The 144,179-nt window shown below is 48.1% G+C and overlaps 2 protein-coding genes and 1 pseudogene across 3 annotated transcripts in view; all 3 read right to left on the bottom strand.

Moving 5' to 3' along the window:
• Positions 1-43,595: 43,595 nt before the first annotated feature.
• AACS (acetoacetyl-CoA synthetase) lies at positions 43,596-95,678 on the bottom strand. 2 transcript variants are annotated; one of them, XM_040250588.1, is made up of 18 exons: positions 95,363-95,678; positions 87,521-87,624; positions 86,061-86,181; positions 84,425-84,538; positions 79,401-79,498; positions 71,088-71,202; positions 70,800-70,881; positions 66,825-66,972; positions 62,431-62,511; positions 61,319-61,443; positions 56,729-56,793; positions 56,484-56,606; positions 54,451-54,564; positions 53,641-53,766; positions 50,862-50,931; positions 50,272-50,330; positions 49,273-49,475; positions 43,596-44,812 (listed from the first exon to the last, which is right to left on the bottom strand). In XM_040250588.1, the coding sequence occupies exons 1-18, from the start codon at positions 95,493-95,495 to the stop codon at positions 44,675-44,677; spliced, it is 2,019 nt and encodes a 672-aa protein (XP_040106522.1). In that variant the 5' UTR covers positions 95,496-95,678; the 3' UTR covers positions 43,596-44,674. The 2 variants fall into 2 exon arrangements, with proteins under 2 accessions (XP_040106522.1, XP_040106523.1); XM_040250589.1 differs by lacking the exon at positions 95,363-95,678 and adding an exon at positions 94,033-94,374.
• A 33,354-nt stretch (positions 95,679-129,032) lies between these two features.
• Positions 129,033-144,179, bottom strand: part of LOC120871007 (BRI3 binding protein) — a 25,666-nt gene continuing 10,519 nt past the window's right edge. The window contains exons 2-3 of the mRNA XM_040250591.1: positions 142,821-142,923; positions 129,033-134,771 (exon numbers count right to left, since the gene is read on the bottom strand). Of these exons, the coding sequence (XP_040106525.1) occupies positions 134,350-134,771; positions 142,821-142,923 (525 nt within the window). The 3' untranslated portion in view covers positions 129,033-134,349. The remainder of the gene's footprint in view (positions 134,772-142,820; positions 142,924-144,179) is intronic.
• Positions 130,177-130,357, bottom strand: LOC120871654 (annotated as a pseudogene).

Below are 144,179 nucleotides of genomic sequence, written 5' to 3' on the forward strand. Positions count from 1 at the left end.
ATGTGTCCATTTGCTCCCATGCATTAAGAGCCCTGGTGGGAGGCACTCCAAGCACAAGCAGACATTAGAGACGCAGTATTTTCTGAGTCACCCTTCCTAGGCACTGAATCCTGGGCTCCGAAGTGCAGCCATGATGAGTGAGGTCCCCCAACAGATTAATTTAGGTTAACACCGCAAAATAGCCGGGACTCAGAAGCGCTGGGCAATTCTAGAGTCTCCATCACCTTCAGTAATAAAATACAGCAAATCCAATTGGACTCTATTGATTTTTTTTTAATGTAACTATTTTGGGGCCAAAACATAAGGAGAGGGTATTGATCACTTCAGGAGTCAGGTGTCAGGGAGGGGAGTTCTGTGCACCCCAACTGCAGCCCCAAGGCAGGCTGAGCAAGAGAAGATGACAGAATTCAACTCCAAAGAACCTGGGCTTCTTTCCCACCTTCCCTTGGCAGAGTGAGCATCAGGGGTCCCTCCTGCCCTGAGTTGCCGGGAAGATGCCAAACAAACACCTGGATGGAGAATAAAAGTGATGAGTGGCCCTGCTTTATTTCTCCCAGTGGGGCTATCACCACCTGACATTAAATTATGTTTCTGTCCATTGTTTTATTATTGTCTTACTCTGCCTGATGGTGGCTCCTCAGAGTGGGGGGCGGGGGGTGTCTTTTCTGCTCCCTGCTGTGTCCCCAGTGCTGAGCACCGATTAATGTCTGTTGAATGAATGACTGAGCTCAAGTGGTCAATGACCTTCTTGATCACTTGATGCAGGCCAGGCTCCGCACAAAGAACCTTTCAGAGAGTCAAATTCCTCCTGCCTCTGTCACCGTTCTCCGGGTTGGCTCATTCCAATCTGTTACGTCTCAGATAAGAAAAATGCCACCTTCTCTAAGAAGTCTTCCTGGACCACCTATACTCTCCACATTGCATTGCTTTGTACTGAGTACAAGGAGCATAAATTACTGTCCAAGATGCTCCTGGTTATGGATTTGCTGGCTTCTTGTCCCTTGCTCAGTCACACCACACCTGCCCTAGAATGTAAGCCTCCGAGGTCACAGGCACCTAAGCCTGAAGATGGGGAAAATGAGGCAAAACTCCAAGCCACGGAGGTACCTTAGGGAGAGGGGAGACGGGAGCCAGGCACTTTGGGGAGGAGACCCCACCCTGCCACTCATGGGCTGTGTGGTCCTCAGTGAGTCCCTGAGTTTCTCTGAGTCTCAGTGCCCCTTCCCCATCTGGGAATACATCTGAACCCTGGCGGGAGGACCAAGAATCCAGCAAAATCATGGAGTGAGAAACCACGTGGTAGGCAGCCTTATCCTTCTCTTCACAGGTTTGACTATTGCAGCAAAGAGTTCACCAGTCCCTCCCTTCCTGCCTCTCCTCCCTGCACCCCTGAAGGACACCCCTCCATCAGTCTCCCTGTTAGTGTCTCCCAGCCTTGTGCCAAGATCAGCTGGGGAGTTCAAGGCCGGCTGTAGTCTGAATGGTTGTGTCCCTCCAGACTTCACATGTGGAAACGTAACCCGCAATGTGATGACGGTGGGAGGGGAGCCTTTGGTGAATGAGGTCATGAGGATGAAGCCTCATGATGGGATTAGTGCCTTTATAAGAGACCCCAGGGACTTCCCTAGTGGTCCAAGGGTTAAGAATCCACCTTCCAATGCAGGGGGTAGGGGTTCGATCCCTGGTTGGGGAACTAAGATCCCATATGCCATGGGGCAACCAAGTCTTAGCGCCACAATTAGAAAGCCGGCATGCCACGACTACTGAGTTGGTGGGCTCATGCTCCACAACAGGAGAACCCTGCACACTGCAATGAAGAGCCCAAATATTGCAACTAAGACCCAATACAGCAAAAGAAAAAAAACAACATATATTTTTAAAAGAGAGAGACCTCGGAGAGCTCCCTCGCCCCTTCTACCAAGTGAAGATACAGCGAGAAGACGGGTATCTATGAAACAGGAAGAGGGTTCTCATCAGACTGTAACTATCCTGGTGCCATGACCTTGGACTTCCCAACCTCCAGAACTGTCAAGAATAAATAAATGTCTGTTGGTTATAACCCACCCAGGGAGTGGTACTTTGTTATCACAGCCAAGAGGGACTAAAACAGGGCTTATTCTACAGATGGGGAAACTGAGTCTTGGAGAGGTCAGGGGGCTAGAAGGGGCTAGATTCATATCTCCCAATTTCTTGAAAGAAGCCAGAAACCTGGATGGAGATACTGACATCTCCCATTTCTTATGTTGGCAACTAAGAAGAGATGCCTGCAGGCCAGACATGGCCCAAAGGCAGCCTGAAGCCTTCCACATGGGCTCAATTTACCAAAACACCAAGTCCTGGATGGACCTAGAGATGGTCATACTAAGTGGAGTAAGCCAGATAGAGAAACACAGAAATCACATAATATAGCTTACTTGTGGAATCTAAAAAGATGACAGAAATGAACTAATTTACAAAACAGAAATAGACCTATAGACTTAGAAAACAAACTTTATGGTTACCAAAGGTGAAGGGATGAAGGATAAATTAAGAGTATGAAATTAACATATGCATACTACTATATATAAAATAGAGAACCAACAAGGACATACAAGTTCTTGTATAGCACAGGGAACAATACTTAGTATTTTTTTAATAACCTCTAAGGGGAAGAATCTGAAAAAGTATATATATGTATAACTAAATCACTGTGCTGTACACCTAAACCCAACACAACACTGTAAATCAACTATACTTCAGTAAATTTTTTTTCATTTTAATAAAATATATACTGCTAAATTATAAGATGCAAAACTACTTTAAAAAGGAGTTTAAATGGAGAAAGGAATGACAGAGGATGAGATGTGTGGATGGCATCACCGACTCAATGGACATGAGTTTGGGCAAGCTCTGGGAGATGGTGAAGGACAGGGAAACCCAGAGGGCTGCAGTTCACGGGGTCACAAAGAGTTGGACACAACTGAGCAACTGAACAACAACAACAACAGTTTACAAATAAACATTCTAGAAATGCTAGAAAATATCAAGTATTTTCAAAACAGTATTTGGGACTAAAAAAATGTGCCACACCCTGCCTTGCCGATGTACCCCCTCGGCTCCTAAGCAAGGGAGCTGTCTTTAAAGGCACCAGAATTCCCAAAAATGGGTTTCTCAAAAGAGACTGAGCTCTGTTTCCAACTCAAAATACATCCCTGAATCCCCTGGGCCTAAATTAGTCTCAAAATCCAATAAATTGCCCACAAAACTCAGTGTTTGCAAACACAGAGAAGGTAGTGGCTAAGAGCACTGACTCTGAGACAGATACACTGTGCTTTCACATCCATGGCCCACCCTTTTGTGGCTGTGTGACCTTGGCAGGTCAAGGCACCTCTCTGGGCCTCAGTTTCCTCATCCGTAAAGTGGGGCAAGCACAAGTCCTGAGCCCATGGGGGCCATTGAGGACTCGATGAAGTAAAATCAGCAGAGGTCTTAGGATGCACAGTAAGTATAGATCGGGGCTAGGTGCAGTGTTTCTGATTCTCAGCTACACTGAACTAGAAGAACCAGGGCAGGAGACAAAATGGAAAGGTGGAGGGGTGTCTGTCTGCCAAAGTCTCACCCTTTAATGTAACTGTCTAATCCCTTGAAGGCACAGAACTCAAAGGATTCCTAGCTGCCTGCAGAGTTGATGCCAATCTGTTTGATTTCTATGGCTGGAAACCTTAGCTTGAATTAATAGGTGTATTTGTTGCAGAGAGAGAGCACAAAAAAAGTGAAATAACCACCCACCACCTTGGAATGTGGGTCTAGTTTGTCCACACAGTTCTGTGCAAGGTTGTGGAGGCAAATCTGGCTGTGTGAGGAGGTGGATAAAGCACAAACCAGTGCCTGGGCTGGAATCCTGACCCTGTGTGACCTCAGGCAAGTTACTTAGCATCTCTGGACCTCAATATATCCTCATCTGTAAACTATGAATAATGAGGGTGTTCATTTAGCTTGCATTACAGTATTTGATCCTGTTTAGATGAGGAAAAGTCTGAGATGGTCCCTGAAACACAGGGAGCAACTTCAGAAGCATGTGAATCCATCATCACCCCATCATTCCATCACCACCATCATCACCATCGCCATCACCATCGCCATCACCATCATCATTACCATTATCATCATCACCATCACCATCATCATTACCATCATTATCATCCCATCACCATCATCACCAACATCATCACCATCACCACCATCATCACCATCATTATCATCGCATCACCATTACCACCATCACTGTCATCATCACCATCACCACCAATGTCATCATCACCAACGTCATCATCACCATCACCACCATCACCAACATCATCACCATCACCACCACCATCACCATCATTATCATCCCATCACCATCACCACCATCACTGTCATCATCACCATCACCACCAACGTCATCATCACCATCACCACCCTCATCATCACCCACCACCATTACCATCATCACCAACATCATCACCATCACCATCATCATTACCATTATTATCATCCCATCACCATCATCACCAACGTCATCATCACCATCACCATCATCACCAACATCATCACCATCACCGTCATCATTACCATCATTGTCATCCCATCACCATCATCACCATCACTGTCATCATCACCGTCAACACCAATGTCATCACCATCACCATCATCACCATCACCATCACCACTATCACCATCATCACCAACATCATCACCATCATCATCATCATTACCATCATTGTCATCCCATCACCATCATCACCATCACTGTCATCATCACCGTCAACACCAACGTCATCACCATCACCATCATCACCATCACCACTATCACCATCATCACCAACATCATCACCATCATCATCATCACCATCATTGTCATCCCATCACCATCATCACCATCATCCCACCACCATTACCATCATCATCACCAACATCATCACCATCACTGTCATCATCACCATCAACACCAACATCATCACCATCACCATCATTACCATCACCATCATCATTACCATTACCATCATCACCAATCACCATCACCACTATCACCATCATCACCAATATCATCACCATCACCATCATCATCACCATCATTACCATCCCATCACCATCATCACCATCACTGTCATCATCATCCCATCACCATCATTAACATCACCGTCATCATCACCATTATCACCAACATCATCACCATCACCATCATCACCATCATCCCATCATCCCACCACCATTACCAACATCATCACCACCACCACCATCATCATTGTCCTTGTGATGATTTGCTGCCCGCCTTTTGAGTTGACATTTGCTATTTTGGTCACCCCCAGCAGCTGTCATTCTCATGACCTTGGGCTCCTTAAATGGAGTCACAATCCTCTGAAGGACCAGAAAGTAGAACTACGTGACCAGAAAGGCTCCTCTGTGTACAGTGGAAAAGTCCTGGGCAAGGAGTTTAAAAAAAAGAGAGAGAGAGAGAGAGAAATTACAGGAACCATGAGCCCTGATCTGTCACCAATTCACTGTGTGACCCTGAGCAAGTCACTTTCCATGCCTGAGTCTCCTTTGCCATTTGCAGAGAGGGTTGTTGGAGGAGATGCTCCAGAAGTCCAACTTCTTGCTCTCCAAGTCCAACCATTCACTCTGGAAAGACTTGGTGGGCCCACTACCACCCCATGTTGCTGCCTCAGGTGCCAGGGTGCCCCCATCTCCCTATGGTGATGGAAGGTGATTCATCGGCTTCAAAGGGAAATGCACTCTCTCCATCCCCATTCAATGTTAGAGCCAGGAGAAAAAATAAACAGGAGGTGCCCAGCCACATACAATGGGGGGTGGGGGAGAGTCCAAGTACATCCAGGCACAAGGCCCCTGCCCTGCAAGAGCTCTGCTGGCCCAGAGACCACCCTCTCAGATTTCACGTCAACAAATGAGGGGTTTCTTGTGCTCCTTTGGACCGTGGCAACCACTTCCCTCATTGTTGGCTTCAAGCATCGCAGCTCATGCAGAAGCCTCATGCCTCCCAAGTTCCCTGCATCCGGTGGCAGGCGGGGGTAAGGAAGGCAGAATGAAATGATTTACTCTGGGAACCTCCACAGTACAGCCATTAAATCACTGGAGTCGGGTGGGGGGGGGGGGCGACAGCACTGGTATACCACTCGCCATCATCCCCAAGGCCACCTCTCCAAAGAGCAACACCACACACAGGCAACTCCCCCCAAAATCACTATTGTAATGAGAAAGAAATATACCACATGCCACGCCAAGGTGCCAGGCACGGCTAAGAGCATCTCTGCCTTAAAGCCAAAGTCTCCCCCGCCCACCCTCCCATCAGACTAGCAGGCTCTGCCACTCACAAGGACCCTCTGTCGGGGGTTCCCCACCCACCCTGATTTTATTAGACCCCGAGCACAATGGGTCAATGGAGCAAGGCACGTCCATTTTCCCCAGCAGGCACTGGAACAGCGCCGCTAATTTGCAAAGCCACAGCGTGCACAAAAGTGGCTTGAATAATGGGGGCCCCCTAGTCGCTAAGCCGGGGGATTTGTGCTGACTCTTACCAAGTACAGTTCCATATGTTTAAGCGTTTGCAAGGCTCAAAGAAGTACACCCACCACACTCTTACCATGGCAGCGACCCACGCAAGCGGGGGGAGGGGGGCACAAAGCAGACAGCCCCTGTGTGTGATGGGGGAAGACAGTGTGTCCTTCCTCACCTCTGAACTCTTCCAGCCCCTCTCCTGGAGCCTCAGTCAGATGTGGTCAGGAAATCACGCCATAAATTAACCAGAAAATCCAACCAGCTCTGAAGGAGACTCTAGCTAATTCCTCCAAACCTTTCAACCAAAGGTAGGCAGCTAAGCATCTTTCAGGAATTGCAACCTTGTTTCATTTTTTTTTTCCTCTCAGCACTCCTAACTGGTACTAAATATAGAGTTATCAACTGTTGTCTCTTTATGTCCCTGGTGGGGATCAGAGAAAGGCTTATATGTGCTTGCAAGGACCTGGTGGCAGCAGTGGGGTTTCCGCCGAAGCAGCACCTGTCAGAATGAGCTGCCCAGCTGAGACCTGGGGGCAGACTCGGAACTGGGCCAGCACCAGGTTTCAGGGATGGTATACCTTCCCAGCCAGGACGGGGCCCCCCAGAGACAGGCACCAGCTCTTCTGTTGCTAGCGGAGAGGGAAGCCGGGGTTCACCATGTTCCCTTCCAAAGCATTAGGCAGGCAGCCTCTCTGGGAGATTTATCTTCACTTAGCAGCACATCCAGGCAAACTCTGACCAACCCCCACCCCCAAAACAAAATCGAGACAAAAACTGCAATCTTCAAGTCCGAGGGGACTGTGCACTTTGGAGAACAGGCTCCAGGGCTTCGGCTAAAAGGAAACTCTCAGCCCCAGCAAACAGCCCCTCTTTGGTGCCACAGAAGACCGCGGAGAGCTGAACAGCGATCAGAGCTGCTTATTAGCCAAGTAGATTGAAGATTCATCCACAGTTAAGCCCAACACCGCTCTCTAAATCGAGCCAAAGCTGAACGCCGATGGATATCTCTGACAGAAGGCTTTCTCCGAGTGGAAGGTTTTATTTAATATTTTCGGTCACTTAAGGGCATCTCGAAGCAAGACAATATTTACTTTTTCCATGCAAATACATCACACATTAAGTTGGCAAACAACGTTGGCTCCTGACTGCAACCCTCCAAGACAGTTGAAGCTGAAAAGTTACACTTGTATTTTTCTACTGCGTTCTGGGTGGCTGTGTGGTTTGTTTATCAACAAGATGAGAAGAAATTGTCTCAAGCAAAAGCTACCTGCTCCCAAATCACGGATCCTGATGTTAAAACGTTTGGAGAACGAAGCTCTCCAAATGTATATGAATGCTGTTGGTGACTGTTCCCCATTCCTCTAAGCCTTTACGATATTCTTCGCTGCCTGGGGTGGGAGGAGGGGAGGAACTGGCATTTTAGGATAAAACGTCCTCGGGAACCAACGTGTAACCACACCAAGGTGGTAGAAAGCTTTTCAAACTCCAGCGATGACCCAAAATACCTGACTATCCTGCCTTTCCCCACTCGCTAGGTTTTGGCAACAGCTGAGCCGAAGCCAGCGGGGAGCCCAGCTCCATGGTACCCAAGCAATGGCTCTAGGCATCACCACGTTCCCGGCGCCTCTGCGCGCCCGGAACTGCCTGTCCGCCTTGAGGTCAGGGCGCTGGGGCAGCCCCCGTTTGCAGGAGGCTAACAGTGGGCTGCGCCGTAGCCAAGGGAAGGCCACCTGGGGAAGGGGCACCTTCGGCGGGGATGTAAAAGCAGGAGGGTGCCGCGGGGCTTAGGGAGGGACTGCGCACCAGCCAGACAGCTCCGACCGAGGCGACCTCAAGGTGGGGCCCCGCAGGTGTCCTGGGGGAGCCGGCGGTGCGTCCGCGGGCATCAGGAAATGGAGAGAAGGGGCCCACCGACTCTGCCACAGCAAAACCGTTGCGGGAACCAGGTCCTGGAGGGGATGTTGCCCCAAGGCAAGGCAAAGAGGCGATTCGATTCCTGGAGGCGCGCCCCCACCCGCCTTGTGAGGCTGAGCGCACCCAGTCTGTTGCCTCTTGCGCGCTGAAAGGCTACGCAGGAAAGCTGGGGGTTTGGGGAGGAAGGCGGGCAAGCTCTCGCGCTAGGCAAAGGGGTACGTGCTGGGGACCCCTGGGTTCCCAGAGTATCCTTAGATCTGTCCAAGTTCTGGAGACGCAACCTGCCGGGGACTTGAGAAGGAGGTGGCTGCCCCGTGCGGGAGCCAACTTTGTGCGCTGCGGCCGAGGTCGGGGATGGGGACTGGGAACGCGTTACCTGGGCACCGGAGGGCCATCAACGCCAGCAGAAGCCCGAGCGGCGGCGCCCGGACCGGGGGCGGCATGGTCCTCGGCGCGCGGTGGGCCCGGCCCCGCGGCTCCCGGGAGCGGCCCCCGCGGCTACGCTGGGGCGCCGGGCATGGCTAGCTCCCAAGGCGCCGCTCTTCCCCAGACGCAGGCGGCCGACGCTGGCGGTGCTTCCCCGGCTGCGCCTCAGTGCGCTCTCCGGGCTCGGCTGTGCGCGGCCGGGGAGCAGGGGGCCGCGGGGGCTCAGCGCCCGGCGCCCTGGCCCGCCGCCCCGCACTTGGCCCGAGTTGCGCAGCCCCCGCCGCCGCCGCGACTCCCGCGCCCCGGCGCCCGTCCCATTCCGGTCGCGCCGCCGCCGCTGCCACCACCGCCGCCTCTGCCCGCGCCAGCTGCCGGCCGCCCCTCGAGCCAGCGAGAGAGTGAGCGAGCGCGCGAGAGCCAGGGAGGAGGGAGGCGAGGCGGGAGGAGGGAGGGGCCGGGGAGGCCGGGGGAGGGGCCCGCCGCCGCGAGACAGGGCACCAGGCGGCCGCCCGGCGATAGGCGGCGGGACGTGCCACTCCCCGGCGTCCCGGGGGGGAGGGCGCCCGGCCGCAGAAGGCCTGGGAAGCCCCGCGGGGGTGGTCAGGGCGTTGGCGGGGACCGGGACCGCCGGAGGGATGACCTACTGGGCAAAGTGCGGACAGATCCGGGCGCATTCGGGGCGTAGTGGCGAGAGTTCCCAAGGTCGCGGGACGAGGCAGATGGGGAGGGTCCTAGGAACCGGGCCGCGAGTCTGGAGGGAGGTGTCTGCGGAGGACAGGGACTGCGGGACTGCGCAGACCAGAGGTCCTGGGATAGGTCTGGCACAGCTTGGAGGCGGGGGGTGCCTGTGGAGGAGGGGAAGGCAGGGAAGGCCTCCGGGAGTCGGGGGCTACCTGAGGAGTTTCTTTAGCGCACTAGGATCGGGGCGTGGACGCGCTGGCTGGGCGCGGTCGGGGGTCCTGAGAGATCGAAGGCGCCTTAGGGATGGCTGCCCACGCTGTTAGAAGCGCAGACCCTTGGGGGACCCTTCTTTACCCGAGCTAGAGGACTCGCCTGCCCATTTCTCGCAGGCCCTAAGAGCGCGCGGAGGGAGGGGGCGCGGGCCAGAGAGGTCCCCGGAAAGAGTTCCCCGCGCAGGGTCAGACAGCGACCGCGCGGGGGTGTAGCGGAGGCAGGGATGAGGACCGAGTGGTCGGATTCTTCCAGCCTCTGGGCAGGGCCTCCGCGGCGGTCACAGTACCCATTTTCCGGAAGTCCTAGATTTCTGCCCCCTCCCTGGGCGCCGCAACCAGGCTAGGCAGGGACGTGAGGGTTGGTGGGGTGGTGGTGGGGGGGCGAAACAAAATGGATGAATCATGCTGGGTGCACGTGGGGGCACCGCCCGCGGTCCTCAGATGCCCTGAAAGTTGCTTCAGAGCCGGAAGTGTAAAGGGTGAGGCGGGGAGGGGTCATCCACCTGCGTTGGAATCTTTGCCCCAGCCCCCATCACACCAGCCCCTGGCTCCAGTATCTCGGTCTTCCATGAAAAAGTGGGTCAAACTCCTAGGCAACAGTCAATAAGGCGGCGGTGGGGTGATGCAAAGACAAATTTGGGGGAAACTTAAGAGGCCTGGAGACCAAGCAGAGAATCCTGGCTCTGCCACTCTAGCTGTGCGGCCCTGGAGGGAGTCATTCAACCTCCGCAGCCTCCCTCTCTCCCATCTGAGAAATGGAAACCACTTCCGCGTCCTCCTGGTGTCCCAGACAACGTGTATAAAGCCCCCGACCTATGAAGTAAGAGCTCATTTAAAGGGATCCGCTATGCACATTATCATTCCCATCATGATGGTCATTATCATTATATATCTGATTTGCCTCTGTGGGCCCAGAGCGCACATCAGCAGAACAATCCTCCGCCCCTCCCAGCTGGCGAGGAGGGATGTCGGGGGACAGGGCACCTGCTTCATTAGTACAGACAAGCTCATTAGCAGCGGCAGCACTCAGCTCTTCCTAGATAAAAGAAGGAAAGAGCCAGGGGCAGGTGGCCAGTCTCAGGCCCAGGTTGACTGCGAGACATAAAGGGATCTTCCGATGCAGCTAATAGACTCCTTTTGCAGGGAACTCCTGCCCCTGCTGAGATCTCCTTGGGCTGGAAGCCTGGGATGCACGGAGAGCCATATGACAGGCTGGACGATGGACAGTCACTGTGGGTCTGGGATGGCCTTGCACAGGGCCCATCAGTCCTCTCTCTGTGACTGTCTCCCCAGAGCAGAAGGATGATCCCCGAGAAGCTGCCAGGGCTTTATTGGGATCCTCTGTGCCGGGCTGTGCACAGCTATCGCTTCTGTTTCCCCAGCATATTCAGAAGTATTTGCTGAGCTGAGCACCTACTGTGTGCCAGACCTGTGTGGGTTGATGGCAGTGGGGAGTTCTCCAGCTCAGAAGAGGGAACAACTCAAACTCAAGGGACTCAGAGGGAAGTTCCCGCAGGGAGTGCAAAGCAGGAGTGACCCAGGCTGTCTATGCTAAAATGCCCCAGGCATCTTGACCAGGCAGCAGAGCTGGAGGGCTGTGACCAAAGATAAGAGGTCATTTTCTGGCAGAGGTGCAAGGGAAGGGGGTGAACCGGTCCAGCGAGTCCCCAGGCCAAGGGTCTGTATGCTATCAGACCCAGAGCTCGGTGATGGCAGACAGCGATTGCCTGCCTCCCCCAGCTCTGAACCATCCCTGCGGATCCCGCTTCTCCAGGGCGGAGCCTAGGCTGGGGGCACAGACACCTCCCTTTGCCCACCTCTACGACCCCAGTCCCACCCCAGCCCCACTCCCACCCCAGCCCATCCTAGCCGCGCAGGCCTCCCGGTGTCCCTGGGCACGCCCTTGTTCCAACCTCTGCGCTTTTACTCTAGCGAACTCCTCCTGTGGGCACTTCTTTCCCCAGTCTTCCCGCAGCGGGAAGGTCTCTTCCTTAAGATTTCAGCTCAAATGCCACCTCCTCAGACAGGCCTTCCCAGACCACACCATCTAAAACAGACCCCCACACAGCCCACTCCCTCTGTAGCCCCCCCTCCTCTCACGTATTGTTCTGAGTGCTGCTATTCAGGAGCTAAAGTAGACACGGTTCCCGCAAGCCGTGATCGATGCTGCTGCTGGTGGAACCAGAGGCTGTGAAGAAGGCTCTGGCTCTGAAGGTGGCTTCTGTGTGATTTTGGACCAGCACCTAACCCTCTCTGAGCTCTTACGTAAGCAAAGATGCAGCTGGATAAGAACTTCTTCATATTAACCAGGCCCCTGAGTCTCTACCTCATGGGGTGGTTTCAAGGGTTTATTCTGAGCAGGAAAAAAGGTCTACCTGAATTCTGAAGATCCTCAGGGAAGGCGGGAAGGACTGGCAACAATGCTCTAGGAGACCGCAGGTCTCCCACCTCATCCCCCCTGCCATCCAGCAAATCCCAGAATCGCACGCCCAGCCTGCTGGCCTCAGAGCTTGGGGCAGGATCAAAAGAATGACAGTCCAGACTCTGTGTGTGCAGATGGGGAAACTGAGGCCAGGAACACCCCTTCCCCACGTTCTGCAAGTGTGGGACCACCAGTCGGAAGCCCTCTCCTTCGGGTTAGGCTCCCCCAGGCCCCGCCAGCCCTCACCCACCTGGCAGCCACCCCCTACGCGGGTCCCCTGGCGCCTTTCCCCGCCCCTAGTTCTGCTCCAACCCACGCGCCCGTCCGGCTACAAGCGTAGAGCGACACTGCCATCTCGTGGCTGTCCTTGGCGCTGCGGGTCTGGCCTGAGCAGCAGGAGAAAGACCGCGGAGAGGACATGACGGGGGCAGGGGGAAAGGGGGGGGCACCAGGCAGAGGGATTTCCCCACCTCCCCCAACTCACAGAGGCTTGAAGAGACCGCTGTGTCCTCTGCACAGCCAACGCTTCCGGCACTCTGGCGGCGACCCCCACCGCGTTTTCCAATGCAAATAAATGCTCAAGGTTTCCTGAACCATCGCTGGCATTCTCTCCAGGGAACAGAATCGACTCAATCAGGTCTCCGCCGCCCAGTTAATGGTGGGGAAGGGGAGTCTCTCAAAAAAAGCGGTGGAACTCACTTATATAGGAAAACAAGAATAATACCGTTCCTGGATATATGGACCAGTGATGGAAGGAAGGGGGCCCGTTTCTGACAACCTTTCTGGGGACCTAGGACCTCAAGTACCCCGTCTCTCTCTCTCTGTCCTCTTTCTCCACTTCATTTTTCTGTATAACAGTTACTGGCAGCATCATATGTTCCTTCAAGGAAGAAACTTCTTGACTTCTGGTCTCTTCCACTGTACCTGTCTTGTTCACCAAATAGCTGGTGTCAAGAACAGTGATGAAGGCAAGAGAAATTTCTAATAAATAGTGGTCAAATGAATGAGGGAATGAAAAGACAATAGCTTAAGGATTGAGCCGGGAACCTGGCGGGCTACAGTCCATGGGGTCATAAAGAGTCGGATATGACTGAGGGACTAAACAACAACAACCAGCAAGGCAGCAGAGGCCCTGATGAGCTTGTGAAGATGGAGGATAGAAAGGAACTTGAGTCGCTTTCAGGTAGCGCCCCAGAGGGTGGGGAGACCCCAGGGAAGCATGGCGTCCTAGAGTGTTTAAGCAGAAAGCACACTAAACAGCCCTCCTGAAACTTCCAGCGTGGCCTGGAAGCAATAGAAAGTTCCCTGGATTCCCAGAAGTGGTGGGAGGGGGTGTGAGAAAGCAACCTAGAAGAAAGACACCAGAGGGGTGGGTTTTTTGAGCAAGTTTAAAGGTGTAGAGCTGAACAACGACTCATCTTTGGAAGCAAGGGGATGGTATTTAACACAGGCTGGGGAGGCACTGCTCCAAGTGCTTTCTGTGGTTTGATTTTTTAAATTATGGTGGAGTGCACATAACATACCATTTTAACCATTTTTTTGAATGGGAGAGTTGAGAAGATTTTTTTAAATAATTATTTATTTGGCTATGCCTGGTCCACAGGCACACAAGTCTGCAGCATGCGGGGTCTTTTCTTTTAAATTGCAGTATTGGGGATCTTTCAGTTGCAAGCATGCGAACTCTTAGCTGCAGCATGTGGGATCTAGTTCTGTGGCCAGGGATTGAGCCTGGGCCTCCTTCTTTAGGAGCACGGAGTCAGCCACTGGACCACCAGGGAAGTCCCCGTTTTAACCATTTTTAAAGTGTCCAATTCAGTGGTATTTAGCACATTCATGAACCTGTGCAGTCATCATTTATATCCAGTTCCAGAACTTTCCATCACCCAAAACAAAAACCCTGTACCTAACTTCGGCAGAGCATTCAGAAGCTCGTGACTGAACTACCCTAACTACTCTCCCCAGCACCCCCAGTCTCTTTTGTTATTCAGTCACTCAGTGTGTCTGACTCTTTCCGACCCCATGGACTGCAGCACACCAAGCTTCCCTGTCCTTCACCATCTCCCAGAGTTTGCTCAAACTTATGTCCATCGAGTCAGTGATGCCATCCCACCATCTCATCCTCTGTTGTCCGCTTCACCTCCTGCCCTCAATCTTTCCCAGCAACAGGGGCAACCACCTACTCTGTGTCTCTATGGATTCACCTATTCTAGACATTTCATGTAAGTGGTATAGTACAATATGTGATCTTTTGTGTCTGGCTTCTGGCACTTAATGTTTTCAAGGTCCATTTCATTGTAGTATAGACCAGTACTTCATTCATTTTTTTAGCTGAATAATATTCTGTTGTATGGATATAACACCTTTGTTTATCCGTTCAGTTGTTATTAGATACTTGGGTTGTTTCCACCTTTTGGCAGTTAGGAATAGTGCTGCTATGTCCATTCTTTAGGGCTGATATGTTTTAATTCTCAATCATCTGTTTTCTGACTGAAGAAACAAAGGCACAGTGAGATTAAATGATTTGCCTATGGTCACACTGCCCGGAGAAGGCAATGGCACCCCGCTGCAGTGCTCTAGCCTGGAAAATCCCATGGATAGAGGTGCCTGGTAGGCTGCAGTCCATGGGGTCGCTAAGAGTCGGGCACAACTGAGCGACTTCACTTTCACTTTTCACTTTCATGCACTGGAGAAGAAAATGGCAACCCACTCCAGTGTTCTTGCCTGGAGAATTCCAGGGATGGGGGAACCTGGTGGGCTGCTGTCTATGGGGTCACACTGAGTCGGACACGACTGAAGCAACTTAGTAGCAGTGGCACACTGCCAGCAGAGAGTGACAGAATCAGATTTGACCCCAGGCAGTCTCACTCCAGGATCCATTAGCCACCAAGAAGGATGGATTTTGCTTCCTCCACCTACTGTTGCCTCTGCACAGCCCAGGCCCCCAAAAAACTTGATGCAGCCCTGTCTTTCTTCTCAACACATTCCCAACTGGTTTGAGTGGCAGTGTGTCCTGCCCTGAGAGCAGGGGGATGAATCCTCACACGTCCAAACCAACCAAAAACCTCATACCAGGGATTGTTCTTATTGAGGTGTATGACCCAGTGTTGACCAATAAGATGTAAAGGAGAGTTGTGGGGAGATTGCTCTCCTTGATCAGATGAAAGAGGCAAAGGGCCCTTTTCACTCTCTTCTTCCCTCTTTCTTCTTGGCGTTTTATAGAGTGAAGGTGTGATAGGAGGACTGTGGCAGCCTCTTTTGACCTTGAGGCACCACGATGCCTACAACTACAATGGCAGAGCAGAAAGACAGAGAGCTTCTGACAACCCTTGAGCCATGGTGTCAGCCCCAGAAGTAAGGCCTTCAAACTTCCTGTTCATTGAGATGAAAACAATTGTTTAAGAACTGCCTTTGGACATCCATTACTTGCAGCCAAAAGCAGTCTAATCAATACAGGCAAGAAAAGCTCAAACCACTCACAAAACAACTTAAGTCAAATGGTAGAAAAAATACAGAAAATTGTATTTCCTTTATGCTGAATTTGTGAGGGTTAAATTATTTTCCAAATTATGTATTCCTGGCAGAAACTCAAAGATCCAAATATTGAAAGAACATAACTCCCACCCCCCAGAGATAACCACTCCTAATATCTTAATGCTTTTCCCACTGACTTATTTAAAATGGACTCAGATGGCATGTATTGTTTTAACTTGCTCTTTGCACTTAATTATACTTTAGGAACATCTCTCCACACCATCTAAGCATTTTTCTATATGATAGTTTTAATGTGTGCCATCTTATCATTGGAAATGCCACCTTTTGTTTAACCAGTTTTCATGTGGCTGAACATTTGAAGTCATTTACAATTTTTCAGTGTTCAAAAGCAACAGTCTCATTCCTGCCTACAGGAATTACCTCTACAAGGTGTAATCCTAAAAAACAAATTGTCAAATGAAAACCTGTGCCGTTGAGGATTTTCGCATCAAAGGCCTCTGGGGAAAGTTGCACCCGCTTAAATTTCTGTGAATGCATGGCAGTGTCCTTTTGCTCAAATCTGGATTTGAGGTCTATAAATTCAACCTTGCTTAATTTTTTTTTTTTTTGGCCACACTGGTTCTTCGTTGTGGTGCACAGGGCTCTCTCATCGTGGTATGAGGGCTTAGGTGCCCCCATGGTGTGTGGGATCTTAGTTCCCCAACTAGGGATTGAACTCACATCTCCTGCATTGGAAGGTAGATTCTTAACCACTGGGCCATCAGGGAAGTCCCTATTTAATTCTTTTTAATATACATTCTCTGATTTATGCAATTAATGACAGATTTTCCCTTCAGATTGGATTTTTGTGTATTATGAATTTGTCAATATCCAGGAGATGGTCACTATGAAATTTAGAAATTTAGTGAAATTATCACTCCAAATCGGGAAAGGAGTACGTCAAGGCTGTATATTGTCCCCCTGCTTATTTAACTTATATGCAGAGTACATCATGTGAAATGCCAGGCTGGATGAAGCACAAGCTGGAATCAAGATTGCTGGGAGAAATATCAATAACCTCAGATATGCAGATAACACCACCTTTATGGCAGAAAACGAAGAAGAACTAAAGAGACTCTTGATAAAAATGAGAGTGAAAAAGTTGGCTTAAAACTCCACATTCAGAAAACTAAGATCATGGCATCTGACCCCATCATTTCATGGCAAATAGATGGGAAAACAATGGAAACAGTGACAGACTTTATTTGGGGGGGTTCCAAAATCACTGCAGATGATGACTGCAGCCATGATATTAAAAGACACTTGTTCCTTGGAAGAAAATTTATGACCAATCTAGACAGCATATTAAAAAGTAGAGACATTACTTTGCCAACAAAGATCCATCTAGTCAAAGCTATGGTTTTTCCAGTAGTCATGTATGGATGTGAGAGTTGGACTATAAAGAAAGCTGAGTGCTGAAGAATTGATGCTTTTGAACTGTGGTGTTGGAGAAGACTCTTGAGAGTTCCTTGGACTGCAAGGAGATCCAACCAGTCAATCCTAAAGGAAATCAGTCCTGAATATTCATCGGCAGACTGATGCTGAAGCTGAAACTCCAATACTTTGGCCACCTGATGCAAAGATCTGGCTCACTGGAAAAGACCCTGAAGATTGAAGGGAAAGATTGAAGGTGGGAGGAGAACCGGACAACAGAAGATGAGATGGTTGAATGGCATCACCAGCTCCATGGACATGAGTTTGAGTAAGCTCCAGGAGTTGGTGATGGACAGGGAAACCTGGTGTACTGCAGTCCATGAGGTTGCAAAGAGTTGGACACAACTGACCAACTGAACTGAACTGAACTGAACTGTAATGTTATCATCACTCATTATCATAATTTGTAAAACACTCCCCAAGATAAAATCTGAGTGTTAAGGATGATATAGTGCCGTGACTGGAAAATATCTGGGTTTGTCCCATCTGTGTAGTTCTTTCTCCTGGCCACGTATGCCCGTGTGCATTTTGAAATATTTTTTGTTCCTCTCACAAAGTAATTATATTTATCTTTTAGTCTTTGTTTAGGGGAGCTTCCCGTGGAAAATTAGAGAGCTTTTAACCACACCAGGATTAATGCTAATTACCTTCTCCGCATTTTTCAAAGCATGGAAGCTCCACGGAGGTATAGGAAAAGACTCAACACAGGACAGGATTGTGTCCTTCAACACAGGACAGGATGGGTGCAACTGTGGAAGCGTTGATGGAAAAAAAGGAGACACGTGCTTAATGGATGTAGTCCTACACATTCCTGTCTTGGAGAACTCAAGTTTAAATTTCTTGGCTTGTCAACTCACTACATTTAGGCTGCATAGGGCCAAGAGAGGAGAAGGCAATGGCACCCCACTCCAGTACTCTTGCCAGGAAAGTCATATGGATGGAGGAGCCTGGTGGGCTGCAGTCCATGGGGTCGCTAAGAGTCGGACACGACTGAGCGACTTCACTTGCACTTTTCACTTTCATGCATTGGAGAAGGAAATGGCAACCCACTCCAGTGTTCTTGCCTGGAGAATCCCAGGGACGGGGCAGCCTGGTGGGCTGCCATCTATGGGGTCGCACAGAGTCGGACACAACTGAAGTGACTTAGCAGCAGCAGCAGGGCCAAGAGACTTCTTGTCTGGTACCATAGGATTCAGACAATGTTACATTTTCTAAAGACAAAAACTTAAGTCGAAGTTATTTATTGGCTCACGTAATCAAAGTGTCTGTGAATCCAGGCTTGTCTGGTTCCAGGGGCCCAAGGTTCTCAGGATTCTGTATCAGCAGAATGACAAGGAAGGAATATCATTTGCCACAGTGAGGTCACACGCCTATTGCTGGACCAATCACTGTGCCCAAGGGGATTGGATATGCTAACTGACCAGACCTGAGTCCAATCCAGGAGCTGGGAGGGACATCAGTTCCGCCCAAGCCACGCCCCCTGTGGGTGGGGAGAGGTGTGTTTCCTTGGGAGATCCATGGTGCTATTCTCAGAAGACGGATACGTGACTGATGCGCACTGCAAGTAGCCTCTGTGCGAAAAGGACACTTCTCTGTTAATGAGGGAGCTTCCGTCTCACTCTTACAGTTCCCAAACACCCATTCATTCAGCAGGCAAAAGACAGAGGTGAAGGCAATGCTCGTGCTTTTAACTGTGTAAAAAAAAAAAAAAAGAAGAATTTTAAATATAGCTGCATTTCCTTAAGAATATTTGCGTTGAGTAAGTCCTGTGCTTTGAACCCTAGAGCTGGAGTACCTCAGTTTTTCACAGCAACACCTGCTAGTAGTAAGGCAGGAGGTCTCGGTTAAACATACAAGTAGAGAAAAGCTCAAGTCAGAGCATCATTAATGAATCACCGTGCTCAGTTCCCGTCATTAGGCTTCCCTGCCCCAGAGGAGGAAACCTGCCCTTATTAGCTCAGATGCCCAGATATGGATGCCCCTTAATATCTCAGAAGCTGAATATGATCATTTTTGTCTTGCTGTTTATTGAGACCTTCCAATGTAACAAACCGTTTAACCATCCCAGTAAAGTCGGAGAGGGGTTTTTACTTCCATTTTACAGATAAGGAAATTGAGTCTCCGAAATTTAATCAGTTTGCTCCAAGCGATTCAAGAAGCAGAGCTGTCCCCAAAGCCCTATCTTAGGCTCCACAGTCTCTTACTCCGTCTCCTCAGAAAGCTTTTCCTTGGACTCTGAAGAAGGCTGAGCACTGAAGAACTGATGCTTTTGAACTGTGGTGTTGGAGAAGACTCTTGAGAGTCCCTTGAACTGCAAGGAGATCCAACCAGTCCATCCTAAAGGAGATCAGCCCTGGGTGTTCAATGGAAGGACTGATGCTAAAGCTGAAACTCCAGTACTCTGGCCACCTCATGCAAAGAGTTGACTCATTGGAAAAGACTCTGATGCTGGGAGGGATTGGGGGCAGGAGGAGAAGGGGATGACAGAGGATGAGATGGCTGGATGACATCACGGACTCGATGGACATGAGTTTGAGTGAACTCCAGGAGATGGTGATGGACAGGGAGGCCTGGCGTGCTGCAATTCATGGGGTCGCAAAGAGTCGGATATGACTAAGCAACTAAACTGAACTGAACTGAACATCAAGATGCAGAGCTGGGGGGACTTCCCTGGTGGTCCAGTGGCTAAAAATCCACCTTCCAATGCAGGGGATACAGGTTCATGCTGTGGGGCTACTGAGCCTTCGGGGCTACTGAGCCTGTGTGCTACAACTAGAGAGTCCATGGGCCACAATGAAAGGTTCCACGTGACACAGTCAAGATTCCCTCACACAGCGACTAAGACCAGAGGTAGCCCAGTGAATAAGTTAATCAATTTAAAAAAAAAAAAGATGTAGAGCTGGGGACTTCCCTGGAGGAAACATTTAAGACTCTGCAGTGTGTGTGCGTTCCATCCCTGGTAGGGGAACTAAGATCCCTGCATGCCTAATGGTGGGGCCAAGATGATTAAAAACAAAAAAGCTGCCTCAATAGGATGGTCATACAGTTAACTATTGAGAGCTGCTTAACTTTTCCACCATGTTGAATTTGAACAGGAAATAGCAACCTGAGCTATTAGGACTGATGACAGAACTTTACAAAAACTGATTGGCTGGGAAAATAGGGACCTGGCAAGAAAATTCACGTGCCTTAGAGACGCCACAGAGCTGAGCTCCACAGCGGCCCCTGGGCAGAACCAGCGCCTGTTTGGAGCCAGGGGATGCAATCGAGTTTATTAAATGCAGCAGTGAAACTCCTCACTGGGTACAACATCTTTCGAACCACACCATCTAAATCTCATGGCAATCATCTCCTTGACATTTACAAATTCATAATGCATAATGAGATAACCTGAAGTGGAAATCTTTTATTAATTGCATAAAACAGAGAGTGTATATTAAAAATGAATACATCAGCCGGGTTGAGTTCGTAGCCCTCAAATAAACTGGCCATGGAAGGAACTTTTGTACACAGGACTTCTTGAAATTTTAAGTTTGTAATTTTGAGGAAATCCTATTTTCTTAGCTTTTAAATTAATATCATTTATTTGGCTGCACCAGATCTTAGTTGTGGCACACAGGATCTTTAGTTGTGGCATGTGGGATCTAGTTCCTTGACCAGGGATCAAACCTAGGCCTCCTGCTTTGGGAGCAAGGAGTCTTAGCCACTGGACCACCAGGGTAATCCTAGACTCCTCGGGATTTGAGGACGGGGCCAGTGGCTGAGAGAGCTGTTTGAGAGGCTGATGCTTTCCCATTGTTATTGGACAGGTCCCCAGGCCGGGTGTGGGTGCTCCTGCCAGGACTATGAGTGCTGTTTGGTGTCCTGGCTTTTGCTGATGTCTGCTGCAGGTTTCAGAAACACAACTGAGTTTTGAGTTGAAGATGCTGTGTCTCTTGCCTGAATCCACAGAGTCACTGGGATATTTGGGGGCACTCAAGAACACACAGCTAACAAGTGGCAGAGCTTAGATCTGACCTCCATCAATCTCTTTTCTACTCCCACCCTCAGTCTCTCGTATCTCTGTGATTTACAGGACAGAACTCGCCTTCCATCCCTAGAGGTGGATGCTCTGAGCATGACATCGGCCATGGGCTGATCTTGAGGTCAGGGCTGCTAGTCCACCACCATCCACAAGTGCCCCATCAGCCTCCAGGGCCACCTTGCCTGGTGCCAGAAGTCCTCTCTCCCTGTAGAAGCAAGGCCTAATTTCCAGAGCTCCTCAGGAGAACTCATGCAGCTGAAATGAGAGGCTGGAAACGCTAAGTATAACCGCTTGAAGCAGTGCTGACAGCTTCTTGCTGAACGAAGGTCCTGATTATATAACGAGGCTGCCTGGGGAAGGAAGCCTGGTGCCTGTTCAGATTTTGCAACAAAAAGAAAAGAAAGAAAAAGGAAAAACAAATGAAGAAAGTTAAAACTGCCCTCCTTAATCCTCACTTACTCATTCTTTGGGTAAATATTTATTGAGCCCCTTTGCACTAGGTGCTGTTGTGGGTGCTGGGGATATGACAGAGATTCAGACCAAATTCCCTGCGTGGGGAAAGCTGACATTCTAGTGTGGGGAGAGAGACTATAAACCAAATAGATTGGCAAAATATATAGCAGGTCAGATGAAAATAAGTACAAAGAAGAGAAATAAAACAAGTAGAGAAAATATTTTTAGAGTGGGAGGGAAGGGAGTCAGAAAAAGCTTCCTTGCAAAGATGACATTTGAGCAAATATTTAAAAGAGTAAGAGGCTGAGCCACGTAAGTGCTGAGGGCTGAGCCTTTCAGTCAGTGGGAACTGGAAGTGCAAAGGCCCTGGGGTTGAATGGTGTTGCTATTAAAAAGGCACAAATAGAGACCCATAGTCCAGACTGGGAGCATTACAGACGCAATGGACAGAAGATGGTAACTCCCAGCAACTTGAAAACAAAAGCTGATGTAGTTGGGTTGGCAGGGGCTAGGAAATGACTTCTGAAAGGGAGGAAGAATAAGAGATGGAGTGTGAGGGAAGTTGATTCATTCATGCATTTTGGAGGTAAGCAGAATTCTAAGATTCCAGCCTTGTATAATCCTCAGGACTGTGAATATGATGGATTTGACTCCTGGAGTATTCCTATGATTAGGTTATATTATATGGTACAGTTGATTTTAAGAAAGGGAGCTTGGGACTTCCCTGGTGGTCCAGCGGTTAAGACTCCTCACTCTCAGTGCAGGGGGCCTAGGTTCAACCCCTGGTTGGGGAATTAAGATTCCTTCATGCCAAACAGTGAGACCAAAACCAAAAAAAAAGGGAGATTATCTTAGGTGACCCGTTAAAAGCAACTGCATTCTTTCTGAAGGCAGATGTTTGAAGTGAGAAAGGTTCTCCATGGGCTTTGAAGTCTCCAACCTCATCCCCTGCCATTCTCTTCCTCTCTCTTTGTGTAGTAGCCAACTGGCTTTCCTTCTCATCCTCAAACACACCAAGCTTGTTCACCTCAGGGCCTTTGCACTTGCTGTTTCCTCTGGCCCAAATCACCACATGCCTGGTCTCTTCACATCTTTCCAATTTCTCCAGAAATATCACCTTTCAGAGACCTTTCCCAACCACCCCATCTAAAAAAGCCCTCACCAGGGACTTCCCTGGTGGTCCAGTGGCTAGGACTCCAAGCTCCCATTGCAGAAGGCCTGGGTTCAATCCCTGGTCAGGGCACCAGATTGCCCAAGCTGCAATGAGAAGATCTCGCGTGCCACAATTAAAAAAAAAAGATCCTGTATGCTGCAATGAAGATCAAAAAATCCTGCATCCTGCAACTAGGACCTGCTGCTAGGCCACTTCAATCATGTCCGACTCTGTGCGACCCCATAGATGGCAGCCCACCAGGCTGCCCCGTCCCTGGGATTCTCCAGGCAAGAACACTGGAGTGGGTTGCCATATCCTTCTCCAATGCATGAAAGTGAAAAGTGAAAGTGAAGTCGCTCAGTCGTGTCCAACCCTCAGCGACCCCATGGACTGCAACCTTCCAGGCTCCTCCGTCCATGGGATTTTCCAGGCAAGAGTACTGGAGTAGGGTGCCACTGCCTTCACCAGCAACTAGGACCAGATACAGCCAAATGAAAAGTTTTTAAAAGCCCTCTCCCCCCACAAATCTATTTATCTGCCTTTTTAAAAATCTCTTCAGAGCATGTATTATTCTCATATTTTATTTGATTTATTCATTTACTTGCTGCTTATCCTTTCCACTGGAATATAAGCTCCAATACTGCAGAAACCACATCTTCCTCTATCTCAGAGCTTAGAAAAGCTCTTGGAGCATGGAAGACACTCAATAAATATCCGTTGACTGAATGATTAGAAAATTCCTCTGATTAGTCAGTGGTTGTTTTTATTTCTTCCAAGAGGTGTGGGGAAAGGACTGAAAAAGGAATAATTCATGGAAAAATGAAAATCTTAAGCTATAGCGAGACAGTCATTTGCATAATGACAAGCATCTGATTTTTAATATAATTCCACCTCCAAAGTAAAATGTTAGCTATTCAAATGAAGCCAGGCCCCATGAAAGGAGTCAAACAAACAGGAATCACAAGGATGGAAATCAAAATCCTTCTGTGGCTGACTCCCCCCAATCACAGAACAATTTTAGTTTTTGCCATCTAGAACTTGCCAGCTATTCCAAACACTGTTAGCTATCTAATCCAGCACCCAGCCCCAACTTCTTTCTCCCTGACCTCCTCACTCTCTAAGAGATGGGAAAGTCAAGTAGTCATTTTCCCAGACTGTCTTGAAGACCTACTTCTCTCCAGTGAGGTGAAATGGAAGAAATCTAAAGATAATCAGGGAATGCCTTCACCTCCCAGAAATAGGAACAGAGGTTACTGATCAGGCCGTAGCCCTTCTTCCTGCTTTAAATGTCACCATGATGGCTGGAGTTGTAGCAGCCATCTTGTGACCATGAGGAAAAGGCCCAGAGAATCAGAGATTAGCCCTTACATTAGTGAGCAGCTTTATCATCATCCAAACATGACTACCTGTAGAATTCTTGATAAATGAGAAAAGTAAATCCTCATTAAGCCACAATAGTGAGGTTTTCTGTTAGCTCCAAGCAAAAATCATTTCCTACCATTATACCAGCTGTGTGGTTACAGAGAGATCCATGTGAGTGAACAAAATTGTGTCTTTTGTCTAAGCAGTTTCATATCCAGGCTCTGATTTTATCATCACAATATTCCTTAGAGTTTGGATGAGCAGACTCTAGTTTCCCCATCTGGTAGATAAAAACTCTTGAGATTCAAAGGGGTGAAGTGACTTGCCAAGCATCACACAGCTATGTGCTGAAACTTGAGACTCAGAACTACAACTTGGACTTCCAAATTCCTAGTTTAACTCATGGAAAGACAAGAACCTATAATATAAAATAGGATCCCTTAAAAGAAAACATTCATTGTAAACCTCTGTTTGATGGCTTTAGACCAACAGAAAACTGTCATAAGCCAATTAGAAACCCAGGACTCAAGTGGTCCAATCTCAGAAGAGTACAGTCAGCCCTCTACATCTGCAGGTTTTTCCTCTCCAGATTCAACCAATCATGAATCCACAGGCAAAACCCATGAATTTGAGGGCAGACTGTATTCACTCACTCTACTAGGTCATTTTATATATGAGACTTGAGCATCCAAGGATTTTGGTATCTGCAGCAGCTCCAGGAACCAGTTTCCCTCAGATACTATATTGTGGTCAGAGTAACACTGTCCATCAATTATAAAGAAATTGCTAAATAACTCAAGGTCCTTATTTATTTTTTAATAACAACCTCCTGGTCTCTCTCTCTCTTTTTATGGGGGTGGGGGGAGGGGGTGCTGTGCCATGCGATATGCAGGATCTTAGTTCCACAACTAGAGACTGAAATCATGACCCCTACACTGGAAGTGGGGAGTCTTAACCCTTGAACTAATCAGGGAAGTCCCAAGGTCCTTATTTACTTTTACTATAAAGGATGATTCACAAAAATATTTCTTAAAATTCTCTTTTCCTCCTGATCCACGTTCCTCCCCTTCACACCTCCTCTCCTTCCTTCAGACTCTCCTGAACCCTTTCCCAGACTCCCAGGTCTTTCTCCCTGAGCCAATTGCTACTTTATTATCTCTCAGCCCCAAATCCATCCTTCTTTGCCCTGCTTTAAGATACTAGAGCTGGCCCCAGGAACATTTCTTTTCTTTCTTTCTTTCTTTCTTTTTTCTTTTTTTTTTTTTACTTTTTGGCTGCACCCTGAAGCCCGAGGGATCTTAGTTCCCCCACCAGGGATTGAACCTGCACCCCCTGCATTGGAAGGTGGAGTCTTAACCATTAGACCGTTGGTGAAGTCCCTCCATGAGTATTCTCCTCTGACAGCTGGTAGGATGTTAGGCTCTGTAGATAGAGGGCAGAAAGTTGGCAGTCCTGCTCTTTCATTCAGAACAGAAGCCCAGCTGCTCTCACACCAGCGTCAGCAGTGCTCTGGGTCCTGTCCTCCTTGCCTGGCAGCCTTGAAGGGTGCCCACCCTCAGGCCACACTCTCCCCACCCAGAGGGTTGTTTACAGAGAACAGTTCAAACCCTCCAGCGGCGGGGGGCGGAGAGGGGGCGTTGTACACACGGACCAGCCAGAGCCTTCACCTTCTGACACCTCTTCAGTCCAGCAGACTCTGTTCTTGTGGTCGCCAGACCCTCTTTTAAGAATATCAGCTCCTGGGAGGAGGCAGGAACGGTAATCCCTTCATTATCCCCTTTGCCTCAGCTGTTCCTTTGTACCTGCTACTTCTGGACCCCCTAGAGTCTTCTATTATCAACTCCCTTCCTTTTTTTTTCAATTTGGCCACACCACGAAGCTTGCAGGATCTTAGTTCCCTAACCAGGGATTGAACTTACACCCTCAGTAGTGAAAGCAGAGTCCTAAGCACTGGACTACCAGGGAAGTCCCTTCTTTTATCCCTTTAGTTTGTTAATCCCCTTTTCCTGGTTAATGATTCTTTGTAGTCAGCATTCCCAGTTCAAATGACTGATGACATTTCTGGTTTCTGGTTGGACTTTGGTACAGAACCAGCTGTGGGAATGATTCCAGGACACAGACCCTGAAAGATGGGTTTCTGAGATTATGTTGGTCGTGTCCTTGGGGTTGAGGGCAGTGCAGGACGTGTTGGCAATGTGTTTTATATACACTCATATTGTTATTTAGTCTCTAAGTCAAGTCTGAAACTCCAATACTTTGGCCACCTGATGCGAAGAGCTGACTCCTTTGAAAAGACCCTGATGATGGGAAAGATTGAGGGCAGGAGGAGAAGAGGACGATAGAGGATGAGATGGTTGGATGGCATCAGCGACTCAATGGACATGGGTTTGGGTGGACTCCGGGAGTTGGTGATGGACAGGGAGACCTAGCATGCTGCAGTTCATGGGGTCACAAAGAGTCGGACACGACTGAGCGACTGAACTGAACTGAAGTCAAATCTGACTCTTTTGTGAGCCCATGGACTGTAGCCTGCCAGGCTCCTCTGTCCATGGGATTTCCCAGGCAAGAATACTGGGGTGAGTTGCCATTTCCTCCTCCAGGGGATCTTCCTGACCCGGAGATTGAACCCACATCTCCTGAATTGGCAGGTGGATTCTTTACTGTGGAGCCACCAGGGAAGCCTGTACACACATTTAGGGCTGTGTACTTGTTTTATCCTTTCCCCCTCACAAGCAGATCACAGATCCAGACATTACTTCAGGTAGGGATGTGACTCCCATGAAAGCTGATACAAAAGCCTTTAGGTTTTATCTTTTTGTCTTCCCAAACTCCCAGTTCTTTGGTTCTAGGACCATAAACTCAAACGCCCACATAAACCAAGCTAAGTAAAATAAATGAGTTAGACAGGGCAGGTGCAGGCCAGTAGGGAGTGGTAAGGACTGCGGTAAACTGGAGGAGTCACGATTTGCTTAATGGCATTCAGGTTTCATTGTTTTTTAAATTTTATTATTATATTTATTTTTGGCTTTCTGGGTCTTTGTTGCTGCACATTTTGTTATTCAATCACTAAGTCATGTCTGATTCTTGGTGACTCCCTGTTGCTGCACACAGGCTTTCTCTAGTTGCGGCAAGGAGGGGCTACTCTTCATAGGAATAGCTTAGTTATCCAGCAGCATGTGGGATCTTCCCAGGCCAGGGATTGAACCTGTGTCCCCTGCATTGACAGGTGGATTCATAACCATTGGACTACCGGGGAACTCCCTAGACTTCATTGTTAAGGAGCAATCCTGGGGAACAGGTAGGTGTGTCCCCAGATTGACTGAGACTTCAGAAAAGCATAAGGGAATCAAGGCTCAAAATAGAAATAAATTTGAGCAGTAGAGAAAGGAAAGGGAATTACTGTGGGAGATGCCTGTCAGCTGGATCTTCCTTTCTGCATTTGGGGAATTCCCACAATCTGAGTTTTCATAAAAAACAGCAGCTACCTCACCTTGTCAATGCCAATTGATAATTTTTAAAGAATTAAAACTAAAACTCTGAATGCTTGTTATTTCTTCAACACACTTCACATATATCCTGTCATTTAATTCACACACCTCTAGGGGAGCAGGCACAGTTATCATCCCCATTTTACAGATGAGCAAACTGAGACACACATGGTACCCAGGGGTGCACAGATCATAAGTGACAGAGCCTGGATTTGGACCCACTTAAACTGAGAGCCAAAGAATTGATGCCTTTGAAGTGTGGTGCTGGAGAAAACTCTTGAGAGTCCCTTGGACAGCATGGAGATCAAACCAATCAATCCTAAAGGAAATCAACCCTGAATATTCATTGGAAGGACTGATGCTGAAGCTGAAGCTCCAATACACTGCCCACCTGATGTGAAGAGTGGACTCATTGGAAAAGACCCTGGTGCTGGGAAAGATAGAAGTCAGGAGGAGAAGGAGACGACAGAGGATGAGATGGTTGGATGGCATCACCGACTCAATGGACATGAATTTAAGCAAGCTCTGAGAAATACTGAAGGACAGGGAAGCCTGGTATGCTGCACTCCATGGGGTGGCAAAGAGTTGGACACAACTGAGCGACTGAACAAGTCTGGCTCCAGAGCCTGTGTGCTTAATGCCTTGCCTACCTTCCAGCAAGGGTGTGAGAGTGTGACAGAGCTTGATCAACTAGGCTTTGTGAGGTTTTTTTGTTTTGTTTTTTAACAGGACCATTTTTAAAGTTTGTATTGAATTTGTTACAATATTGCTTCTGTTTTATGTTTTGGCTTTTGGCATGCAAGACATGTGGGACCTTAGCTCCCTAACAAGGGATTGAACCCACAACCCCTGCATTGGAAGGCAAGGTCTTAACCACTGGACCGCCAGGGACCTGGACTAGACTTTGAGTTGAGAACTCCTGACCTGAAGGAGCAGCGACAGGAGGAAGCTCTCCTGGTGGTGGCAGCAGCAGCCAGTGTCCAGAGCATCGAAGTCCAGCAACGCTGGCCTCATCAGGCTGATGTTGCGGCACGCTTCTCTCTGTCTGGACATCCTCACTCATGTGGGGAGTGTATTTTTGCAGCTTCTCAACAACTCTGTGAGCACCATTGGCATTGTTTCAGTAAATTCCTTTTCAGCTTGAAGCAGCTAGACTCTGTCTCCACAGCTCACATCCAGGTACCCTGACTGGTACGGCTTTGTTTGATGCACACCTGTGCTCTGTGGTTGCTGCACTTACAGTAAGCTCCCTCCAGACTTGAGCTTCTTTGAAAGAGATTTCTGGTCTTTGCGACTCACCCATTGCAGATTCAGATGGCCCTGGCTTTCCAAATTCGGAGGCCGTTCCAGGAAGAGACCGAGGCTGCAAGGTAAACTCTGGCTATGGAATAACCACACCTGTTCTGGGGACAGCAGCCAGGACTGCAGAGGATAGTAAGGTTTGGACTCAGTATCTTGAGCTGATCCAGATGAGGGTTGTTTTTTTTTTTTTTTAATCACATTTCATCATTATTAAAAATTAGCTCTGTCATTAGCACACCAAGCTATTGACTCAAATCCATCCCACCATCTGGAAGGGGCTTCTGCAAACAGCATGGGGCCCAGATGGATTTGTTAGGAGAGTTGTGAGCAGAGATCAGCTGAGAGGGAGGGAACGACAGAGTGAGAAAGAGAAGCAAAGTGACAGACAGAGACAGAGAGTGAGGAAGAGAAACAGAGTGGGATCCACTTGCCATTTGCCTATTTTATAGAGGTGGACACTGAGTCCCAGAAGAGGCGATGTGACAAGCTGGCTTAAGGCCAAGCCTTCTGATTTCATAGCCTTCTGAGGTAGACCTGCTGTTTATGCATGATCAGTAATGATGCCCTTTCTCTTTTGAGAGGAGAACCCAGATTTTCCTTTGGGAACTATAGCTCTCTTCTTTGGGTCAAGATATTTAGACATGGATGACCCCGCCCACAAGTGGCCACATGACCCAAGTCTGGCCAATCAGTTTCACAGGGAGGGTTCTAGGATAAGCATGTAACCCAGTTTCAGCCAATGGGAGTCAGGCTTGGGAATTTTGCTGGAACTTTTGGGAACATTATTACATTCCTTGCCCCTGGGAAGTCCAACCTGTTAAAAAAAAAATAACCCTGGTATATTAGGTGGGTAGTTTGGGAAGCAGACGCTCAGATGAGGTTAGGAGAGAAAGAGATTTATTGGCAGTCACCCCTCTGAAAGACAGATATGACGGGAAGCAGGAGTGGAAAGAAGCTTTCAGACCCTCATGGAGATCTGACCACACAGTGCAATAGCATAAGCACTGGGAAGAAATGACTAAGCCCTAACCTTACCACCACTGGCTGGGACCACCTGGGATCAGCAAGGCCTGGTCTCAAACACTCGGGCAGACCTTGAGGGAGCCACATCTGGGGGCTGTCAGCTAACTGCACTTGTGGTGCTGAAGGCAGACTCCTCCTTGAAAGGAGATCTATAGCACGCCTCCTAGTAGGGACACACGAAACTGCAGGTGGACTTCTTGCCCAACAGTGACTCCAGTGCAGAGGACAGCAGACCCTAGGTGAGATGCAGGGAGAGCACTGAGGACATTGTTTGAGTTCCTGGATCCAGCCATGCTTGAAATCCATCCTTGGGCTTTTCAGTTGCATTAAACAATAAAGTCTTCCCTTTTCAGATATGCCGGAGTTCTCTCACTTGTACTCCAAGACTAACATTCTTAGTCAAGGCAGCTTCTTTAAGTTCAACATGAATATCTTAGTTAACAGAATCCCACTGAAACATCTTCACAGATCAAACTGTCTGAGCTGGAGACCATAGCTGTTGGGTCAACATGTTCTATCCCCTCAGCCCTAGTAATTGGGCCAAGGATCGCCACAGAGGCTGTTATGATGGAGCTCTACAAATTTTAGGAAATTGCATTCACATTCCTATCTCTAAAACATTTTCAGAAATTAACAATTAAGTGGTTAAAATGCAATGTCAATTTTTTTTCCTCATTGATGGTCTCTTATTAGGAAGTGGATAATTACATTTTTCAAAGTATACAGTTTTGGGCATCTCTAGTGGCTCAGTTCAGTTCAGTTCAGTTGCTCAGTCATGTCTGACTCTTGGCGACCCCATGAATCACAGCACGCCAGGCCTCCCTGTCCATCACCATCTCCTGGAGTTCACTCAGACTCATGTCCATCGAGTCTGTGATGCCATCCAGCCATCTCATCCTCAGTCGTCCCCTTCTCCTCCTGCCCCCAATCCCTCCCAGCAGCAGAGTCTTTTCCAATGAGTCAACTCTTCGCATGAGGTGGCCAAAGTACTGGAGCTTCAGCTTTAGCATCATTCCTTCCAAAGAAATCCCAGGGCTGATCTCCTTCAGAATGGACTGGTTGGATCTCCTTGCAGTCCAAGGGACTCTCAAGAGTCTTCTCCAACACCACAGTTCAAAAGCATCAATTCTTCGGTGCTCAGCCTTCTTCACAGTCTAACTCTCACATCCATACATGACTACTGGAAAAACTATAGCCTTGACTAGACGGACCTTAGTCGGCAAAGTAATGTCTCTGCTTTTGAATATACTATCTAGGTTGGTCATAACTTTTCTTCCAAGGAGTAAGCGTCTTTTAATTTCATGGCTGCAGTCAGAATATGCAGTGATTTTGGAGCCCAAAAAAATAAAGTCTGACACTGTTTCTACTGTTTCCCCATCTATTTCCCATGAAGTGATGGGACCGGATGCTATGATCTTTGTTTTCTGAATGTTGAGCTTTAAGCCAACTTTTTCACTCTCCTCTTTCACTTTCATCAAGAGACTTTTTAGTTCCTCTTCACTTTCTGCCATAGGGTGGTGTCATCTGCATATCTGAGGTTATTGATATTTCTCCCGGCAATCTCGATTCCAGCTTGTGCTTCTTCCCGTCCAGCGTTTCTCATGATGTACTGTAGTGGCTCAGTGGTGAGGAATCCACCTGCCAATGCAGGAGACATGGGTTCAATCCCTGAATCAGGAAGATCTCACATGCCATGGAGCAGCTATTGAGCCACAACTATTGAGCCTGTGCTCTAGAGCCTGGGAGCCACAAATACTGAAAGCACATGGGCCCTAAAGCCTGTGCTCTACAATGACAGAAGCCACTGCAATGAGAAGCCCTCGCGCCACATGTAGAGAGTAGTCTGCACTCTCTGCAACTAGAGCAAAGCCCACGCAGCAACGAAAACCCAGCACAGCCAACAACAGACTTTTAAATATATATATGTATACATCTTTCTTTGAGATTCAATAAATCAATTGAAAGTAGTGGCCAAGAGCAGGGGCCATAGGCACCACCCCCCTGGGTTTGAGCTCAGCTCCAGCACTTTTTGGCTGCATGACCTTGGGCAAGTCACCTAGACTTTGCACCTGTATTTCTTCATCTGTAAAATGGGGGACACGATAGCATCACCCCAGGGACCTGGCAGGAAGTTAAATGAGTTACTGCCTGTAAACGTGCCTAGGATAATGACTGCCATGTAATGAGTGTTACATATAAACATCATCATCTAAAATGTTTTTAACATCACCCTTAAATGTTTCCGTTTTCCCAGATTAGACCTTGGTACAGAAACAAAGGCTGGTCCCCACCCCCCACGGCTTGGAGGGAGCCGGTGAGCAGACCAAGGGGCCGCCACCACCTTCTGTTTGCCTTCCTGTGAGGAAAAAATATGCAAGCAAAGACGAAGCTCTGTAACCCAATTTGAGCATCTCATTACAATTACATAATGCTATTTGCCAGCTTTGTGTTCTATTTGGCAACTTGTTAAAGTAATTGAACAAAATATAACTAATGAACAATTATAATGAAGTTCATAATTAGGTCCTTGAAACACTTGATATGGAAAATATTTCAGATGCTTAAGAAAAAAAACAGTACTCAAGTGAGGTGAGGCAGATTCAGAAATCGGAGAAAGCTATGGACGCTTTCTCTGGTTTGTAATGAAGAAAGTGCCCCCAAAGCATTGTCTGACATTGAGAGGCTAATTTAAATGAGATAGTGGATATGAGTGCCTAGCCCAAGGCATGACACATAGTAAGTGTACAAGAAATATTAGTTCCTTCTATCCTTCTAGCAGGAAGGTCAGTGAAGGGTAAACAATGTCATCTCTTGCTGTCTCTGGGAGGTTTTTTTCCAATTTTTATTTTATTCTGGAGTATAGTTGATTTACAATGCTGTCTGTTTTAGGTGTACAGCAACATGATTCTGTTACATATAGACATATATCTATTCTTTCTCCAGTTCTTTACCCATATAGGTTATGACAACATGTTAAGTAGAGTACCCTAGGCTTTATAGTAGGTCCTTGTTGATTATTTTATAGATAGTAGTATGTATATGTCAATCCCAACCTCCTAATTTATCCCTCTTCCCCACACCTTTCCCCTTTGGTAATCAGATGTGTGTTTTCTAAGTCTGTGAGTCTGTTTCTGTTTTGTAAATTAGTTCATTTGTATCAAATTCTAGATTCCACATCTAAGTAGTATCATATGATATTTTCGATTCTCTGTCTGACTTACTCTGCTTAGTGTGCTCATCTCTAGGTCCATCCATGTCGCTGCCAATGGCGTGATTTCATTCTTCTTTTTCCTACTGTCTGTGTCTTATGGGCCCTCATGGGGAACTCAATAGTGAAGAACCCTGGCAGACCCTCGCTTCAGCTAAGGGATTGCTCTGTATAACATTTTCATTGTTTATCCATGTTGTAGCAAGTATCAGAATTGTATTCCCTTTTATAGCTAAATAATATTCCACTGCATGGATAGGCCACATTTTGTTTATCCATTCATCTGTGGGGTTTTTTTTTTTTTTTGGCTATAGCATTCCACTTGCAGGATCTCAGTTCCCTAATCAGGGGTTGAACATGGGCCACAGCAGCAAAAGCTGGGAATTCTAACCACTAGGCCACGAGGGGACTCCCTGCATTCATTTGTTGATGGACGTTTGGATCGTTTCTACCTTTTGGCTGTTGGGAGTAACGTTGCTATGAACAGGACTTCCCTGGTGGTCCAGCGGCTAAGACTCTGTGCTCTCAATGAGCAGGCCTGGGTTCAATCCCTGGTCAGGGAACTAGATCCTGCATGCCACAACTAAGACCCAGTGCAACCAAATAAACAAAAATAAATAATTGTTTTAAAAAGGAAAAAGAAATCCTTCCTTAAAAAAAATATTCCTATGAACATTGGTGTACAAATACCCATTTGAGTCTCTGCATTCAGTTCTTTGGGGAACATATCTAGGAGCAGAATTTCTGGGTCATACAGTAACTCTATGGGTTCCCAGGTGGCTCAAACGGTAAAGAATCTACCTGTCATAAAGGAGACCCTGGTTTGATCCCTGGGTCAGGAAGATTCTTTGGAGAAGGGCATGGCAACCCACTCTAGTATTCTTGCCTGGAGAATTCCATGGACAGAGGAGCCTGGCGGGCTACAGTCCATGGGGTGGCAGAGTCAGACATGACTGAGTGACAAATATTTTTACTTTCACATGGTAACTCTATTTAATTTTTTAACGAAATGCCAAACTGTTTTCCAAGGGCCATTTTATATTCCCACAGCAACACATGGGGCTCTGATTTTTCCAAATCCTCACCAAAGCTCAAGTTTTGTACACACATAGATAAACTCAAGTAAAAATCACACAAATCAAGACACAGAACATTTCCTGCACCCCAGAGGCCACCCTTGTGGGCATGCGTATTGGTAAAAAGCTCCGCAGTAGCCAGGGCTGACAACCATACCCGCAAGTCCTCGAAACTCGCTCTCTGGGAAGGCTGGCTGATTCCCAACCTAAAAATAAACCTCAGGTCTGAAGATGGAATATTAAAAATGACATTGTCACCTTGACAGAGTGGCTAATAACACCATGGCGGGCAGAAGCCCATCGATCATGGGCTGCTGCCTTCCGCTGGGGAGCTGAAGACTCTGGGACGCAAAGGGGAATACAGATGGGATTCAGGACACGATGGAATGGATGCCCAGCTGTCCACGCCCCAGCACGGAAATTGCCACCCACACCTCCCCAGACCTCTCTGCTCAAACTGCAAACGTGAAATCTAGCAGCCAGGCATGAGGGCTGACCTCCTCGAATTCAATTTGCAAGGTCAACCATGCAAGAACCCAGGCCTAATAGAATTGTCACATCTGCGTCGCAGTCATTTACAACGTGCTCTTGCCGGGTCTGAACACGAAAGCAATTATGTGATACATACTTTGGCAAGAACCTGAAGTCCCCATCAGAGGGAGAGAGACACTGTGGAGTCGGAGAGTTTTGGGGTTTTTTTGTTTGTTTGTTTGTTTTAAAGAAAGAACTAACAGAAAAAAGCCATAAAAACACATTCATTAAGAAAATTTGAAAATTTCCACTACTCCAGAAATCACATATGAAGACCTAAGAGTCGGAATTCTTTTGAAAGCTCCATTGTCTTAAGAGTATAAATATAGCATCCTCTGAAAAACCCACAATTTCAATCAAGCTGGAATAATGGGAAAGACCATTCACAGAACGCTGTCTTTTAAAATTTCATGACACATGAATTGATTCTCCTCCAAATCTAATTAGAGGCTCAAGCATATGAGGGTTTGTGATGGAGTCAAAGTGACATGGAACTGTACATGGCAATTGATCTTTTTCACTGGAGTGTGATTTTTTTTTTTAATCAATCTAGACAGTCAGGAACCACCTCTCCCAAAAAAAGAACTACCCAAAAAAAGGGCCACATAACAAGGTTTTGAATATCAAAAGAGGGATTCTCCCTATTCTTTGGGGAGTCCTTTCCGAAAGGTTCAGCCAGAAGGTAGGGACCAGCATCAGAAGCCAGTCTGCCTGTGTGACCTTGGGCAAGTTCCTTGAACTTGGTGCCTTATTCCCCATCTGCAAAATGGGGATAATGATGCTATCGACCTTCCAGGCTCGTAGTCAGGATCATGCCCTTGGAACAATGCCCGGCACATTGTAAGAACCATAGCAATGTTGGCTGTTATTAGCATCAGCCAGCCTAAGGCTCAGATAAATGGCTCCAGCCCCTGAAGCTGTGGTCCTGAATCCTGTCCATTGTAGAAGGACAGGGGGACAGATCGCCCAGCAGGAGTCACAGCCCTTGGCCACCAGGACAGCCCAGACTGATGAGAAACAAGCTCATTGCCTTTGGCAACTAGCACCGGGTTCGGCCGTCAGTACACAGACGGGACCCGGGCGGTCATTATCAAAGCTGCAGGCGCACCGTCTGCTTGACGCAGTGTGACATTCATCAGCCCCTTCCAGCCCAGCCTGAGTGGGAACACCAGCCACTTCCTCCTGCATGCCTTTTCTCAGTTCCCCATTACCACCAGTGGTCCATAAGCATCACTACATGCTGAGGACCTACATGGGGACCACTGACTGGGTCCCAGAGGGCATTGTCCCAGCTCTCCTAGGAAATATTGCCAGGAAAGGGGCTCTGGATGCACACTGTTTAGGGAGGCTACAGCCAAGCTGCCTAGAGTCAAACCCCAATTCTATCCCCTATTAGCTTAATGACCTCAGGCAAGTTAACCTTGGTACTTTAGTCTCCATTCTGAGGAAACAGGGGTCATAAAAACATCTTCATCACGGGGTAGTCATGAGGATTGAAGGGGCTGATACTTTGATCACCTAAGCACGCAAAGAAGGTTTGTTGTATGAGTGCTTTATTTGTTTTTTGTGTTTTTTTTTAAGTGTTCAGCGTACACACTGGAGTTTGTAGACATCTAGTTTAGTTCTCAATAAACTAAGTGAATTGCTTTCATGAACCCCCACACCCCTAAGGACATCAAGTTAATCTCAGTCACATGTGGGAGTTCTCCTCTCGTTCCAGGGTCATGCATAACTCTGGGCAGGAGTGTGTCTGGCCCCAGGAAGGGAAGAAGGGAACATTTTCTCATCAGCATCTCCTGCCACCATGGTACATGCTGAAGTGGCTTCCTTGCTCCCTGGATCACCTCTGGTAGAGCCTTGGATGGTGATGCTACAGACCTTGGAGGGTTGCTTGGGATCAAATGAATGGATGTCAAACCCTTAGAATGCTGTCCTGCCCGTGCATGCTAGATGGTCCGTCTGTGTGAGCAGTATGACCAGTTGATTTCCAGAGAAGCTGGGAAATCTCCCAATTTCTAAATTAGATAAAGAATAAAATATGGGGACTTCCCTGGTGATCCAGTGGTTAAGAATACCTGCCAACACAGGTTCGATCCCTGGTCCAGGAAGATCCCACATGCTGTGGGGTGACTAAGCCTATGTACCACAACTGCTGAGCCCATGTGCCCCAGAGCCCATGCTTTGTAACGAGAGAAACCACCGCAGTGAGAAACCCACGCACTGCAACTAGAGAAGGCCCCTTGACGCAACTAGAGAAGCCCGCACACACCAGCGAAGTCTCAGCACAGCCAATTTTTTTTTTTTTAATTAAAAAACCAAACAAAACATGGGAGTTGAACAAGACACATCTGTAGCCTAGATCTGAGCCCTCGGCCATTGGCTGGAGATGTCTGTTCTTTGTTGCCAAGTTTAGAACATGTTAGATAGTCTCATGTTACAGATGGAAGAGCTGAGGCCCAGGATGGTTGAGAAGCTTTCCCAGTATGACCCAGCTGGCCCAGCCAGGACGGAACCCAGACAGTTGGCTTCCAGAGCCAGTCCTTTTATGCCTGTGCTTCCTACTAATGGCTGTCACCATAAGAAGAGCAGGCTCCTGCTGTCCGCAGCTTCCCTCGGGCTACATCCGGCCCTCTTCTTGCCTGCCCATCACCAGCTTTGGCCCTACTTCAAAGGAGCTCTGGGGACTTCTCTGGTGGTCTAGTGGCTGAGACTCTGTGCTCCCAATGCAGGGGGGCCCATGCTCCATCCTGGTCAGGGAACTGGATCTCACATGCCACAACTAAGACTTGGAGTGGCCAAATAAATAAATAAAAATTAAAAAATAATAAATAAACAAGTTCTGATTACTACTGCTATACAATTACCCAAAACAATAGCATAGAACAAAATGAATTTTGCTATGTATCATGGATTCCACGGGTCAGGAATTCAGGCAGGGCTTCACTGGGTGATTCTTCTGTTCCATGCGGTGTCAACTGAGGTCACTTGATGACATTCGTGTGGCAGAGGGCTGGTCCAGAGGTCAAGGCGGGCACCACTCATGTGCCCGGTGCCTTGACAGGGATGGCAGTAACACTGGACTCTGCTGGAATTTTTGGCCAGAGCACCTCCATGTGGCTTCCCTGGAGTGATGACCTTGAGGTCATCAGATTTCTCCACCAGCGTGGGAGAAGTGTCAAAAAATATTCTGCCATTTTTCTTGAACTACCACAACTCCTGAGAGCCCTCTCTTCCTAAAGGAAATGCTAGCTCCAGGAATATTGCAATTTCGTAAGATGGATTTATCCCAGACAGAGTTGCCTCTCCCAAAGGTGACCTGCCTCGCTTTAAATCTGGCTGATGCTCAAAACCCAATTTTGGTGTTTGCCATCTGCACAAATAAGTCTCATTTGTGTTCATTACACACGAACATTCAGAACCAGAGAAACAAAATTTTTTTCATTGAAAGTCTATTTGGGAACTCTTCCAGCCAAGATCCAGGTAGTTCTTTAATCCTCTAGCCTTCCAGGCGTTATTGTAATAACGCCTTCATGTCCACCCACCTTCATCTGTGGAATGATCGCCACCGGCATGGCTAGTTCAGCTGAGAATGAGGCAGGACCTTAAGCCTGAAATCCAGCAACAGCTCTTCTCTCTGACCATGAATCCTGCCATTTCACAGATGCCCCGTAACTGCACTGAGTGGGGGTATTAGCATCATCAGGAACCCATACTCACTGCCCCCTCTACCATCAGCACCGATTCTCCCAGGAGGGACCTCGCCTTCCCCACTCTCATCCCAGGTGGTCCCCATTGGGCTGGCTCCACACTCTGGCTGCAGGGGCGGTCACATGACCCAGCTGAATTATGGGGTCTCTGTAGGATGTGTATACTACAGACGGGGGTCCAGACTGGCACAGCAGGACAGGCTTCCAAGGAGAGGGGGTGTGGGCATTTGGGGAGTGAAGAACTTCAGGGAGGTGAGACAAGATTTGACCTGAGCAGTTCTAGTGCCTTTGTTCACTGGCGCTTTTGTGATTTCTGCCTCCAGCCTCACTCCTGCCTCCCCCAGCCACAGCAGGTGGTTGTTTCTCTTCATCCCCTGTCTTGGGTGAGGAAACTGAGGCACAGAAAAAGGAAGTGACTGGTGTGACGTCAAGTGGTCGGAGGGGGTAAGGGAGGAGGAAGAGGTGAATGGGAAAGAGAGAGAGGACCGGAGAGGAGGGAAGGGGAGCAGGGGCCCAGGTGAGGGCTGGAGGAAGAGTGGCAGTGTGCCAGGCCCCCAGGAGGGCTGAGCCCACCAGCCCACATAGCTGCAGCCTCCCTCAGGCTGCAGAGGGCTCAGAGAGGGGCATTTAAATGTCAATCCAGCATCTCCCAGAACTTTAAGGACAAACATTAGATTTCAGAGCTTTACTTTGCAGAATTTATGTTATAGAAAAAGAGTACATGTCTGCCCACCACACTCCCATTTTCTTAATCTGGAAACCTATGTCACCAGGACCCAACTTGTTTTCTGAGCAACCTGAAATTCTGTGGTGCAGAGGAGGACTCTGGGAACAGGGAGAGAGACACGGGAAGTTAGAGAGACTCTCCTAGAGAAAGAAGGAAGCAGGGAGGAAAGAAGGGAAGGACTGGCCCCTGAGGAAAGATGAAAAGAAACAGAAGGGCTCGTTGCTGCTGCTTCTGCTTCTTAAAGGAAACCCACATGCTCCTTCAGGACCCATCTCCCTCATACTCAGTCCCAGTTACTAGGAGCAGCTAGTTCCAACCCTGCTGGCTAGTCATGTGACCCAGGCTTAGCCAATCAGCATATTTTCTCCTTCTGACCACAGTGATTGGTTCAGGTTTGGGCATGTGATCCAAATAGTCCAATGAGTTTCAAAACAAGAATTCACGTTGGAACTACTATAGAGGGGGAAAAATGTTTCTCCTCTCTCGGCCCTGTGAGGCCATAAGCCTGGAGCTGTAAGTATTCATCTGTCCCTGTAAGAGGAGAAGCCACCTGAGAATGTGGTCAACACAGAGGAAGGTAGGGCTGATATGCAGGCAGAGGACACTGACGACATCATGGAGCCCCTGGATCCAGCCATACCTGAAGCTAGTCCCAGCACTTGAGGTTTCAAAACTGTGAGCCAATAATACCCTTTTTGCACTTCAGCCAGTTTCGATTGGAGTTTCTGTTACTTGTAGCCAGGAAAATCCTGAGTTGTGATTGAAAAAAGCAAGCGGATGCCAAAAAGAATGAGGCCACACTAAGCAGGTAAGTGGTGAGTATGAATGGTGAGACCAGCAAGCTCAAAACCCAGAAAATGAAAAACTGGGTCCAAGCTGTGCCTTTCCCTCTCTCCAAACCCAGCTTGACTTGTGATTTACAGTTCAAGTTAAGGAAAGAGAGAGTAGGAGGAAGCACAGGGAGGGCGTCCTGAGATGAAGAAGCCTGGAAATTGTTCCAGGGCATAATGAATTGACTAACAACTGCTTCTCCCCTGGAAGTCATCTAATGAAATTATGAGACCATCCACTTACCGCTGTGACGGCCAAGAGCGCACTCCAAGATGATCAGCCGTGACAAGGAGCCAGTACTTAGCTCATAATGTGTTTTAAATAACGTCTAAACGGGCTTTTGCTTTTCCGCTTGTGACAGCCCTCAAGGTCTGGGGACAAGATGGCAGCAGGCGTTTAGAACGAGTTTGTGCTGATGTCCATGGCAGTTGTGGCTCAGAAAGAACCTCAGCTCATCAACACAGTTCAGGCTTCCTGGCTAAATCCGACAGGCTCCCCATCACCCTGGCTGTGGGTTCAACATCTGTTTGCTTCATGAACCAAAGCATTCTTGTGATCTGTGCACGAGTGATGCATGGGGTGACAGGGTGGGGAGGAGGGCAGTTCCTTTTGCTCACCTGGCAGGGGTGGTAGGGATAGGTTGCTGGGTGGATGGAAGACTTTTCCAGAAATCAGCTTGCCAATTTTCTCCTTCCCTCCTCTCTTCTGTCACTCTTGGGAGGTGACCAGGGGCACAGAACATGGCAGCCCTGCCAGGCTGCACTGCAGGTCCTAATGCTCCCTTGGAGCTGCTGCCGGGACACGTGTGTTGGGAGCTGGAAGGACAGGAGCCGGGAGGAAGGCTCAGTGCAGCTGGCCGGCAGGAGCTGGGGTTTTGAAGAGTGATGCTCAGGCCAAGGCACTCCACAGGAGAGCCAGCATGGCAGGCAATGGAGTGACTGTTGTTCCAGACCATCTGTCTCTCGTTAATGAAGTTGTCCGGCATGGCTTATTAATAAGGACGTGTGGGCTCAGCCAGCCTGGGACGTCTTGCTAGAACTAAAGGGCATGGCAATTAAGTTTTAACGACTCCTCAGACACAGTCAGTATGAATGGGTTCCAAGCAGTGGGCCATAGGAGAGGGCTGAGGTGTCCCAGGCCTTACCTGAGCCCTGGGAAGGCTGGCAGGCCGGCAGACCGGTCATATGGGGGTGGTCAGCAACCAGGGGTCCCGACTGCTCACTCTCCCAACTCAGGGCTCACAGTTTGCCTTCCTGATGACCACTTGCCCTCCTTCCTCCCCCACAGCACCCTCACTGAGTTTGCAAAACCAGGTAGGCAGAATAACTGCCACCCCCAGCGAAGGGTGCCTACATCCCAATCCCCAGAACCTGTGAAAACATTAAGTTACATGGCCAGCAGGGGTTGAAGGCTTCAGTGGAATTAAGCTTGTTAATCAGCAGATGTTGGGGTTCTCAGATGGCTCAGTAGTAAAGAATCTGCCTGCCAACGCAGGAGAGGCAGGTTCGATCCCTGGGTTGAAAAGATTCCCTGGAGAAGGAAATGAAACCAGCTCCGATTTTCTTGCCTGGGAAATCCCATGGACAGAGGAGCCTGGCAGACTACAGTCCATAGGGTTGAAAGAGTCAGACATGATTTAGCAACTAAACAACAATCAGTAGATGTTAAAATAGGGGGAGTATTATGGATTATTCAAATGAGCCCAGTGTCATCACAGAAGTGGAAGAGGGCGGCAGGGGTGTCCTACACTGCAGGCTTTGAGGATGAGGCGCCCCCGACCCAGGAGGCAGGCATCTCCAGAAGCTGGAAGGCAAGGACGTCTCCTAGTGCCTCCAGAAGGAACAGCGCCTGCTGACACTGATTTCAGCCCAGTGAGACCTGCCTTCTGAGCCCCAGAACTATAAATTCGTGGTAGTTTAAGTGTGTGGTAATTTGTTCCAACAGCGAGAGGAAACTAAAACAGGCATTCTTGGGAGAGATGGCCAGTTCTGTCCAGACTACTGCAATAAAGTGAGTCACATGAAGCTTCTGATTTTCCAGCGTGAATAAAGATGCATGCTCAGTCGTGTCTCTTTGTGATCCCATGGACCGTAGCCCGCCAGGCTCCTCTGTCCATGGGATTCTCCAGGCAAGAATTCTGGAATGGGTTGCTATTTCCTCCTCCAGGGGATCTTCCTGACCCAGGGATCAAACCCATGTCTCCTGTGTCTTCTGCATTGCAGGCAGATTCTTTACTGGCTGAACCATCAGGGAAGCCCTCGAACAAAGGTTGTTTTCACTATACCGTAGTCTATTAAACTGTGTGATAGCATTATGTCTAAAAAATAATCCATGTACCTTAACTAAAAAATACTTATGGCTAAAAAATGCTAACTGTCTGAGCCTTCAGCAAGTTGTCATCTCTTTTGCTGGTGGAGGGTCTGAAGTACTGAAAGAATTACCAAAACGCGACACAGAGACACAAAGTGAGCAAATAGGACCAACAGATTTGCTTAATGCAGGATTGTCACAAACCTTCAATCTGTTAAAAAAAAAAAACAGTATCTTCGAAGCACAATAAAACAGCTTACAATAAAAGGAGGTCTATAGGGATTTCCCTGGTGGTCCAATGGTTGGGACTTCGCCTCCCATGCAGGGGGTGTGGGTTCGATCCCCGGTCGGGGAGCTAAGATCCCACATGCCTTGTGGCCAAAAAAAACAAAACATAAAACAGAAGCAAAATTGTAACAAGTTTAACAGTTTAAAAATGGTCCACCTCAAAAGAAAAAAAAAAAAGCCTTGAAAAATAAGAGGTCTGTACACAAATGTAATAGGCCTCACTTAAAACCTCTCCAGACTCTACCCCACCTCCCCAGTGCAACACCCCCCTCCCCCACAGCAAGCAGTAGCCTGTGACCAGTTCTGGCCCCTGAGGCAGAAGCAGGTGTGCACTGGGCGGGGTTTCCAGAAAAACCACTGTTTTGATGATAAAAGCTGAAAAGGGACATGCTTTTTGCCTCTCACCCAGTCCTCATCTTGCCTGGGACACAGATGGGAGGCTGGAGGTGGGCAGCCCCATGGGAGGACGGTGGAGTCCAGGAGATGGAGGAGCTGGGCCCCTTCAGCCCATACACCCACTCAAGAACAGCCTGCTTTCAACCTCCCATGACGTGAGAAAAATAAGCCCTGCTGGGCCCGGCCTGGATGCTATGACAGAGCCAGACACCATCCAAGGGACACACATGTGGTCTTGCAATGGTGAAGGAGTGCCAACCAGAACCGTGGCGGCTCTGAGCTCCAGGAGAGTCCAGGGTGAGCATGACCTCCCCTCTGGGGTGTGACCTCATGTTGTGAAGGGCTCTGGGGCTATTTGATCACCAGGCAGGTCTGCTACATACCAGGGGCCCAGGACACACTCCCACCATCTGGACCAAACATCTTGCTGGCCCATCAACACCAGCTTGACACCCTCAGATCCAGCACCCGCTGCAGAGAATGCATGAGCATGCCTGCGTGTGAGTATATACATATATGTTTATTGCATTAAATGCCTTGTAGCAATCTGCCCTGTTTTTATAATCCACAAGAGAAAAAAGGGTTCAAGGAAGTTTTCCACTGTGCTCAGTTTTAAAAAATACAAAAATGAACATTATGACGACAAAACCGACAAGTACATTCAAAAGTACATCTGGCTGCTGGTGGGCGGGTCCTGGGCCCTCAGGCGGGGCTGTGCAGCGAAGCCATGTCCCTCAAAGTCCAGCACCTCTGCCTCGGCAGAACCTGGGTGACCCACCACCTGGGGCTTGCCCACATTCCTGAGTGACACCCCTCATGGGGTGGACATTACCCACACCTTCAAACGCCCACATACCACACACTTAATTAACACTAAAAAAATTTTAAACCACTCAAAAATCCACAAAATAAAGAGATCCTATTAAAACATGAAACCCAGTCATTCTCTAAAGGCAACTGGAGCCCGCTCTGTCTGCTGAGGGGTGCCAGGGCTGGGGTAACACACGGCTGCCCCAGGAGCTGCCCGGATTCCATCTGTGACACACAGACGGGACAGCGGTCGGCCCAGGTGCTGACGATCTGCTGTGAGATGCTGTAAAGTCACCCTGGGACGAGTCCCATGATGGGCAACACACCACAGTAGCCAGACGGGCCCTGAAGGACAGCAGCCAGAGCTGGGAGAAGATAAAGGGGAGAAAGAGATCAAAATGGACCACAGCATAAGGCTGCAAGCTGGTTGATCCCCAGAGCTGAACTGACACAGGATGCCCACCGGCCCTGGACAGGGGACCAGGCATCAGCCGTAATGGCGCACACACAGGTGATCCCAGCTCATCCCTGCAAGTATGCAAAAACACACACCCTCCAGATCACTGAAGGCCAGGATACCGCAATGCTGCGTGGAAGACTCGGGAACCCACCAAATGAACCTGCAGGACAGAGAATGGTTCTTCCCTGGGCCTACGGACTTGGCTTGAACCCCTTTCCAAAGAGCCGTAGGTTTCTAAGTAATTTCTTGAATGTACAAAAATGACAGTACAGGCGCGTGTGGCTGAGGGACATGCTGGCCAGCTCGGCTCAAAAGTCCTGCAGCTGAGGGATGTCCCGGTACAAATCCAGGGTCTCGGGATTTGAGAAGGCCCCTCGGTGCTCCACCGTCTTCCCAGCGATGATCTGTTTCACGGCCACTTCCACCTTCTTGCCGTTGAGGGTGTACTGCCAGTTGGGGGTAGGCAGGGGGAGCAAATAGAAAGACTGTTTAGACCCAAAGAGGAGGGACTTCCGTGGCAGTCCAGTGGCTAAGACTCTGCACTTCCAATGCAAGGGACCCAGGTTTGATCCCTGGTCAGGGAACTAGATCCCACATACCGTAACTAAGACCCAACACAGCTGAATAAATCAATCATTAAAAATAAATATAAAAAAATAAAAAGATCCCAGAACATCCTTGGTGGTCCAGTGGTTAAGACTTCACCTTCCAATGCAAGGTGTGTGGGTTCAATCCCTAGTCAGAGATCCCACATGCCTCAGGCCCCCAAAAGAGCAAAACATCAAACAGAAGCAATACTGTAACAAATTCAATAAAGACTTTAAAATGCTCCACATCAAAAAATCTTAAAGGAAAAAAAAAAAAAGAAAACCCAAAAGGGAAAAAAAAATTCCTTAGCTCTGATATCTGGGTACATCCAAGCCCAAAATACCATGACCTGGGACTCTGAGACCAAGTCTTTCTCAGTGGGTGACTGCGGGCAAGTTCCTTAACCCAAGTTTATCTCCTCAAATGTAAAATGGGACCACAGCACCCACCACAAGTCTGTGAGTTAACCCGCACACAGCTCTTGGGTGTGACTCACTATTACACTGCATATTTATATTTACTTTCTTATACTGTTTTATAATAGAAAGGCTAGCTTATTCCAGGACTGGACTGGCTTCCTGTGATTCCATCCCCGATCACTAAAAAGTGAGCATCATCCAAGAGCCTCTCGAAACTTTCACCCCATCTTCCCCCAGAACCGTCATCTGAATGAATGGGACACTGCTTTTCCTATAATCGGATCTCCAAATGTTCAAAGCTCCCTCTGAAATTCATAGCACGTGTGTTTCATCTTTAACTCCAATGGGCATTTGGCAGCCATGCTGGCATGTTTAGGGGCCAGGAAAATTCTCGAACAAATAGAGTTCTTTAATAAAGCTGCCAGTGCTCTGATCTCTCCCTGCACTGGCACTTTTTCTTCTTTTTAACCTGAGATGTAATTAAAATTTATTCACTGAAAACCTCTGTCAACGTGGGAACTAATTACGGATCTGAGTGCAGGCTTACGAGGGACTGTCTGTCACTGGGGTGCCGTCAGTCCCTCTCGCCCAGAAATGCAAACGTCTCATGCGGTTTCTGTGCTTCTAAGCACTAAAGCCCCAATAACGGCTCATGGGAGATAACAACTTACATCTTCCATCGGCTGACAAAATAAACAAAGTGTTGTTTTAGAAGAAATTCTGCTTCTGCTTCCTGGTGAGAAGGGTTGGGGGGAAGCAGAAGTTCCCCCAGCTCCTGCTGGAACCCCTCCTCTCCCCCACCCAGGAGGTAAGTCAGAGCCTCCAGTCAGGATGGGCCAGTACATCAGCCGTGACCAGGGATGAAGACCTGCTGGGGCCAGGGCAGTTGTGGCCACCGGGCCCTCCAGCCAGACAGGTCTTCAGATGCCCACTTACATTCCTCTAGGTGAGACCACATCCCCGGCTGGGACCTTGGCCATGGCCAGCCCCAAGCGCCATGGCCCAGCAAGACGCTCTACACCAGCCCGGCGACACAGGGTGAATCTTCTCAAAAGTGCTTCATTAGTTCGGACTGCAGGGATCTGAGAATGTGGGGGTGCCTGTAAAATCTCCAGGGACCCTAGACATGACCTCATAGGCCAGGAGTCATGACCCCACAGGAAGACAGAGGAGGAGAGAGCTGAGCTAGGTGCCTGAGAGTAAGCGGACAAGAGCCCGGCTGAAGATGGAAGAATAGGCTGGGATCTTCCTCCATTTCAATAAATCGTTCCACTACTCTCATGAGCAGATCACTTCAGTTCAGTTCAATTGCTCAGTTGTGTCCGACTCTTTGTGACCCCATGGACTACAGCATGCCAGGCCTCCCTGTCCATCACCAACTCCTGGAGTTTACTCAAACTCATGTCCATCAAGTCGGTGATGCCATCCAACCATCTGATCCTCGGTCGTCCCCTTCTCCTCCTGCCTTCAATCTTTCCCAGCATCAGAGTCTTTTCAAATGAGTCAGTTCTAAGCATCAGGTGGTCAAAGTATTGGAGTTTCAGCTTCATCATCAGTCCTTCCAATGAATATTCAGGACTGACTTCCTTTAGGATGGATTGGTTGGATCTCCTTGCAGTCCAAGGGACTCTCAAGATCTTCTCCAACACCACAGTTCAAAAGCATAAATTCTTCAGGGCTCAGCTTTCTTTACAGTCCAACTCTCACATCCATACATGACTACTGGAAAAACCGTAGCTTTGACTAGACAGACCTTTGTTGGCAAAGTAATAATGTCTCTGCTTTTTAATATGCTGTCTAGGTTGCTCATAGTTTTTCTTCCAAGGAGCAAGTGTCTTTTAATTTCATGGTTGCAGTCACCATCTGCAGTGATTTTGGAGCCCCCCCAAAATAAAGTCTCTCACTGTTTTAATTGTTTCCCCATCTATTTGCCATGAAGGGATGGGGCCAGATGCCATGATCTTCGTTTTCTGAATGTTGAGTTTTAAGCCAACTTTTCCACTCTCCTCTTTCACTTTCATCAAGAGGCTCTTTAGTTCTTCGCATTCTGCCATAAGGGTGGTGTCATCTGCGTATCTGAGGTTATTAATATTTCTCCCTACCATCTTGATTCCAGCTTGTGCTTCATCCAGCCTGGCATTTCACATGATGTAATCTGCATATAAATAAGCAGGGTGACAATATACAGCCTTGACGTACTCCTTTCCCAATTTGGAACCAGTCTGTTGTTCCATGTTCAGTTCTAACTGTTGCTTCTTGAGCTGCATACAGATTTCTCAGGAGGCAGGTCGGGTGGTCTGGTATTCCCATCTCTTTAAGAATTTTCCACAGTTTGTTGTGATCCACACAGTTAAAGGCTGCATGAGCAGATACAGACTGGGAATTCACCATTCTGACAGCAAAGGAGACAGATTCGTTCTCAACAAAATAAAGGCCAAGGGGACGATCATAGTCTAGTTCCCCAAAGTGTTTTGGATGCAGACACAACCTGATCCACTGAAGGGATACCTGAGACCCTCACCAGGGAAAGTCAGTGACACTGACTCAAGAAGTCCCTTCTCATTTCCTGGCCGGGCCAGTGGTTAGGACTCTGTGCTTCCAATGCAAGGTTGCAGTGGGTGGGGATCTGATCCCTAGCTGGAGAACTAAGATCCCACATGATGTAAGGTGCAACCAAAAAAAGGAAAAAAGAAGTCTCTCTGTCCCTGAGAACCACTGTCCCCACTGTGTCACCAAGAGTCACCCACTGAAGGACTTTCCTGGTGGTCCAGTGGCTAAGGCTCCATGTTTCCAATGCAGGGGGCCTGGGTTTGATCTCTGGTCAAGGAAATAGATCCTACATGCTGCAACTAAGACGTGGTGCAGCCAAATAAGTAAATAATAAAAATAAATATCAAGGAGAGAAAAGAGTCACCCACTGAGAAAAACAGAGAACTTCCAGGTCACAGGGCCCTTCCTACACATAACCAAAGTGGAGAATAAATGTGTGGATGGTATAAAAAGCCCTGGTTCTAACTGTACCTCACATCCCCACTGGATGGTTCAGTGGGTAAACCATTCAGCTACAATGCAGGAGACGCGGGAAGACCCCCTAGAGGAGGAAATGGCAACCCACTCCAGTATTCTTGCCAGGACAATCCCATGGACAGAGGAACCTGGCGGGCTACAATCCATGTGGTCTCACAAGGTTGGACACAACTGAGCACCCACAAGCAAACGAGCACATCCCCACTCCTAACATGAAGACTCTCCATCCCCTGGGGACCCAGGTAACCTGCTCCCATCCCCACACCCATGAACACCATGAACAGTACAAGCTTGGCTCACCTGTACACTTGATGCACTATCTGTGCACCCATGCATACAGGTGTGTGCACACACACAGGGCAGTCTCCTCTCTATGCTGACAGAGGCACTGGTTTTGTAAGCAAGGCAAGTTAAAGCAGTGATCTGATCTCCTCCCCCACTGAGAGCCTAAACAGAGTACAAGGCACGGGAGGAGGGCCGCTTTCTGGAGATGTGCCTCTAAATAGATTCAAATCTTCTTTCTGCAGGCCAGAACTAAAAATTAAAAGGCAGGAGCAACAGCTCCCTAGCGGCTCTTTAAAAAGTTAAAATTAATTTTCGCATTAATAATTTGAGAACACACTAAAACCACACTGGAGAAAAACCAGTTGGTCAGGCTGGGCTGGGCCTGCTTACCCTCTGAAAACCAGTGTTTAGCAGAAGTTGCCTTACATGCAATTTACGAGGGGTTAAAAAAAAGAGAAAGAGGGATGGCAGAAAAGAAAAAAGGATGGGGACAGGGTTGCCAGGCAACATGAAACAACTATATATAAAACATGAGCAAGTGTCTAGCTGACTGCTCCAGAAGCAGGGGGGCACTTGGGGGGCCCTACCGGGATGCCCTGTGTCTCCAGAATGAGGCTGGGCACATGCCGGGCAGACAGGCCGAGGCGGATGGCCTCACGGATCCGCTTCACCAGGTCAGGCCGGAAGGTGTGACCAGAAGCCATCTTCAGGAAGAGGATCACTCTCTCCTCCCCATCCTTGTTGTACTGGGGGACACACAGGCTGTCCAGCACCTCCTCGAAGGCTTCCACTGAGGAGACAGGGCGAGGGACAGGGCTTTGCTCTCACACCATCCCACTTTGACGGGGACTGCCGTTGCTTCCTCCAGCCCCTACCCTGGGGAAAAGCTTCTGGGGAACAGGTGGAAGGACACCCATCACCAGCAGAGAGCCACAGCTCATGCTGGAAGGGCTGACGTCTTACAGGGAGTCATGCACGCTTACTTCCTCAATTACAAATTTAAAAAGAAAAGGAAGCAAGCACCTTGGTGGGGACTCCAGCACTGGAAGAAAGGCTGGAATCACAGGAATCAAGATTCCATCCTGGCTGCACAGCCCTGATGTGACCTTGGAGCTCTGACATCCCTATGAGGCCACCTCCCTGGGAGGCTGATTCCGTGGCTTTGGTGGGGGCATTTGAAGGCCCATGGGTAACTCTATTGTGCACTGTCTTTATCTGGTGTTGAATTGTGCTGTGTGACCTTCAACAACCATACAACCTCTCTGTGCATCTTTCTTCAGCCATAAAGAGAAGACACAAATGACCAACCCCACAGAGCTCACCATGAGGCTGAGACGTAATGGAATGGGGCCGGGCCATGGGACCTTAAGAAGCCCGTCTTGTATTACAAGCTACAGGCAGTGTGGGACGAGGCATGTTCTAGGAAGAAGGACAAGCTCATACACGTCTACTCTCACAAGCAGAGGCAAATGGGCCACTTATGCCAAAAGGTGGAATCTTTGGAGAGCAGGCTCCCTGCTAGGACCCTCCTTCCTTCCCTCCTGGATGACCTGAGAATTATTCCAGGAGAAAGGAAAAATGCTCACCAATGTTATAGATTTCCGAGCTGCCAAATCGCACTCCATTGGGGTTGAGCGTGCCGTCACTGCAAAGAAAGACGAGGTCGTAAACACACGGTGGCTCCTGAGTGAGGCCAATTGTGGGGGCTGGAGGACAGTCACACCCTTCCCACAACACCACCACACCCACCCAGTCCTGCCGGCTGCCTCCCCAGCTTCTGATCCTGACCAACCTCTCTCTCTAAATTCAAAGCTAGACATCAAGGGGTCCCCTTGTGTGGGAGCATCTGCCACCTCCTGCCCTTCCCACCTGTACAAGTGCCCCTCTCCCAGGTGTGGACGCCCCAGCACCTCCACACTGCCACTCTGGGAAGGGCCATAGCTACTGTAGACAGATGCAGGCTTTACATCTCCCAAAGCCCTCGCCCCCACCCTGCAAAGCCCCCCAGTCCACCATTTTGGGGCTCAGAAATGCGGATCAGGCCAGACCTGCCCTCGGGGAGCTGACACAGGAAGGGCCCAGACGGGGTACAGTCAGCCCGCTCCAAGACTGAGCCAGTGGAGCCCAGGATGCAGGAAGCACCCCCCACTCCCTAGGTGGTCTGCAGACCCCTCACCTTCGGCCCAGCATGACGATTCCTCCAGTCTTGGGATTTATCCTGCAGTAGTCACCATGTGCCCAGACACCTGCGGGGAGGCAGAGGGGGTGGTCACCTTGAGGGAGGCGTGGACAGACGCCTGAGGTACATATGACAGAAATGTAACTCTTATTAACAGACAGAGCCGAGGCCCAGAAACAGGTGTGATATGGGGCTGGGGGCAGAACTGAACTAACAGTTCTCACCCCCAAAGGCATGCCTCCTAGTGGGGTCCACCCTACACCCAGTTCTGAGATGCAGCGGTGCGTGAGAAACCCCCCTCCTGCAGGCATCAGTGAGAAACTGACGGGCTGAGAGCAACGCCAGCAGTGAAAACGTGAAGGGCACACTAAGCAGGTCAATGAAGCTTCAAGGGGGGCCTCTGAGAAGAGGGTGAGAAACTACAAGCCCCAACGCAGGAAGAGAGGGTAGCCTGGGGCGGCTGACGGAGCAGGTCTGGAGGAGTCAGGGCCCATCTCGGAACAGAATAAAGAGAAGCAGCAGGACTGGGCGGGAGGCTACCATACCAGTCCCAGTAATGGAAGCCTGAACTAAGGCACCAGCCACGTGGACAGAGACTTAACTAGCAGGAAAGCCCAGGGTGCACGGAGGGCAGAAGAGGAATAGGGGGACACTGACACCGTGGGCCCTGAGCCGTCCCCGTGTGGCCTGCAGCGTACACCTGGGCCCTGGGCTGGTGATGTTCAAGGAGAGCCCCTTGTCCTGGGCACAGCAAAAGAACAGACCCAAGGGGGCTGGTCAAAGAGAAGCCAAGCCTCACGTGGGAACGGCCAGGAAGAGGCCTCCCTCCTTGAGCTAACACAGCCAGCCCAGGATCGGCCCCACAAATAAGAGGAGGCACTCCAGGTGTGAATATCTGAAAGCATGGCCCCACTGGCTCTGCACAACTTGCAAACAGCAGCCTGGCCTCCTGAAATAAGCCCCAGAGTTCCTGTTATCCACAGAGAAAACAGCAGATGAAACCGGCTCAGGGCCTTCACGGACACCACCTCGTCCTTCCCAATTCTTAGGACAGTTTCTGACTCTTAAGCACTAACCCAATCAGCCCAAGACTGGATGAAATGACTTAAGTTCAACCTATGTCCGTCCTGACCATGACCAGTAGCTTCAGATCTCATTATCTTATCTGCCCTTGTTTCTTCATATTTATTCATATATCCCGCCTATTTCCAGAAAGTATTTGAGGAAGCTACCTATCAAACCAACTGTATGATGGGATGATTGAAAGAATCGGAAACTCCACAGGGGTGAGAGGACGGCTCCAGCAAATCAGTGATGGCAGCTCTGAGCTTCCTGGCAACCAAGGCAAAAATGGAAATATCACAAGTCACAGAGTCTTCATTTTCTCCAAGATGGAATATCAGCACTTCAAAAATAAAGATTTTTCTGGGACTATCCTGGCTGCCCAGTGGTTAAAACTCTGTGCTTCCACTACAAGGGGAACAGGTTCCATCTCTGATCAGGGAACTAAGATCCCACAAACCATGTGGCATGGCCAAAAGGAAAGAAAAAAAAGGCTTTTTATGAAATTAATCCTGAAAAGACATCTATCACGTAAACCCTTGTATACGTAACAAAAAGTGACAGCAAAGACAGTTTTCAAGGAGCAGTGTACTGAGCAGAAGATGAAGAGATGTCATTTCTTAGATGAGTCTTCAAGCTGAGGTTCTAATCCTTCCCTTAGACAGGAGCCTTTGACTCTTCAGGATCATTTGAGGAACATGTCTCTCCCTCCCCCTCCCTCTCTATTCTGCCTTAGTATGTCACAACAGCTACACCCTGGCAGGATCCGAGGTGGGGCTTAAACGCAGCAGGCATCCAATAAGGACCAGGCCACATGGGCGGGGGGTGTTCCTGCTAACTCACATGGGAGGTGCTATGCTGGGTACAATGGCTTTCAGATGGGACGTTACATGGGGACACACAAGGCTGAGCAGAGAAATAAGAGGGATTGGTGGCACATTCTACCCGACAGTCACCTGCCACTTTTTGATTCTCCACATGTGGTTTATACAAAATCGAATTACCTTTCTAGACACTGAAGAGAGCAACTACTTGGTATAAATAACTCCGGAGCAGAAGGCTTGCTAAATTATGAATTATATAGCAGCAATAACTCAAGGTTGCTTATGAAATAAGGAGGAGGCAGGGATCAGAGCTTTAAATAAAGAGACTTCCCAGCTCAGGGGCAGGGCACCGCTCCAAAGATAAGCGAAGAGGGCAGCCTGAGTGAGTGACAGGCCTGAAATTAATTATCCCACTGCAAAAGCTCTCTTCTCCCATTACCTCTATAAGGACTGGATGACAGGGTATGAGACAGCGGAGACCCCAGCCAGATACCTATTGCACAGGCATCTCTCCCTGAATAGGCACACAAGTCTGGGTAAGCAAGCAGCGACCACTGCCCCATCCCCCTCAGCCCTGTCCCTACACAGGCAAACAAGCGGCTCACGCCAGCTTCCAGGTGCTGGGCTCAGGGCCAAGCAGCTGTAGGCACGGAGGATGTTAAGAGCACACTAAACCCAGATCAGAGTTTTGTATGATAGCTTCAAGATGAAAGTGACAAGATACTGATCAAAAATTCATCATCACCCCTCTGGCGGAAGGAGCCAGGAGCAGCCTCACCAGGTTTCAGCAGGGAGAGGGGGCTGGCAGGGGGAGGTTACATCCAGAATTAGACCCCGAAGGCCCAGCCCAGGCGGGAACCTGGGCGGCTCCGCCTGCATCCTCGACCCACCTGGGAACTTGGAGAAATAGGCCTTCCGGTACTTGCTGCCATTCTCGTCATTCCAGAAGTGCGTGGGCTGGCAGGGGAGCGGCTTGGTGCACACCAGCTCACCACTCTCGCCCCACACAGCCTTTCCTGGTCGAGGAGGGGCAACAGGTACACTGAGCACACACCACAGCCACACCTTGGCGCTCTTTCTCTCCTTTTTTAAAACTACAAGCTATTATGCAGTATTTCAGACACACACAAAGCTACAGAGCTGGTCCCACCCCCCTGCCCATCCCTCTGACATCACCGAAAGCCATGCTAATCCCTCCCCACATAACTCTCCCCAATCTCTCTCTCAACTGGAACACTGTATTATTCCCTTGTGTGTATTAATACTTTTACTACATCCACATGCATCTGAATAACATCATTTTGCGTGTTTCTAAACTCTGCACGGATGGCGGCACACTGCCCCTTGTGCCTGCATCTGACCCCGTGTCCTCATCAAGGATAGGATGTGAGGCCATTGGTGGGACAGCCTCAGCAGTGTTTCCAAAATTCAGATGCCCGCCTTGCGTGCCAAGCACATGGCCCTCCGTCTATGCTCCAAACCAACACCTTTTCCTCTGCTTCAGGCTGAAAGCAGATATGGAGCCGGTGGGGGTTAAACCAGGCTTGGAGGCCAGCAGTCTGCAAGTGTTGGTGGGGAGGGGTAGATCCTCAGAGGGGGCAGTTTTGGAGAACTGTCCCCCAGCAAAGCTATACATCCAAGTGCACCCGGGTGACCACTCATGCCTCGTCACAAAGACAGAAAGGGTTTGGGGCCGTCACCTTGCTCATTCCATGCCTCCACAGCCATGCCCAGGTTCCGAGCCTGAATCTCCCCTTTGTACACAGGAATGGATGGATTCTGGCCCATGAAGCAGGAGACGATGTCGGTGCCACCTGCCAGCGAAAGGAGATTCAGGATTTACAAGACGAAGACCAACTGCTCGTGTTTTTCATTGATGAACCCTCCAGGAGAAAAGACCCTGCAGGACAACCTCTCCAACTCTGTCTCCAGACAGTTGAGCTTCTTTTCAGGGAAAGAACAGGGTGGTTATTCAGAAACTGGCACAAACCTCCTGGGTCTGGGTGATTTATTTATTTATTTATTTTTGACCAGGATTTCCTGCTGGAGGAGAAACCAGTGAACGACCTCCTGTGGTCACACTGAAATCCGAGACAGAGGTTCATGAAAGACTGAAGTGTGGCCTGTTAGATCCGCCCGCAGGCACTGCCGCGGGAGATGGGTCATGTGCAAAGGCTCTTTGCTGTGGTTCACGTTCACTTAATCACCCGAGAAGCAGAAAACCTGTGGTCCCAGCAGGGCGAGTCTCATGTGAGAGACAACGTGCCAGATGGGAAACACTCTGATTTCAGGAAAGAGCTTGAAAGGGAGTCAGACTCCTGGTGCCATCAGGAGGGAATGGCACTAACCCCTAGACCTGGACAACCACCCCCTTGACAACTGTCCCCTAGGGCGGGCACCTGGGGAGGGCAGGGCCCCACGTGATTTCAGGGCGGGATGTCCTGAGGGCAGAGATATGCAAGGGGCCCACCCAGGTGCACGGTGGAGGCAGATGGCAGCCCAGGGAGGAAAGCGGGGAGGGTGTGAGCAGGGGTCACCCAAGGAGCCCCTGACTCTCCCTTTCTAGACTTGACGATCCAGACACTGGCTGATGCTTCTCACAAAAACGGAGAATTGCGTTCACTGCAGTGACCAGCAAGGTTGGACCAGCCCCTGGGGCCCCATGGAAGCACAAGGGCATGAGCAGAAGTGTTGCTTCCTCTGCTTCAGGATCAGAGCTGGGTTCACTGGACAGAGGTGGGGGGACCGACTGAGATCCTAACAGGCGTGCTGCCCCGAGATGGGCTGGGCTGGCCTGGGAAGACAACCCTGTGCCCACATGACCACCACACCCCTGCCCACCAGGCAGGATATGGGGAGGACCAGGGGACGGAATGGGGATGGTTGGGAAAACTCTGGCTCTGGGACAACAGAACCAGGTCTGAATCCCACACTGGGATTTCCCTGGTGATTCAGTGGCTACGACTCTGCGCTCCCAGTGCAGGGGCCCCAGGGTCAATCCCAGGCCAGGGAACTAGATCCTGCATATGCTGCAACTAACACCCAGCACAGCCAAATTAATAAATTTTTGCTTTTTTTAAAATCCTACCCTGTACCCCGGCTAGCAGGTGGTCTTGGGTCAGTCACTCAGCATGCCCGAACATCATTTTCTCTTTTGTAAAGAAAATAGGCTCTACCAGAATCAGATTTTCCACGCCTGGGAAATCCCATGGACGGAGGAGCCTGGTAGGCTGCAGTCCATGAGGTCGCTAAGAGTCGGACACGACTCAGCGACTTCACTTGCACTTTTCACTTTCCTGCATTGGAGAAAGAAATGGCAACCCACTCCAGTGTTCTTGCCTGGAGAATCCCAGGGACAGAGGAGCCTGGTAGGGGGCCGTCTATGGGGTCGCACAGAGTCGGACAGGACTGAGGCGACTTAGCAGCAGCAGCAGCAGAATCAGTCGTTTAGGATCTAAGGTTACAACCAATGTGAGGTGCGTGTGTATGTTTCCCACTCTGGCAAAGGTTCAGGAACTGCTAATTCCATGTCTGCAGCTTCTCCCTGGAACATAACTATCGAGAATCAGCAACATCAACTGAGCACACCCTGCTGACTGTTTATCCCGATAGATTCAAGCTGGTGGGCTTGCTGGGTCAGAGGGTAAGCACACTGAGCGGCCAAGCCTGGGCCCCAAGTCCTCTGATCCTTCCAGAACCCTCTCTATGGCACAGGCGCAAGATGGGGTTGTACCTGAGATGGAGCCCAGCAGGACGCTGCTCTTGATACACCTGTAGACGTAATCGTAGCTCTGGGCTTTCAGCGGGGAGCCGGTGGACAGGATCGTGTGCAGTGTCTGGAGACTGTGGGTTTCCACTAGAGCCAGAAGCATCAGGAGATTAGAGCCAAATCCGATGCCCTGTGCTGGCTTGCAGGAAACGGGTAACACAGCGGATCTGATTTCATTTCCAGGGACGGATGCACAGGGACATGCTTACCTGGCCTCATGTCTTTCTCTTCAAGCACAGACAGCCACTTAGCACCCGTTCCAAGGATGGTGATGCTGATGGAAAGAAAACACCAGAAACCCGTCAAGGCTCTTTCATACTGCAGGTAACCAAAGTTTTCTCCTATTGGTGACCCATTTAGAACAAGGCTGCAAAATCCAAGACACATCATTTTTCTGGGCTAAACTTATACTTAATATTTAGTTGAAAGCAAGTCATAAAACCTGTGTTACTCTGGGGCCAGCAGTGACAGAGCACTCGGGCTCTCATTAACCTTTGGCTCTACTTAAAACAACCGTTTGTACATAAACCCACTATCTTTGGGGACACGTCCCTGGTGGTCTAGTAGTTAAGAATCTGCCTTCCAGTGCAGGGGACAAGAGTTCAATCCCCGGTCAGGAAACAGACCCCACGTGCTGCAGGGCAACTAAGCCTGCACTCCACAACTAGAGAAGCCTTGTGTGCTGCAAGACCCTGAAAAACAAAAATCCCTTTCTTCCTAACTGTAGGATGATCTCTTTCAGAGATCAAAGCAGGTCACAGAATCAAAGCCCCTCAAATTCTGAGCTCACACGACCATCTTCCAGGGAAATAGAGAGGGCTGCAGGAGCTTTTGTTAGAAGAGGTGCCATGTTGGAATTGCTGACCCATCTTCTTTCCTTAAATCAGCTCACATTTGTATGAAACTTACAAAACTGCTCCCCTTCTTTTTGAACTTTTAAATTCTACAGTCCTTTATTCTTCGCTGAGAATGACACATTGTGCGAGTATAAGTATTGTGTTTTCAAGGAGAGACTGCTATTTAATGTTCTGCTTCCTTCCAGCAAGGCAGCCCTCAACATGAAAGCTCTAGCTTCCTAGGTAAAGGATGTTTTTTCCTGGGGGCCAAAGGAGGCCATAAAATCCAGGTCCCAGGACTTCCCTGAGAGTCCATAAGACTCCACGCTTCCAGTACAGGGGGCAAGGGTTCGATCCCTGGTAGGGGAACTAAGATCCTACATGCCATGCAGTGTGGCAAAAAAAAAAAAAATCCAGGTCTCCCCTCTCCTCTCTGGGCAGTAAAACCTATCCCTTTACACCTGGCTGGCAAGATTCATCCCAAGGAGACAGCCATGCTCTGTTTCATGTTCAGAGGTAGAGACACACAGAACGCTGGGTGACTCAGGACTCACTGGGCTGGGAGGTGCAGAATCCATGGGGGCGGGAGGGGGTGAGGAGGGTCTCAAAGCTACTGTCTTTCACGCTTCCTCTCCCTTTTCTCTTCACTTCTCAGGGACACCCTGCCGCCACTGAAACCTCAGATGCCTTCTGGGTTGCTGTGCCCTAATGATGGCTAATTTGGAAGCTGTGAGTTTGTGGGGAGCAAGAAACATACTCAAGTCCCTCCCCAGGCCCCCACCCCAGCTAATTTCATAAACTCAGATAGTGTGACTAATTCCAGATCACCTCTGAGGATTAAGGTCTCATTTATTTCAGGAATATCTGTATTTTAACAGAAGACCAGGGACCACCTCCAGCCACACGTACAGAGATCTCCAACCACCAAACACATAGATTTCAGCTCATCCCCCATCTGCCCCCTGCCCAAAAACCAAGGGCCCTCTGTGGTCCTGAAGGGTGTTTAATTCACAGGAGTCCCTGCAAACCGTGACCCTGGTTATGTGTAGAGACTGAGACAGCGTCCCTGGGGGCCGGCCCACAGGCCTGCTTGTCTGAAGAAGCAGCGAGGCCTCCCCATCTGTCTCCAGGGCTTGCATAAGACGGCTTAAAAAACAGAGTTCACAAAGCGCAGGCACCCTTACGTGGGTGCTCAACACTGTATTTTTAGCTAGTAAAGCTGGGAACCACCCCACAAGAAACAAGGCAGCTCCCAGCTCGCAGGGTCGGGATCCAAACCTCAGAGCCCTGCAAGGAGCCATATGCAGACAAGGTGCCACCAGCCTGAGCCCTGTCTCCTCTCAGGTGCCCTCAACTCCCTGGTTTTTGGGGGGATCATGTAGCTCCCTCAACTCAAGTGCTCCAGTAGTGTCTCGTTTCAATCAGAGAAAACCCACCCTGCAGTTACAGCCCGGGAAGCCCTGGGGGCTCAGACTCCCACCCTCACCTCTCATCACCTCTCATCACCCCTCATCTTGGTGCATCACCTCCTGCCCTGCCTCCCATATCCAGACCACAAGGGCCTCCCTCCGGCCTCCCCAACATCCCCATCTTGGTCCCTTCTTTCTGCCCTTGGGGTCTTAGCACTTGCTGTTCCCTCAGCCTGGAACATGGGTCTCCCAGTCCTAAACATGAACTGCCTGCTCAGTTTAAAAACCTGGACAAAGACTTCAGAATTCTACCCTAACTCCAATCAGAATGTTCCCTGGGCTAGATTCAGGGAGCCTAGAAACACCCCAAAGAGGACAATCCATCCTTTAAAAGAGTCTTGTTCACATCTGCAACATGATTGCTCAGTTATGAAACGTGTTAGTAAGCCTGTGAGCTGCCATGATGATAATCAACAAAGATTTTGTCTCTAAATGTAGGGACATTATTTCCTCCCCTCTCGCCCATGTAGGCAGCTGGAGCACTGGGGTGTCCTTCACGCACCCCTCACAGGTTGCCAGGTGGCACCTGCCTCACTGAACCCAGCAAGTCAGCCCTCCCAGCCAGGAGAAAGGCCAGGTCAGAGGGGCCCGGAGGACCACCAAGACCACAGCCAGCCAGTGTCCAGGGCACAGATCAAACCAGGATGGAAGGCAGAGGCCCGGCACGTGCTTACTAACAGTCCACAGGGCTGTGAACACATGCACACTTGCATGTACACACCTGCACACGATCACATGCCAGCACATATACACTCGCTTACAGACGTGTGTACTCTCCCACGCCCACTTATCTAGGCATATGTGTACACATACATGCATACACACAGGCACGTACATGCATATCTGCACACAATCAGATGCACACATACACTCATTCACGGACATGCATGCTCACACTCACACTGTCACACTCAAGTGCATGTATGTTCACACTTGTGCACATATACACACTTTCACACGCAAGTGCATACAGGGGCACACTTGTGCACATATATACACAGTTTCACACTCAAGCGCATGAGACTCACATTTGTGCACATATACATACTTTTACACTCAAGTGCATATATGCTCACACTTGTACAGATATACACACACTTGCATATACTTAAACACATATATGCTCACACTTCTGCACATATACACATTCCCTCATCCACATGTGCACACAAACATACACTTACTCACACTCAAAGCTGGGTCTCCTGGGGTCCTTCAGCCTTCAACTTCATCAGCTCTAAGCCCTGTGGAGGTAATTTGTCCCTCCAAACTCTTCCTGTAACCCACACACACACTTCAGAAATGCCTCCACCTGCACCTGGCTTATAGGTATTAAGGGCGAAAATCTTCAAGTCGCCTAAGTTCCCAGGGATTTGATTAACCTTTTGCTGGAAACAATCTCATTAGGAAATAACCTTCCTTGCTCATGTCGTGAGCCAAATGTCAGAATTTAAATATTACCCAGGCCAAAGTTATATTTAAAATATTAACGGCCAAGGACTTAAGAACATTTGTGGCTCATTCTGTTTCCCCAGAGTGAGCAGACTCAAACGTAAAGTAATTAGACCATTTCAGAGTGTGGCTGACTTCCGGGCCCCAGGAGCTCTGCCAGCTGCCTTGTTCTCATTCCTGGAAACACGACCATCAGGCCAACAGTGACCACCAACCACAGCCGCGAGAATGCATCAGCCGGTGATGGTTAATTCATCAGCCAACAAAGTGCTAATGAAACAGGGTCTTCTGACAATTTCTAGCAATGATGATGGGGAGGGGGTTGGGGGATAAATGGGGCCACTTTGCCCTTCCCCTGATGTTCCACTTTAGCTGGCTCTGCCCCTGTCGTCAGGATGCCCGCCTGTCACTCTGTTAACAGGACTACAGAGAGGCGGAGATGCCCGCCTGCAGCACTGGCAGCAGGGGATGTGGGCACACTGCTGAGTCCAGGAGACCCACGAGGCACTGGCCAGTCCCGAGGGCGTGCAGCAAGGCGGCTGGGAAGGCCCAACACTGGGAACTCTCCAGGGACAGACCGCCCTTCCCTGGATGAGAGGATCCACACCATCCCCTGACCAGGTTAGTACATTCAGCCTGGATCACTCTCTATCTCACCCCCGTGTAAAATACGGCTCTAGTAAACCCTTCTTCTGCCTCTCTTCTGAGCTGCTCTGTAAGTTTTTAGAGTCCAGAGTTCCAGAAATAAGACTATGTTCCCTTTCCTGGGTCCGAGGCTTCAGAGCTCAGGGGTGGGAGGGGGCAGCCCTCTCCTCACTACACAGATCTGACTGGTCGGTCCCTGTTGGGGTGCCCACCCCTTCCTACCTCTTTGACAACTTCACCTGCCCTCAGCACCTACAAGTCCTCACACAGCCCCCCACCAAGAGGGGAACGTGGAGAGACAGGGGTAGGGTGCGGGGAGGGGGGTTGTGAAGCATTCCAGAGGTGGCAGCAGAGCCTCACAGAGGCCACCCCATATCTGAGCATCCCAGGTACTTACCCGATCCTGTCAACCAGATCCCAGAGCACGCTGGGTGTCGGAACCAGTGGGGAACCGTCGTACAGGACCACAGCAGCCCCCGTGGCAAGAGCAGACACCACCCAGTTCCACATCATCCAGCCAACCTGGGTTGGACAGAAAGGAACACGTCAACCAAGTGCTGGGCGGGCTCCTCTCGGCCCTGTCACTCAGCCTCTCACATCCCTAGAAACCATCCGATGCTGAGCCAAAGTTGCCAAAAACTGCCTGTCCAAATATGAGATGCCCTGAACCAGCAATTGCCCATCAAGAGTTGACGGCATGGATCAACATACACGTGTACACGAAGACATGTTGGAGAACGTCTCCTGCAGCCTCGCTGGTGACAAGAGGGACTGAAGGTCACAGAGATGATAGTGGTCACGTGGTGCACACAAGCCAACAACTGGGTGCTGGAGTGGCCCATCCACATCGGACATGGGGAACAGTGCCTGGCACCTGCAGCACCCTACAACCTCCGATAAATTCCTTTTCAGTTTGAATGAGTCAGAGTCCCTTTGCTGTTCCTCAGGGCTAAGGACTGACCGGCCTCATGGCGTCTCTGATAAGTTCCTGCCCCCCAGCCCCCAGCTGAGCTGCAGATTTCAGTCACGTGACTCTCCTCCCACCTCTACAGGCTCAAGAAACTGAACTACCAGTCAGTCTCCTTTGTTTCTCTGGAATTCCCCAGGGCACCAGGTCTCCCAGTGGCAACCAAGGTCAACACAGGAGGACGGACCAAGGTCAACACAGGAGGACGGGCCAAGGTAAGGAGGGACCCTGGTGCCAATTCAAGGAGGCAGCCACCTGGGGGGAGAAGGCAGTGGCAGAGGGAGAGACGGATATCGACAGGGAAGGATCCCACAGCAAAGGCCACTTGTGCATGCAGCCTGGGGTCCATGCATACAGCCTGGGCTCTCGAGCACACAGCCTGGGGCCTCGAGCACACAGCCTGGGGTCTGGGGCACGCAGCCTGCAGCTTGAGCTGTATTTCTGACTACTGACACATGCAGCAGGGGAGAAGTGAAAAGAATAATAATGATAAACGACCCCCCACCTGAATGAACCAGAGCCCACCCTGGGAGGGCACTCACCGTGGTGTAATACAAGATGATGTCACTGCTGGTCACGTTGCCATGAAGAATGTGTTCCTTCAGGTGCTGGATGAGCGTCCCCTGGAGAGAAGCGAGTGAGCCAAGCAGCTTCCTCCAGGGCACAAAGGCACGCACGGAAGAGACGCTTGGCCCCGGAGCAGGAGAAGTCAAGGAAGAGGCAGAGTTCTGACAGCCTTGCCGTGACGAGCAATCTCCCATCCCTCTGTCACGTGACCCGAGACTCCCAGAGGACACGAGAGGAAACCCTGACCCTCTCCTGCTGACCTGCAGGCTCTGAGCGCCAGGTGACCAGGCACCCAGGGGATCTCGCACAAGACCCTAAAGCTAGACCAGGGACGCAGCCCCTCCAAAACTCCTGAAAAGGCTGGACCACTGCACTCAGTCTGGCCACAGACAGCATCTGCTGGCCGACAACGATAGTCCTGGATGTTTAGGAACCTTTGGGACTCACATATTAAAATGAGCCTTGCAACCCTCATTGGACCCAAGACAAATAAAAAAACAAGCCATTAGGAGATGACCCCTTTGAAGGCACAACAGAAACAATCCTACCCACCAGGGACTTCCCTCGTGGCCCAATGGTAAAGCACCTGCCTCGCAATGCAGGGGACGTGGGTTCAGTTCCTGGTCAGGGATCTAAGATCACACGTGCCTTGGAGCAACTTGCCCACGTGCCGCATCTCCTGAACCTGCATGCCACAGGTAGAGTCTGTGCACCGCATCAAAAAGTTCCCACATGAAGCACGAAGAGCCTGCAGGTGACAACTAAGACCTGATGCAGACAAATTAATTAACTTAAAAAAAAAAAAAAAAAGAAACAATCCTGCCCAGCAAATTCTCTAACTCAAGGCCAGAGCCCCTATTCCAGAGTCTGTCCTGGACAGCACGCTGTCACCAGGCCCACAGTGGGGGCAACCTGCCTAGCAATGGGCCACACGGGGGTTGGGTAGATGGTGGTAGAAAGGTTACTGGGAGGGTTCTCCAAGGCCACCCTCGGTCTGCAAGAGCTGAGATCCCTCAGCTTTACCACACACGCATGGTGGGCTCAGGGGCCCCAACCCAGGACAGTCACAGGCTTCTTCGGAAAGTCCCACAATACACATTGTTCTCACTCAGAGTGGGTGAGTACACATTTTGGGAACTCTTCTGATGAACGCGTTCACACGGCAAATTCTCGGAAAGGACTCAGAGCTCCCAGATCAGACAAACCTGAGGCAAATCCCCTTCCCATTTCCCTCTGTACTTAAATCAGCATCTAAGCTTTATCTCTGCCTGGATGGTCTGCCTTTATAAGCCCAGCCGATCCATAACCTATCACATGTTGTTCATTTGCTCAGTACCCCCATTTTTGTTTGTTCGTTTCTGACCGTGCCATGCAGCTTGTAGTATCTTAGCTTCCTGACCAGGAATTGAACTTGTGCCCCCTTCAATGGAAGTTCCGAGTCTTAACCACTGGCTCTCCAGGGAAGTCCCATACCCTCACCGTGCTGACAGCACTAAACCGCCCTTAGCTTCTCTCTGTATGAAACTTTTGTTGTTGTTGTTTTTCAGGCACTAAGTTGGGTCTGACTCTTTGCAACCCCATGGAATGCAGCACGCCAGTTTTCTTGTCCTTCACTATCTCCCAGAGTTTGCTCAAACTCATGTCCATTGAATCAGTGATGCCATCCAACCATCTCATTCCCTTCTCCTGCCTTCACTCTTTCCCAGCATCACGGTGTTTTCCAATGAATTGGCTCCTTGCCTTAGGTGACCAAAGTATGAATCTTAATGAGTCAAATTAATAGCTCTTCTCTTAATTTTTCAATATTTATGGCAAGTCTGAACACTTTCCCTGAGGGTCAGGAAATACAAGCAACACGGTTTCCTGGAACTCAGGCAAGAAGACTCATTTTAAAAAGGGAAGAGAAGGAAGCTGTTTTCTGGCTCTTTCATGGGCTTAGAAAACACAAACCAGCAAACCAGGGCCACACACCCCTAACAGCCCTAGGGGCAGTCAGTGCTGGCAGTCCCATCTTGCTGTTTTCAAGTTTCTTCTCCAGATCACTCTTGAAAACAGGCAAGGTGCTTAGCCACTTCTCTGGACGTCCAAGAACTCAGCGAAGCCAGAATTAAGATAACTTTTCCTGACTTTTCCACACTCTAAATATACCAGGCACAATGATTTTATGAGCCAACTACATTAGATCTAATATATTTTTATGTTCCACTCTTAAAAAAGTGACATTCACTAGGCAAGTAGCACTAAAAATAAAAGTACAGTTGGACATTTCAGTTTTTCCTAAGATGTGTTGTTTTGCCACATACACCCCGCCCTCGCCTGCAAGGTTTCTAAAAACCCTCATCTCTTTGGCTGGGTATTAGGCTTCTGACCAGGTGGACTGGGGCGCCCCCTCCAGGGGAAGCACGATGCCAGCAGCCACACCTTAGAGTGGGCACTCCAGACTCAGTGATGAAACAGGATGGTTTGAGCAACAGGAAGAACTCGCTCCTAGAGGCCACTCGGCTTGGCCAGTGTTGCTTCCAGAAATCAAGCCTTTGGCCCCTGATATCCCTTCCCTCCTGCCCCAGGGCTTCTGGGAAGTTGCCCACTGTATATGAACAGGCCGTGTGCGTCTGGTGGTTATAATTCATAACCTGCCACCAAACCGTCCGTGGACCCAAATCCAGGTAATAACAAAGCTGTGTTATGTGTTAACTCCTTTCCACGTTCTAATGAAAACCCTGTGTAAAGAGCTGTATAAGGTGTTAATGTGATTCCAGTGTAAATGTTTCCTTCCTAAGGCAGGGATTCAAACAGCTTCTAGATGCAGAGAACATCTGTAAAAACTAAATGAGCTAGGATAAGAGAAATTTTATATTTCATCTTCAAATACCACCATCTGACCAAGCAAAACTAGAAAGCTGTTTGAGAACGTGAGGTCTCTCCACTCGGATGATCCTCGGGCCTCCAGGGGGGGAGGAAGTGAGATCGTTAGTGTGGGCCATCATCCACCGTGACTGATGCTCTTACAGAAAGAGGAAATGCTGACAGCCAAGAGACACTGGGGATGGCAGGGGGAACAACCTCCCCCGTGATCCAGCTGCTATGCTGCTGTTGGCTCAGTGCAGGGGACCCGGCTTCAATCCCACATGCTGTAACTAAAGCTTGTTGCAGCCATATAAATAAACAGTAAATATTTTTTAAAGAGATCCATCAGGGATGTATATGCACAGAGGAAAGACACTGTGAGGACACAGAGAGAAGGCGGCCACCTGTGAGCCAAGGAGAGAGGCTTAGAAGGAAGTCACCCTGCCCACACCCCGATCTTGGACATTCTAGCCTCCAGAACACGGAGGAAGTAAATCTTTGTCATTTAAGCTCCTCAGGTCCATGCTATTGCTAGCACGGACTTTTGACTAATGCAGCTTGGGAAATCCTTCAGTTAGTTGTATTTTGTAATGTAACCTGTTAACAGGGAAGAATAAAATCTGACTCCAGGATGGATCTGTTTCTCTTAAAGTTTGCTCTCCACTGCTTTTGTTACTATAATCACTAAAAAGATGCGGCCTGTAATTGTGAGCATACATAATGGCCTGCCTTGGGGAACCTGCCCCCTCTGCCTGAACGTTAAACTAAAGAGCCTTTGTTCAGCTCACAGGATGACATTCTGACCCAGTCCACCTGGGAATGGCTGCAGGAAAGAAGAAATTAACACATCCCTTCCCCAAGGCTGGTTAAGCCAGGAAATATTTTGCAAGATTTTCAGCCTAATTTTTACTTTACTTCTTCATCTCCTCCCCTTTCTGTTCTGTAAAAGAAACTGGCATCCAGACCCTGATACCATGGTGCTCTAGGGCCCTAGCCTGCTCGGACGCCTGGCTCTCTGAATGAAGTCACTATTCCTTGCTTCACCATCCTGTCTCCTGATTACTGGACTGTTATGCAGTGAGCAGATCGAGCTCGGATTTGATAACAACCCCATGTCTTTCAAACTTTTTGACCCCAACCCACTGTCAGACAGAAGTTTTACGATGCTGCCCTACACCTGCCCATCCATACCTGCACTTACATGACAGTTTGGAGAAACCACACCAACCACTCCTAAGACCTGAGATGTGCTGATATTTCCTGTTCTCATCTATCCTGTTTCCTTCTGTCTAACATGTGGCAAGACCCATCCCTTGGGCTCACGATCCCCTCAGGGATCACTGTGTGCAGAGGGACCAGGGCGGTGCTGCAGAACCCCTGACCCCATGGTGATGGGGTCACAGCAGCAAGGCCAGCATGCCTCCCTTGTCTCGCTTGAAGATGGATCTCCACGTGGCATCCCACCAGGAAAGCGGGGATGAGGTGCCATCTTCACCAGCAGGGAGTCCCTGAGCAGACCTACCCCGGCCGAGTGAACCATGCATTTGGGTGCTCCTGTCGTGCCCGATGAAAACATGATGAAGAGTGGGTGGCTAAAGGGCAGCTGCTCAAACTCCAGCTGGGGGGCTTGGTCGCCTTGCCCGGTGGCCAGGAAATCTTCCAGGAACACGCTGTGGGCAGAAAGGCACAGGAGAACAACGGTGAAGGTTCTAGAACATTGGCGGGTGGGGGACAATCTGCCGAGTCCTCCCATCCGTTCCCCTCCATGTCTACCTGGATAACAGCCTGGACTCCGGGACCCACCTGTCTGAAAGCTTTTGTGAGGGAAGGGAGAGTCAGGGCTCACGGACTACGCGAACTGAAAGAAAACTCAGTGAAATTTTTGCTTTATTAGTGCCACTGACAGAGACTAAGGGCTTTTCTCCCAAGAGTCTAAGCACTTTAATATTAAACACAGCAGAGGGGGATCACTTGCAATTAACATGCCGCTGTTTATGTGCAAATTCTGCAGAAGAGGGGGTCTGAACTGATGCTGGAGTCCTCAGAACCCAGATGCCTCCCATTTGCTACTGCAAATGCCTTCTTCCTCAGGGCCCCCAAGGGGAAGTGAGAGCCAAGTGGGCCTGAATCCTTCCGTCCCCCCAATCCCCATCTCCCCAGCCCCCAGGAGAAGGGAGGGGAGGAGGCAACAGATTTAGAGATCTCTTCTGACACGTGCGGGTCACAGCAAGAAAGGGGGATCAAGGTCCCACACGAGAGTTTCTATGACAGAAATCCTGCCAGACAATGATCCTATTCTCACTGATTCCCTATATTCTGTTTACAATGGCCAGATACAAACATCTGTCCAGAAACAAGTAAGATTCAGCCCAGCTGTCGGCTCTGGCCTAAACAGCCTGCCCTCAACTGTGCCCCCAAAGCTGACTCAAAGCCTCACTGTGTGTGATCAAGGGCCACCAAAGGGGCTGTTTCCTGAGCAGAAACAGGACAGCAGAAGCCGCAAAGCCACGTTGGGAGACAGGTGATTTCTCTCTTTTGAGATCAGTAGGAAAAAATCAATCCCTGAACACCAGCTCTGTTGCTCCACTGGTTTAGAAGAGAGAGAGGAGAGAGAGAAGAAAACAAACAAAGCTACCGTTTTGACAAATGAAACTTGCTTTCAAGGAAAGGGGAGAACTCAGTTCAACTTGGCTGGCTACAAACTGCCAACGATGATTACTCTGAAATATTTACAAACGCATGCACACTAGAGTGAAGAAGTGTGCTGGCTCACATGCGAAGGCATCCTTAAAGACGAGCCTGTCTCCTGGGGAAGGTGCAGCCATTTGAAAAGAGCACCCCAAATAATTCAATTCTGAGCAGTAAATAAGCAGAGTCCTCCTCTCCGGAGTGTCAGGAAAATTATTCACCGTGGAACCCTTCAGCCAATGAAAGCCCCCACCTCCCATCCGAACCCCATTTACATAAAGAGCCCGATCTAATCAGATGCTTCACACAGAGAAAAACCTCTTCTTTCCACCAGTCTATAAATCACAGTAAATAGTGATGACTTTTGTTGTTTCTTCTAAAAATGAAAAGCCAAAAGGGCGGTCCTGTTACAGGTATCTGCACACAGGCACAGACATGCTTTCAGTTTATCTATGGCGCCCAGCAACTGAAAGCTGGACAGCAACAAGGCCCGATTCCCAGGGTGGACCAGCGGGGAGGGAGGACTCTCTATATTGTCTGGAGCTAAATGAAGTGGTGGATGTTAATTCTCCTGGATGCTCTCATTTTACATCAATCACTGATAAACACATACAGAAAAATAAAAGCCGGGTCATTGTGGGGCCAGCAAACCATCCTGTGTTCCTCCTGGCCTCTGTGCGTTATGGCCCCATCGATAAAACCAAGGAGGGGAGGGAGGCAGGAGGGAGGTTCAAGAGGGAGGGGACATATCTATGGCTGATTCCTATTGATGTATAACAGAAACCAACACAATATTGTAAAGCAATTATCTTTCAGTTAAAAATAAATAAATCTTTTAAAAAGGGAGCTAAGGCTGGGTGTAATTTATCAAGGTAGGCAGGGTTCCCACAGTCTCGGGGACAAGCCCATGCCCCGGGGCTGGCCTGTTAAGGACCTATACCTCCTGACCCAGGTGCTCCAGAAGACACAGCTCACTCCTGACTGGGCTGTCACCTGCTCTTAATGACAGACAACATTACTGACAGCTAACTTTGTGCACACTGCTAAACCTGAGAGGAAGGTACTATTATCCCCATTTTACAGATGGGGAAACTCAGGCACAGCAAGGTTGATCGCTGGCCCAGGGCCACACAGCCGACATATGACCCAGAGCAGTCTGGCTGGAGGCCACAGCCTTCAGGGAATAGTCACTTTGCTGCAGCTCCTTTCAGCCTCTAGAATCCTGGTACCTGCAGCTGTCCAGGCCACCTCTCAAGGTCACGTCAGGTGTTGCGTCCCCCTCCCACAAAGAAGCAACTGTGCTCATGCCTCACCTGCTGGGCACTGCCTGTCCCCTGATTCAGCGAGCACGGCTGTGTCTACTGGGATCAGTGGTCACAGCTCACCCTTCCTGCAGGTGTGCCTTTACCCCTGAGCTTGACTGTAAACTTGGGGACAGCACATGAGCTTTATCCTGCTCAGTGCCCGAGGAGGTGCCTGGATAGAACCACTCAGCCATGTCCACCCAAGAGAAAGGCCTCCACACCCCCTCGCTCCCTGCACATAGCACACAGCGGAACCCCACCTGTGGCTCTGAGGCTGCTCAGAGACTCCTGCCCACAGCCCAGAAACAAGACTAAACGGATAGGTTTACCTGTGCAGGTAAACACGTCTGATCTCAGAAGTCTCTCCTTGGGACTTTCCTGGCAATCCAAAGGTTAGGACTCTGTACCTCTACTGCAGGGGGAAGGGTTAGATCCCTGATCTGGCCCTACGATCCCACAAGCCAAGAAGCGTGTCCCAAAAAAACCTACCTCTCTTCAGTGTTCTCTTTAAGAGAGACGAAAGGTGGACAATAAGACCTTCAGGAAGAAACACTACTTGGAGCAAATCATAATCCATTTTAGTGATGCCTATTCAGAATTAAGGTGCTCACCATTTTATTCAGTGCTCAAGGCCTGAAGTCTATTAGTTTATGAATGTTAGAAGAGGAAAGGAAGATTCCATTAACAAGGGGGACAAAAAACAGGTTCTAAAATGGAAAAAAATGTATTAAGCATGTGAATGGCAACCCACTCCAGTATTCTTGCCTGAGAATCCCATGCACAGAGGAGCTTGGTGGGGTCCACGGGGTCCCAAAGAGTCAGACATGACTGAGTGACTAACACCAACACCACCATTCCTTTGTACATATGCATATGCATATATATACACGTGCATACACATTTACATACATAGATACCATATACCTACACACAGAAGTGCACACGTGTGTGTAAACACATACACACACGTATGTACATGTGCGTATGCCTGAGACACTATTCAGAACTGCTGTGGCCAATGGCCTGGCCCCATCCAAGCCAACCACCACTTCCGAGGGACAAGAGACAGGAAGGGTGAGGATGCCTGGGACAGACTCTGCTCTGCCACTAAGTCACCATGTGGCCCCAAGGGACTCCCTCTGGGCCCTCCAGGGCCCATCTACAGAACGATGATTTTTTTTTGGCTGCATCAGGTCTCAGTTGCAGCACTCAGGATCTTTCCTCGTGGTGCACACTCTCTAGTTCTGGCTCGCGGGCTTAGTTGCTTTGCAGCATATAGGATCTTAGTTCCCAGATCAGGGACTGAACCCAAGTCCCCAGCACTGCAGGGTGGATTCTTAACCCCTGGACCACCAGAGAAGTCTCTATGGAATGACATTTAACAAAGATACCCTACACCTCCAAGATGCTCCCACACCAACTGGGAAGAATCACAGAACCTGCTGCCCAGTGGGTCCTCAACTGTGTTCCATATGCAATTAGTGATCAGCGTGTGGCTGGCTCACCTATTTGGAATCTTGGAGATGTCTATCTTCTCTCTGGAGGAGATGTAAGGAATCAATACCACTTTTTTTAGGTCTGGTAGTCCTAAAAGCAGGGGGAGAAGAACACACAAGCTTACAGGCCCCGACAAACTTAGTCACTGATCTTTCTCTTTTTTTTATGAAACGTAAAACAACCTAGGGCTGGGACTGCTCCGTTTTTGTAGCTCACAGCTACCAGGGACTCTTGGGAGCCCTGGGGCAGGACTCTTGCCCCTGCGCCCTGCCCCCACCCCATGCCAGCCCACACACCCTTAACGACCCGCTGCAGCTTGTCCATATGGCTGTGCTCTTTGCCATTGTACACGACGGCCTCCACGGAGAAGATGAGCTTTGGCTGGATCTGAGAAAACCGGTCCAGAACGCCCTGGGGTAAAAGGAGAGAGCCATTGTTGCAGAGATCCAGGGGTTCAGAATCTGCCCTCCAATGCAGGAGAGGCGAATATGGTTCCTGGTTACGAGAAGGGGACGACAGAGGATGAGATGGTTGGATGGCATCACCAACTCAATGGACATGAGTTTGAGTAAACTCTGGGAGTTGCTGATGGACAGGGAGGACTGGCGTGCTGCAGTCCATGGGGTCGCAAAGAGTTGGACATGACTCAGCGACTGAACTAAACCAAACTAATGACCTAAGATCCCACTTGCCTCAGGGCAGCTAAGACCACCTGCTGCAAACTTCTGAGTCTGAGTAGCACAACCCCTATCCCACCCCACCCCTGCAAAAAGAAACATCATTATTGCTCAAGGAAACATCGTTGTTGCTCATCCAAAAGGCAAAATCTCCCAGTAGCCCATGGGACCAGTGTATCTTCAAGGAAAGAAAACGGAGCATGACCACCACGCCAGCCATGTCCCTGCATTCCTGTCACCTGGAGGCCAAGAAAGACAGCCAAGCAAACCAGACACGCACCCGAGATAGGACATCACTTCACAGAAAGCATCAATGCAAAGAAACACCAGATGGACTCACAGAAACACACTGAGTCTATCAAATGGGAAAACAGCAATGTGTTTGCATCACCAAAATGGTTCCCCACTTTACAGAAAGAACCTTCCAACACGGCTCCTCTGGTGTACGTAAGGGAAGGCTCACCTCCCCAAAAGGAAGCTCTGTATGCAAAGCGGTCCCACAGTTTGGTTCTCCTTTGATCTTCAATGACAGAGGTACCTGAATCCTCCAAATGACACTTTTTGCCAAGCAAATGGATAAACCCATTAACATGTACACTCGTAAACCAGCCCATCTGAAAAAGTAGACTCTCCACACCCAGCGGTCTGTTTACACCACATATGGAATCACCATCGCCCTCAAGCACATCCTTCTCACTGAGAAGGCACACCTCTCATGCACACACAAAACTGACAGGTGTAGCCTCGAGACACACTGATACAACCTGCACGCAGCCCTGAGGGTGACAGGTACAAGCTCTCACAGCCTCCTCTCCAGCTCCCCTTCCAGCCTGCCAAATTCAGACTATGGCAGAGCCATAGTCATTCACAAAAACAGCATCTGGGAAGGCATCACTGGACTCCGGACTCCTGGACCAGCATTTCTGGTCCCTCACACATAAGCCCAATGTAGCAGCTCAAGGTCAATGCCTGGGCTACTCCAGGGATGTCAGAACCTCTGTGTGAGGATGTGATGGACAGGGTCTCCACCCTGGCTGCAGGATACAGGCCACCTGTGGCAGGACGATTAATTAAACTCACCAGGTAACTAATTAACTGGCCTGGAGTGGGCCAGGCGCTGCTTCTCAGAGTTTTCCAGGAGTCAGCAAAGCACGTGCTTAAGACAAGGGAAAACCAGGGCCCCAAGGAATGGTCTTGGTAACAACAGTGTGGAGGTGGCCTGGCAATCTGGGCTTTCACAAGCCCCTCAGATGATTCTAACTCATGATAAAATTTGTGACTCTCTGAACTACAGAGTGAATAACTGAGATTCTACTTTCAATGTCATCCATTTTCAAGACACAGTGCCAGGCAAGCAGAGTTCCTTGTCCTTAGAACATACAATCTATCTGGCAGAAGCAATTAAATGTTACTGTTTCTAATTTCCAATTGCTTTCAGTGAACTAAGCTCATCCTTTAGATTGCCAGGAAAACAAAAGAGAGAAGAAAGGAAGGAATAAAGCCATAAGGAAAAATTATTGATGGATTTGATCAATAAAACCAAAATCTTTCTTCCAAGAAGATCAATAAAATAAGCCTCTTGACAAATGTGATCAAGACAGACAATATTTCTAGCTAACACTTACACAGTACTTATCACATATCAGACACTGTCCTGGGCACTTTATACTAATATTCACTCATTCAGTGCCCTGACACAGCATTATTATCCCCACATTACAAATGGATAGACTAAGGCCTACAATCATCCAAAGTCAGAAATCACACTTTACTACAGAAAGATTAATCAATGACAAAGCACAATGTTCAGTGTTGTTAACAAATTGCCAAAGGCCAGATGAAGTGGATGATTCCCCAAGAAGACATAAATTTATCAAAAAATGACCCAAGAAGCAGCAGAAGACCCAAAGAGACAATAACCATGGGAGAGAAAGCAGTCAAAGGTCCACCTCTGAACACGGACACCAGGGAGGGACAGAGCTGCAGGCAGGTGTCGCCTCATCCTTAAGCGCCAGAACATCCCCTTTATACAAACCATTCCAGAAGACAGAAAATGACAGAGAACAAGCAAACAGAAAAAGAGATTACAGACCAATGTAATCTACTACACTAACAGATTAAAAGGAGGGAAGCTTCCTCACAAAAAGCTTTACTAAACTGGACACTTCCTCACTGACAGACAGTGTCTCACCGAAATCTATGGCAGATACATTGCTCTTGATGGAGGAGAGTCCTGGCAGGACATCCCAGGCAGTCCAGTTTAGGACTCCGCACTTCCACTGCAGGGGGCCCAGGGTCAATCCCTGGTTGGGAACTGAGATCCAGAATGCCGCAGCGTGGCCAAAAAAAAAGCATCCTGGCAAAAAGCAGAAACCAGCTTCCGTGCCCAGACTGCCACGGTGTCCTGGAGTTCCAGCCAAGCCAGGAGCTGGCAGAAAGGAGCTGAGAAGCAGGCAATAGAAATGGCTATGCTGAAAAAGGCCAGTGAGAACCACCAGGCGAACCAAGAGAACTGGGTTAGGCAAGGTGGCCATGTACACACTCCACAGAGCGGCAGGCACTTCCCTGGTGGTCCAGTAGACCCTGCACTTCTACTGCAGGGGACTCGATCCCTGGTCGGGTACTAAGATCCCACATGCCAAGCAGGGCATGGAAAAGAATGAGAGAAAACAACAGCAAGCTCCACATAGCAAAATAAACAATATTCCTGGATCCCAGGGTTTTAAGAGGGGCGGAGAGTCCTCACTTAAGCTGGGAAGAAAATTTTTGCCCATGAAAACATCTACATGTACTGAGCATTCAACATCCACCTTTCCAGCTGGTGGCAGGCACTCACGCATCTGACTTCCCGTCCCCAGCAGCGGGCTGGGGCTGTGATCAGCTCCACATCCTTGCTGAGGCAGGACCAGCATCATTGGCCCAAAGCTTCACAACCTGCCAGAGGCAGAGTTGGGGTTGCAGGCTGCTCCATCTGCCACAGGGGCTGGTGCTCTTAACCACGGCACTGCCTCTACTAAGGAAAGACTGACCCTTGGGACAGGAAAGCCACCAGGCAGCAGCAGAGAGCCAGGGCTGGGGTCCCCACAGACTGAATAGGGGGAGGAAGCAAGAACCACAGCCAGAGCATCCCAGGACGCCTCCGGAGAGCACCTCCGCTCAGGGGCATCAGGGGAGCAGGCTTTGCAGTCAGGTGGAAGGGGAGTGGCCGTGCTGAGCTGAGGGTGCCACGAGAAGAGCCCGGGGCAAGGGGAGCCAGCTCAGGGAAAGGAAAGAACTTCTAGAAAGTCTGGGGCCAGGGAGGAGCAGGATGGGGCCAGACAGGAGCCCTGGAAGGAGGCGAAATTTCTCCTAGCATCCTAGCATCCTTCTGGTGGACTAGCCCACACAGGTAGAAGGATCAGAGAGCAGTGACCTGAGGCTCAGACATCACAGAAGTGACCCTTGGTCACAGGGAGAGAGAGCAGACAGCAAAGACAAGTGTTTCAGAACCAGGGGTCAGAACAGGGCACCATGGACAGACTCAGAGACCCCATGACATGGTGGTGAGGTTCCTGGTGGGTCGAGCTGGGATCTCTGAGCATCAGAAACCTGCTGCTGGCCTCCTGCAGTCCAGGAGAGGGCTGCTCAGTCGTGACTGCTGTCATGTCACAATGAAACGAACACACCTGTGATCGTGCAGCTGGCCTGATAGGGCGCTTAGCAACCAACCCAGTGCTGTAACCAACAGCCAGGCCAGTACTGTATCACATGGACAGCCACCCAGAGTGAGAACAGCTCTCCTATTTATGTTCACGCACGTACGTGTGTGCTCAGGTACACACATACACACACTCAGCAACCTGAAAGCGTTCTGTAAGAGGGAGGGCTACAAGCTACTGGCCTGGCTCTTGGATGCGTGGATATCAAAGGTTGGACTACCCCAGCATCTCTGAAAAAGCCACCTATTCAAAGGTAAACAGTGACACAAAGGAAAAACCAAATGTCAACACACACAGGACCTGGAGGTCTTGGTGAGGCTGGAATGTTGTGGACATGAAGAACAAGCACCCCACCCACCTGGAGATGTCCCTGAGCCCACTGTGGGGGGTATCCAAGCAGAGAGGGTGGGAGAAGTGGAAAGGATGGGAGGAAGGGTGAAGTGATGGGCAGGGGGAGGGCAGACCAGAGCTAAGGGGTGTCAAGGGAAGTAAGGAATGGCCCCCAGCATCCTTGAGCAAAAGCAGCATCCCCACCCTGCCCCAGAACAGCCCACGCAGACAGGCACGCAGCTTGGCAACAGAGGGGGTCCTGTCGTCACCAGCCTGGCTAGGCAAGGAGAATTCATCCATGGACAGATAAGTCCACATGTATGCAGACCCTGCCCCCATACCTGTAAACTGCCCAGTAACTATCCCCCATGCGTGTGCCACAGGACTAGAAACTCCTTCATAGTCACTAACAATGTAACCCCGTCACAAAAATAAAAAGTTAAAATCAGCATTTGCAAGAGAGTGACAATTTTCCTTTTATTATATGGATTTTCAGTGATCTGCAACAGAAAATTAATCGAAGTAGGAAAGACATTTGTACTTCACTGCAAATTTCAGAAACAGACCCTTTACTGACACTGGGATGACCATCTAAATATGGAGATGCCAGAAATTGAGAACAGTAGCCTCTTTTTTATTCATTTGGCCACACGGAGTCTTAGTTAAGACATGCAGGATCTTTAGTTACAGCATGTGGGGTCTAGTTCCCTGCTGCTGCTTTTAAGTCACTTCAGTCATGTCCGGCTCTGTGCGACCCCAGAGAAGGCAGCCCACCAGGCTCCCCCATCCCTGGGATTCTCCAGGCAAGAACACTGGAGTGGGTTGCCATTGCCTTCTCCAATGCATGAAAGTGAAAAGTGCAAGTGAAGTCGCTCAGTCGTGTCCGACTCTTAGCGACCCCATGGACTGCAGCCCACCAGGCTCCTCCATCCATGGGATTTTCCAGGCAAGAGTACTGGAGTGGGGTGCCACTGCCCAGGGATCAAACCCGGGCCCTCCGCCCTGGGAGCACAGTCTTAGCCACCAGAGCACCAGGGAAGTCCCCAGGAGGCTCTTTTGTAAGTAGAGATTTGCACACTGCTGAAGAGGGCCGTCACAGGCCCATAGGACTCCCCTTTCCCACCCCAGGCCCCATCTCATCATTAACTCTCAGGGTTTCGTGCAGGTTTTAGCTACTGGAAGAGAACAGAGAAGATACCTGAGGCTCTGGGGTCACTGTTTTCTACCAGGTCCTTGCTGTGTTTAGTTTCTCAGTCCTGTCTGACTCTTTGCAACCCCAGGGACTATAACCCACCAGGCTCCTCTGTCCATGGGGATTCTCCAGGCAAGAATACTGGAGTGGGTTTCCACGCCCTCCTCCAGGGGATCATCCCAACCCAGCCAGGGATCGAACCCAGGTCTCTCGCATTACAGGTAGATTCTTTACCGTCTGAGCCACCAGGGAAGCCCACAGGTATCGAAGCCCACATGAGCAAGTGCTATGGCCCAGGTTACTCAGACCAGGGCATCCCGGACACAGGGCTCACCCTTGGGAGCTAACAGGTGGTACCAGCAGCCGGGGCACCCTGAAGTCACCAGGCTGATACATGAACTGTCAGCTGCTCAACACTCACTCCTGAAGACTGTGCACATGACCATCTGCCTCTGGCTCACCAAAATGAGGATCACCTCCCAGAACTCAGGGCAAAGTGAAGCATCTTAGTAGAAAGATATTTGGCCCTGTCATTTTCTGATGGAACGGAGGGCTCTCCCCAGACTCAGGCCGTTGCATGGCAAAGATTTCCCTGAATCAAATACGCTGAAGGTTGGGGTCAGAGCAGAGCCACGCTGCCATCTAGTGCGCACGTGCGTCCAACGACAGCCGCCACGTCAGAAAACCAAAGCAGCCTCAACCCAGGGAAGGAATGCCTGGGACGCCCTCCAGCGGTACCCATGGGCTGCGTCCTCTACACTACAGGACCTCGGACCAGAGTCGGCCAGAGTGGCCTGTGGTGGTGACGTTCCGCACAGGACAGACTCATGAGAACAGGCACGGGGTCAGGGCCAGCTACTGATGCTACAAACAAGTGGGAGGTGACCTGTCCCCTAATGCCGCCCCGCCCTGCACCTGGAGGCTGAGAGCTGCCACCAGAGGCCAACTCAGGCCCTCTACTCTCTGAAGCTTGTGACGCCCTCAGGCATGAGCTTCAGTCAGGCTCTAGAAGGCCACAGCCACACCCTCCTGCCACACAGAGCTCTGCCAACATCTTTACAACTGCTTATAGGTTCCAATTCACTCAAAAACACCCACCCCTCTGGACTTCCCTGAAGGTCCGGTGCCTAGGACCCTGCACTCACCATGCAGGGGGCCTGGGTTCAATCCCTGATCAAGGAACCAGATCCTACATCAGGAACGTCTGACATTTACTGAGCTCGGGGGCAGGTCAAGCGCTGTCCCAACCCTAGATGAGCTCTGCTGCTGTCCTCACAAGCCTCCTGCGGTGTGCCCCCAGGAATGGGAACCCGGAAGCAGCAGAGCCCGACTCAAACCCAGGCAGCAGCCTGCCTGCCAGTAACCTCCACGCCACATGCCTTCTCCAACCCCGAGGCACCTTCACCACTTCCGGGCAACACAGCTCAAGGGCTGCTAAGGGATCCATGGACAACAGTGCCCAGGGACTGGCACCACAAGGATGGCCCGGTCCCAAGCGCACATGGCCTCACAGAGGGCCTTGGGGATCAAGTCACCCCAGAGCTTCAATCTCAAGTCGGTCCTGGCGGAGGCGATCTGGCAGAGGCCCAGCAAAGCCCCAGGAGGCACAATCACGGCCACCAGCAATGAGGGCCGAGATGACCACCCTCTCCCTGAACTCAGCAGGGCTCAGTCCTCACCCCATGGGGCCAGGACTGGCCTCGGCCAATCACTTCACTGCTCCAGGTCTCCATGTTACAGAGCCACGTCTATCCTTCCTCTGCGTGGTGCAGGGGAAAATAAGAAATACTGTGAAATCTTTTCCAGAAGAGCGAGCCTCAGGACAGACATCGGTGTCAAGCTCACACCCAAAATGCCTGGCCCGTGGACCAGGCACATGGGTCATAGAGCGAGGCTGGAAAAGCTCCATCATTGCATCTACAGTCCAAGTGTATCAACCCTCCCACACCGATCGCAGGCCCACAGGGTCTACACTTGTTTCATGAGACTCTCTCTTTCCACTGCCCCTGCCTCACACATGAGGATAAACAACTCACCCAGGGATGCACAGGCAGCAAAGCCAGGCCAGCCCCTGGCCCCTGGGCTCTGACAGACGCCCAGAGCTGGGACCGTGCCCAGGGCAAAAGAAGAGCAGTCTTGGAAGATGCCCACTGTGTCCTCCAACAGGGGACTGTGCTCATGGCTCCTGAGGGTCCCTCAGCCCCAAGGCTCTGCAGCCAGAAGAGGTCCCTGATCGGGAAGTGGAGAGTTCCCGAAGTCCTGCTCTACTGTTTCTTCCTTCCCCGTGTGGGGCTCAGCTTCCTGCCCCTGCCTGGGTCACTGCACAGCTGGTGCATCTTGGTCCCTGGTACCCTCCAGGTTTAAGGAAATAAAAAGGCTCAACCCGCTCCCACATAGAGTGCAAAGCTCAGACTCAAAGTTAAGAGATGAGGACTTCCCTGGTTGCCCAGTGGTTAAGAATCTGCCTTGTAACGCAGGGGACAGCGATTTGCTCTCTGGTCTGTGAAAATCCCCTGGCTCCTTCTCTCCCATGGATCACAAGTCACTGGCTGGGGAGACGGGAGGTCATAGTAAAGCCGTTTTCCTCCCCATCTTGCTGGTCCCACCCTGCAGCTGCCCACACCCTGACCCAAGATACCAGGCAGAAATCACAGGGAATGATCCCCCTGCAGGGGTAGCACATGCAGGGCACTTGAGGGGACCCCGACTCACATTCACGCCAAAGTCTGGGGACGTGGAACTCCAGATGGCCCCAATGCTCGCAGCCGCCAGCATGGCCTCCACGGCATGCGCGCTGTTGGGTAAGTAGCCTGTGGAGAGGACACAGGGAGAACGCTTGGTCAGGGTGTGAGGATGAAGACTTCCAAAAGCACCTCCCAGAGCCAGGGCGGGAGTGGGGAGAGGGGCTGGCTGTGAACGGCTCACAGAGTAGGGCCAGGCCCACCCCACCCACCTGGACAGCTCCTGCTCAGATGCTGCAATCACCTGCTGCCAGCCTGACCACTTCCTGTCATCACCCCCTCCAACCCACTCCGATCAGTGACCCCTACAAGATCCGGTCTGGTCTCTTCTCCCTCCGCTCTGGCGCTCACTCTGGGCTCAGTCATAATAGCCTGCCTTCAGTTCTTCGGTTGTTTGAAGCTCCTGCTGCCTCAGGGCCTTTGCATAGGTTGCATGAGCTATCTAGACACTCCCACCCACACCAGCCTTCCCTACTGGGCACACACTCATCCTTCAGCGCTGAATGCAAACAAAACTCCCTCAGGTAAGCCTTCTCCAAGGGCACTCCATGAACTCAGGTGCCCTGGCCAGTCACCCATAAAGCATGCCATATTTCTCCCTCACCAGATTTACCATAATAATCACCTAAGGAAAATCCTAACTGGCAACTTATAACTGGTTCTCTTGCGAGGGCTGGGACTTTGACTGCCTTGTTCTCCAGTTTACCAAATGCCTTCGGTCACACCCTGAAGATCAAGGCCCTCTGGCCGGCTGGTGGGTGGATGTTTGGATGGAGGGAGGAGAGGAGAGGCTGTAGGGGAACGAAGACAGAGCAGAGACATATACAAGCCTGAAAGGGGCTCAGGCCTGTCTTCAAGCAGGAGGCTGGGCTTCTACAGTAATAGAAGCAGAGAACCTTTATAGCCAAAGAGACTATGATCGATTAAACAGATTGTCTTAAATGCTCCAGAGGAAAGGATCTATGCACAAGGCAGCCAGGAGCAGAAGGGCCAGGGCCTCCCCCGAGCATGGCTCCCTGGTTATACAAAAACCCTCTCTGCTTCAGCACCCCAGGCGCCCTGGACAGCTCTCCCCCTGCTCCTCCCGCAGCTCTGAACTGCCTATTTGACAACAGTGGTGGGAACTTCCGTTTCTATGCATTCACCACATCTCCCAGGCTGGGTGTCCCAGGGACATGAGCCCTACATCGCTCACTCAGCACCCAGGCTCCACCCAGCCCTGGCACATGGCAGACCGGTTGACAGACATCTGCTGCTGAGGAAAGAGCTGGCTGTGAATGTAACTGACGTGTCTCCATCGTGCTACTGCCTGAGGCAGGGCGAGGCTCACCACCCAGGGAGGTTGTGTGACCCTGCTGGCTCTGACACATGGCCAGGAGATATCCAATCCACAGATGAGGAAGAGTCGTGAGCAGCTCTAACTTCATCCGCAAAGCTCTCCAAGCGTTTCCCCACGCAAGCCTCTCTGCGCTGAGGCTTCCTCATGCTCGCTTCTGGGAAGCACAGTCCCCGGTCCTGGTAACTGTCATCTGGTCAAATCAGTACTCTGGCTGCGACACTCAAGAAGCGGGGTGGCTGGGTTGGGGGGGGTGCCACCCAGGACCAGCCTGATGCTGAGGAGCCAAGAACACGGGAGCAGGCATCCCCCCAAAAAGCATGGCCAAGAGGTGCCCCCAAATACCCTGTTTTCTGTTTCTCCTTCTCAGAAGTGTTTGCTTCAAAGGGAGAATTTTTTTAAAATAAAAATAGGAGGGACGAAAAATCACTGGAGGGTAGAAGAGCCTCTTGAGTTCCTTTTCTAGGCAGATTAAACTAGAGCGAGAAAAACCCAAGATATTGTGGTTTCAACCACAAATTGCCTGCTCTGACCCAGTACTCTCACGCAGTCATCCAATAAAATACTCATTCTACGCTACTGTGTGCCAGGCCCCCCGTGGACTGAGGTGGGGCCATGAACAGAAGACAAAGCCTCGTCCTCTAGTCCCAGAGGACCGACAGACAGACATGTGCACACACACACACACACACACACACATAATCCCGTGATTTCAGGGAGCCAGTAAGGCGACAGATGTGAATGAGATGCAGAGACGGTGGCAGTGGGTTTCTGCACAGGATGGCAGGGCCGGCCTCTGAGTAGAGACCTCAGTGAACCAGGGCGAACCCTGGGATCTACGGGGGAACATTCCATCCAGCCCTTTCACACGGCTTACCCCAAGGCAAGGTCACCCTCTCTGCAAACACACGCCAAGCGCCAACTTTCAGTGAGACCCCCGGGAGAGGGGAGATGGGTAATGGTTATACCAACATGCCCAGTGGCTTCTCCTGCTGACACCCTTGCCTGTGGTCCTGGTCCCATGACCCCTGGGGGCCGGGAGGGCAGCCTCACAGCTGGACCCCCCAGGCCTCGTGGACTTCAGAGCCAAACAGAGGAGACCGATGATCAAATAATCACAAAAACCGAACAGAAAATTACTTGGGTTGGCCAAAAAGTTTGTTCGGGTTTTTCTATAAGCTGTTTGGCCAACCCAATACCAATGACACATTCTCTGAAGACAGAGGATGAGATGCCGATAGAGGATCCAATGGGGGCAACCAGGGGCTTCCCTGAGTGACTCCTGAGGGTCCAACGGGGGCAACCAGGGGGCTTCCCTGAGTGACACTATTTGCAGGTAAAGTTACAGGCCAGTGGGAGGAGGCTGGCTCCCCACAAAGGATCTGCTGGACACTTCGGAGGACAGCAGTCAGGGAAGGACTGAGGAAAGGTGAGGGTGTGAGGAGGCAGGGAAGGAAGCAAGAATGCAAGGCCTGTGCAGACCTGCCCCTGGGGGCAGCAGGAGCTAGTGAGCTTCGGAGCAGGGAACAGACACCCTCAATGCCACGGGGGTTGGTGCCTTGAGCGAAGCCGTGTGGCCAGAGGACAGAGAAGCTCTCTCTTTTGGTTTAAGAATGAGATCTGATGTCTGATCCTGGAAGGAACGACTTAAACGCTGACCCCAGCATCACAGCAAAAAGCACAAAGAACCCCAGCTGGCTGTGGACTGGAAATTGTCCCTGGACGCCTCCTCGTTACTGGCCCCACCCAGGATGCTGGAGGATGGGCAGGACTAAGAAGGCACACCTGACTTCTCCACCCACGAGACACTCTGTACAACCAGTCAGGTCAGCCTCTCTGCCGCCCTGTTTAAAGATGAAGAAACTCGAGTTCCAGGGGAGAAGGAAGTTCTCATTCAAATCCACAGGCCCAAAGGCAGCACCAAGTACAAAAAGAAAACCACCTGACTCCAGGGAGCCTGGTACCCTCGAAGCTGCTAAACAAATTCTCACCAGGAAGGCCTACATGGGAGAAGCCACGCTGAGTGAGAAAACCCTGGTGGGGATCCCCAGGGACAGTGTGGCCACCAGCCTGGTATGAGGAAGCTAGGGCCCAGGGGTCCTGCTCCTATGCTGTAGCACCAAACAGTTACAATAGATTGTTTAACAGATCTGTGATGAGATGTCCTGGCCATGAAATTTCATGCCTCATTATTAAGTAACTCGGGGATTTCCATGGCGGTCTAGCAGTTAGGACTCCACTCTTTTCCTGCTAAGGGCCCAAGTTCAAGCCCTAGTCAGGGATCTAAGAACCCACAAGCAGCATGGCCCAAAAATAAAAAATAAAAGTTCATTTCTTATTTAAAATAATCTCCAGAGGCCAAGTATTTTCACATACTTTATGTTAACAACCTTGTGAACTGAAGCTGTCTGCATGCATGCATGCTAAGTCACTTCAGTTGTGTCCGACTCTTTGCAACCCTAATGGACTATAGCACTCCAGGGCCCTGTGTCCATGGGATTCTCCAGGCAAGAATACTGGAGCAGGTTGCCATTTCCTGCTCCCGGGGATTAAACCCGAGTCTCTTGCGTCTCCTACAATGGCAGATGAGTTCTTTACCACTAGCACCACCTGGGAAGCCCTCTCATTTAAATCAACTACCAGCTTTTTATAATGAAATTCTTTCCACATTAAAAAAAAATGAATTGGTGAATTTTCTCCCCTGGACCTCGGTTGTTCATCTGGGAAACGAGCAGGCTGGCGGCACCACCCGTGGCATCTGTGCGGCGGAGGAAATCTGTCAGGTGAGTCTCCACTGATAAAACTCCCTCTGCTGGGTTTTCAGGATCAGTCTACAGTCATGTCAGTACCAGCAGCGGAAATCACAGCCTGGAAACTACCCTCCGAAATTCCTCCGAAAACCAGTGCGTTGGAGGTGGGCAGACACAGAAAATGCAGCAGCCAGCTTTTCCCAGCCTTGGAAGAGTCAGTGCTAAAGAACCCAAATGCCAATGAAGGACATATGAGAGTCAGGTTCGATCCCTGAGTCATGAAGATCCCCTGGAGAAGGAAATGGCAACCTACTCCAAAACTTTTGCCTGGAGAATCCCATACACAGAGGAGCCTGGCAGGCTACAGTCCATGGGGTTGCAGAGAGTCAGACATGACTGAGCATGCACGCAACTGATGAACTCTCTGGCTTGTGTTTCATTTAAGGACTACGTTTTGGAACCTCCCTGGCACTCCAGTGGCTAAGACTCAGTGCTCCCACAGCAGGGGGCCCAGGTTCAATCCCTGGTTAGGGAACTAGATTTCACATGCCACAAGTAAGAGTTTATACGCCACAACTAAAGATCCTAAGCATCACAACTAAGAGTGGGCACAGTCCCATAAATAAAAATTTTTTTTAAAAAAAGGACCATGTTTCACTAAAAAAAAATACATAGCTGTGAACACTGGCTCCCATTCAGCATGAAGACATGCTCACGCTGGGGCTGAGAGCCAAGGACCCTCACAGCCCAGCTCACTCCCGCCAGGCCATACTTTCAGTGATCATCCTTCCTGGTCTAGTTTGTGCAGCACACGTATACACAAGGCCATGGGCAACCTGACCCAACTCCACCGCATTTCTTCCCAGCCACTCCCCTGTTCCCACAGTGACAGGAGCCAGAAATACCCACCAACGACCCGGTCTCCTCTCCTCACGCCCATCTTCCTCATCGCTGCTGCAAACAAAGCCACCTGTTGCCGCAACTCTTCAAAAGTCACCTTCGCAATCTCCTCCTTGCCTTCCCCTGGGAAGAGCAAAGGGATAGGTCATCCATGGACTGTCCTCTAAAGAGAGGCTCTGATCTTCGAAAAAGACACATGCACCCCAATGTGCTTTGTAGCACCATTTACAATAGCCAGGACATGGAAGCAAGCTAGATGTCCATCGACTCATGAATGCATAAAGAAGATGTGGTATGTATACACAATGAAATATTACTCTGACATAAAAAAGAACAAATTAGAGTCGGTTCCAGTGAGGTGGATGAACCTAGAGCCTGTTATACATTGTGAAATAAGTCAGAAAAACAAATATACTATATTAATACATATATACGGAATCTAGAAAAATGATATTGATGAACTTATTTGCAGGAAAGGAAAGGAGATGCAGATGCAGAGAATGGACTTGTGGACACAGCGGGGAAGCGAGAGCGTGAGGCGAATGGAGAAGGTAGCATCAACATATGTACACTATCGGGTGACAGCTGGTGAGAAGTGACTGTGTAGCACAGGGAGGCCAGTCTGGCACTGTGAGCACCTGGAGGGATGGGATGGGGGAAGGGGAGGGAGGCGAGGAAGGAAGGGGATGTATGTAGAATCATGGCTGATTTGTGTTGTCGTATTTCAGAAACCAACTCGACATGGTAAAAATATATTTGTTTAGTTTAAAAAAACAAAAACAGATTCTAGGGAATTCCACGGTGGTCCACTGGTTAGGGCTCTATGCTTCCACTGCAGGGGGCTTGGGGCTGATCCCTGGATAGGGAACTAAGATCCCACACTGCACACAACCAAAAAACAAAATAAATTTTTCAAAAAAGAGAGAGAGATTCTGAGTCACAGACATGGTTGAAACTCACACCTGTACAAATACAGGTTAGAAAACATGCCTGGGAGACGTTACACAGATGCAGAGAACACAAAACAAGATACAGATTTACCCAACGTTATGGAAAAGAAAAGCTGTGGGAAAGGGCACCTCTGAGACACATACTCAGAATCTGCCATTAAAAAATTTCTTTTTTTACTATTGGCAATGCTTTTATAAAGTGAAGAATTCTCTGATCGGGTTGTGATTTTTTTTAATATATATAACTTTCCAAGGGCTGGGGGAGGAAAAGGGGAAATCAATGTTGAGTGGGTACAGAGTCTCAGTGAGAAAGTTCCAGAGATTTACTGCATGGCAATGTGAATATATTTAACACCACTGAACTGGACACTCAAAAAATGGTTAAGATGGTGAAGTTACTATTTTATGTTCTCATCACACACGTGTACACACACACACACACACACACACACACACACATGAAACCCAAAGGTCCCAAGATATTGTTTGGAAATAAGATATCAGATTCTGAATGCTTCAGAACCGGGACTTCCCTGCCAGTCCAGTGGTTAGAACTCCACGCTTCCAGGGCAGAGGGCCAGGGTTTGACCCCTGGTCCAGGAACTAAGATCTCTAAAGTCACCTGGTGCAGCCAAAAAATTAAAACTAAAAACACACACTAAGAGAGGAAAACCTGAGCAGTTGCTGGGACTCACGTGCAACGTAAAGGGCCACTCGGTCGTTTTCTTTGTGTTGCAGGAGGTTTTCTGCATAGTTGAGGCGACTGCCTTTGAACCACTCAGGCACATCGGCGATCCCTTTGGAAGTGTCCACGACCTAGGGGGACAAGGGCAAACCAAGACACACATGCACGAGAGGGTAACACCAAGGATGCGCACGAGGGACTCTGCATCCCAGGAAGCCAACTAACCAACCAGCCCAAGCGACACTAGACTTTTATGGACGGAATGCTGACCTGGCCCAAAGTCTGGAAACTGAAAATAGAAATAAATCCGGTACAGTGTACCTGACAGCTGCTGAGAGATCTTAAGCATTCTCACCAAGGAAAAAAAAAAAAAAGTACCTTGTGAGGTGATGACTGTGTCAATTATCTTGGTAATCACTCCACAAGATATATATATATATATATATATATTAAGTCATCACATGTGCACTTGAAATACATAATTATACATAGCAATTATTCCTCGCTAATGTAAAAAAAAAATTGCCAACGGAAAACACCATCCCCACTAATTTATTCCATCAACAATTATTAAGCCCCTACTTTATGAAAGATGCTGATGAGAGAAAGTAAATAAGACAGACATGGCAGCCGCCCAGTGTTCCAGGTGTAACCAGGAGCATGGAAACCAGGGGATCAAAGTGCAGGGCCTACCTGACCCTCCCACCACAGTTTTCAGAAAGCAGGATCCTTGCCTCTGTCCTCAGGGGCTGGAACCTTGGTTTTCTTCCCCAAGTGCCTGCAGATGAACCTTTCAGAATGGCTCACCTCACAATGAAACCAACAACACAACAAATGATTATTTGAATAACAGTTCCCAGTCCCTGGATATTTATTGAGCATAAAGAGCTCGGATTTTTCCTCTAAAATCCAGGTTAGGAACATCCCTGGTGGTCCAGTGGTTAAGACTGAGCTTCTATTGCAGCGGGGGATGGGTTTGATCCCTGGTCAGGGAACTAAGATCCCACATGCTGCCCTGACAAAAATAAAATCCAAGTTAACAACAAACCTGATAGTTTAGAAAACAATTATGTGAATGCATGTAGCATCATTGAATGTATACTTTAAAATGGATAAAATGGTAAATTTTGTGTTATGTGTATTTTACCACAACTCTAACAATTTTTATTAAAATAAAAACAAAGTGATGCCCTACTCTTAGGATCACTCAGAGTGGCAAGACAGGGCCTGGGATCCATGCTCACTGTGCGGCTCCAAGTCTGCAGAGTACCCATGAGGTCCTTGACCCCAAAACAATCCCCCAGCAATTTTCTGAGGCAATGACTTTTTCCCACTGTTGTGAGGTTTTAAAATAAGATAGGATTTAGTCTTCCCCCAAATTAACACTTCATCTTGAATCATAACCACGATCCTCCCAAATTAATGATTTTGCAATGTAGAAAAGAATGTGTAAGTGAAATTTCTACTTACCTCATCATACATGCATGAGAAGACAATTCCACTGAATTTCCAGAATTCTGCCCAGAAGTCTGAATACGACTCAACTGACCAATGATACAAGTCATCATAATTTTCTGGGAAAAAAAAAAAAGACATATAGCTCAGATAAATCTTAGGAGGAAACTTAGTTCAATGACAAGACAGAGTTACATGTGTCTGAAGGCTTCAAAGGCATCTGATGAGAAAGGATCTTGGGAGAGCAGGGCACCTTAGTCTTTGCTGAAGCAAACCCACCACTGCTAGTCCCCTAAAAGAACCAAAGCAATGAGGCAGCTGATTTTTCATCTTAACCAGCATGCCTGAGACCATGGACTCTGGACCCAGAAGGCCTGGGTTCAAATCCCGGCTCGGCCATTTGTTAGCTGTGAGGCTTCAGGCAAGCTCTGTAAGTCCTATGTCTCCATTTCCCCATCTGTGAAATGGAAATGATTAATAACAATCTGCTTCACAGGGCAAATATGAGGATTTCAATGAGCCCAGGAATAAAACACTTAGGGGCTTCCCAGATGGTACTAGTGGTAAAGAATCTGCCTGCCAATGCTGGAGATGTACATTCGATCCCTGGGTCGGGAAGATTTCCTGGAGGAGGGCATGGCAACACACTCCAGTATTCCTGCCTGGAGAATCCCATGGAGAGAGGAAGCTGGCAGCCTACAGTCCACAGAGTCACAAAGAATTGGACACGACTAAAGTGACTTAACACATTATTATACCCTACAAACTCAGAAAACCTAAATAGATATGAAAATTCAGTCCAGTACTGGAAGCTTGCCAATGACTCTTCATGCTAAGACAATGCTATGGGGATTTTTTTGTATTATTTACTTATTTTGATTTTTGAGTAAGTGCTACAGTCACAGGATTCAAAATTACAAAGTAAATAAAAGATTACATGATTAAAGAAAAAAAAAAGCCTCCCTCTCTCTTACCCCCACAACCCTCTAACTTTTCTGGTCCAGAGGTAACCAGTGAAAGAGAATTTTTCGTGTGTGACCTTGCAGATTTTATGTGTCAGCAAATACATCCTCTGCCTCCCACTTTTACACAAATGGAGGCACGTTCTTCTCAGCAGGTTCTAATCCTGGAACCATGGGCAAGTTCTGTCCCTTCTTTGGGCCTTTTTAATCTCAGTATGTTTTCAACAAGACTTAAAATTCATCCACCGGTGCCCCCGGGGATGATAACAGTTCAGCAGGAAGCTGACCAACAAGTCAAGTTCTCTCACTGCATCACTCAACTACAGTTTTCATCATCCTCACTGGGGATGTATCCAGAGGATGACACATAGTGATCCCTGCCCTTGGCAGTGTCCCTCCTCCATGTGGCATCCAGTAAATTTTTTTTTTTAAGAGTTCTTTTTTTTTTTTTTTGGCTGCACCAGGTCTTAGTTATGGCATGTGGCATCTAGTACCCTGATCAGGGATCGAACCTGAGGCCCCTGCATTGGAAGCTCAGTCCTAGCCACGGGACCACCAGGGAAGTGCCAGCATCCAGTATTTGTTCTCAGTCATGCTGGACATGGGAGCTGGAGGAAGAGAGCAATCACTGAGAGCCAAGGCGGCAGGGGCAGGGGGCTAAGACCAGGGAGGAAGCCAAGAGCCCAGGACATGGGGCATCTCTGGCAGCAGAGATCAGAACAAAGGGAGAAGAGTCAGCATAGCTGTGATGAGGGGAAGGCGGGGTGCCTTAGAGCTCTGAGTTCAAGAAAGAGAAGCTGGTGTCCCAGCAATAATGCCTGCCCGTCCTCCAGACCCTACAAGAGAACCTCCCCCGAGCCCTGCCCTATATCTACTCAAGCCAGGAGCCACAGTCCAGGTCGATCAAGCTCACAGGGAAAGACGCCAGGGATGGTTGCATCTGGGAGCCTGGAGCCAGCCCTGACTCTTGACACAGTGCTTGGGGACCTCAGACGGGCCACGCTGTCCCTCTGGGACTGTTTCTCCAGAGTGTCATCTGGAAACCGGCTGGAGACAGCCCTGGGTCCTCCCATGACAGTGCAGGGCCAGGCTGGATGACTGGCTTCAAACCTCAGCTCTTGTCACTTACTAGACAGCGACCTTGGGCTGGCTGCTTCACCTCTCTGAGCCTCAGCATCCTCACCTGTGACACAGGGAAAACTGCAGAGAGCATGCTGCTCAGACACTGGCTTCAGGGCCAACCATCCGGGTGCAAGTCCTGCCACTCTCTAAACTGGCTGATGTCACCCAAGTCATTAATCTTCTCTGGGCCTCTGTCTCTTCCAAGTAAGATAATGGTACTTATCGTGGGGTCACTGCAAGGACTGCATGAGTCAAAGCACAGAAAGCACTAAGAACAGTGCTTGTCAGAGAGGAGGGCCCAAGCTTGTCACCCTGAGCATCACTCGTGACACGTGACGAACCTCCTGGCCGCACCGCACGAGCTTAGACAAGGAGACAGGGATGAAAAAGCGCATGTTAGCAGGAGCCTGCTGCCATGTTCCCTGTCAAGGGAGGCAGTGCCAGGCCCAGGGCGCTTCTCCAGCAGCAGAGCATCTGGAAGTCCTGGGGGAAACCGCACTAGACAAACAGGCCCTGCAGGTCCTCCCTCTCCCAGGCTTTTTTTTTTTTTTTAATCATCTTGATCCTCACAAATTGCAAAGAGCTCTGGCACCAAACCAACCACCCCCCTGCCCAGGCTGACACAAGAGATGGAGCCGGAGCTTGAAACGCAGGCCCCCCCTGAAGACCTTGATAGCCCATCACAAACTGCATCCCCAACAGCATCTAGCAGGGTGGAGAAATGTAACCAGCCTGAGAATCCAGGAGCTGGAGGTCACAACGCCATCTCAACTTCACAATGACCCATGGAGAAGTGGGTGGAGTTTGTGCCCAAACTCTCCCACTGTCCACAACTCTCCAGTCAAGCAGGGACTCCGGGGCTTCTGTTCGCACACATACACCCCAACCTGGGCTCAGAGGCTATGATCCAGACAACTGAGTGACCAACCACAGGCATGTCTCATTCAGTCTGCACGATGCTCAGAAAGAAACAGAAGCAGCTGATACTAAATTTGGGTTTCCGAATGAAATTCAGAATTTCTGACTTCTCCCAAGAAGGCGGGCATCTTGATTGTGGGAGCTGGCCAACAGGTGTCCCCTCCCTGACCCCGGCTGAGCCAGGCTGATCCAACAAACCAACCAGCTGTTACGGAAACGACCGAGTGCCTTGTGAGGCTGGGTCAGAAGGTCATAAGGGCACTGCAGTTCTTGCTGTCATGATCACCTGCTCTGCAAGAAGCCAGTGACCACACTGGGAGAACACTCAAGCAGTCCTAGGTGGCAAGTAGCGGAGGCCTCCTGCCGACAACCAGCAATGACTCACTGCCATGCAGGCCAGCCCCTGAATAGTGTGGCTGCCAGCCCCGGTCCAGCCTTCAGATGAGAACAGATAGACACAGCCTTCGGAGACCCAGAGCTAGAACTGTCCAGTTAAGCCCCTGCCAGAAGCCCGGCCCCTGGAAACTGAGAGATACTAAACATCTACTGTCGTTTACTGTCACCAAGTCCTGGGGTGATTTGCAATGAAGCAACAGGCAGCAGTCACACAACACGGTGACAAACAGCTAAATAGGTAACAGCCGCCACACCTGGCCCTTCACACACATGTGAGAGGCAACCTAATACCTCAGGGCACTGACTCCAGCCCTACTGGTCACTGCTCCGAGACCTCAGCCAACACTCTTAAGCCTCCAGCTTCTCAGATGAGAACCCTGATGAAAGCCCCATCTATCTGGCCAGATTACTGAGGAATAAATTAGTTAATCCATGCAAAGTTCCCAAATGAGGCCTGGCGTGTAGGAAGGGCTCACTAAACATTCACTGTTAACTAATATCTCAACACCTGCCTGGTCCCTGCAGGCCTCTGAGTTTGGCTTCTTCATTGGCTTCTTCCTCCCCACCTGTGAGAATTCTGACCCGCCTACACCTTTCACATCTCAGCTCAAGGTCCTGTCAGCCCCCTTTAGCAGCATTCTAATAGCCCCGGAGCTCAGAAGGTGTGCAGCACATGCCCCTACGCCCGCTGCTCAGCGCTGCTACCTTTGTGAGAGCCTTCTCCCAACAAAGACACTTGAGCTGTTTGAGAATGGAGACCAAGCCTTCTTTGTGTTGGCCAGTTTTCCCCCAGATGCTGGCATGCAGAGATGAGTTGCAGTTTGTGATGTAAAGACACTTGGCCCAGTCCTCCAGAAGAGCGTGTACTGGGACTTCGCTGGTGGTCCAGTGGCTAAGGCTCTGGGCTCCCAATGCAAGGGGGCAGGGTTCGACCCCTGGTCAGGGAACTAGATCCCACGTGCTGCAACACAGAACGAAGACCCATGTGCTGCAGCTAAAAGACCTGCTGCTGCTGCTAAGTCGTTTCAGTCGTGCCCAACTCTGTGCGACCCCATAGACGGCAGCCCACCAGGCTCCTCTGTCCCTCAGATTCTCCAGGCAAGAATACCGGAGTGGGTTGCCATTCCCTTCTCCAATGCATGAAAGTGAAGAGTGAAAGTGAAGTCGTGCCCAACTCTTAGTGACCCCATGGACTGCAGCCTACCAGGCTCCTCCGTCCATGGGATTTTCCAGGCAAGAGTACTGGAGTGGGGTGCCATTGCCTTCTCCGAAAAGACCTAGCACAGTCAAATAAATATATATATATATATATTTTTTTTTTAATGGCTCTGTATAAAAAGCAAAAAGTAACACGTACCATAAAGCTGGTGGCCTCCCCTAATGATCGAGAGCTGGTACGTGTAGTATGCCCCCTGGGGCCTTGCAAACAAGGCCAAGTGTCACAAGCACATGTGCTGGGCTGGGGCTGCAGGCTGCCCCCAAGGTCTGCACCCAGAGGACCCCAAGGGCTAGGTGGGCATGCTGTGGATTCCCAGACGAACTCTGCTGGAAGCCATGACAAGAGCCAACCAACCTACGGTTCTGGTCCTGGAAGAGACTGCATAGTTCCAGGGAGGCCCTGCCCCTCCAAAACACAAGGATAGAATTCTCCCACTGACACTGGTCTTGAGGGGCTGGGGAATGCCCCCCAACTCATCCCATCTCAGGGTTGCAGTAGGGCTGAGCCAGCCTGTGAGGACGCATCCCTTGCTCTCTCCCTACATCCAGAAAAGAGCATTGTTCAGTGCTGCCCACCACCCACACACCAGCCACCGCTGATGGCACAGACAACACAAGTTCAAGGATGCTGTGTTTAAGCAAATAAGAAGGCTCACAAATAGGGGATTCCCTGATGGTCCAGTGGGTACGACTCCATGCTTCTACTGCAGGGGGCACAGGTTCAATCCCTGGTCAGGAAACGAAGATCCCACATGCCTCACAGACCAAAAAAAAAAAATGCTCACAATTAAACAAAAAGGCAAGACAGGTTAAAAGTCCAAATTATATGCAATTGGAGAGAGAGAAAAAGAAAGTGGTCAAAGAGAATAATCAGAGAAGACAGCATTTGAGTTGGCTCGTAAAGCAAAGCCCAAAATGTCCAGGGCCAGGCCTGTGGGAAGGAGAGAAGCAGGGTGGGTTAACCATCAGGAGTAGAAGAGGAGGAAGAGAAAAAAAAAAAAAAACAAGGTCTAAAGCACTCCCAGACCAATAGAGGAGCCCCACTCAGCTCAGCTGATGCCGCCTGTGGGGACATGAACCCATCATCACGAGCCAGTGGGTTTGCCAAAGAAGCTGGAAATCTTGCTTTTCCTATGCAGTCTCTCAAGGAGACTGCAACTCAGTGTGAGAAGCCCAAACTAAGTCTGCAGGTTCACCCTGGCCAGCAGACCACCAGTCCCAGCCTTAAGGGCAGACAGGAGTTGGGCAGACAGTCTGGGGGCTACTGGTGCCTGCCAGTGTCTGCTCAGCCACCCCCACCGGCCAGGTGTGGCACAGCACTCAGCCTGATCGCCTTCACGCCCACCCAATGATGTCGGTCCTCTCATTATGCCCATTTTACACATGAGGGAAACCAAGGCTCAGGAGATCCAGTGACTTCCCTCTGACCACACAGCTAGTAAGTGGCAGAGCCGGTTCAGGATCCCGGCAGTGAGGTGACAGCTCAGCCTCAGGCATCTCACAGGACTGCCCTTCTGTGAAATCATTTTTGTAAAGCGTCAGGGAGAACAGCTGGCAGAAGAAAAAGAGGCAAGGAATCAAGGCACGGAAACACAAAAGGAGGATGTGGTTCCACTCCTGGCTCTTGGCGGGAATCAAGTCTGTGCCCCAGGGAGTTTCCTGGCAGTCCAGTGGCTGGAACTCTGTGCTCTCACTGCCGAGGGCCCAGGTTCAATGCCTGGAGGGTGAACTAAGATCCCAGAAGCGGTGCAGTGTAACCAAAAAGCAACAACTCTGTCCCCCAATCCAACACACATTAACTTACCAACTATTACCTGAAAAAAAGGCCTAGAGAGTAATAAGCCACACCTGTCTCCAGGGAGCAGGCAGCCAGGAGAAGGAGGGAGCTGGGTGGGCAAGGGAAGGGGCTACCTGTGGAAGCTATGATGCCCACTGTGCTGTGGAGGACATGGAAGCTGCCAGGTGGCAGGATGTGCAAATCCGTGGTCAACAAGGAGCCATTGTGAGTCTCAGAGCCCAGGTGTGGCTAACCAGACCTTCGCTTCAAGGCTGCTCAGGCAAAGCCCGCAGGCAGCAGGTACTAAAGAAAAGAGAAGCAGGAAGGAGGAAAACCAGCCAGGGTTCAGGGAAGAGGAAACCAGGGCCCCCAAGGAGATGCGGGCACTGGGGTGGAAAGGGGACCATGCTGGAAGGCAGACGACCCAAGTCTCCATTCCTGTGGGGCTCCCTGAGGACAGTGATGCCGCCAACAGAAACACAGGAGTCCCTGTAGCCAGCAGAGGGGCGAGACGAGGGGGAAAGGGTCACAATGAGATGAAAAGTCGCTGAAGGGAGGATGCAGGAAGGAGGTGGACAGCCAAGTAGAGCTGGGGGAAAGCTTCTCACTCAGAAAAAGGCCATCTCACCCAGGTGGCTCCTGAGGACAGGGAGGGAGCTGGAAGGTGGGTACTGGGCTAGGTTCAGCCTGGGGCTAGGCGTGTAAATACATAAAGGGAAGGAGTTCCACTCCAATCCCAGAGACAGCCTCCTGCCTGAGCATCATCCATCTCCTCGATGCCCAGAATCCAGGCTAGCCTCTAGCAGGGTCAGCCTCGGGGGCGGTGGGGGCGGGGGGGGGGGGTGCGCCGTGAGGGGTCAGCACCAGGTAATGTGGCTGCCAAGTGACCCATCCCTCAACAGAAGGGAGGAGCTAAGGGTCAAAGAAGACCTGGGTCAGAGAAACAGAAGCCCCCGGTATGGGAGGGCAAGACTCCAGGGAGCACTCCTCACAGGTAGGAATGCCTAACAAGGGATCTCTCAGTCCACAGGGGTTCCAAGATCAGAGGGGCTACCCTACCAGAGAGATGGATACTGCAGAGAAGAGGAGACTGGCCCCCCGAAAAGAGAGGAAGTGACAGCCCGCACAGACACGCGGGCAAAACCCCACAGTCAGAAGATGCCCACCCCCTAGGGAGGGGTCCCACCCCCTAGGGAGGGCCCCCCCCAGGGAGGGGGGCCCCCCTGTCCAGTGGCTCCTCCAACCCCCAGAGGCGGGAAGATGAAAATCAGGAGACCATTCCAACAACTAAGATGGGCCCTGACCCCAACGTCCAGGAAAAGGGGGGCTCCCGGGACTCCAGGAGCAGTGTGTCTCTGCCAAGTGGTCCCTCGGACGGCCAAGGGAGGAGCCCGATTTCTGAAAGCCCCTGGTCCAGCCAAGAGGTGGTCGGAGAGCCCCCCGGGACGCGCACCCCGCACTCACCCAGTGCCAGGCCGCAGGCGGCGCCCACAGCCGCCCGAAAGCGGTCCATCTGCGTGTTCTTCTTGCTGTCAGGCTCCCACATCACCTGGCACTCCAGGATCTCCTCCCGCCCGGCTCGCGGTTCTTTGGACATGGCTGCGGCGGGGAAGGCCGGCGGGAAGGCCGGGGCTACGCGGGAGACCGGCACTAGGCCGGGGACCGAGCCGGGGTCGGCGGCAGAGGCCGGGGAGCGGGACCCCGGGTGAGCGGCGAGGCGGACGTAGAGCAACTGCACGCGGAGCAGCCGCCCCGCCCGGACTCCCAGCGAGCCCCGCCCCACAAAGCTCCCGGCCTTCGAAGGCCCCGCCTCTCCCGAGTGTAACCCTCCGCGGGCGCGGCGCCTCGAAAAGGAGTGCCGCCCCTGCTCTGGGACCACAACCTGTGCACGCCCACCCGGTGGTGCTGCGCAGGCGCGTTGGGCTCGACTCCCAGCCTCACCTGGAGCGCGAAGGGGTTAAGCCAGGGCCGGAAGGCGAGGTAGAGACCGCAGGCTCGTTCATGTGTTCTTTCGTTCTCTATTGATTTTTTTTTTCTTTTTTTTTGGTCCTACCCGTATTTACCGAGCACCTGCTGGGTACCGGGCACTGTGCAGGCTTTGCAGATACATCACCGAGCGAAGCGTAATTCCTGCCCTCAGTCAACAAGAGATAAGAGGTGGGGGACAGGTGTGGGGAGGAGCGGAGTCAGTCAACAAATACGTTATATAAATGTCATACATAGTATAATACGTACAATAAAAAACTATCCCAATGAGTATCATACATAAAAAAGTAATATTCACGTAATAAAAGGTAATAAGTGCTATGAAAAATCAGGGAAGGGTAGAAAACATGGGAGGAATGTTTCTATTTGAAAAAGATTGTCAGGGAAGGTCCCATTATAAAGGTTATTATATCAATACCTTGAGGTAGGAGTGAGCTACTTAGTAACCTGGGGGAAAGTTTCCGGACAGAAGGAACAGCAGGTGCTAAGGTCCTGAGGCAAGAGAGTGTTGGATGTGGTTAGTGAGCTGGCTGAGAGGCCAGTGTCTTTTCATTTGAGACCTAGAGTAGAAGACGAGGTCAATGAAGGAAGACGGGGAAGCTCAGGTGGGTTCCTGGAGACCAATGAAGATTTTGGCTTTTACCTTGGGTGTCACGAGACCACTGCAAGGTTGTGAGCTGAAGGACATACTCTGCTATAACTGTCATAGGAGCCACTCTGGCTGCAGCATTGAGAACAGTCTTCAGGAAGCAAGGGTATAAGCAGGAGGACTGATTAAGGTGATGTTTCAAGAGATGATGATTGCTATGGAGATGGAGAGGAAACTGCCATAGGATCTTTTTTTTTTTTTTTTTTTTACTGCCCTGAGCCTTCGTTGCTGCCCGTGGGCTCTCTAGCATGCGATCTTCTCATTTCAGTGGTTTCTCTTGTGGAGCACAGGCTCCAGGTCGTGTGGGCTTCAGTAGTTGTGGTGCACAGGCCTAGTTGCCCAGCAATGGGATCCTGCCCTCCCACCACCACCTGCTTTGAAACTCATGTCCCCTGGACTACCAGGGAAACTTGCAATGGGAGTTATTTTGAAGCTTCACTTGCTGTACTCTTACTGCACCTTGGCACTGTTCTGGGGACCTTCCCATATTCCTCATTATTTATTCTGACAGCAACCCAGTCAGCTTCTCCCAAGTAACAGTTTTTTGCAGTGCTGGCATTTTAGGAAGCAACCCCCTCCCTCCACCACTTAATCTTAAATAGCTCCCATCTCCCAGTCACGACAAATAAACATAGGTGCTAGCTTAGAACAGAGTGCTGACTATGTTAACACAACTTCCAGAACTTCCCCTTCCCCTGACCTCCAAGTTCTGGGGCCAATTCTAGCTCTGTCCACAAGTCACCTCCTTTGTGAAAGTGGCTGCATCCGTGCTAAGTCTCTTGAGTCATGTCCAACTCTTTGTGACCCTATAGACTGTAGCCCACCAGCCACCTCTGTCCGTGGGATTTCCCAGGTGAGAATACTAGAGTGGGTTGCCATTCCCCTTTCCAGGGGATCTTCCCAACCCAGGGATCGAACCCAGGTCTCCCATATTGCAGGTGGATTCTTTACCGTCTGAGCCACCAGGGAAGCCCAGAGAAGGGTGGGAGTCCACCTTAACTCAGAAGGCTCATCTTGGAGGGACTCTTGTTTATATGTTTATCCCTTTAACACTGGACTGCAGATCCCAGGGAGCAAACTCCCTGCCTAACTTGTCTCCACAGGGTCCCCAGAGCCTGAGCCATAGTAGGAGCTTAAGAAATGTTCATTCATTCATTCAGAAATGTCCAGCAAGTAACTGGTGTTGGCTAGCAAGGGTGGGGGGTGGGGTTCACTGTGTAAAGCATAGACCTAGCCCTTATGGGCAGAGAAGGCAATGGCAACCCACTCCGGTACTCTTGCCTGGAGTATCCCATGGACAGAGGAGCCTGGTGGGCTACAGTCCATGGGGTCACGAAGAGTCGGACATGACTGAGCGACTTCACTTTCACTTTTCACTTTCATGCATTGGAGAAGGAAATGGCAACCCACTCCAGTATTCTTGCCTGGAGAATCCCAGGGATGGAGGAGCCTGGTGGGCTGCCATCTATGGGGTCACACAGAGTCCGACACAACTGATGTGACTTAGCAGCAGCAGCAGCAGCCCTTATGGGGGTTTCCCAGATGGCGCTAGTGGTAAAGAACCTGCCTGCCAATGAAGGAGACATAAGAGATGCAGGTTCAATCCCTGGGTTGGGAAGATCCCCTAGAGTAGGAGATGGCTACCCACTGAAGTATTCTTGCCTGGAGAATCCCATGGACAGAGGAGCCTGGTGGGCTACAGTCCATAGGATCACAATGAGTCAGACAAGACTGAAGCCATCTAGCATGCACACAGCCCTCTTGGGGAGTGGAATTCCAGAGCTTTACACATAGGTTGAAGCGAAAAGCAAAGGAGAAAAGGAAAGATAGAGGCATCTGAATGTAGAGTTCCAAAGAATAGCAAGGAGAGATAAGAAAGCCTTCTTCAGCAATCAATGCAAAGAAATAGAGGAAAAGAACAGAATGGGGAAGACTAGAGATCTCTTCAAGAAAATTAGAGATACCAAGGGAACATTTCATGCAAAGATGGGCTCAATAAAGGACAGAAATGGTACGGACCTAACAGAAGCAGAAGATATTAAGAAGAGGTGGCAAGAATACATGGAAGAACTGTACAAAAAAGATCTTCACGACCAAGATAATCACGATGGTGTCATCCTAGAGCCAGACTTCCTGGAATGTGAAGTCAAGTGGGTCTTAGAAAGCATCAGTACAAACAAAGCTAGTGGAGGTGATGGAATTCCAGTTGAGCTATTTCAAATCCGGAAAGATGATGCTGTGAAAGTGCTGCACTCAATATGCCAGCAAATTTGGACAACTCAGCAGTGGCTGCAGGACTGGAAAAGGTCAGTTTTCATTCCAATTCCAAAGAAAGGCAATGCCAAAGAATGCTCAAACTACCACACAGTTGCACTCATCTCACACACTAGTAAAGTAATGCTCAAAATTCTCCAAGCCAGGCTTCAGCAATATGTGAACCATGAACTTCCAGATGTTCAAGCTGGTTTTAGAAAGCGCAGAGGAACCAGAGATCAAATTGCCAACATGCGCTGGATCATGGAAAAAGCAAGAGAGTTTCAGAAAAACATCTATTTCTGCTTTATTGACTATGCCAAAGCCTTTGACTGTGTGGATCACAACAAAATGTGGAAAATTCTGAGAGAGATGGGAATACCAGACCACCTGACCTGCCTCTTGAGAAACCTATATGCAGGTCAGGAAGCAACAGTTAGAAGTGGACATGGAACAACAGACTGGTTCCAAATAGGAAAAGGAGTATGTCAAGGCTGTATACTGTCACCCTGCTTATTTAACTTCTATGTAGAATACATCATGAGAAACGCTGGGCTGGAAGAAGCACAAGCTGGAATCAAGATTGCCAGGAGAAATATCAATCACCTCAGATATGCAGATGACACCACCCTTATGGCAGAAAGTGAAGAGGAACTAAAAAGCCTCTTGATAAAAGTGAAAGAGGAGAGTGAAAAAGTTGGCTTAAAGCTCAAGATTCAGAAAACTAAGGTCATGGTCTCTGGTCCAATCACTTCATGGGAAATAGATGGGGAAACAGTGGAAACAGTGTCAACAGTGTCAGACTTTATTTTGGGGGGCTCCAAAATCACTGCAGATGGTGACTGCAGCCATGAAATTAAAAGATGCTTACTCCTTGGAAGAAAAGTTATGACCAACCTAGATAGCATATTCAAAAGCAGAGACATTACTTTGTCGACTAAAGTCCGTCTAGTCAAGGCTATGGTTTTTCCAGTGGTCATGTATGGATGTGAGAGTTGGACTGTGAAGAAAGCTGAGAGCCGAAGAATTGATGCTTTTGAACTGTGGTGTTGGAGAAGACTCTTGAGAGTCCCTTGGACTGCAAGGAGATCCAACCAGTCCATTCTAAAGGAGATCAGTCCTGGGTGTTCTTTGGAAGGACTGATGTTGAAGCTGAAACTCCAATACTTTGGCCACCTCATGTGAAGAGTTGACTCATTGGAAAAGACTCTAATGCTGGGAGGGATTGGGGGCAGGAGGAGAAAGGGACGACAGAGGATGAGATGGCTGGATGGCATCACTGACTCTATGGACGTGAGTCTGAGTGAACTCCTGGAGTTGGTGATGGACAGGGAGGCCTGGTGTGCTGCAATTCATGGGGTTGCAAAGAGTCAGACATGACTGAGCAACTAAACTGAACTGAACACATAGGTTGACCATTTGTCATGAACCCAGAGTGGGGACTGGATTGATACACCTGACAGTTACTTGATTCATTCTTATTTCTTTCAGCTCAGAGCCACCCCCACCCCCACCCCACACAGGCCCAGGACCTGTAGGGGAAGCCAAGGAAGAAGTAAGCTACAGTCAAAATAACTGGCTATTTGTCCTCACCCTTTGACTGTCTCTCAGACACACCTTGGTTGTGCCTTTTCAGGCCCCTCCTTGCTGCCTCATACTCTTCTTTTTTGAATTTTTAAAATTTATTTATTTATATTTTTATTTTTTGGCCACACCTTGTGGTATGTGGGATTAGTTCACCTACCAGGGATCGACCCTGCTCCCCTGCATTGGAAGCACAGGGTCTTAACCACTGAACTGCCAGGGAAGCTTCTTAACAAGCTTAGAAGGGAGTGGGGGAAATGAAGAGATTCAAGAAAGTTCTTCCCATCTAAAATGAGAAGAGCAAGGAGAGGGATAAATTAGGCATTTGAGATTAACGTATACACACTACTATATAGAAAATAGAAAATCAACAAGGACCTACTGTAGAGCCCAGGGAACTCTGCTCAATATTTGATAACAACCTATATGGGAAAAGAATCTGAAAAAGAAGGAATATGTGTATATGTATAACTGAACCACTAGCTGAATCACCACATCGTAAATCAGCTATACTTCAATGTAAAATAAAAATTAAGTTAAAAAATAAATAAAATGGGAACAGAGCTGGAAGGACTTTCCTTTACCAAAAATCTTAAACTTGCTGTGGGTAACCCCTCTTAGGTCTCTGAAATTCCCATCTTCCCCATCTTACCAGATGCTTTCTTTTTTCTTTTTTGGCTGCTCTGGCTCATGGTTGCTATGTGCAGACTTTCTCTAGTTCGGGTGAGCAGGGCCTACTCTCTAGTTGTGGTGCGAGGACATCTTATTGCGGTGGCTTCTCTTGTTGCAGAACAGAGACTCTAGGTCTCAGGCTCAGTAGTTGTGGCACGTGGGTATAGCTGCCCAGTGGCATGTAGAATCTTAGTTTTCTGGGCCAGGAATCCAACCCGTGTCCTCTGCATTGGCAGGTGGGTTCTTAACCACACTGGACCACCAGGGAAGTCCCATCAGTTGCTTATGTTTGATTTAAGGATTCAGATGGATACTATTTATACACCACACTCCTGACCTGTGCTTCTCCAGGCTATTCTAGCTGCTTCCAAAAACAAATAAACAAACAAAAAAGTGAAAGAATATAGACAGTTGCCAGACGAAATGCACTTGTCTTATTATCAGAGGGCTGACCTTCCATCACTGCTTTGGAATTTCCCCTATGTTTCCCCTTAAGTTCACCTATGTTCATTTTTATTTTTCCCACTGTGGAATGTGTTCAAGTAGATTTTCCATGTTTCAAAGTTCTCACTATTAAATGCTTGACCTTTAACCGATAGAATAAGTTATGTTGAGTCCTCTGGAATATGTTGAAAGCAGTTTCATGTGAAAGGCATGAGTATTTGCAAGAAAACTCCAATGATCTGGAAGAGAAGTGGCATCCACACTTGACATAGGAGCCAAGATTATCAGAGGAAAGCGCATATGTTTTTGAAACATGAATTTCACGTTTCTCTTATCACTTTCACTTTTCACTCTGAAAGGTTTCTGTTCATTTCAGTAGTTCCATCACCCATGTGCGATAGTCTAGACCAGGGGACCCCAACCTTTTTGGCACCAGAGACCGATTTCATGGAAGACCATTTTTCCATGGATGGTGAAATGTTGGGGGAGTGGCTACAGGATGATTCAAGCACATTGCATATATTATGTACTTTATTTCTATTATTACATAAGTCCTACCTCAGATCACCAGAAGTTGGGGACCCCCTAGTCTAGACCGTATGAAGCCACCAGCAATAACTAAGGAAAGTCAGATCCCCAAGTCAGGACCCCCTCTGTCACAGCTCCTGGGTCTCAGGATTCCACAAGGACAAAGAGGACGAGAGCTGAAGATTCTTCACCTGATGATGTTCAGGAAGAACCTCCCAGACAGAGGGCATAACAAGTGCAAAGGCCCTGAGGCATGCTTGGCACACTCAAAAGGTAGTGACCATATAGGGCTTTGGGAGGCTTTAGGGTAAGGACTTCAGATTTTACTCAAAGTGCAATCAGAAGCCACTTGGAAAGTGCTGAGTAGGATAGGGATCTACATTTCCAAAGGATTATTCTAGCTGTTCTGTGGTCACAGAGTGAATAGGGTTGGGTTTGGGAGGGCAGGATGGGGTGCAAGCAGGGAAACCTGTTAGGCGGATATTGGTGGGAACGTGGAACCACTGAAAAAAGGGGAGACTGTATGTACATATCATGGATAGGAACACAGCAGACAAGATTACAGCATCTTTTGACATCTCCTCCATGGATTCCACTGGATGACTATCTCGTCATTTACTTATCTCTATTCATATATATGTGTGTATGTGCTGTGTGCCTGATAACTCACTTTAGTCGTGTCCAACTCTGTGTGACCCCATGGACTGTAGCCTACCAGGTTCCTCTGTCCATGGGATTCTCCAGGCAAGAATACTGGAGGGGGTTGCCATGTCCTCCTCCAGGGGATTTTCCTGACCCAGGGATTGAACCCACAACCTGGATCTCTTTTGTGTTCTCCATTGGCAGGTGGTGCCATTACCGCTAGTGCCACTTGGGAAGCCCATATGTGTGTGTGTATATATATATATATATGGAGTGGGATGCCTTTCCCTTCTCCAGGGGATCTTCCCGACCCAGGGATTAAACCCAAGTCTCCTGCATTGCAGGCAGATTCTTTACCATCTGAGCCACCAGGGAAGTCCCGTAGGTCTATATACTTCTATATAAATATCGGCATCTGTAGATATACATCTCTAAATGTCTATACATCTCTACATGTCTATATTCTTAAAGAGATGGGAATACCAGACCACCTAACCTGCCAGTTGAGAAATCTGTATCCTGGTCAGGAAGCCACAATTAGAACTGGACGAAGAACAACAGACTGGTTCCAAATAGGGAAAGGATTACAGCAAGGCTGTATATCGTCACCCTGTTTATTTAACTTCTACCAGTCCATTCTAAAGGAGATCAGCCCTGGGCGTTTTTTGGAAGGAATGATGCTAAAGCTGAAACTCCAGTACTTTGGCCACCTCATGCAAAGTGTTGACTCATTGGAAAAGACTCTGATGCTGGGAAGGATTGGGGGCAGGAGGAGAAGGGGATGACAGAGGATGAGATAGCTGGATGGCATCACTGACTCGATGGACATGAGTCTGAGTGAACTCCAGAGTTGGTGACGGAAAGGGAGGCCTGGCGTGCTTCGATTCATGGGGTCGCAAAGAGTCGGACACGACTGAGCGACTGAACGGAACTGATGCAGAGTAAAGCATGAGAAACGCTGGGCTGGAAGAAGCACAAGCTGGAATCAAGATTTTTGGAAGAAATAGCAATCACCTCAGATATGCAGATGATACCACCCTTATGGCAGAAAGAGAAGAGCTAAATAGCCTCTTGATGAATGTGAAAGAAGAGAGTGAAAAAGTTGGCTTAAAGCTCAACATTCAGAAAACTAAGATCATGGCATCCAGTCCCATCATTTCATGGCAAAAAGATGAGGAAACAGTGGAAACAGTGACAGGCTTTATTTTGGGGGGCTCCAAAATCACTGCAGATGGTGACTGCAGCCATGAAATTAAAAGACGCTTACTCCTTGGAAGAAAAGTTATGACTAACCTAGACAGCATATTAAAAAGCAGACATTACTTTGCCAACAAAGTTCCGTCTAGTCAAATCTATGGTTTTTCCAGCAGTCATGTATGGATGTGACAGTTGAACTATAAAGGAAGCTGAGCACCAAAGAATTGATGCTTTTGAACAGTAGTGTTGGAAAAGACTCTTGAGAATCCCTTGGACAGCAAGGAGATCAAACCAGTCCATCCTAAAGGAAATCAGTCCTGAATATTCATTGGAAAGACTGATGCTGAAGCTGAAACTCTAGTACTTTGGCCACCTGATGCAAAGAACTGACTCATTTGAAAAGACCCTGATGCTGGGAAAGATTGAGGGCAGGAGGAGAAGGGGACGACACAGGATGAGATGGTTGAATGGCATCACCGACTCAAAGGACATGAGTTTGAGTAAAGTCTGGGAGTTGATGATGGACAGGGAGGTCTGCCGTGCTGCAGTCCATGGGGTCACAAAGAGTTGGACACAACTGAGTGACTGAACTGAACTGTCTATATATGCCTAGAGCTATTTTGGAAGAACCAAGGGGATGTGTTGCTGCATTAGAATAGCAGTCCTTGGGAACTTCCCTGCAGGTCCAGTGGTTAAGAGTCTGTGCTTCAAATGCAAGGGGGTGCAGGTTCGATCCCTGGCTGGGGAACTAAGATCCCACATGCTGTGTGAAGTGGCCATAAAGAAATAAAAGAAGATGGCCCATACGTCTCATTAAGAGCTTTAATTCCGATTTTAAAAAAATTAACGCAGTTCTTGGAGCCCAGAGAAGATGAAAACAAGCTGTCTAACAGGAAACCGGTTTTCCCCAAGTCCTAACCAAAGGCGTTATGAAATAAGACTCAAAGAAGAAGAAGGAAGACCTTCTGGCCTGAGAAGCTGGCACATTTCCATTCTCAGCGATGACTGCAAAGCAGCTCCTCCCAGGCTAGTCCAGAAAAGGGGTGAAGGCATTTCAAATGGGGACTCAGCCAAGTTTGCTGAGTTTACCAGGCCAAGGGACTTCTTGTTCAGGCCTCCATGGCGTGATTGCCTCAACCATTCCCGCCCAGCCATGGGACTGTGGAAATCAGATGAATAATACCCAGATGTGCCTTAAGTGATCGCCCAAAGTTCAACCCCTCCACCTCCTCTCCAGCACCCAGGGGAGAGGAGAGAAGAAGATGTGGCCACAGTCCAAGATCCTCACCAGGAAAAGGAGTAAGTAAATAGTGAGAAAGTCACCTGATGGGATCCACAGAAGAGATGTTGAAAGGCACTGTGATCTTGTCTCCTGTGTTCCTCTTTTAATAGGGAGAATGTATTCAGTTATTGCTTGCAGTGTTAAAATGTATCATCTTTGGAAATTCCCTGGAAGTCCAGTGATTGAGACTCTACACTTCCAGTGCAGGGGGCATGGATTTGATCCCTGGTCAGGGAACTAGGATTCCACATGCTGCATGGTATGGCAAAAAAAAAAAAAAAAAGCCTTACCATCTTTGTTTACCCGTCCATGATCTGGCTCCCCTTGAGAATCTTCGCTCCACAAGGTCAGGGTCTTTGTCAGATTTGTTCCGTATCATAACCTGGCACCCTGAGGATGTGCCATAAAGATACACAGAATAAATATATGAAGGGTCATAGTGTATCTAAATGTCCATTCCAAATGTCCATCCATGTGCAGAACCCTCCACTTCAAGCCTTCTCTTTCCCACAGCCTAGAGAGGAAGATTTCCACTGGCACAATTGGACATGGAATTCAGTCTTCCACAAACTGGTTTTGACCCACACAAAAGCCTAGAAGGGGATGGGCCAGGAGCTAAGAGACTGAACAGGGCAATCACAGCATACCCCTGCCCCCACCCCACAGGAGTCAGGGGCTAGAATGAGATGAGGAACCTCAAGCCTAACACTCAAGTTGCTCTGGCTGGATGTTCCTCAATAGACTGAATGAAAATATGTTCATGAAGCATATTTTCTATATTCAAGGAAAAATCAGAAGACTATATTCTTACTCACTGAAGCTAATTCAAGAAGATGAAGACTAGGACTTCCCTGGGGGTCCAGTGGCTAAGACTCCTCACTCCCAGTGCTGGGGACCCAGGTTCGACCCCTGCTCAGGAAACTAGATCCCACGTGCCACAACTAAAGATCCTGCATGCTGCAACTAAGGCCCAGTGCAGCCAAATAATTAAGTATTTTTTAGGAAAGGAAGATGAAGCCATAAAATTTATTTGTTTGATTTTTTTAAGATCTTGATTACTTTTTATTGGTTACAAATCTTCATGACAATTTTCCATTCCCAGAAAATTAAATCTGCATGCAAAGAATAATTATTTGCTATGATTACTGATTTTAAAAATAACACATTGCTATTTATTAGGAACTTCCATAACTATTTCTAAATTTAAAATTTTTTCCTAAATATTTTTATTAAACTGCAATGTAGTTGGATTAAATCACTATTCTGAAAGTGACCACAGAAACTGTGACTAATATCAGATGAAGGACACATTTTTAAGAAATTGGTAGTATTATTTCGCGATATTTTCCTCATGTAAAAGTGCCAGGTTAGCACTTTTTTCATGATTTCCTTCAGAACTGAAAGCTTTCATGGAGATGTTGAACTTGACATACATTTTGAAGAAGAAATAGAAGAAAACAATAGAATGGGAAAGACTAGTGATCTCTTCAAGAAAATTCGAGATACTAAAGGAACATTTCATGTGAAGATGGGCACAATAAAGGACAGAAATGGTAGGGACCTAACAGAAGCAGAAGGTATTAAAAAGAGGTGGCAAGAATACACAGAAGAACTTATACAAAAAAATATCTTCATGACCCAGATAACCACGATGGTGTGATCACCCACCTAGAGCTAGACATCCTGGAATGCAAAGTCAAGTGGGCCTTAGGAAGCATCACTACAAGCAACGCTATTGGAGGTGATGGAATTCCAGTTGAGCTGTTTCAAATCCTAAAAGGTGATGCTGTGAAAGTGCTACACTCAATATGCCAGCAAATCTGGGAAACTCACCAGTGGCCACAGGACTGGAAAAGGTCAGTTTTCATTCCAATCCCAAAGAAAAGCAATGACAATGAATGCTCAAACTACTGCACAATTGCATTCATCTCACACACTAGCAAAGTAATGCCCAAAATTCTCCAAGCCAGGCTTCAGCAGTACGTGAACCGTGAACTTTCAGATGTTCAAGCTGGATTTAGAAAAAGCAGAGGAACTAGAGATCAAATCACCAACATCTGTTGGATCATCAAGAAAGCAAGAGAGTTCCAGAAAAACATCTACTTCTGCTTTGACTACGCCAAAGCCTTTACTCTGTGGATCACAATAAACTGTGGAAAATTCTGAAAGAGATGGGAATACCAGACCACCTTTCCTGCCTCCTGAGAAATCTGTATGCGGGTTAAGAAGCAACAGTTAGAACTGGACAAGGAACAACAGACTGGTTCAGAATCGGGAAAGGAGTATGTCAAAGCTGTATATTGTCACCCTAACTATTTAACTTATATGCAGAGTACATCATGAGAAATGCTGGGCTGAATGAAGCACACGCTGGAATCAAGACTGCCAGAAATATCAATAACCTCATATACGCAGATGACACCACCCTTATGGCAGAATGCGAAGAACTAAAGAGCCTCTTGATGAAAGTGAAAGAAGAGAGTGAAAAAGCTGGCTTAAAACTCAACATTCAGAAAACTAAGATCATGACATCAGGTCCCATAACTTAATGGCAAATAGATGGGGAAACAGTGGAAACAGTGACAGACTTTATTTTGGGGGGCTCCAAAATCACTGCAGATGGTGACTGCAGCCATGAAATTAAAAGATGCTTGCTCCTTGGAAGAAAAGCTATGATCAACCTAGACAGCATATTAAAAAGCAGAGACATTACTTTGCCAACAAAGGTCCATCTAGTCAAGGCTATGGTTTTTCCAGTAGTCATGTATGGATGTGAGACTTGGACTATAAAGAAAGTTGAGCGGCGAAGAATTGATGCTTTTGAATTGTGGTGTTGGAGAAGACTCTTGAGAGTCCCTTGGACTGCAAGGAGATCCAACCAGTCCATCCTAAAAGAAATCAGTCCTGAATATTCATTGGAAGGACTGATGCTGAAGCTGAAAGTCCTATACTTTGGCCACCTTATGTAAAGAACTGACTCAATGGAGAAGACCCTGATGCTGGGAAAGATTGAAGGCAGGAGGAGAAGGGGATGACAGAGGATGAGATGTTTGGATGGCATCACCGACTCGACGGACATGAGTTTGAGCAAGCTCCAGGAGTTGGTGAAGGACAGGAAGGCCTGGCATGCTGCAGTCCATGGGGTCGCAAAGAGTCAGACACGACTGAGCAACTGAACTGAGCTGACTTGAAGAAGGGCAAATACATATAAAAGAAATGAATGGTGGGTGGATATTTGTTGTGATGTGACCTTGTGGAGCTGACATTCTCAAGGGGAGCCAGATCATGGACGGGTAAACAAAGATGATAAGTTTTTATTTTTTGCCACGCCATGCCATGCAGCATGTGGGATCCTAGTTCCCCTGACCAGGGATCAAACCCGTGCCCTCTGCAGTAGAAGCATGGAGTCTCAACCACTGGACCACCAGGGAATTTCCCAAGAGGCATGCACTGAAGCCTAGGAAGATGCAAGGCTTATTTGGTTAGAAAAAGTGTGAATAGGAGAATGGGATGAAATTTTATCAGTGACTTTTTCATAAACTCTGTTTTCCGATAAATTGGTGCATCTAGCCATTTCTGCAAATCCAGTAAACTGCTTACTTGGCACACCTGGTTTTTGGCAAATTGGTTTCGGATGAATTGGTTTCGGATGAACACTTCTGGGATCACTTAACACAGACATTTGTTAAGGTCACATGTCATTCCCTGCAAAAGGCCTTCCCCAGGCAGCCAACAATTCAATAAACCTTCCTCCCACTCTTCGCCCAGCTACAGATTGTTTTATTCTGCTTTCTTCATAGTCTAAGACGAAACCATTCTGATTTTTTTTTTTTTAGTATTTCTTTATTTATTTGGTTGTGTTGGGTCTCAGTTGTGGCACATGGGGTCTTCGTTGGATCACAAGGGATCTTTTGTTGTGGGTACATGGACTCTCTAGTCGTGGGCCAGGGGCTTAGTTGCTCTGATGCCTGTGGGATCTTAGTTCCCTGATCAGGAATAAAACTGCATCCCTTGCATGGCAAGGTGGCTTCTCAACCACTGGACCACCAGGGAAGTCCCTTATTCTGATTATTAATTTTTTTACTTTTTATCTTCCTCTCTTCCCCCATTTCCACGAGGTTCCTTGAAAGCAGGGAGCTTTCTCCTTGTGTTGGCACATGGCAGGCACGCAGGAAATGTGTCACATGAACACAAATGTCCCTTACAGCTCATTGATCTCTATCACTGTAGGCTCACGGCAAACAGAGGACACGGGCCACTTTCTTGTGCTTTCTGTACGACATTCAGTCACTCAACACCATCCACAACCCAGAGATTCACTGTCTACAAGGGTTTTAAGACAGTCTTAATCCTTATTAGCTGAGTGCTTCTGGTGAAAGAGGTATTCTGACAAGAAGAAGCCTCATTTAACCCAAGATTTAGACCAGCCCTACAAGTCATCCAAGACTCCCTATGGTTTCCTTCTAGATTGTTTTTAACAGGGCAAGAAATGGTGACCAGATGAGGTGACTTTCCACCTTCTGGCTTGATTTGGCTCCTTATGTATTTGCAAAGTTCATTCTTCGGAAACCAGGCTCCCAAGGAAAAGGACCAAATTTCATGAAAAACAGTCTCTAGTGTATTCAACACCGCAAATGTTGAAGGAGTGGGCTAGATGGTGTGAAAGATGGAGAGAAATCTTCTAAAATTTATTTTTATATTTAAAAATTTTTTATTTTTGCAGAGCAATCTTATTTTCACACACACAGATTTCCCTTCCCTTTTTATAGTCTCCTGTGAGCACAGTAAAAGGCCTCCAGGAGGCTGCCCTTTGCTGGGAAACCTTTCCCCATCACGTTACCCCATTTCCTTGTTGGTGGTTACAATTCAAAATACCGCCCAGATTCTCCACCCCATGGCCGTTTTTTTTCCCACCCACAGCGCTAATCACATTGTGAAAGGAAGTCCTTGGTGTGCCTTCAGCAAGCTCCAGAGCCGCACTTGGTTCTTGCCCATCGGTTCTGGGAAGAAAGAAGCAGCTCAATAAACACGGAGAGATTGAGAATTGAGGGTTCAGAATTTGTCTGTCTATATTATGTCTCTATTGGGCATTTCTTTGGCAATATCGGACAACCTAAATCTTTCATTTATTTTTATTACCGATCTTTTACTTATGTAGTCAAGAGTTTTTTGGTTTTAAAAATTTTAGGATACCAGGAAGGAGTTTGATGGAGGGAGTCCTTAGGAGGGAAAGGACACTCTGGATAAAGCTGCCCGGCTCTGCTCTTTTTTTTCCGTTTGGCACGACTGCGTTCGTGTAGGCTTCTTCCAGGATAACCTCGCCAGATCCCCCTCCACGTCCCATGACCCTCCACTAACCCTGGGCCAGCAGGACCCGCCCTTCCAGGAGCCCGCGCCCGGCGGCGGCGGCGGAAGGATCCAGGCTGCAAGCACGAACCACACTTAGCTCCCACACTGATTGGCTGTCTGGGAGCTGGTCTCACATCAGCTCAGGCCGTCTCACTGAGAAAGGCGGGCCTTGAGCTCCAACCAATCGCAAGGCGTTCCGTTGCATCGAGGCCACGCCTCTCAGCCAATCGTAAAGGGGATTCAGAAAAAGGCGTGCCCAATTGGCGCCGGGCAGCGGGGCGGGGTCATCTTTGACCGCTAAGGCCGAGTGCTGTCACCTTGACAACCTGTCTCAGGCCGGTCGCCCTGCGCCAACTGTTTGTCTCCCCCAGTCCCGAAATATTCACCGTTGACCTCACTGAGTCACAGCCTCGAGCTCGATACCTGTGGGGCTAAAGGAAGGGTTTGCTTCTAAACTGTCTGGGACACGCTTATTCTTTCACGTAGACGTGCAGATGCTTATAGAGGGCTCCTAATATTTGCGAGACTCTATGCATTTGGGGAATCAGAGGGAACCCGACCAAGTCGGGAGGGAAGAAAGTGAACAGATTCATCAGGTAACTCAAGTTAGTGAGAAATGTCCAAATATAATAAAGTCACAGAACAGAGAGTGGCTGAGGGCGGAGGTGAGGAGGGGGCTACTTTTGATGTGGACATGGCCTGAGTTAACATTTGGAATCTTTAGGATTACAGTTGTGATCCTTGTTGTTCAATTGCTCAGTCGTGTCCGACTCTGCGACCCCATAGACTGCAGCTCGCCAGGCTTCCTTCACTATCTCCCGGAGCTTCCTCAAATTCATGTCCGTTGAGTCAGTGATGCCATCCAACCATCTCATCCTCTGTCGTCTCCTTCTCCTGCCCTCAATCTTTCCCAGTATCACGGTCTTTTCCAATGAGTCTGTTCTTCGCATCAGGTGGCCAACATATTGGAGCTTTGTGATCTTTACCAGGAGGCACCTTTTCAACCATCCCCTCTACTTGGCTATGGGGCAAGCACAGGTATGGGACATGAAGGCTGGATTTCACAAACACAGGTGCCTACAAGGAGATTTCACGTTCTCCTTGCCTTGGCGTATTAAAAAGCAGAGATATTACTTTGCCGACAAAGGTCTGTCTAGTCAAGGCTATGGTTTTACCAGTAGTCGTGTATGGATGTTAGAGTTGGGCCATAAAGAAGGCTGAGCACCAAAGAATTGATCCTTTTGAACTGTGGTGTTGGAGAAGACTCTTGAGAGTCCCATGGACTGCAAGGAGATCAAACCAGTCAATCCCAAAGGAAATCAGTCCTGAATATTCATTGGAAGGACTGATGCTGAAGCTGAAGCTCAAGCTCCAATACTCTGGCCACCTGATGTGAAAAGCCGACTCATTAGAAAAGATCCTGATGCTGGGAAGGATTGGGGGCAGAAGGAGAAGGGGTTGACAGAGGATGAGATGGTTGGATGGCATCGCCAACTCAATGGACATGAGTTTGACCAAGCTCTGGGAAATGATGAAGGACAGGGAAGCCTGGCATGCTGCAGTTCATGGGGTCACAAAGAGTCGGACACAACTGAGAGGCTGAACAACAACTGCCTCATTTGGTCCCACCAGACTCATTACCTCTCCTGAAGACTTGGTTGTGAGACACTATCAATTTGTTTCTTCAGCGCAGGACCATGATATGTGTGTGGCCAGTCAATTCCTTAGATTCTGCTGCCTTGAGGTAAGGACTGAGGATCTGTGAGATATTGCAGAGGTGATTGTGGTCGGATCCCAAAACATGACAATTCGAAGCTATGCTGTGTCTTGTTGGAGACTTCATACCTTCACTGCAGAATGCCACAAAGCCCCCAGGACAACACCTTAGAAAAATGATTGAATTCCTGCTTCACCTTACAGGAATTCATTATTTCAACATTTATGGAGCATTTCTTTCTTTAAATAGTAATACACTCAATAGTAATACATTCAATATCACAGTAATCCAAGTCTATGCCCTGACCAGTAACGCTGAAAAAGCTGAAGTTGAACAGTTCTATGAAGACCTACAAGACCTTCTAGAACTAACACCCAAAAAAGATGTCCTTTTCATTACAGGGGACTGGAATGCAAAAGTAGGAAGTCAAGAAACACCTGGGGTAGCAAGCAAATTTGGCCTTGGAGTACGAAATGAAACAGGGCAAAGGCCAATAGAGTTTTGCCAAGAGTACGCACAGGTCATAGCAAACGCCCTCTTCCAACAACACAAGAAAAGACTATACACATGGACATCACCAGATGGTCGACACCGAAATCAGATTGATTATATTCTTTGCAGCCAAAGATGGAGAAGCTCTATACAGTCAGCAAAAAGAAGACTGGGAGCTGACTGTGGCTCAGATCATGAACTCCTTATTGCCAAATTCAGACTGAAATTGAAGAAAGTGGAGAAAACCACTAGACCATTCAGGTATGACCTAAATCAAATCACTATGATTATACAGTGGAAGTGAGAAATAGATTTAAGGGACTAGATCTGATAGACAGAGTGTCTGATGAACTATGGATGGAGGTTCGTGACATTGTACAGGAGACAGGAATAAAGACCATCCCCAAGAAAAAGAAATGCAAAAAAGCAAAATGGCTGTCTGAGGAGGCCTTACAAATAGCTGTGAAAAGAAGGGAAGTGAAAAGTAAAGGAGAAAAGGAAAGATATAAGCATCTGAATGCAGAGTTCCAAAGAATAGCAAGGAGAGATAAGAAAGCCTACCTCAATGATCAATGCAAAGAAATAGAGGAAAACAACAGAATGGGAAAGACTAAAGATCTCTTCAAGAAAATTAGTGATACCAAGGGAACATTTCATGCAAAGACGGGCTCAATAAAGGACAGAAACGGTAGGGACCTAACAGAAGTAGAGGGTATTAAAAAGAGGTTACAAGAATACACAGAAGAACTGTACAAAAAAGATCTTCACGACCAAGATAATCACGATGGTGTCATCACTCACCTAGAGCCAGACATCCTGGAATGTGAAGTCAAGTGGGCTTTAGGAAGCATCACTACGAACAAAGCTAGTGGAGGTGATGGAATACCAATTGAGCTATTTCAAATCCTGAAAGATGACACCGTGAAAGTGCTGCACTCAATATGCCAGCAAATTTGGAAAACTCAGCAGTGGCCACAGGACTGGAAAAGGTCAGTTTTCATTCCAATCTCAAAGAAAGGCAATGCCAAAGAATGCTCAAACTACTGCACAATTGCACTCATCTCACATGCTAGTAAAGTAATGCTTAAAATTCTCCAAGCCAGGCTTCAGCAATACATGAACTGTGAATTTCCAGATGTTTAAGCTGGTTTTAGAAAAGGCAGAGGAACCAGACATCAAATTGCCAACATCTGCTGGATCATTGAAGAAGCAAGAGAGTTCCAGAAAAACATCTATTTCTGCTTTATTGACTATGCCAAAGCCTTTGACTGTGTGGATCACAATAAACTGTGGAAAATTCTGAAAGATAGGAATACCAGACCACCTGACCTGCCTCTTGAGAAACCTGTATGTAGGTCAGGAAGCAACAGTTAGAAATGGACATGGAACAATAGACTGGTTCCAAATAGGAAAAGGAGTACACCAAGGCTGTATATTGTCAGCCTCCTTATTTAACTTCTATGCAGAGTACATCTTGAGAAACGCTGGGCTGGAAGAAACACAAGCTGAAATCAAGATTGCCAGGAGAAATATGAATAACGTCAGATATGCAGATGACACCACCGTTATGGCTGAAAGTGAAGAAGAACTAAAGAGCCTCTTGATGAAAGTGAAAGAGGAGAGTGAAAAAGTTGGCTTAAAGCTCAAGATTCAGAAAACGAAGATCATGGCATCCAGTCCCATCACTTCATGGGAAATAGACGGGGAAACAGCGGAAACAGTGGCTGACTTTATTTTCTGGGCTCCAAAATCAGTGCAGATGGTGATTGCAGCCATGAAATTAAAAGACACTTACTCCTTGGAAGGAAAGTCATGACCAATCTAGACAGCATATTAAAAGGCAGAGACATTAGTTTGCCAACAAATGTCTGTCTAGTCAAGGTTATGGTTTTTCCAGTGGTCATGTATGGATGTGAGAGTTGGACTATCAACAAAGCTGAGTGCCGAAGAATTGATGCTTTTGAACTGTGGTGTTGGAGAAGACTCTTGAGAGTCCCTTGGACTGCAAGGAGATCAAACCAGTGCATCCTAAAGGAGATCAGTCCTGGGTGTTCATTGGAAGGACTGATGCTAAAGCTGAAACTCCAATACTTTGGCCACCTGATACAAAGGGCTGACTCATTTGAAAAGACCTTGATGCTGGGAAAGATTGAAGGCAGGAGGAGAAGGGGACAACAGAGGATGAGATGGTTGGATGGCATCACTGACTCAACGGACATGGGTTTGAGTGGACTCTGGTAGTTGATGATGGATATGGAGGCCTGGCATGCTGCGGTTCATGGGGTTGCAAAGAGTCAGACCCGATTGAGTGACTGAACTGAACTGAACCCAAACTTAGAAGCTGAAAAAGGACCAAGCCACTTACTTTTTTTTTTTTTTTTTTGAGTATAGGAAAAAAAGTGAAGAAATTCTCAAATTGGGTTATGATTTAAATGTTTATACTTTATAATATAATACTTTTAATCAATGTTAATTATTTTAATTCAGACAATGATATTATTTTTGTTCATTTTGGGGTTTTTGTTTGGCTGTCCCAAAGGGTATGTGGGATCCTAGTTCCACAGTCAGGTGAATCCACATCCTTGGCGGGGAAAACTCAGAGTCCCAACCACCAGACTGCCAAAGAAGTCCCCAGACAATGTTAGAATATGTACACAGAGCAATGTTTTGTGTTAGAGGAAATTTTCGGGATTAAAGATTTTGATTCGATATGTACTTACGATAAGAGTATATTAAGTTGCATGATCAAAATGCAACTTTAAACAGAAAGCCTTGTGAATCTGTGACTGTAGAAATAATCACTCTTAGAGATAAATTCACAGGCTACTTTGAGGCTTTTGTGAAGATTGGAGCCAGAGCCAAATAATAATAAATATATAAATATGACTGGAAATACTAAAGTAGAAGAAGGAGGAAAACGACACTTCAATCATATAACTCCAGAAATAAAAAGATGATCTAACCTAAACTCATAGCTTCTGATTCTGGTAGGGTTACATAATGATGCTTCCTTTTCTGTTATTTTCTCCAGGTCTGTTCTTTTAAACATTTTCTAAACATAGATTATAGAATATTTGTATAGAGCTTATATGTGAATTCTCCAATTACTAAAAATCAACTCTTTTTAAATTTTTTATTATTTCTTTATTTTTGGCTTTATTTTGGCCCTGGATCTTCATTACCACACGAGCACTTCCTCTAGTTTCAGGCTTCTTGTTGCGGTAGCTTCTCTTGCTGCAGAGCACAAGCTCTAGAGCACAGGATCAGCAGTAATGGCACCGGCTTAGTTGCCCCAGGGCGTGGGATCTTTGAGGACCAGGGATTGAACTCCTGTCCCCTGCATTGGCTTCCCTGTGGTAAAGAATTGGCACAGTGGTAAAGAATCCACCTGCCAATGCAAGAGATATAAGAGATGAGAGTTCAGTCCCTTGTGGGGAAGATCCCCTGGAGTAGGAAATGGCAACCCACTACAGTATTCTTGCTTGGGAAATCCCATGGACAGAGGAGCCGGGCAGTGCTACAGTCCATGAGGTCACAGAGTCAGACTTGACTGAGCAACTGAGAACACACACACACACCCTGGCATTGGCAGACGGATTCTTAACCACTGGACTACCAGAGAAGTCCTAAAATCTGCCCTTTTTAATGATGGTATTATTTTATAATCAGTCTTATAAACAGAGACTTGCAATCATTGAAATAAAACACTCCTGGAAGAATTTTGACACTGAGAAACAAATGTAAGAGAGGAGAGAATCCATTGTCATAATGCAGGCAAATTGTAGACACTCAATATTTATTTATTCACAGATGCATTTTTACCCAGATATCTGATTGAACATAACACAGAGTTGGGGACAGTCTTCTTCTAACTGACTGGGGCCTTTCTGAAGATTTGGGCCAGTCTTCTAAAGGACTGGGGCCTTATCTAGGCCTGAACAGGTTTGATCATTTCATCCTTTCTTTAGATTCCTTTTATTACTCCAATTGGTTGACACAAATGCTGATTTCCTACTCTCTTATGAGATAGCTTCTTGTAGCAGTTTCTTTTGCGAATTCCCTTCTTTTTTTATTGCATGGTTTATGATTTACATTTACCCAATGCTTATGTTTTATGATTTAATCAACATCCAGTTCAAACACTCAACCAGAGACAGGACGTGGGCATGCATACCTCTGCCACAGAACAAATAACATCCTACTCCACCTACACCACTGAAGAGTAACCTGGGCCCCAAATGAACTTGGCCCACCTTAGGAAGCCCTGGGATTAAACACTACTGCTCTTATTTCACTCTGGCTAATAATGCTATCCTCATTGCATTACAATGGGCATTACTACTACTACTAAGTCACATCAGTTGTGTCGGACTCTGTGCGACCCCAGAGACGGCAGCCCACCAGGCTCCGCCGTCCCTGGGATTCTCCAGGCAAGAACATTGGAGTGGGTTGCCATTTCCTTCTCCAATGCATGAAAGTGAAAAGGGAAAGTGAAGTCGCTCAGTCGTGTCCAACACTCAGCCACCCCATGGAGTGCAGCCCTCCACACTCCTCTGTCCATGGGATTTTCCAGGCAAGAGTACTGGAGTGGGGTGCCATTGCCTTCTCCACAATGGGCATAGGTAGGACAAATAAAGTGTGGGGGGACGGGGGGAATGGGAAGTAAGTTTATCCATTAGACTAATGATGTAAATGCACCTTTTCATTCAATCTCCATAGATTGGTTTCAAATTTTCTGCAGCAAGGGAAAGATGGGTAAAATGAAATTAACAGCCTAGTTCCTAGAAGACTATAGGCAAAACTAAATACTTGATGGTGTTATATTCTATTCTGTTATATAATAATATTATGTGTGTTATATATTAATGTTACAAAGTGGTATAGTTGCACTGAGTGCAACCACTTGCATAAAAGTCATAGAAACACAATGGGGACTTTCAAAAAATATTTATTTATTTGGCTGCATCAATTCAGTTGCAGCACGCATGATCTTTTAGATATAGTATGTGGGATCTAGTTCCCTGATCAGGAATTGAACCCTGGGCCCCTGCATTGGGATCTCAGAGTCTTAGCCACTGGACCACCAGGGAAGTCCCTAGTATGGGGACTTAAGGTCAATAAGTCAAATTGAACAAGTGCAGCTTCTGTTGATCAGAACAAATTTACTGACATTTTTCATGTCCATCAATAAAGGCATGGTTAAATACAATGTGGTATATCCATAAAAATGGGATACCATATGCCAAAGAATGGTACAGAACTCTGAGATATATGTGCAAAAAACACAACAAAACAAGGTTCAGTAAGTGTATATAATATGCTATTATTAGATAATGGTACGTACATACATGCTCCTGTAGTCCTTGGCTATCGCTTGCATGAGTCACAAGAAACTGATAAAGGGGTTTGCCTTGGGGAGGAGAATGTGATGGTCATGGGAGCAAGACCACTAGATAGTGTTCACCCAACCCCCTTTTGTTCCTCTGAACTGTGTACTATGTGATTACTTATCTTTAAAAAATTTATTATATTTTATTATTATTATTTAAAATTTTTATTTATTTATTTGGGCACACCAGGTCTTAGTTTCGGCATTTGGGATCTTCAGTTGTAGCACGTGGGATCTAGTTCCCTAACCAGAGATGGAACCCAGGCCCCCTGCTTTGGGAGCAAGAAGAGTTAGCCACTGCATCACCAGGGAAGTCCCTGATTACTTACCTTTGCCAGCAGGTCTCAAACTTTTTGGTTTCAGGACTGCTAAAGATGGAATGTCTGTGTTCCTCCAAATTCATATATTGAAACCCAACCCCCAATGTGATGGGCTTTGTGAAGGGAGTAGGTCACGCAGATGGAGCCCTCATGAATGGGATTCGTGCCCTTATAAGAAGAGCTAGTTTGCTTTTTTCCTGCCATGTCAGGACACAGAGAGAAGACAGCCTTTTCTGAAACAGGAAGCAGGTCCTCACCAGCCACCACATCTGTGGGTGCCTTTATCTCAGACTTCTCAGTTTCCAGAACTGTGAGAAATAAATGCGCAAGCCACCCAATTGATGGTATTTTTGTTATAGACACCCAAACAGACTAAGGCAAGGAGCTTTATATATATATATATATACTTTGACTTACTGAAGACTCCAAAACCTTTTGTTTTTTGTGCTTTATTAATTAGAATCTATCAGAATTAACAATCAAATTAGAAATAATTACCAAATTAGAATAAAAACTGAGAACCTACACACACACGCACACACACAGTGTTGACCAAATTTCTTTTGGGTTTTTCTGCGTAGAAAATCATATAGAAAAACCTGAACAAACTTTTGGAGAAGGCAATGGCAACCCACTCCAGTACTCTTGCCTGGAAAATCCCAGGGACGGAGGAGCCTGGTAGGCTGCAGTCCATGGGGTCGCTAAGAGTTGGGCATGACTGAGCGACTTTACTTTCACTTTTCACTTTCCTGCATTGGAGAAGGAAATGGCAACCCACTCCAGTGTTCTTGCCTGGAGAATCCCAGGGACGGGGGAGCCAGGTGGGCTGCCGTCTATGGGGTCGCACAGAGTCAGACACGACTGAAGCGACTTAGCAGCAGCAGCAGCAGAACAACCTTTTTAGCTAATCCAATATATTTATTTAAATATAATAGGGACTTCTCTGTCAATCCAGTGGTTAAGACTTCAACTTTCAGTGCAGGGGGTGCAGGTTCAATACCTGGTCAGGGAATTAAGATTCCACAAGTCTCCCAGCCAAAGGGAAAAAAAAAAGAAAAAAAAAAATCAAAACATAAAACAGAAGCAATACTGTAACAAATTCAATAAAAACTTTGAAAATGGTCCACACTAAAAAAAACTTTAAAAAATTAATGATAAGTTCATTACATAGTACTGTAAACAATGTATTTTTGGAAAAATAATTACACTTTGCTAAACAAAAAAAAAATTAGAAGAATGGCATTGTTTTCCATTTTTACAAATCTCTAATGTTTCACTTTGCCTTTGATGTTTCCCAGCAACAGGGTTTCTTCCAATGAGTTGGCTGTTTGCATCAGGTGGCCAAAGTATTGGAGCTTCAGCTTCAGCATCAATCTTTCCAGTGAATATTCACGATTGATTTCCTTTAGGATTGACTGACAAAGGATGAGATGGCTGGACAGTGTCACCAATTCAACGGACATGAACTTGGGCAAACTCTGGGAGATAGTGAGGGACAGGGAGGCCTGGTATGCTGCAATCCATGGGGTGGGAAAGAGTCGGATATGACTTGGCAACTCAACAACAATGTCTCACTTAAGGAAAACAGCAGAATCTTCATCTCTGCTGGCAGAGAGAGAATGCAGCTTCACGAAGCCAGTGCAGGTGGAGCAGAACCGACACACAGAAGGCTCTGTTTGTCAGAATCACCACTGTCACTTAAGGTGGCCGTGTCATCATCATCTCCTGTTACCTTTCATGTCGACCTGTGGGACACTTGGTCTTAAGAACTCATCTAAGGGAAAACTATGCAATATTGCTCTTTACAGCATCGAACCTTGCTTCCATCACCAGTCACATCCACAACTGGGTGTTGTTTTTGCTTTGGCTCCATCTGTTCATTCTTTCTAGAGTTATTATTCCACTGATCTCTAGCAGCATATTGGGCAACTACCGACCTGGGGATTTCATCTTTCAGTGTCCTATCTTCTTGCCTTTTCATACTGCTCATGGGGTTCTCAAGGCAGGAATACTGAAGTGGTTTGCCATTCCCTTCTCCAGTGAACCATATTCTGTCAGACCTCTTCACCATGACCCTCCTGTCTTGGGTGGCCCTACACAGCATGGCTCATAGTTTCATTTAGTTAGACAAGACTGTGGTCCATGTGATTAGACTGTTAGTTTTCTGTGATGGTGGTTTTCAGTCTGTCTGCCCTCTGATGGAGAAGGATAAGAGGCTTATGAAAGCTTCCTGATGGGATAGACTGACTGAGGGAGATACTGGGTCTTGTTCTGATGGGTGGGGCCATGCTCAGTGCAGTTCAGTGCAGTTCAGTCACTCAGTCATGTCCGACTCTTTGCGACCCCATGAATTGCAGCACGCCAGGCCTCCCTGTCCATCACCAACTCCAGGAGTTCACTCAGACTCACACCAATAGAGTCAGTGATGCCATCCAGCCATCTCATCCTCTGTCGTCCCCTTCTCCTCCTGCCCCCAATCCCTCCCAGCATCAGAGTCTTTTCCAATGAGTCAACTCTTCGCATGAGGTGGCCAAAGTACTGGAGCTTCAGCTTTAGCATCATTCCTTCCAAAGAAATCCCAGGGCTGATCTCCTTCAGAATGGACTGGTTGGATCTCCTTGCAGTCCAAGGGACTCTCAAGAGTCTTCTCCAACACCACATTTCAAAAGCAACAATTCTTCAGTGCTCAGCCTTCTTCACAATCCAACTCTCACATCCATACATGACCACAGGAAAAACCATAGCCTTGACTAGAAGGACCTTAGTCGACAAAGTAATGTCTCTGCTGTTGAATATGCTATCTAAGTTGGTCATAACTTTTCTTCCAAGGAGTAAGCGTCTTTTAATTTCATGGCTGCAGTCACCATCTGCAGTGATTTTGGAGCCCTTAAAAATAAAGTCTGACACTGTTTCCACTGTTTCCCCATCTATTTCCCATGAAGTGATTGGACCAGAGGCCATGACCTTCGTTTTCTGAACGTTGAGCTTTAAGCCAACTTTTTCACTCTCTTCTTTCACTTTCATCAAGAGGCTTTTTAGTTCCTCTTCACTTTCTGCCATAAGGGTGGTGTCATCTGGATATCTGAGGTTATTGATATTTCTCCTGGCAATCTTGATTCCAGCTTGTGTTTCTTCCAGTCCAGCGTTTCTCATGATGTACTCTGCATATAAGTTAAATAAGCAGGGTGACAATATATAGCCTTGATGTACTCCTTTTCGTATTTGGAACCAGTCTGTTGTTCCATGTCTAGTTCTAACTGTTGCTTCCTGACCTGCATACAGATTTCTCAAGAGGCAGGTTAGGTGGTCTGGTATCCCCATCTCTCTCAGAATTTTCCACAGTTTATTGGGATCCACACAAAGGCTTTGGCATAGTCAATAAAGCAGAAATAGATGTTTTTCTGGAACTCTCTTGCTTTTTCCATGATCCAGCGGATGTTGGCAATTTGATGTCTGGTTCCTCTGCCTTTTCTAAAACCAGCTTGAACATCAGGAAGTTCACGGTTCACATATTGTTGAAGCCTGTCTTGGAGAATTTTGAGCATTACTTTACGAGCGTGTGAGATGAATGCAATTGTTCGGTAGTTTGAGTATTCTTTGGCATAGCCTTTCTTTGAGATTGGAATGAAAACTGACCTTTTCCAGTCCTGTGGCCACTCAGTAAATCTTTAATCCAATTTTCTGTTGACTGTGGAGCTGTTTTCCCTCCCTGCTATTTACCTGGGGCCAAACTATGGTGGAGGTGATGAAGATGATGGTAACCTCCCTCAAAAGATCCCAGGCAAGTACTGCCAGAGTCCATGCCCCCAACTCTGCAGCAGGCCACCAACGACCCATGCCTTTGCCGGAGACTCCCGGACACCCACAGGCAAGTTTCCTGTGGGGTCACTGTTCCTTTCTCCTGTGTCCTGGTGCACAAGGTTCTGTTCATGGAACAACAGACTGGTTCCAAATAGGAAAAGGAGTACATCAAGGCTGTATATTATGCAGAGTACATCATGAGAAACACTGGACTGAATGAAGCACAAGCTGGAATCAAGATTGCCGGGAGAAATATCAATAACCTCAGATATGCAGATGACACCACCCTTATGGCAGAAAGTGAAGAATTAAAGAGCCTCTTGATGAAAATGAAAGAGGAGAGTGAAAAAGTTGGCTTAAAATTCAAGATTCAGAAAACTAAGATCATGACATCTGGTCCCATCACTTCATGGCAAATAGATGGAGAAACAGTGGAAACTGACAGACTTTATTTTCAAGGGCTCCAAAATCACTGCAGATGGTGACTGCAGCCATGAAATATAAAGACGCTTGCTCCTTGGAAGAAAAGTTATGACCAAACTAGCAACATGTTAAAAAGCAGAGACATTACTTTGCCAACAAAGGTCCATCTAGTAAAGGCTATGGTTTTTCCAGCAGTCATGTATGGATGTGAGTTGGACTAGAAAGAAAGCTGAGCAGCAAAGAATTGATGCTTTTGAACTGTGGTGTTGGAGAAGATAATTGAGAGTCCCTTGGACTGCAAGGAGATCCAACCAGTCCATCCTAAAGGAGATCAGTTCTGAATGTTCATTGGAAGGACTGACGCTGAAGCTGAAACTCCAATGTTTTGGGCACCTGATGCAAAGAACTGACTCGCTGGAAAAGAACCTGATGCTAGGAAAGATTGAAAGCAGGAGAAGAAGGGGACGGCAGAGGATGAGATGGTTGGATGGCATCACCGACTCAAAGGACATGAGTTTGAGTAAACTCTGGAAGTTGATGGACAGGGAGGCTTGGCGTGCTGCAGTCCACTGGGTCGCAAAGAGTCAGACACGATTGAGCCACTAAACTGAACTTAACTGAAGGGAAAACTACTTCTCTACTCACGATATTCTGACCTCCAAATGGGTGGAGTTTCCCCTCAATATTAGGTATTTGTGACAGTATCTACTTGCGGTTGGTGCAGACCACATAGGTTCCAGGCTCAGTCCACTAGACTGCCCCCCACCCCCATTTCAGATGCCAATCAAAAGTAGTGGGTCCCCAATGATAGTAAAGCAAACAAAGAGGTAATATGTTAAGATCTTATCATTAAAAAATAGTTGTAAGGTGAAAGTGTTTGTCATTCAGTCCTGTCCGATTCTTTGTGACCCCATGTATGTAGCCTGCCAGGTTCCTCTGTCCAAAAGGAGTGGATATATGTATATGTATTACTGACTCACTTTGCTGTACACCTGAAACTAACACAATGTTTTAAATTAACTATATTCCCATAAAACTTTTTTTAAAAGTTGTGAGGTGAGGAGAGGGACAGTTTAGGAGATTGTGATTAACTTACACACTGAGAAGTAAAAGTGAAAGTGTTAGTCACTCAGTCTCCTTCAACTTTTCAACCCAAAGGACTGTAGTCTGCCAGGTTCCTCTGGCCATAGAATTCTCCAGGCAAGAATACAGGAGTGGGGAGCCATTTCCTTCTCCAGGGAATCTTCCTGACCCAGGGATCAAACCTGGGTCTCCTACATTGCAGGCAGATTCTTTACTGTCTGAGCCACCAGGGAGGCCCTAAATATATGCTGCTGCTGCTGCTAAGTTGCTTCAGTCGTGTCTGACTCTGTAGAATCCCATAGACAGCAGCCCACCAGGCTCCCCTGTCCCTGGGATTCCCCAGGCAAGAACACTGGAGTGCGTTGCCATTTCCTTCTCCAATGCATGAAAGTGAAAAGTGAAAGTGAAGTCGCTCAGTCGAGTCCAACTCTTAGCAACCCCATGGACTGCAGCCCACCAGGCTCCTCCGTCCATGGGATTCTCCAGGCAAGAGTACTGGAGTGGGGTGCCATTGCCTTCTCCGAAATATATGCTACTCTATATAAAATAGCTAGTGAAGACCTACTGTATAGCATAGAGAACTCTGCTCAATACTCTGTAATGACCTATATGGGAAAAGAATCCAGAAAAGAGTAGATATATGTGTATGTATTACTGACTCATTTTGCTATACACCTGAAACTAACACAACATTGTAAATCAACTATACTCCCATAAAAAAATTTGTTTTAATAAAACTTGAAAAAACAATTTTAAACTAAAACAATGGGTCCCCCAGGTGACCCACACTTCTGTCCAACCTGGCTAAAGATCAGTTTCCATGTCCCCCTCCTCGGGTTCAATAATTTGCTAGTTTGGCCCATAGTACTCGGGGAAATACTTTTATTTACTATTACTAGTTTATTATGGAGGATGTGATAAAGGATGCAGATGAACGGCCAGTGATAGCAGTACCTAGGGCAGGGTGGAGTCTGCAAGGGTCCTAAATATAGGAGGCTCTGTCCCTGCAGAGATGGACAATACCCTCCTGGTACAAGGATGCCTCTCCCAAATTGGGGGTTGCTGTTGTTGTTCAGTTGCTCAGTCGTGTCCTACTCTTTGTGACTCCATGAACTGTAGCATGCCAGGCATCCTGTTGTTCACCATTTCCTGGAGCTTGCTCAAACTCATGTCCATCGAGTTGGTGATGCCATCCAACCATCTTATCCCTTGTCATGCTCTTCTTCTCTGGCCTTCAGTCTTTCCAAGCATCAGGGTCTTTTCTAATCAGTCGGCTCTTCACATCAGGTGGCCAAAGTATTGGAGCTTGAGCTTGAACTTCAGCATCAGTCCTTCGAATGAATATTCAGGATTGATTTCCTTTAGGATTGACATCTCCTTGCAGTCCAAGGGACTCTCCAGAGTCTCCAACACCACAGTTCAAAACCATCAATTCTTTGGTGCTCAGCCTTCTTTATGGTCCAACTCTCACATTCATACATGACTACTGGAAAAACTATAGCTTTGACTGTATGAACATTTGTTGGCAAAGTAATGTTTCTGTTTTGTAATATGCTGTCTAGGTTGGTCACAGTTTTTCTTCCAAGGAGCAAGCGTCTTTTAATTTCATGGCTGCAATCACCATCTGCAGTGATTTTGGAGCCCAAGAAAATAAACCTGGGTGATGCAGTGGAAATTTCAAGCCTCTAATGACACCACTGGTTCCTTCAAAGGATGGGTGCTTTATTAGTATAAACCCCTGGGTTGGGAAGATCCCCTGGAGAAGGGAAAGGCTACCCACTCCAGTATTCTGGCCTAGAGAATTCCATGGACTGTATAGTCCATGGGGCCGTAAAGAGTCGGATGTGACAGAATGATTTTCACTTTCACTTTCTTTTCCTGTAAGATTGAAAGAATAACAAGGGACACTCCCTTCACCATGATCACTAAAGAAATTTCAAAGATTTTAGGAACTCTATGCCAGAGATGAAGACCAAATACATATTGTACTATCACACCAGGCTTCCCTGGTGGCTCAGACGATAAGGAACCCACCTGCAATTTGGGAAACCTGAGTTCAGTCCCTGGGTTGGGAATGTACCCTGGAGAAGGGAATGGCAACCCACTCCAGTACTTTGCCTGGAGAATCCCTTGGACAGAGGAGCCTGGCAGGCTGCATACAGTTCTGCAGATGGTGACTGCAGCCATGAAATTACAGGATGCCTGCTCCTTGGAAGAGAAGCTGCGACCAACCTAGACAGCATATTAAAAAGCAGAGACACTACTTTGCCAACAAAGGTCTGTATAGTCAAAGCTATGGTTTTTCCAGTAGTCATGTATAGATGTAAGAGTTGGACTATAAAGAAAGTTGAGCACTGAAGAATTAATGCTTTTGAACTGTGGTGTTGGACAAGACTCTTGAGAGTCCCTTGGACTGCAAGGAGATCCAACCAGTCCATCCTAAAGGAGATCAGTCCTAAATATTCATTAGGACTGATGTTGAAGCTGAAGCTCCAATACTTTGGCCACCTGATGTGAAGAACTGGCTCATTGGAAAAAAGCCCTGAGGCTGAGCAAGATTGAAGGCAGAAGAAGGGGATGACAGAGGATGAGATGGTTGGTGGCATCACCCACTTGATGGACATGAGTTTGAGCAAGCTCCAGGAGTTGGTTGGAGAAGGCAATGGCAACCCACTCCAGTACTCTTGCCTGGAAAAATCCCATGGACGGAGGAGCCTGGTGGGCTGCTGTCTATGGGGTCGCACAGAGTCGGACATGACTGAAGCGACTTAGCAGCAGCAGCAGCAGCGGGAGTTGGTGGTGAACAGGGAAGCATGGCATGCTGCTGGCCATGGGCTTGCACAGTCGGACACAACTGAGCAACTGAACTGAACTGATACTATCACATCATCATTCCCCAGGGCCACCCTCCCCCGCCATGCACACCTGCATTTGTCCAATTCTAGCTCTATAATTGGAAATCCTCCAGCCTCATCTTTATCTGATCCTCTAGCCATTCGACAGTGGTTTGCAAAACAGAGGACTACTATCAAGCTGGGAAATCTGATGGTGTGTTTAATTGTCTTGTTATCAGGGTAGATTATCCCACAAGGAGACCATTTCTAGACACAAACTCAAGTATAGTTTGAACTGTGCAGATGAAATACTGTCCTGAATTATGAGATTCATTTGTTTCCCAACAAATAAGACTTGAGGCTCTATGTCTGGCATTGAACCTCTGTTTTAACTTGCTAAGTAGTGTCAAATTCTCTGTGACCCTATGGACCATAGCTTACCAGGCTCCTCTGTCCATGGAATTCTCCAGGCAAGAATACTGGCGTGAGTTGTCACTTCCTTCTCCAGGGGACCTTCCTGACCCAGGATCAAACCCAGGTCTCCTGCTTTGTAGGCAGATTCTTCACAGTCTGAGCCACCGGAGAAGCCCGTGTCTTGCATAAAGACCCCTAAGCTCACATTTCTCTCCTCCCTGGGGACCACATAAGCTCACAGAGCCAGGCATTACTACCAAGATGCTTCAATGTCATGAGCACAAGAACCTGCGTGATTCATGCTGGCCGTATTCTGGCACTATTTATATCAATATAATTCAGTATAATGAAAGCCACAAATGCAAGCCACATGTACAATTTAAATTTCCAGGTAGGGACTTCCCTGGTGGTTCAGTGGTTAAGACCATACGCACTTCCACTGCAGGCTTCTGCAGGCTTCCTGGTCAGGGGACGTAAGATCCCACATGCCATGTGGCCTATTTAAATAAAATATTGTAATAGCTACATTAAAAAATTTTTTATTGGAATATAGTTGCTTCACAATATCGTCTTAGTTTCAGGTGCACAGCAAAGTGAATCAGCTGTTCAAATACTCACATACATCCTTTTCCAGATTCTTTTCCCATATAGGTTATTACAGAATATTGAGTAGGGTTCCCTGTGCCATACAGTAGGTCCTTACTAATTATCTATTTTATTTTTTGGTTGCACCTCACAGCTTGTGGCATCTCAGTTCCCTAACCAGGGGTTGAACCTTGGCCACAGCAGTGAAAACACTAAAAACCAACCATGAGACCACCAGAGAACTAAGTCCCTATCTATTTTATATATAATAGTGAGTATATGTTATCCCAATCTTCTGATTTATCACTTCCTCCCATACTTCCCCTTTGGTAACCATAAATTTGATTTTGAAACCTGTGAGTCAGTTTCTATTTTGTAAATAACTTCATTTATATAATTTTTAATATTAGATTCCACATATATGGGATACCATATATTTGTTTTTCTCTGTCTTACTTCAATCAGTGTGATAATCTCTAGTTCTATCCATGTTGCTGCAATTGGCATGGTTTTGTTCTTTTTTATGGCTAATATCCCATTGTATATATGTACCATATCTTCTTTATCCATTCATCTGTCGATGGACACTCAGGCTGCTTCCATGTCTTGGCTATTGTGACCAGTGCTACTACGAATATTGGGGCGCATGGATCTTTATTTTAAAAAGATGTATGCTCTTGCAAAATGATGAACCACACAAATTAATGCACTCAAATGAGTGATGTTATCATTTCTCCTTCTGGTCCCTACCTTCTCACCCAGCACTGATGCTGTGGCTCATGGCTACATTGTCTTTTAGGATGTGGAATCCTGGCTTTTGACTTGTTCTCTCTCCCAGCTAGGCCAGCCAGCGGGCCTCCAGACAACGTCACAATGACTAGCCTCAAACTGTCTTCTGGAGACCACTGTGAGATTTTCTTTGCAATATGAACATTCCCAGGAGCAATACTCTCCACTGGTAAGTGCACTTAATGTCACCTGCAGTCTCACATGACATGGTATGCCTGTTGTCTCTGGGGAACTGCGGGTCTTAACTGTGGGAACATTTGTTCCTGAATGTTGGCTAATGCTAAGGAAATAATTGTTAGCACCCATGAAAGCATCTCAGTTCAGGGTGGGGTGGAGAGCCGTACATCAGTTGCTATACCCTGCTAGCATTGCCTGAATTAGCAAATAAAAATACAGGACACCCCATTGAATTCGAATTTCAGATAAGCAACAGCTCTTCCCCCCACCTTTGTTGTAAGTGTGTCCTAAATACTGCAGAGCACACACACATACTAAAAAAGTATTTGTTGTCTATCTGACAAATAGACAGGTATCTTGTATTTTATCTGGCAACCCAACCTCCAGTTAAACAATTAAATTCAAGATGGTATGGCCACTCTTCAGACTGGGGAAGAGGATCCTGGAATCAGCATGACATGTCAGGATCGGGAAAACTGCACACAGGCTTGGCTGGAAGTAATGAAATATATTTAAGAAGTCTGTACACAAAAACTACAATAGACATTTATTAAGAGGTAATTTTCACAATATTTTAATTCTGTTCTGAAATTGGTCTACAAATATCTCTATGTAACACCAAAGCCAGTGATTTAATAAATAAGAGAAATGTATGGATTGCTTTGCCAAAAAAATAAGCCTTATACATTTATGCCTATTTATGATATTTGTAGAATCAGTTTCCCAAGCTCATAAAACTAAAGTGAGCACACGCCACATAGGCACACGCACACACCACTATATTAAAATCAGATGGATTCAGAGTATCAAATTAAATGCCATGTAAAATGTACAGCCAGATACACGAAATGTGAAGTTGACTCATGAATACACTGTGGATCATGGGTACCATACCTCACAAATATGATTTCCGGTTGAGAAGAGGGAAATAAGTGCTAAGTTGGATTTTAAGTGAGCGCTAATCACTACCACCATCACAAAGAAATCAATTTAATTACAGTATTCAAAGAGTTAACACACATGCGGATATTAAATTGACACTACAATAAAATCTTTAAATCTGCAAAAAGACATTAGAACACATGGTTGATAACACCACTAGCTGCCACAGATTTTCAGTAGATGGTGCAAAGGGCAATCAGGTTTTCATACCACCAGGGAAACACTGGTCCTGGTGTATCTCCTACTTATCAAGGAATCAGTGAAGAGCAGCGTGCAGATTTCAGTAGGCTGGACAAGCTTTGTTTATTCCAGATCCTATTTATCACACTGATGGTTGTCCAAGTCTAATTTGAAGGCTACTGTGTTAGATCCTGCAAACGTATATGCTTCTATTATTCACACTAAGGAGCAATGGTTGAAGTACTCAAGTGGCCATAAACAAAAATGTTGCAAAATGGTGATATATTATCCAAAAAAAGCTGGGGGAGGTGGGTGACACCTTTAGGTCTTGGAAATTCCTTCTATTTTTTAGGCCATGCTATTTCCCCCATCAGGGATTGAACCCATGTCCCCTGCATTGGAAGCATGGAGTCTCAACCACTGGACTGCCAGGGAAGTCCCCAGAAATTCCTGTTAAAGTGAGTTAGATAGACGGCTGTGTGTGTGCTCAGTTGCGTCCCCTTTGTGACCCCATGGACTGTAGCCTACCAGGCTTCTCTGTCCATGGGATTTTCTAGGCAAGAATACTGGAGTGGATTGTATTTCCTACTCCAGGAGATCTTGCTGAACCAGGGATCGAACCTGCAACTCTTGCATCTCCTGAACTGGCAAGAGGATTCTTTACCACTAAGCCACTAAGGAAGCCCCCATACTACACTTGGTCTTAGCCAAAAGGCCGAGAAGTGATGGCAAGAGCTGGCTTTTTGGTTCAGTCAATTCAAAACCCATCGAAGAAGTGATCAGGTATCAACCTATAAGTAGCAGCAGAGGGAATTATTTGGCAGTCCAGTGGTTAGCATGCCACGCTTTCACTGCAGAGGACCCAAGTTCCATCCTTGGTTGGGAAACTAAGGTTCTATGAGCTATGCGGTGCAGCCAGAAAAAAAAAAAAGGAAAAACAAAATGTAGCAGGAAGCAAGAGGATGAAATAGAGCAGGATTTCCGACAGTGAGAAGGTGTCTTGTCCATGTTTTAGATTCTGCACTGGACGTCTGACATGGTATTCCTAACCTATCTAGAAGGCTACTGAACCACCACCAAAGTGGTTTGCATCTTCCCCACAAGCCAGCCCTGGTGGGTAGGTGTGCAAAAGTCCTTTCAGAACCCTCCCAAGTACTGACGCCACCCTGCATGTTCACCCTTAGTGCCAACAGGCAATGTCTCCAACTAGCTACTCCCCGCCAGTCAGCAGGCATAGATCCTGCTCTCCTGTCTGCTTCTTGAGCCCACGTGTGACAGGCTTCCTGTGGTCTTGAGAGGCATGGTATGCCTGTTGTCTCCAGGCAACTATGGGTATTTAAAATCTCTTTCAAAGGCACTAACCTCTCTCCATGATGTCACTCAGTCCCCTTCATAAATTAAAGACCCTAGCACAATTCACAAGGCCAGCTTTCAGGAAATTCTGTTGTTGCATTTTGCTACAAGAGATGATAAGGGGTTTAAAAAAAAAAAAAGCCAAGCAAAAAAAAAAAACCCAAAAGGCAAGTAATGCTGATTGGTATTGGGAAATACAAAAATAGAAAATATGAAAGGCTGATGTGCCACAAAAGCATCTTTGCCAGGATGTCAAGGAAGAGATTGCTCCAAACATTGATCCCCAAATATCCACGAAAATCCAGCAAGTTGGAGTTAACAAATCCTTTTTATTTTCTGGGCTCTTTTCTGCTCTTGGTATTTACTGCGATATTGAAGCATTGGGAAATTAACACTGATGAACTTGAAGATACCTAAAAAACTGAGTTTTAACTATAAGAGAGATTCACAGTAGTTTTCGTCAGGATGTTTTCATATCACACTAAATGATATGTTACACTAGTATATTCTACAGCCCTGAAGATATAAAAAATTTCTCTTCAAGGTATGAGATATGATACAAAAATACATTTCTCATGTACAAAAAGAGAGAAAAAAGGAGATGCAGGGTACTGGGGGAGGTCAATTATCCTACAAGCTTCCAAGGAAAGAAGAAAAAAAAAAATCCAAACTATCTGAGGATAAGAGGACGCCCAAGCAAAAGTCAAATTTACGCATTAAAAGACAGGAGTTATGCATATTGAACCTCCGTGACTTCCATCAGAATTTCAAGGACTATTCTACCCTGAAGTGATACTCTTAAGGAACTAATTAACTTTTGTTAAAAATAGACATCTTTCATTTGGGTGTGTCAGATTGTTCAACTGGCTTCACAGCCTACACTTAGCCAATCCAGAAAACAAGGTGCATATTATTTTAAATATTTATTTACTCACATATTTGGTTGCATTGGGTCTTAGTTGAGACACATGGGCTTAGTCGCCTCACAGCAAGTGGAATCTTCCTGGACCAGTGATTGAACCTATGTCCTTGCATTGCCAGGCAGATTCTTAACCCCTGGGCCACAGGGAAATCCCAAGGTATATATATTATTAACAATAATTTCCAGTTGATGATGAGGCCTCAGTCTACCAGTACCCAGATATATGAGCCTTCCTCAATTTACTAGAAGTTAAAATGATTTTTCTGCCAGGGTCTCAAGACAGCACAGTTCATCAGGTTTCCAGGTGTGAGGGTGGGCAAGAGAAGGGTGGATGTTGTACCCACACAGTAATTTAAAACTTAAAATCTTTGTGCAGAGAATGTCAATTATCCCACTGCCTAACATGAGCAAAGCAAACACCCAGACATGCCAAAAACATAGAAACCAAATGCACAAAGGGAAAGAAGGCAAACACGACCTCCGTGGAGTTCTCTATAATCTGCGTGAAAACATCTGTCTCTAAGTATCTGCTGCTGCTGCTGCTAAGTCACTTCAGTCGTGTCCGACTGTGCGACCCCATAGATGGCAGCCCACCAGGCTCCTCCATCCCTGGGATTCTCCAGGCAAGAACACTGGAGTGGGTTGCCATTTCAAGTGAAAGTGAAGTCGCTCAGTCGTGTCCGACTCTTGGCGACCCCACGGACTGCAGCCCACCAGGCTCCTCCATCCATGGGATTTTCCAGGCAAGAGGACTGGAGTGGGGTGCCATTGACAAAACTGGAACGGCTTCAACGCAGAAACCAAGGATAAAGATTTGCCCAGGCAAATTCTAGAGGACATGTACATAATTTCAAGAAGTGAGCTACAAATGCAAGAGAGTCTGGGTCCCGTTAATGTGCACCTTAAAAACAGAAGTTTCATAAACATTCTTGAAAAACATCTGCTTCTTTTCCAGGTACTTGCAACTTCAAATAAAGCAGCACAGAAACACAGCACAGGAAGAGCTGGCAGGCAGCTGAGTTTTCTCTGAAAGGATACCTGGCCCAGAAAGTCTTGGTTCTACCCTATCTGCCAGGGGTCTCTGCAAACCTGTGCTCTGTGAGAGGGCTGCCAGGACACACAGTTGAGCAAGAACGCTGATGGAGATGGTCATGAAGCCTAGTAGCAAAACCTGGGTCACCCTTTCCTTGATTTCCTGTGCTTGTTTGGTACCCAGAAAGGGCCATCTCCACTAGCCCCTGATCCAAGCCTTGCAAAGCCCCCTTTGTTCAGGACCCCCACAGCTGTCTGCCCCCCATGTACTTCTCTTCACCACTAGAGACCACCTAAAATGAAGCCAGCACATATTCCAAACCAAAAGCACCTAACATATATATTGTAAAAATTTCAGATAAAATAAATCTTCTCCAACTCTGTTGGGTTTCTGCTTATTGTTCCTGAGAATGCTTTATAAGCAGCAACAGACTTGAATGGTTATTAGCTGCTATGGTTGGTTTTCCTTCTAAGGTCCTGAGTCAACCAAAAACCAAAGTGAAATAAGTATACAAAAAACCCTGGAGAGTGTAGCTTTCCTATATCCCCCTAGCTGGCCAATGGTAAAATTAGGACTCAAATTAGATACCTGAATGAGCTTCGATGCTCGCTCAGGCAGTTCTTGGTATCAAACTCCAATGATATTTCTTTGTCTGGTTCTTGAATTTTCCTTTACAAAATGTGGAGGCTAAAATACATCAAAGTACAGAAAGGAGAGGGAATCTTAGGTTTTCTACAAATAATGACTTCTTCATTCAGAAATCTGATTGATGGGGGCTTGGTTGAATCATCTAGGATCTCAAAGACATTGAGTTTCAACCTTGAAACCCAACAGTCCACATTCAGAAGCGACACAATTCATCAAATCAACATCAACCAAAACAACATGAAATGAAGGTCACAGCTTTGGAACATGAAAAGAACGCACTCAGATCTCACCCACCAATCCCTGTGCTGCAAAAGCAAACACTTGCCTTGAAACTTTCCCAAAAGATCGAATTAGCAATTTCTTCCCCTCTGTGTAAAGTTTTAATAAGCTCAACTCGATCTGCCTTTATTAAAAAACCTTACAAAAGATGTATTTAAATGCTTGAAAAAATTAACTTTATGCTCTATGCACAGATAAACTTCTCTTACTGTACAGCTAATATGGTTATATCCTTTGTTTAAAAAATATTTTTTTCCACTAATGACACTTGGTGGGTAGTCCTACATCAACGATCTTGTCAGTTCCTCCCGGAAGATGTCCTAAGAGTTGACACGTGGCCGGAAACACCCTCACAAAGCGCCCCTCTCTTGCTCAGGCATGTTTATTAAGGTTGTTTGGGGTTTGGCGTTCTTTTTTTTCTTCTTCTTTTTTGTCTCCGGAGAGAGGGCGCTGGTGGGGGGGGAGCCGGCCGGCTGGCTGGTTGTCACTTGCTGTTGGGGCGGTCAAGACTCTCCAGCACACGGGTGAGGCGGACGTTGAGCAGTCTGACCTGGTTCTCCAGTTGATCCAGCTTCTCCTCCACGCTGGGGCCGCTGGGGCTGCCTCGCCAGTAGAAGCCCATGGGCCCGGTCATGAAGTAGATGGCCACCACAAAACACAAGGGCAGCACGGCATTCTCAGGCTCGCCCTCATACTTGTGCAGGATGTACACGCAGGACATGGAGAACAGAACAACCCGCACCACCCAGAAGAAGCGGCCGAACACCACGTGCAGGGCGCTGAAGGTGAAGCCCAGGGCCAGAGACAGGAACCAGTAGGCCAGGAGAACGACGCCCACCAGCAGGAGGGCCCGGGCGGGGCTGTTGGCCACCGAGCTGGGGTTGAAGTACTGGGACAGGTTCGAGACTGCAGGACAGAACAGAGGGACAGCGGCCAGTTACAGGGAGTCACAGGGCTTCTGTGGGAGTTGGGCTGGGTGGCTCAGCTCACTGGCTGGGCCTCTTCCACACTCTGAGAAACTAAAGCTGGCTGCCTGGGTATAGAACCCTGGGAGAAGACAGGGCAACACTGTTCTATCATGGGTTTAAAACACCTTTCAGGTAGGGCAGAGCCTGCACACTGGCCTTCAGCTGCCTTCCTTTCTGTTTTCCATATCCAGCATTAGGCTGGGCGCACAGCTGCCTAGGAGAAGGGTGTTTCACAGCCTCCCTTGAAGCTAGCTACATAACTAAGTTTTGGTCAAGGAGAGGTGGGCAGAAATGTTTGGGGATGGCTTCCTAAAAGTAGTGGTAATAGGCCCTTTACCTCTTCTTCTTCTGCCTGCTGGAATGTGGATGCGATGGCTGGTAGAGGAGCAGCTGTCTTGGGTCATGAGGGAAAGGAAGTCACCTATTGGGGAGTAATAAGATGGAAGGGGCCTCGGACCTGAGGAGAATGTGCTACAAAGCCACCTACCTGTGAACTTTTCACATAAGAGAAATACAAGCTTCCATCTTGTATAAGCTGCTGTAATTTGGGGGTCTTTGTTACTCACAGCCAAACCTAATTGTAACTGGTACCCACACATGAAGTTCCATCTTAAGAATGGAGTGAAATGGAGGACGTGCATCTTCTGTGTGCCCGACTTAAGAAAATTTTCAAACAGAAAAGTTAAAAGGATGGTAATATAAATACTATCAAAATTATCTAGGTTTAACAACGGTTAACATTTTGCTCCATCTCTAGTCACATATCCTCTCCTTTTTTTAACCAAACCATTCGAAAGAGGCACACATCATACTTCAGCATGCAACTTTCTCTCCCACATTTATTGAGACATAACTGACATACAGCACTATTTAAGTTCACGGTATACAGAATGACTTGACTTATATTGTGAAATGATCAAAATAAGCTTTGTTAATATCCATCATCTCCACAATAGTATAAAGCAAATGTGTTGCAATTAAAAATACATAAGCAAAACAAAAAAATGTCCATCATCTTATAGATAGAAAAAAAAAAGTTTTCTTTTTCCCGAGAACTTTGAGGATCTCCTAACTCTAATAACTTCCAACTATACTGCACAGCAGGGTTAAATACAGTCATCACATTGCACATTACACCCCCAGGATTCATTTATCCTATAACTGCAGTTTGTACCTCTTAACCATTTTCCTCCAATTCCCCTATTTTCCATTCACTGTCTCTGGCACCACAAATCTGATCTCTCAATTTATGAGTTGTTTTTTTTTTTAAGATTCTATATATAAATGAGATTATACAGTATCTGCTTTTCTCTGACTTATTTCACTTAGCTTAATGCCCTCAAGGTCCACCCATGTGGTTACAAATGGTAGGATTTCCCATTTTATGGCTGAAGAATACTCCAACGTATATAGACACACCAAAATTTCTTTATCCATTTACCTGTCAGTGAACAGTTAGGTTGCTTCCGTGTCTCAGCTATTCTAAGTAATGCTGCAATGTACATGACCGGGGACAGGGCGGGGGTGGGGGTTGGTAGTGATGGTGTAGTTATTTCTTTGATGTAGTGTTTTTGTTTCCTTCAGATATATTCCCAAAAGTAGAATTGCTAGATCGTATGGTAGTTCTACTTTTAATTCTTTTTTTAAATTTTACCTATTTATTTTTGGCTGCGCTGGGTCTTGGATGCTGCATGCAGGCTTTCTTTAGTTGCGGCGAGCGGGGACTACTCTTGGGTCGCAGTGTGTGGGCTTTTCATTGTGGTGCCTTCTCTTGTTGCAGAGCACAGGCTACAGGGCATGTGGGCTTTAGCAGTTGTGGCCCACTGGCTTAGCTGCTCCAAGGCATGTGGAATCTTTGCGGACCAGGGATGGAACCTGTGTCCCCTGCACTGGCAGGCAGATTCTTATCCACTGCACCACCAGGGAAGTTCTCTGCTTTTAAGAGGAACCTCCATACTGTTTTCCACAGTGGTGGACTAACTCACATTCCCACCAACAGTGCCCAAGGGTTCCAACTTCTCCACGTCTTCAGCAACATTTGTTCTCTCTTATCTTTTTGGTAATAGTCATTCCAATAACCAAATTAACATTTCATTGTGGTTTTGATTTGCATTTCCCTAATGACTAGCAATGCTGAATTACTGGTAATACAGTATCTTTTCATGTACCTGTTGACCATTCATATAGAAGGAATATGTTTCCTTTTTTTCATAAATATGAAAACATTCATATTCATATGTTTCTTTTTTTTGGAAACAATGTTTATCCAGGTCCCTTTTCATCCCCTCACCCTTTTTTTCATGGCTGTACCATGAAGCACGCGAGATCTCAGTTCCCTGATCGAGGATTAAACCCACACCCTCAGCAGTGAAAGCTCAGAGTCATAACTGCTAGACCATCCAGGAATTCCCTTTTGTCCTTTTCTTTTTTTTTTTTTGCTATTGAGTTGTGTGAGTTCTTTATCTATTTTGGATATAAACGCCTTAACAGATACGTTTGCAGATATTTTTCCATTCTGTAAGTTCATTTTGTTGATCGTTTCCTTGGATGTGCAGAAACTCTCTACTTGATGTAGTCCCGCTTGTTTATTTTTGCTTTTGGTGTCAAATCCAGAAAATCACTGCCAAGGACAAGGTCAAAGAGCTGACTGCTTGTTTTCTTCCAGGAGTTTTATGGTTTCTGGTCTCACATTTAAGTCTTTAATCCGTTTCGAGTTAATTTTTGTGAGTGGTGTGAAATAGAGATCTAATTCCATTCTCTTATATATGAATGTTTTCCCAGCACCACTTATTGAAGAGATTGTCTTTCCTCCGTTAAGCATGCTTGGCTCTGTCAAATACTAGCTAACCGTATGTGTATGACTTTATTTCTCAGCTCTATTGGTCTACGTGTCTGTTGTTATGTCACTACTATACTGTTTCAAGCTCCATGTTTTTTTTTAAAATATTTTTATTTACTTATTTGGCTGCACTGGGTCTTAGCTGTGGCACAGGGAATCTCTGATTTTTATTGAGGCATGCAAGATCTTTAGTTGTGGCAGGCAAACTCTTAGTTGCAGCATGTGGGATCTAGTTCCCTGACCAGGGATTGAACCCTTGCCCCCTGGCAGAGAAAGTGCAGACTCTTAGCCACTGGACCACCAAGGAAGTCGCTGCTCTAGCAAATTAACTGAGCAGGAGAAAGAGGTCATGGGAGCTCCTAGTTTGCAGCCAGTTGCTCACAAGCATGGGTGATGACCTGGACTCATGATGGGCACCCAAAGTGGAGGGTGGTCTTGTGGGACTGAGCCTTTTGCCTGTGGGGTCTAATTCTGCCTCTAGGTAGACAGTGTCAGAAGAATTCTCTGTCACCCCATGGCATCGACACCTTGCTAGCTGGTGGGGGGAAGCCTACCCGCACACACACACACTTTGGAATTTGGTCCAGGAACCTTTTCCAGTCGCACACCTAGAGCAGAGTGGAGCTGGTATTTCAAGGCAGAGCCTGGCTGACAGAGCCACCCAGTCCCTGCCCTGTCCTGAGGCAGCCTCCAAGAGGAATCCCTACTTCCCGTTTGTCACAAGTGTTACAAGGGCTCCAAGGCTTCAGAGAAAGTCAACAACTTGAAGATGGGAGACTGAAATCCTTCCTTCTGACTCTGGATGCTATTTCCCAGAAAAGTGTCTTCAGCCAGGAGATCAAGGGTGGAGCTAACTGTGCTGTCATTACGGTGGACATCGAGCCCGGGAAACGTGGCAAGTGTGAACCGAGATGTGCTGGGCCAAATACAGACTAGATTTCCAAGACACTAGTATGCCCCAAAATCTAAGACACCTCATTAATAATTTCCTATTGATTCCAAGATGAGATGACAATTTTTTTTTCTTGTGGCTGTGCTGGTGGTTTATATCAAATCCATACTCCCTCCAGTGGAAGCGTGGAGGTTCAAGAGAAGTACCAAGATGGCAATATTTTTCATCTATTGGGTTAACTAAAACACCTTATTCATTTCACTGGTTTCTTTTTACCTTTCTAACATGGCAATTAGAACATTTAACGTCACATATGTGGCTGGCATTCTATTTCTACGGAACCACTCCAGGCTAAGGACTCTCCATTTTAACCAGTACCTTGAAACATTCTAAAGCAGGCAATTAAAGGATTGTGCTCACGGATGCATTCTGTACCAGAAAATCCAACTCTGGAGTCCAGTTTCCTGCAAAACCTTTTGCACCTTCAAACATCTCAGGGTAAGACACAGACTCCAGAGGTCTTCAGATGCTTTGAAACTTAATGCATCAAGGGGGAAAAAACCACAGCGCAGAAGTGAGTTCTTTCACCTCCGAATGTCCCAGCCACCCTTCTCATGAACATGAGTATTCAGGGCCTCTTGGCTGTGGAAGAACTCTCTGATCTTTGATCTTCACTGCGGCATGCGGGATCTTTAGTTTTGGCACATAGGATCTAGTTCCCTGATCAGGAGGCTGACTTGACTCCAGTCTTTCATTTCAAGCCGAGGGCAATTTCTTGCAGTCAGGTTTGTTTCTCCAGGGCTCATTGGTCAGGGATGGAAATACTGAGAGTTTAATGATCTGGGCCGGCAGTGAAAATGGATTCCAAGTGGGATTGCACTCAATTGCAGGAGCCAGGTTCCGTGTTGACTCAGCCGGAGTCCCAGGAGGGGCCCTCTGTAGCCCCAGGGGGCTTGGAGCTGCACAGCAGCCTCTCAAATGGCGATACTGCTGCCTCTGGTTCTCTGCCTAAGGCCTCTTAGAGACTGAACTCGGTGGTTCAAAGCCAGAGGGTGGGTTCCCAGGGATGGAGGGGATGACAGTGGGTACGAACCAGGGTATGGGTTTGGGCCAGCAGCCAGCTCAACTCCAAGGCCTCAGTCTCTGATCTGTAAGGTGGGAATGTCAGGGCTGAAGGAGAGGGTTGGGGGTGGTGGATGGATTCAAAGAGATGGTGCGTGGAACTCAGAGAGTGTATTGGTCTCCTCGGGCTTCTCTAACAAATGACCAGATGTGGTGGCTTCAAGCAACAGGAATGGAGCCTCACCGTTCTGGGGGCCAGAATTCTGAAGTCAAGGTGTGGGCGGGGCTGCACTCCAGCCAAAGCTCCAGGGGAGGCTCTCTCCCTGCCCCTTCTGGCTCAAGTGGCTCCAGTGGTCCCTGGCTCGTTGACTGCACCCCTCCTTCTCCGTCTCCATTTTCACATTCACATGGCCATCATCTCCGTGTGTCTGTGTCTCTGTCCAAATTTCCCTCTTTTTAAAAAATATTTATTTTTATTTATTATTTGGCTGTGTTGGGTCTCAGTTGCAGCATACGGGATCTTCGATCTTCATCGGGACATGCGTGATCTTTAGATTCAGCATGTGGGATCCATTTCGTGATCTTTAGATTCGGCATGTGGGATCCAGTTCCCTGACCAGGGATCAAACCGGAGCTGCATTGGGAGCTCAGAGTCTCATCCACTGGACCACCAAGGAAGTCCCTTTGTCTTCTTATAAGGACACCAGACATTGGATTGAAGGCCCACACTAACCTAGGATGACCTCATCTCAGCTTGATTACATCTGCAGAGACTTCATTCCCCAATAAGGTCACATTCACAGGTGTGGGGGTCTTGGGGGGCACTTTTGGAGAGGGACACAACTCAACTCACCAAAGCAGTGAAGCAGTGGAGCCAACAGGCCTCCAACTCTTACTGACAATGGGCCTTTTTGTACCAGGGGCAGAGCCAGGGCCAAGGTTGCAGCCTGGAGAAGGCATGCAAGACCTTGCTCACGGGATCACAGAGGGGAGATTGAGTAACAAACACACACACATGGAAGGAGGACAGGAGGTGGAAGAATGCGAGTGTGAGAACTGAGCATGGGGTTCCTCACACAACGTGGCTAGGAGGGGCTTCTTGGAGGAGGTGCCATTTACCAGAGAACCAAGCATGGGAAAGACGGGAGCAGGCAAAGGGCTGGGAAGACCATCCCCAGCAGAGAACGCACAGAGGCTGGAAGGTGTCAAGCCAGGTGTGTCCAGGGGCTAGGCAGTGTCCTTGGTGTGAACTCTGTCAACTGAAAGTGCATCAGGAAATCATTGGGCAGTTTTAACGAGAGGGACTTAATCTGACTTTTATGTTTTGTTTTTTTTAAATCAGTAACAACAAAAAAAATAATTAAAAAAAAAAATCACTCTAGCTGATTTGTTGAGAAGGGACCCTGGTTAGGAGATAAGCAGGAAAGCGCTCACCCAGCAGGCCTAAGGCCACCTTCCAGAATGGTTTGCAAGTTGGGCCCTTGGCCAGCATCTGGGAACTTGGATTTCTAGAGTGTGAGATTGGGATGCATAAGAAATTAGTGGCCTCCATCCCCATTTCTGGCACAGGCTCCTAAAACCCTTGCAATTTCCTAAGTGATAAGAGCAATAAAGGTGTCTTGATAATTCACAGCCCCTTTCACACATACCTGTGTTTGTTAATCAGGTGATTCTGAAAAGCCTCTAAAAATGTAGGCTGGTTGCCAAGGGAACCAACTTGGTTATTAGAGGGTTGAGCCTTTCAATTGACCCTCCTGACCTCTTGGGAGGAGGGGAAGGTTGAATTGATCACCAGTGCCCGATGAGTCAGCAGAACTCAGAACATGGAAGCCCCGAGTCCTGCCCAGAAACCCTGCCCCATGCATCTCCTTCACCTGGCTGTTCCGGAATTACATCCGTTCATAAAAAAACAGTTATCCACTGAGTAAACAGGTTTCCTGGGTTCCACAAGCAGCTTGAGCAAGTTACTTGAACCCAAGGCAGGGACAGGTCATTGGTACTCTTGATCTATACCAGCCAGTCGGAAGCACTGGTGACAACCTGAACGAGTGTCTGAAGTGGAGGCAACTGTGGGACTAAGCTTTTGACCTGTAGGATCAGATGCTACCTCCAGGGAGGCAGGGTCAGAACTGAGTTCAATCTGGGCCTGGAGGTTTTGCACAAACAATGTGGTTCACACTGATATCTGCTTTCCTTCCAGGAGTCTGGAATTTAGAAGGTGTGAGGCAGAGGGTACCTACATGACCAGCCCCTCAATAAACACCCTGGGTGCTGAGCCTCCACTGGATGTCCCTGGCTAAGGACACCTCACATGGGGATCAAAGCATGTCCTGTGTGACATGCCCACGCCCGTCCTGGAGAGGGCTCTGGGAGCCTGTGCCCAGTTCCCCAGACTTCACCCCTTTGCTGACTGTGCTGTGTGTCCTTCCCTGTAACCATCACAGCTGAGGGTACCACCAAATGCTGGCTCCTGGGACTCCTTCTAGAGATGCATGGGACCTGGGGGCGGGGGGTGGTCTCGGCGACCCTGACAGACTGCTGTAGGCTTCCTGGAGAGAGGCAGCAGCCTGCACCAGGGCCATGAGCTTGAACTCAAAGGGTTCCAGCAGCTGCCTCCTGATTCCTGGACCAGCACATTGACTTCCTAGGGATCACACATTGCTCCTTCCGATGATTCTGTGAGCACCTCATTCTCTGTATTAAATCGCTTCCTGTCTGAGTAACTGGAGTAGTTTGTTACAGACCCCGACCACCCAGAGACTCCACCTCCAGTCCCCAAAGTTTGCCTGAGTGACAGTCGTGTCCGACTCTTGGCAATCCCATGGACTATAGCCCACCAGGTTCCTCTGTCCATGGGATTCTCCAGGCAAGATTACTGGAGTGGTTTGTCATCCCCTTCTCCAGGGCATCTTCCTGACCCAGGGATTGAAGCCAGGTCTCCTGCATTGCAGGCTGATTCTTTACCATCTGAACCAACAGGGAAGCCTAGGGACAGATAAGTTGGCACTACCCACTTACACCTTCTAAGTAGCATCTGGGAATCCCAGCTATTTACAACTACAATAATAAAATAGGTTCTCTTGTATCCCCTCCACCCGTCTTCTCCTGCACCACCCGCCCTGGATACCACTCCCATAATTTGAGAAGCACCAGAATGAAACACTGCCTTCAAATGAATGCCCCCCAACACCTACCATCGAGTCCAAGAACTTCCAAGAGCTCTGCCCAAACTTTCCACACGGTTTCCACAAACATGTCCACTCCCAGCACGAACCTCTCGGTCAGCCTTGTCAGGAACTGCAGAAATGAGAGAAAAGTCATTACCGACTCGGCCACAGCTTCCTTCTTCCTAGTCTGGCCAAATTTACAGTTGAATGAGAAAACTCAGCCAGCTGATGACAAAGGCCATCCCAGGGCTTGGCCAAATCGCCCTGAGGATTAACGGAGCATGGGACTAGCTCAGGGCGCCAAGAACCAAGTGAATATGGTCAAATCTCCCTCCTGGACTTCCCTGGTGGTCCAGTGGTTGAGAACCCACCTGCCAATGCAGGGAACATGGGTTCGATCCCTGGTCTGGGGAGATCCCACATGCTGTGGGGCAACAAAGCTGGTGTGCCACAACTACTGAAGGCCATGAGCCCTAGAGCCCGTACTCTGCAAAAAGAGAAGCCGCTGCAACGACAAGTCTGCGCACTGCAACTAGAGAGTAGCCCCAGCTCTCTGCCACCAGAGAAGAGCTGCCTGCAGCATAAGACCCAGCATAGCCAAAAATAACAAATAAATAAGAAAATATATATATATAAAAAAAAAAGAGTCTCCTTTCTACAGGTGGAGGGATTCATCAGAGAAGCCAGAAGCCTTCTGCAAAGCTGCTCACTACACGCCTGATTACTTCCAGAGCCCTCTGCTGACTCTTGTCAAAGTCCCTGCCTGAATTCTCATTTCTAAATGGTGGAAGGTGTTGCAACCAACCTATTTCACCTGGAGGCCGGATGCTGCTGCATGGGAGCAACTATAAAGGGCGAGAACGGCAGTTGAGTCCCATCGTCACATCTCAGGCACGTGGAAACAATAGAGACGCACCTCCATCCCAGTTTTAAGGACCCGGGGGCCTTGGAGGGCTGCAGTAGCTCTCCCAGTATGAACACATGCAGTTTCATTTCACTTTAAGCGATATGCTATACACATGGTATAAAGTCTCACTTCCTACAACCTGAATCCCCTTCCAGAGACAGCACTGTTACCACTCGCTTATGGATCTTCCTTTATATGCCCAGGTGAAGAATGGCACAGACAGGGACTACCCTGGTGGTCCAGCAGATAAGACGACTCTGAGCTGCCAATGCAGGGGGCCCAGGGTTTAATTCCTGGTCAGGGAACTAAGATCCTGCATGCCCTGCAGTGTGACCAAAAGATAAAAAGGAAATGACCCCACCCCCCACCTACTAAATTATACACTTTAAATGGAAGGACTGTAGAGTATTAATATATGATTTATTCCTCAATAAGTTGCTATTTGAAAACTGGAAGGATACTAGCATAACATTGCAAAT

This window comes from Oryx dammah, unplaced genomic scaffold, assembly GCF_014754425.2.
Source record: "Oryx dammah isolate SB20612 unplaced genomic scaffold, SCBI_Odam_1.1 HiC_scaffold_12, whole genome shotgun sequence".
In the NCBI taxonomy this organism is placed as follows: Eukaryota; Metazoa; Chordata; class Mammalia; order Artiodactyla; family Bovidae; genus Oryx; species Oryx dammah.

What these genes read in the sequence shown, in the direction of transcription:
- AACS (XM_040250588.1), bottom strand. Translation starts at nt 95,495, where the DNA reads ATGTCCAAAGAACCGCGAGCCGGGCGGGAGGAGATCCTGGAGTGCCAG. An exon ending in GCTGCAGCGGGTCGTTAAGG is followed by an intron (nt 70,882 to 71,087) that starts GTGTGTGGGCTG and finishes CCCTGCTTTTAG; the next exon opens with GACTACCAGACCTAAAAAAA. An exon ending in TGGAGACACAGGGCATCCCG is followed by an intron (nt 44,813 to 49,272) that starts GTAGGGCCCCCC and finishes CCCAACTGGCAG; the next exon opens with TACACCCTCAACGGCAAGAA.